This window comes from Asterias rubens, chromosome 13 (genome assembly GCF_902459465.1).
Source record: "Asterias rubens chromosome 13, eAstRub1.3, whole genome shotgun sequence".
NCBI classification, from domain to species: domain Eukaryota; kingdom Metazoa; phylum Echinodermata; class Asteroidea; order Forcipulatida; family Asteriidae; genus Asterias; species Asterias rubens.
In genome coordinates this window covers 1,127,192-1,271,370 of record NC_047074.1, presented here as the reverse complement: position 1 = coordinate 1,271,370, position 144,179 = coordinate 1,127,192, and the positions used below count along the sequence as shown (strand labels likewise).

At 38.7% G+C, this 144,179-nt stretch overlaps 10 protein-coding genes across 13 annotated transcripts; 4 read left to right on the top strand and 6 right to left on the bottom strand.

Moving 5' to 3' along the window:
* Positions 1–36,709: 36,709 nt before the first annotated feature.
* Positions 36,710–38,796, bottom strand: LOC117298605 (tripartite motif-containing protein 3-like). The gene has a single exon (XM_033781923.1). The coding sequence runs from the start codon at positions 38,453–38,455 to the stop codon at positions 36,710–36,712; it is 1,746 nt and encodes a 581-aa protein (XP_033637814.1). The 5' UTR covers positions 38,456–38,796.
* A 4,420-nt stretch (positions 38,797–43,216) lies between these two features.
* LOC117298216 (WD repeat domain-containing protein 83-like) lies at positions 43,217–48,070 on the top strand. The gene is made up of 5 exons (XM_033781344.1): positions 43,217–43,693; positions 45,166–45,360; positions 45,947–46,170; positions 47,564–47,725; positions 47,883–48,070. Exons 1-4 carry the CDS (start codon positions 43,339–43,341, stop codon positions 47,705–47,707), a joined length of 918 nt encoding a protein of 305 aa, XP_033637235.1. The 5' UTR covers positions 43,217–43,338; the 3' UTR covers positions 47,708–47,725; positions 47,883–48,070.
* Positions 48,071–54,774: 6,704 nt separating this feature from the next.
* LOC117298988 (UV radiation resistance-associated gene protein-like) lies at positions 54,775–67,315 on the bottom strand. Of its 2 annotated transcripts, XM_033782388.1 has the most exons (15): positions 67,292–67,315; positions 67,021–67,096; positions 65,693–65,825; positions 65,314–65,348; positions 64,305–64,368; positions 63,442–63,539; positions 62,373–62,459; positions 61,317–61,405; positions 60,741–60,846; positions 59,823–59,949; positions 59,460–59,544; positions 58,471–58,619; positions 57,645–57,810; positions 56,712–56,882; positions 54,775–56,428 (listed from the first exon to the last, which is right to left on the bottom strand). In XM_033782388.1, exons 2-15 carry the CDS (start codon positions 67,066–67,068, stop codon positions 55,120–55,122), a joined length of 2,667 nt encoding a protein of 888 aa, XP_033638279.1. In that variant the 5' UTR covers positions 67,069–67,096; positions 67,292–67,315; the 3' UTR covers positions 54,775–55,119. The 2 variants fall into 2 exon arrangements, with proteins under 2 accessions (XP_033638279.1, XP_033638280.1); XM_033782389.1 differs by lacking the exon at positions 67,292–67,315 and having other exon boundaries at positions 54,775–56,425; positions 67,021–67,228.
* Positions 67,316–68,578: 1,263 nt separating this feature from the next.
* Positions 68,579–70,821, bottom strand: LOC117298604 (testis-specific serine/threonine-protein kinase 6-like). The gene is made up of 3 exons (XM_033781922.1): positions 70,302–70,821; positions 69,265–69,815; positions 68,579–68,791 (listed from the first exon to the last, which is right to left on the bottom strand). Exons 1-3 carry the CDS (start codon positions 70,819–70,821, stop codon positions 68,579–68,581), a joined length of 1,284 nt encoding a protein of 427 aa, XP_033637813.1.
* Positions 70,822–71,642: 821 nt separating this feature from the next.
* Positions 71,643–80,891, top strand: LOC117298603 (protein Wnt-11b-2-like). Its single transcript, XM_033781921.1, has 7 exons — positions 71,643–71,813; positions 72,370–72,458; positions 76,689–76,924; positions 77,274–77,575; positions 78,082–78,184; positions 79,722–79,911; positions 80,433–80,891. Exons 1-7 carry the CDS (start codon positions 71,643–71,645, stop codon positions 80,608–80,610), a joined length of 1,269 nt encoding a protein of 422 aa, XP_033637812.1. The 3' UTR covers positions 80,611–80,891.
* Positions 80,892–84,951: 4,060 nt separating this feature from the next.
* LOC117298348 (acetylcholinesterase-like) lies at positions 84,952–108,003 on the top strand. 2 transcript variants are annotated; one of them, XM_033781553.1, is made up of 4 exons: positions 84,952–85,531; positions 102,783–104,314; positions 104,595–104,779; positions 105,258–108,003. In XM_033781553.1, the coding sequence occupies exons 2-4, from the start codon at positions 102,783–102,785 to the stop codon at positions 105,380–105,382; spliced, it is 1,842 nt and encodes a 613-aa protein (XP_033637444.1). In that variant the 5' UTR covers positions 84,952–85,531; the 3' UTR covers positions 105,383–108,003. The 2 variants fall into 2 exon arrangements, with proteins under 2 accessions (XP_033637444.1, XP_033637446.1); XM_033781555.1 differs by lacking the exon at positions 84,952–85,531 and adding an exon at positions 94,609–94,698.
* Positions 105,917–117,777, bottom strand: LOC117298349 (scavenger receptor class B member 1-like). Of its 2 annotated transcripts, none has more exons than XM_033781557.1 (12): positions 117,691–117,777; positions 115,467–115,624; positions 114,858–114,999; positions 114,334–114,546; positions 113,702–113,843; positions 113,231–113,300; positions 112,712–112,890; positions 111,305–111,423; positions 110,904–110,977; positions 110,410–110,461; positions 110,000–110,173; positions 105,917–109,244 (listed from the first exon to the last, which is right to left on the bottom strand). In XM_033781557.1, the coding sequence occupies exons 2-12, from the start codon at positions 115,622–115,624 to the stop codon at positions 109,146–109,148; spliced, it is 1,422 nt and encodes a 473-aa protein (XP_033637448.1). In that variant the 5' UTR covers positions 117,691–117,777; the 3' UTR covers positions 105,917–109,145. The 2 variants fall into 2 exon arrangements, with proteins under 2 accessions (XP_033637448.1, XP_033637447.1); XM_033781556.1 differs by lacking the exon at positions 117,691–117,777 and adding an exon at positions 116,278–116,417.
* Positions 117,778–120,917: 3,140 nt separating this feature from the next.
* LOC117298347 lies at positions 120,918–123,702 on the top strand. Its single transcript, XM_033781552.1, has 3 exons — positions 120,918–121,085; positions 121,626–121,663; positions 122,742–123,702. The coding sequence occupies exons 1-3, from the start codon at positions 121,046–121,048 to the stop codon at positions 122,898–122,900; spliced, it is 237 nt and encodes a 78-aa protein (XP_033637443.1). The 5' UTR covers positions 120,918–121,045; the 3' UTR covers positions 122,901–123,702.
* A 5,085-nt stretch (positions 123,703–128,787) lies between these two features.
* LOC117298601 (ficolin-2-like) lies at positions 128,788–130,848 on the bottom strand. Its single transcript, XM_033781919.1, has 2 exons — positions 130,797–130,848; positions 128,788–129,815 (listed from the first exon to the last, which is right to left on the bottom strand). Exons 1-2 carry the CDS (start codon positions 130,846–130,848, stop codon positions 128,788–128,790), a joined length of 1,080 nt encoding a protein of 359 aa, XP_033637810.1.
* A 10,168-nt stretch (positions 130,849–141,016) lies between these two features.
* Positions 141,017–142,066, bottom strand: LOC117298600 (ficolin-2-like). Its single transcript, XM_033781918.1, has one exon. It carries the CDS (start codon positions 142,064–142,066, stop codon positions 141,017–141,019), a length of 1,050 nt encoding a protein of 349 aa, XP_033637809.1.
* Between the last annotated feature and the right edge of the window lie 2,113 nt (positions 142,067–144,179).

Below are 144,179 nucleotides of genomic sequence, written 5' to 3'. Positions count from 1 at the left end.
CCAAGAGTTCAGAACGAAAAGGGCTTAGGCTCTCCAAGGTATATATTCACAATATCAACCAACGTTGCATGTCAGTGGAATCAGTTTAATACTCCCCCTTTTCATGACGGTGTTGGAATGCCAATCACTGCTTCCGTTGCCTATCCCCGGGCTCGACTTCAAGAAGAGCTGAAATCGATCTTATGTTTTACATCAATTTTAATTGCTAATCAAAGTGTAATGTCGCCATTCGAATCGCTATAGTGAAACTGACAACTCACCCTTATATAGATCTGTGTGCTTTGTGAAATCGAGTTATAAGTTTGATTTGTAAACACACTTCAAGTTTTTAAGTTTATGGGAATATGCATTTACTGGTAAACGATTTTTTTTATGCGAAAACAATCAGTGACATCTGCAGATGATCTGCAGATGTATGGGCTGTTGAGGTGTTTGTTTGTTTGTTTGTCACTCGGCTGTTGTGCTTTTTATGACTAGATTTAATTTTTAAAGAAATTGATGCATCTTAGTCAAAATTATATGCCGCAGTGTTCGCTGTTTCGAATAAATACATCACAATAAAGGTGCAATACACTAAAGAGTCATATGGTAAACTTGTGTTTGTTGCTGCGTTGAAATAAATCACACTGCTGCCACCAAACTGTGAAAAGGCTTCATGCGTGTGTAAGAAGAAGACGAACAAGAAGAAGAAGATAAAAAACAACAAAATATTTCATGATTTTTTTTTCCCGTTGGCGTCCGAGTATTAGCCTATGCGCTGTCTCTCTGTATGGAAAGCACATGCAGCCAATCAACAAAGACCTCCTTAAATCACACAATCATACAACCAAATGTCAAGAAAGAAATCATTTCAAATTCTCACAAATCCAATCTTACTTTGCACACAACACGATCACACACAGCGCTCCACTATTAATATTCGCCATTTGATTTCCCTAAGCTAGTATTTCAATCGAAAAAATCGCTGTTTATTTTGATCATTTGCCACGGAACTGTCATTTTTGTTTAAAGTGCCATGATGATAAAACACACCCTGTCGAACGCAAAGTGCATACGCTGTACTCTGACCAAAGCTGTAGTTCAGTATCATTGCCGCATAAAGATCTAAAAAGCGCGACCTTTCAAAGAGCACATTCATTTTCGTTTTGACATTTTTATGTATTGATGTTTTTATTTGTTGTATTACCTTTTGTTGACGTCGATAGCCATTCGCTTCATATCAGATGATTTAATATTTTGTGTATAAAAATCAATTTCCCGTATTACACACAGAGTACATTGTCAAATTTTACTATCATGTTTTTCTTTGTTATATTTAGTATGATTTGTAACTGTTACTATACCTGTAATCTGAATGCATCTGATGGAATGCTCGTAGATTCTTTTTATGTAGTTAGTTATAGTCTTTAAAATACACTGGACACTATTGGTAATTGTCAAAGACCGGTCTTCTCACTTGGGGTATCTCAACATATGCGCAAAAAAATAACAAACCTGTGAAAATTTGAGCTCAATTGGTCGTCGAAGTTGTGAGATAATAATGAAAGAAAAAACACCCTTGTCAGACGAAGTTGTGTGCTTTCAGATGCTTGATTTCGAGACCTCAAATTATAAATCTGAGGTCTCGAAATCTCATTCGTGGAAATTACTTCTTTCTCGAACACTATGTTACTTCAGAGGGCTAGGGAGCTGTTTTTCACAATGTTTTATACTATCAACAGCTCCTCATTACTCGTTTCCAAGTAAGGTTATATGCTCATAATTATTTTGAGTAATTAGTGAACAAATCACTCCAAAAGATGCAAACTTCAATCCAAAAGATTGGAATACCACTCGAAAAAGAGTTGTCCCTCATAATTATGGCTCTTCAAAGAGTGCTTTAACTCTTTTGCATTTAGAGAGCACAACATGATCAAGTTATCTCATTATATAACCAATGGTTGCTGGTGTTGAGGGGGGGGGGGGGTGCACACACGTATGTTCCCTTGTATATCTTATTATTAAAAGAAACATTTGATAACAGTTATTTCAATTAATTTCAATGTCGTAGCAGACTTTGCAGAAATTACATTGTAAACACTACAAAGGGGGCTTCAGCATGAACTAAGTGCTGGTTTTTAAACCAATTAAGGTTCAATCTAAGGCTGCGGTTTCTTGTAAGGGTCGAACACCCTCTAAAACTTAATTTCTGCCGAAACATCATCCTCAAAATGTGTAAATTACTAACGCGTCACTGTTGTTATTTTCTTATTAACTCACTAATTGACATCAGTGTGTACCGTGACTGAACATTTGTGTGAGAACTACCCATTTAGCTAATGACATTCTTATTGATCACATATCATTGATTTGTTGTTATTATTTACGTTTCTGTAATGCTTTGCTCTTTCTGTTACCCCCCCCCCCCTCCCTCTCAATTCCACTGTCGTGAACATGTCATCAGCACCACTTACCGTGGACTTCACTATCACATACGTTAAACGTGATCTTCATTTGGTGCTGTTATCCGACCCATAATTATATTGTTCTTGGGTGTAGTAGTTGTTGACACATTCACTAAAGATAATGTACTTCAAACTAATTGGAATAAACTCTCAGACAGCATTCATGGGGTCAGCCACCGATCAGGAGGCGTATATAGATGCGTCATTTTAGAATCTGCCTTTAAAATTGATGTCAAATTTGCATCGTGGATAGAATATCACTTTCATTTTTACACTTACACGTGTGTAAGCATTGTATACTGAATACGATTTTGTGACAAACTCATAGGCATTGTACTCGGGTGGGATTCGAACCCACGAACTCTGCGGTCAGTTCTACAGCAGATGTTTTATGTACTATAAGACCACCGAGATTGACCGGTAGCTAGAGGCAGCCCAAAACCTATGCAATAGCCGCGGGTACCGCAATAATTTAATGGATTTAATTAGGGATCCATAGTACTATTTGGTTTAAACCTTACACCGATGTGTGTAAGCACTGTATACTCAGTACTGTCCCGAGTTATGCAGGGGGAAAAAAGACACAGACATTTAACTTTGCAAATCGTACACATTTTTAGCAGATGTCTTACGAACTAAACAACTGATGTTACTCGGTAGCTATAGGTAGTTGGAATCCTATATTTTAGCTGCGGGAACCGCAACGGTTTTTTATGTTAAATTTGCATCGGGAATAAAGAATATTAGGCCTATGTGGCGGTGTTCAACCTAACACCGATATTATACTTCATTCTTTCTCAAGATCTGTGAATAACAAATTCCCTTGTTCCTATATATTTTATTATTATTGAACAATAATAATACAACCGTACGCCCTTGACCTTTGCTTCCGGAACGATTGTCAAAATCACTTGCCCCCTTCATTGAAAATCGAAGGTTATTATTATGTATCTTTTTGTAATTTTTAAATTTTACAACAAACAAGCCTCATCGATTTTGGAAGCGAAGGTCATTTTCATTTTCTTCTACAAAATGGCTGTGTTGAGTGATCGATCGGTTTGAGGTATTACAATGGTGGCATATCTGCTAAGAAAACAACATTGCAATTATTATCATCCTTTAATAACATGTGTTTATAAATATCTTTAAAATATTTAAGGGCAGTTTTGTTTGCAGTTTTATTGTTACTCAAAAAACAACGATATGAATTGTTGATGAAAGCCTGTCTTAAAGGCAGTGGACACTATTGGTAATTACTCAAAATAATTATTAGCATTAAACCTCACTTGGTAAAGAGTAATGGGGAGAGGTTGGCAGTATAAAACATTGTGAGAAACGGCTCCCTCTGAAGTGGAGTAGTTTTCGAGATAGATGTAATTTTCCACGAATTTGATTTCGAGACCTCAAGTTTAGAACTTGAGGTCTCGAAATCAACCATCTAAACGCACACAACTTCGTGTGACAAGGGTGTTTTTTCTTTCTTTATTATCTCGCAACTTCGATGACCGATTGAGCTCAAATTTTCACAGGTTAGTTATTTTATGCATATTTTGAGATACACCAACTGCGAAGGCTAGTCTTTGACAATTACCAATAGTGTCCACTGCCTTTAAGAGCAGTTTTGTTCGCAGTTTGTTTTATTTGCAGTTCTATTGTCGATCAAAAAACAACGATATGAATTGTTGATGACAGCCTGAGTGTCTTAAAACTGAAAGCAATCAACACGAACAAAATTATTCACGTTATGCTAACTAATGATAATGTCAACTCAGCATTGGGATCATCGGTTTATAGCGCTTCTCTTCAATTTGTAACTACTAAATAGAGCTGCATTACTTTTCAATAAGTTAGTTTGTTCAATCTTCAAATAATTGTCTTTAGTTAGACTGTGTATTTATGTTCAGTAATTCCCTTTTCATGTTCTTTAATGAGCTGGGGTGGATTTCACAAAGAGTTAAGACTAGTCTTATCTGGAGTTAGGACTAGTTATTCGTCCTTACTTGGGACTAACCGTATGGTTTTAACATCTTTTAAGACTAGTCCTTTGTTAGTATTAGTTCTAACTCTTTGTGAAATCGACCCCCAGGCCTTGTTTATCATTCAAGTATTTGTTATTCACGTACAATACACCCGTACTCATTCGACAATCTAGGTTATTTCTGTTTGTTTCAACTAGCTAGTAACAGTTTACGTGTAACCCTGACTGGTTAGGCCTACTCAGTTTCCCCATTAGTTTAACCGAACAGTATCAGTGTGGCTTTTACATAACTATATAACTAGATTCTCGATGACACTTCTTGACTGACTACTTTCCTAGTAATCTCGTCCCTTGGTTCACTGCTTGTTAGCTGTTATTGTTATACTAATAATTATGATGTATGGATGTATTAAACTTAGCTTAATACAGATTATTATTCGACGTCAAATTGTGCCTTTGAACTTGGCGCAAATGATACCAACGGTTGATCTTTTTCTATCACGTACCGAGTCGCGGTATCAATGTCGATCACTCCGAACTAATCAACGGTGAAGATCAAAGTGGCCCTCTGTAAGTTCCAACTCCATTTACCCAAAAGACTTATCAATGTCTTCTAGTCATACCTGGAGGCGTTTATCGGACCCTCTTACAACCCCTTTCTCTTTCAACCTCTCCCTCTCTTACAAATCGACTCTGAGTACATGGTTGTCAAGACTTCTTGCGATACAATCAAGCGATCGATTTAGATTCGTCGTCATCAAATGTCTTCTTATTCTTTGGCGCGGTTGTCCATTGCGGGATTTATCACCCAAAATCTCAGCCGCTAAGTGCTGCAATCTTCGTTAGACCATAAATAAATTTACTCGAGAGCTGTAGTGAAGTTTGTTCACGTTTGTGACGGCTCAGATACGGGCACCGGGTTCAACTGGAGTAAATACATCCAATGAATAAATTGATTTAGTTGTTTTATCACTGACATTGACTTTCATTATTGTAACAACGTGACACGTGTTCCCCTTGAGAACTTAGTGATCATTGAATAAGAAAACTTACAGCTACTGTTACATAACTTTCTCATTAGTGCCAAAGAAAACTTATAGCCAGAAATTAAGAGAGAATGAATTTACAATTCAATTTGATTGAGAGTTATCTATGTTTTATGTGGGTTCTTTCTTTTTTAAAAGGAAAGAAAAGCTTCGACGAAAGTCTTCAAATTGATATACTCCTAAGAGCTACATTGAAAGAAAAAAACTCTCTTAATTGTATTTGTCGACACTGACGCGGCAAAGGTTAATGCCATAACTTTAGTCATTTCAAAAGCTAGTGACAGTATTGGCTTGCTACTTAACATTGGTCTCTAGTGCCAGCAGCCGTGGCACCAGACCTGTTTAATAATCTGGGCGGGGTGGTGTGGAGTGGGAGGGGACAAGAACCTGATATTTAAAGCAATTTTGTAATGCTGGAAACAATGACGGACGTACACCAGAGTTGTTTGGGTTGAATTAGATTTCGGCTTTCCGGTTAAAAATTAGTTGAGAATGGAGAGGAGACAAATTTGGGCGTGGGGGGCGAAAGGGGGAACCCTCTATCACCCACCCTCCACAACTGCTGGAACTGGTTGACTAAAACCGTGCATGTTTGATATTGAAATTAACTACTTCGATTTTTCTATTGTACTGAACATTGTTTTGGTGATGCCATTAATATTTTACATACCCGCAAACCAAAACTACACTGGGCTTTATGTGTAACAAAATTTAAACAAGAGTTCACCCAAGCAACACCTTGTCGTCCCTTTAAAAGTCAAGTTGCAAAAAATCTGGGGCACAACTTCATAAAATAGCGCTACACTGGTTTAAATCACGACAGTTGAAAACATAGTCTCGTCGAGCGATGAATGAAGTCGAAACGAGAACACGTTTGCCAATAACATGCGTAAGAGACAGTTTCGTGCTTGCCTCTCCACCACTGGGATTAAAGTCATCTTCATTTCATATCGGTCCCGGGGTTTTTAGTTTTTGTGTTTAACAGTAATGAGGTCCGTGCATGCATGAAAAGCACACCATACATTTACCCCCACCCACAAATTGTATTGACACATTTTTTTAAAGCGAATTAGAACTTTGACAATGCTTTAACACTCGCCGGCAGTTAGCTATAGTTTCAAATGTTGTACAATACAACAAATACATATGGCCACGAATATGAGGAGAAGACTGGGCTAGCCTCAGGGAAAACAATAAAATCATAATAATACTACCAGAAAATGAAATAAGAATACCGGTGAAGTATGAGAGAAATTTGAAACTGTGTCTTAAGTTGATTGCTGTGGAAGCTTTAAGGAACCCGTTGCCTTGGATCGGACGAGTTGGTCTTTAACAAAGCGTTTTGAACCGTTTGTTATAAAATGCATATGGTTAGAAAGATGTTTTAAAAGTAGAATACATTGATCCACACAAGTATCACTCGAAATTGCGTGGTTTTCCTTTTACCTCTTCAACTAACACGTTCGACCATTAATATGTGAGTTAAATTTTGGACTCCCATAAATGGCCGACCGTGTTAGTTCGCGACGTAAAAGGTGCAATTTCAAATAATACCTGTGTGGATCATTGTATTCTACTGTTACAACATATTTCTAACCATATGCATTTTATAAAAACGATTACAGACGCTTTTCAAAAGCCAACTCGTCCGATCCCAGGGAACGTGATCCTTTCAGGGTTTTTTGCCAAACAACATTTGACACTGTCGGTCATCAATACATTTGTTTTTATCGAACATTGCGGAATAAACCGACACCTAAAACAATAAACTTGAATAGCTTCTAATCCAGCAGTGCTTATCATTGCCTGTTTCATAATTTTAAACTCAATTTTAAGGCATTTATAAAGATTATATCAAATTTTTATCATTTTTTGTGCATTCATGCCTGGAGCTTTTCTTCCTTCTTTTTTAAGTCAGAGCTTGTTGTTTTTTGTATTTTTTTACAATAGTGAATGTAAAACACACCAATTTAAGGCTTTTTAACTTCTGTCGTGTATTTTGTGATATTTTTAATAAACCTTAATGAATTGAATTGAATTGAATATATTCGTGATTCTTTTATGCGATATCACCCAACACAACAAGGCCGGACGCCCACTTCAAGGTGAGGGGGCTATACTTTAAACTGATTTGGGCTGTCGACAAAATACTGCCACCAAGAGGCGCATTACCACCAACTCCTTGGGCTGAAACAGGGTTACCCCCTTTCACAGTCCGCAAGGATAGGTATGGGTATCATCCGCTAGGAGCCTGGCTGGTGGAGCAGAATGCACTACCTTCCTAAGTTTTTTTGAAGCAATCCTTGCTCAGCAGCACAAGTCTGTAAGGATGTAGGTATGGGTATCATCCGCTAGGAGCCTGGCTGGTGGAGCAGAATGCACTACCTTCCTAAGTTTTTTCGAAGCAATCCTTGCTCAGCAGCACAAGTCTGTAAGGATGTAGGTATGGGTGTCATCCACTCGGAGCCTGGCTGGTGGAGCAGAATGCACTACCATCTCAACTTCTCACAGAGCAATATTATGGTTAAGTGCCCTTTTAAGAAGCGATTATTTCTAAGTAAATTTCCTTGCTCGCGGGAACAAGTGTCAAAACCAGGGGTGGATTTTACACAGAGTTAGGACTAGTCTTATCTCGAGTTAGGACGAGTTACTCGTCCTAACTTAGGACTAGCTGTACGTTTTTGATATCTCTTAGGACTAGTCTCTATAGGACTAACTCCTTGTGAAATCGACCCCATGACTCGCACCGACACGATGCTGCCGACATCACCGGAGCTTGGATCCGATGAACTAGACCACTCTACTCTCGACTACGACACTCCACAACAACAACTTTAAAGTATACGTATCATATTGCATATACTGCTGTTTACATTAATCATTCCCTTCGTCAAGTTGATTATACCTCAGATTCTGATGAACAAGGGGACAAAAACATTATAACTCCCCCGGTAAGAACAGAAGTAAAATACTCAGTCCCAAGTTCGTGACTGCCGTTTATCTCTTTTAACACTGCATGCAATCGGTGGGGATTTCCATCTTTTTTGCCTGGTGGCCTAAGCGTTCATTCACTAATGACTTCAACGGCTCTATTCAGAGAATCTTTGGCGCGAAATCGTCAATTACTCACGGCTGGTCATTATGAGGAGGATCGTATTGAATTCTCGCGAGATTTGAGATAGGTTCTCCTTCTGGGCTCTCGTCAGAGTTTGACTCGGGGTATCAGGAAGTGTTAATTTAAGACTGTAATTGGATTCGGTCATGGCACTGGGGACAGTCAGGTATCTTCAGCCAGTTTGTGTCTTCTTTTTTTCACGGAGGCCTAAAAATAATACAAGTAATGAAGTACGGAACTAATTGTATCCGACCTTATCTTATTTTGCCCGTGACTCTTGTTTTTTTTTATGTTGCTGCTTGAAAACAACAACGTCTATCGGCTTATAATAAACCTACAATTGGCATTACCGCAACAACAATCACGTGCGTAATTATTTACGTCATGGGACAATGGAAGTTAAAGAGAGACGCGTGGAATATATTGATTTGGTTCATTTTTGCCTCATCGAGTTTTGATTTGTGCACTATAGCCATGATCGTATGCCACAATTTAATACGAGAATATTTTGACGTTTTGTAAAAAATCAAAGGCATGTTCTTTTATGGCACAGATCTTTGTCAGTTGATTAGTGCAACTGGAGTGGATGTGTCATTCTGTTTTACTTGCATGTATACTTTCGCGACGCTCCCTAGTTTTGGAGTTCAATATTGATAATTATTGGACACTTCGAAGTTTTTTATTTTTATTTTTTTTAATTGTTTTTTATAACTATCACCGATTTAATTATACCGAAACGAGATGCGAGTGTGACGTAGTACACTCGACCAACTGCGCGGTAGCGCAGTTATTAACGATCCTAAAGCGAAAGTAGTAGTCCCAGCCGATTTATTACCTTCCGCCCAGGTAGTAGGTAACAAGCAGGACAGGTTTTTTTCAGAACTGATAGGTCTCCCGAAAAAAGCGGATAACCTACTACGGTGTACTAGAATACATAGCAAGACAGTTATTTAAGGAACAAACTCTACCTGGCAAGAGTACACACATGGTGTTACCGCAAACCAAATATATATTGATACCTTACCATGCAATGCCTCAAATCATTATACACAACCAACTTTTGTAAAGAATTGAAATAAAATGTGGATTAAGTCACGCGTTATGCAGGTTTTCCGTTTCAATATTAACAGACAATGAAATGTATCTTCAGATTTAAAAAGTAACAATTAATGCATGAATGTCACCAGAATCTTGAAATTGCGACGAGTTCGGAATTGGTGAGACCGACTGCCGGAATTACTTTAATATTTAAATAGGGATGACCAGCATAATCACATTGCCACCTGCCTGTGTTTGATTCAGCGTTTATCTTCGTACACTTGTTGTTGTTTTTGTTTTCAATAAAACTGTACCCTGTGATTAATTCGAGGTGAGTTGTTTTATTACTTGCGTAAACTCCGAGTTCCTGCCTGCCAAGCTGGCAAGCTGCAACCTCGGGGAAGCGTGAATGAAATAATATGATTAAAGTGTGAAACACTGATTTATTTATTTGTACAGATCAATAAAGTATATATTGGGATATTGTGAGCGCAGAGCAATCCCTGACCGACAGTTCAATGAATAAACCAAATTACAACATGAACATATTTTCTTTTCTACAAAGCCTAACAGTTTAATGTGAATCTTTGTTTGCAATTTTATCCGGCAATCTTGAGTCACTTTGTTGGGAAACCGTTGTGTGTGAGATGAGGAATTGGATTTATCTCCTTATTCTATTGTGGGGCTAGTTCAAAGCATGGACAATGGCGACTGTATCATGTGATTTATTGCTAGGACAGTCTTCTCACAAACTTAACAACCCCTGTAAAAAGGGATAGAATCCAGGTACAACATCTTTAAAGGCACTGGACACGTCTAGGTATTTACTCAAAATAATTGTTAGCATAAAAACTTACATGTAAACCAGCAATGGAGAGCTATTGATAATAAAACCATTGCGAAAAACGTCTCCCTCTGAGGTAACGTAGTTTTTAAGAAAGAGGTAGTTTCTCACTCAAATAATTAAATACTTCAGCTGAAGCCTTTCATTGCACAATTACTAATAGGATTGTGCAACAAGCGCGTTTTTTTCTTTTACTGTTTTCTCGCAACTTCGATGACCTATTGAGTTCAAATTTTCACAGGCTTGTTAATTTATGCATTACTGTTGTATTACACCAAGTAAGAATATTGGTCTTTGACACTCACCAAATGTTTCCTGCGGCCGATTTCACGAAAGGCTATCTTATCTCAAGTTAGAACGAGTAACTACTCCTAACTTATGACTAATCTTAAGTTTTACATGTTACAATGCAAGAATTGTCCTAAGTCATAAGATTAATCCGAAGTTAGGATTATAGGAACAGTTTGGTGAAATCGACGGCAGTGCCTTTAAGTTCAAACCCTCAAAAGAATCGTCTGATTTCCGAAGTCAAAAGAAACATATGCTGAAGGAGATTTCCCTTACGGTAAAGCGCTCTTTTTTCAGTATTTTATTCAATGATTGAGACGACGGGGTTGAATTATTGAGCGAGGTTGTTCATTGATGGTGAACTGTGGGAACACGATCGTCCGTGCTGTTAACGCTCTCGTAACATCATCCGAAGGGTACCGGGCGATACAGTCGCCACTGCCTCGGTGAGGGATCGGGTTGCGAGAGGGTGCTTCACTATCCGCCACCCCTTGTGTGTTATCTTCTCTCTGACTCAATCCCTTCGTGCCATACAATGCTAGACGCGTCTTGACCAAAAGGATCGTTGGCCAAAAGGATTCATTTTCCTTTCCGTCTTTACACTGAGTGTCTTTTAAGGAAGTCATTATATGAAGAAAAGGGCGGCTTCGCAAGAAAAGGTAGATTTTTTGATGTATCTATTTTCGTCTGTATTATACAAATATTTTTAATTGTTGCTCTCATTTTTGTTCGTGGCTATAGTCGAGTTCGTGTCTGTTTAATGTGTTATAACACGGACGAGATTGAAGGGGCATTTATATCACACATGACTTGAATTCGGAGACGATTTGTTTTCTTCACATCAAATACCAATTGTTCCGTGCCCCAAGCTACTTTGAATACATTGCCATTTAAAACGAAGAGCGAGAGTGACAATTAGGGTGACGGTTAGGTTAATGCCAGTAGCAGATGTTTTCTTATCTCCCCCCTCAAAAAAAAAAAAAAAATAAATAAATAAATAAATAAAAATAAAAATAAAAATAAAAATGACATACACATATATATAGAACAAGTTAATAAATAAAACAAAATAAATAAGTAAAAATGGAAATTTTAACCGTTCTTTTTTAACGTGATGTGTATGTTTGTTTCCAAGTTGTATTACGTGTTAGTTTGTATTATGGTTGACATTTGTTTCTTGTTGTTGAAAAAACGTTAAAAGGATCGGATTAATTATCAAGGTGACTTGCTGGTAACAATAGATTGACCTTTAACAATGGGGTTTAGAACAATAACCTTAACAATGGCCGTGATCCAAACAATAGAACGCTGTTCCAAATCCGAGCCGTATAGCTTCACCTTGTACGGAGTATTATAAAAAAAAAAATATAAAAAAAATCCTCTTGCAAAATTGGCTTCTTTAACTCTTTATTGTCCCATCAAAAGATGGTTTGGCGATACCATCTGGTTGCCATGGTATTGACGCTCTTTTTCTGTCTCGGTAAGATCTAGCCATAATTGATTTTTCCCCCATTCAAAGGGAATTACGCGGCCCATGAAAAACTCACAATTCACTTTTAAGTGATCTTCATTTATTGGGATGTAATCCTATTTTGGCATTGCCACGCACGCGTGCACAAACACTATAACCTTAGTAGACTGGGTGGCTGAATACGTTGAAGGAATAGACATCTGAAAGTCTTTCTTCAATTCCTTTTAAGATGTGAGAAATCAACCGCTAAGAAGTTCCCAAACCATGCCTGGAATTTTTCTGTACCAATTTAAGATAAGGTGTTTTGGTTCTGGTCGGGGTTTTGTTTTCCTCCAAATCGTCAGTTTTGCTTAAAGAGGTCGTCATTTGACCCCCATTGCGATGTATCGATTCCTACTTTAAATTTTCAACACATGTCCCAGACTTTTGTCGAACAATTTCAAAGTATGTTTTGCATGTTGCAAAGGTATTGTTTTAACATTTGACTTTTAAATCGCTGTATAATCCCCTACAATTACAAGCGTTCGTGCGTTTCAAATACTTCAGATTGCCAATTGAAAACCGTGTTTTGTTTTCTGGTGGAGGTTTCGCTAACAGTTGCATCTACGTAAGGTGTATCAGTCGTGGTGTGAGTTGATTCGATTGGAATTCAACTTAACTACAGTAATCATGATCAATTAACTAAACACTTGATAAAATAATAGATTTGATTACAAAGAGATCAGCGAGATACTAAAAGTATAAATTACGACCTTTAAAGACATTCGGTACCTTTGGTAATTGTCCGAGACCAGTCTTAATTTTGGTTTTTACCTATACACCGACCAGTCTTCTCACTTGGTGTTTCTCAACATATGCATATAATAACAAGCCTGTGGAAATTTGAGCTTAATCGGTCATCGAAGTTCCAAAATAATTTCGGAAGACAAAAATACCTATGCCACTACAAGTTGCGTGCATTGAGATGCCTTAATTGAGGTCTCTTAAATTATTCAATTCAAATTTTTTGGCGAGAAATTACTTTTTTCTCAAAAACTACTTTACCTCAGAAAGCAACGTAACTTCGGATAGAACCGTTTCTCACAATGTTTTATACCATCAACAGCTCTCCATTGCTTGTTACCAAGTAAGTTTTTATGCTAACAGTTAATTTCAGTAATTACCAATAGTGTCCACTGCCTTTAACCGAATAAATAAATAAATAATAATAATAATAATAATAATAATAATAATAATATAACAGACAGCTTAGGATGGAGTGAAATTAAGAATTGGTGAAGAGGCTTTCCTCCTGCAGTGGAGTGAAATAGACTAGAATGAAAGAGGGGAAAAAAAGAAGAAAATCAAATAAAATTGTTCAATAAAGCAGCACCCAATTGTCGAAATTACGCGTACCTGTGAACATTAGACCCAAATCGGTTTTATGAACTGAAAGGTCACACCAAGGAAGAATAATATTATTCAAAAGATAACCATGAAGAAAATTTGTAAAGAAAACATGAAGATGAAAACTTCAATAAATACAGCTCCACTTTGTTGACGGTGCATCTTTTTTTTTTTTTTGAAATAACGTTCAATGCATTTCATGACAAGAGCCAATTTATTATACAATAAAGAAAACAACCTGGTGTTTTTAAGTAAAAAGTAATCATCAATACAATGCCTTGAGACAGTTTCATAAGAAAAGAAAAAACTAACAGTGGCTTTGAATCAATCAAAGGTACACAAAATACTAACGTTGGCAGACTATGGCATCTGGTATGCTTTATGTATCAGAGTTTGTGGTTCAAACTACACATTCACTAGTTGGTAAAATACCAGCGATTGGAGGACCTAATAGTTTAATAATCAATAGGTGTATCTTTGAAAGTTTGCTCTTAGTTGCAAATTAGGTTTGAAATAACCGCAAAAAAATCGTGAACCTCAGCTTTAGCTTTATACATTGTGTCACCTTAAATTGTGAACAAAATATAAATGTTCGTTGTCTCATTAATACAATAAAGGCACGCTTCACCGACAGAAAAATAAAGACATGAAATAAATTACTCTTGTCTGACTTCGAATGGCGTCATGGATTACGGACAAGAAATACTTGTAAGGTTCTAAAACATGAAAAATTATTAGTCGATTCCATTATTACAGTTCTTCATTCAGTTTTTTGTTTATATTTTATTTTATGTATATTCCTGTTTCCACTAAACGGTTGTGTTGGGGTTTGCGTAATTAAACAGGAGATTCCAGACTGCACGACACATCTGTCTATGGTGACTTGATTTATGAACTCACGGTGATAATAATGTAATCAATTATTGTGAATGACAGCCATTTTTTGCAGTCGGTAGACTAAGAAAGTCAAGGACATTGGGGAAAATAAGGTTAATAAGAAAGGGGCGGATTATTAGTGCTTTTAAAATCGTGACACGGATTTATAATGTTCCTATTCATGTTTTACTTTTGTGACATTTTGTTAAACAATATCGTTTTTCTCTGACTTTCCAATCTTTGTTGATTGGAGGCGACTACGTACGAGTTTTTAAATGGTTATCTGCATATTGGACAGTAACAACTGTATTTGGCTTAAGAGTAAACACGATAAGAAGAAAAAAGATTGACAACAGTTTTGGAAGAAAACATTAACAAACAAATGGATGAAAACTTGTATTACCAATTTGGAAATATGTGGGAAGAAAGGATTGGTTTTCGAACGCGTCTATTTAATAACAAAATGTTTTAGTATATTCTGATCAATTTGCATCGAGGGTAAATATAGTTAATTTGGGTTTTGCCCATACACACCGATGTGTTGTGGAAATGTTTATTCAGTACTTTCTCGAGTCATGTGAATGTTTGTTTCCTCGGCTGCTGCTGGTCGAAAAAGGCAGATTTAAGGTAATTTGGTCAAGTCGAAGCTGGTCGAATTCAAACCAATGCCTTTAAACCCTTTTGGAATACATTGGTGCAAACCTGTAACACCGTTAACACACAATTTGCGTATATCATGTTTTATTATTTATGTACTCATTCTGTATCGTTAGCTTCCTGGAAAATTACATGTGCTCTCTTTTGAAATCAGGCTTGCTCGGTAATCCTTGAAAATTTTCTGCGGCAGAATGTTGGACTGACACAAGATACAACTGAGTGAGTAAGAAGGATCGCCTGAAGCCGTGACCGTATAGCTGCCTTAACAAAAATGTGAGCTCGCTGCGCCACGCGAAGCTTTAGCTTGCTCCTTTAATATTAATGGAACGGTGTGGAAGTTGCAGGTTTAAAAACCACGTAACTGTTGTAATGAAATTGTTTACTTAAAGGCACTGGACGCTGTAATTATTCAAAGTAAGTGCTTGCTTAAAAATAATTAACAAAAAATAACTTGGTAACGAGCATTCGAGAGCTGTTGATAGGATAAACAATTTGTGAGAATCGGCTCCCTCTGAAGTGACGTAGTTTTTTTTTTATGGGAAAGAGGTAGTTTCTCACTCAATTATTAAAAGGCTTCAGGCCTGAAGCCTTTATGATGCGTCTGAAAGCACACACATTAATTGTGCAACAGTGTTGTTTTTCTTTCATTATTTTGTTGCATTTTCGATGACCAATTTGTTATGTTTTGTATTATGTTGGGATAAACCAAGTGAGAATACTGGTCTTGTCAAAGACGAGTAGTCTCGCGGATTTTCGGGATTTAAAAATGATGCCATCGCAGACCTGAGTTTTGTTCCTCTTGTAAAAATAAATATAAATATGGTTGGACGATATCTATACCTAAATATCTTTGTTGCAAAAAATGTGTATATTTTTGCAAAATAATTTATAGAAAACTTTCTCCGAGATTCGCCAAGCTTACCCAATTTTAAAATGTTCACCAAAATAATGTTTTATATCAATTTCAAAGAGCCTTCAAACATTTATTTATTGATTTATTTATTTATAAAGACATATGTGTGGGATAATAAAGTTCTTATCTTATCTTATCTTATCTTAAATAACCAGTTGATCATTTGTTCTACCCGTGCCAGTAAATCATGAACGGACAGTAATTTTGATTTGTGTCTTGGGTGTTTTAAATCGAGCGAACAACACCCGTATTGGTTCATAACAAACTCACACTGCATTTTGTTTTTAACACCCATGAATACCTTACACCCTAAGCCTTGGATTGCAAAATCTTCAAATTCTATGTTTGTCCAATGTGATAACAATTTGCACAGGCGTAACGGTAAAACAAATGAATCCCTAACAAAAATGACGACTAAAGCGCAAGCAACAACCTTGCCACAGGAAAGGCACGTCTGGGAATTGCAACAATAATACAAAAGTACTGATGTGGACACCCATATATGACTTTCATCCTTAAACTCTAGGTTGTAAAAGCTCAACATTTTATGACTGCCCAATATGAATACAATTTGCCAAACATGCGTATTGGTAACGATGGTAAAGCAAACGCACCCCTATGAATGTGACAACCAAAGCGCAAGCAACATGCTTGCGCAAGGAAAAAAAAGTCGGAGAATTTAATAATAATACTGAAATATTATTTGTAAACACCAAAATGTTTCTTTCATCTTAAGCCTTCATAGATTGCAGAAACTCCAGTGACTTCCTAATGTGATTACGGTTCTAACGAAATCAGATTGAATAAAATCCCGTCCTGTGTCCTGTTTAAAATATGTCGTCGTTTGGGGTTTCACTTTACTCAGAAAAGATTTGTATAGCTTTATATCAGTCAGACTTGAGACAAACGCATGATGCATCCCTTCAAATTACGACCAAAGCGCAATCACCATGCTTGCAACAGAACAAGCAAATAACTTTAAATCAAATTCCGTTCTGTTCTATTCCGCTTAAATTGTCGCCAGTGGCTTCCTATTTTACTCAGACACGATCTGTACAGAATGGCGGCCAAACTTTACAGAAACAATTGTTAACACAACTTGAATATCAATTTCTTGTTTTTTTGATTAACCAAACAGAGTTAACTTACCATTCGCTGTTCGTTGGCTTCGTCCTCCCCCGTCGAGCCTCCACGAGCCATGCTGTCCGCTCGCACCCAAACATTGTCAAAAGGTGCTCGGTTATAGCCCCCAAATGGAGAGTACGCCTCGATGATTCCAAACGAACCGGCGACGACAACCACTGCTACGGCTAGAAGGTGTTGGCCCTTCATTTGGGACGGTGAGTACACAAAATTAAACACCCGGAAAAAACCCAAGGCAGGTAGGCCCCTCGTGTGCGTTTAAATAAACCACGCGAAATTGTGTTGTGTCTGCGTTTTTGATGGTGGTCGAGAGATATCAAAGAGTTGTCTACGGCCAGCGAGCAAAGAAGTAGCTTGCGACCCGAGTGTTACGCAGTGTGTATGTGTCAAGTAGCTACTCTCGAGTAAGTGGTATATTACATACTGCTCACACTGTTTTATCGAATCAAATCTTACACCCACTCGCCACTGCTCAACGCGTGCCGCGCCGATGGCCAATCCCCATTGGTCACGGGTAGTCTGACGTCACTTGAGGCTTTTCCTCCTCGCACGTGGTATCCGAAACAACCGGATCGCCTTATGAATCCCATGTGAGGGAAATGTCTCGCGTGGACGGCGGGAGGGTTTGGCTTAAGACCATGTTGCAATCTAACCACAACCGTACAAATGATACTTGATAACTAAATTATACAGGCTGTGTTTCATTCAACGCCAAGAACCACCAAAGCCAGTCGAATCTGTGTTTAGTATTGTTTGAAGCTTTGCATGGTGTGGTAAAAAAAAGTAAAAAAGCAAACCTGTGCGAGTACAACCATTTGTAAATCTCTTTTGTAGTGTAAAGAGCCGGTGTTGTATCGGTGTTGAATCTGTTTAAATTTGCAGACGCGTTTAGGTATACTGCTTGCGATACTCAGTGGAGACACCGGTTTCGCTAACGCTGTTGATTTATGATTGCTTTGAACGAGAATTTGCTCTCTTTCTCAATAATTACGTTCTCCAGAGGAAGCCGTTTCACAGAATGTTTTATAATTATCATCAACAGCTCTTTTTTGCTTGTAAAGGCAGTGGACACTAGTGTTTGTAATTACTCAAAATAATTATCAGCATAAAACCTCTATTGGTAACGAGTAATGGGGATAGGTTGATAGTATACAACATTGTGAGAAACGGCTCCCTCTGAAGTAACGTAGTTTTCGAGAAAGAAGTAATTTTCCACGAATTTGATTTCGAGACCTCAAGTTTAGAATTTGAGGTCTCGAAATCAAGCATTCTGAAAGCACACAACTTTGTGTGACAAGGATATTTTTTCTTTCAATATTATCTCGCAACTTCGACGCCCATCTAGCTCAAATTTTCACAGGTTTGTTATTTTATGCAGTTGCTGAGAAACACCGAGTGAGAAGACTGGTCTTTGACAATTACCAATAGTGTCTAGTGTCTTTAAGTCTTTTATGCTTATTATTTTTTAAATGAATTTTCAATAGTGTACAGGGCCTTTAAGACATGTAATGTTAAATGAATGAATGTCTGTTCAAGTAGAACCCATAAGGGACATTGTTATGAGTTTTTTTTTTATATAAGAAATTGCGGGGATGTGGGACAGTATTGAGCTAGAAATCTAGAGGATCCGAAAGCTAATAGAAAACGCCTAAGGTATAGAGATGAGATGAGAGATTGGTCAATATAAAACGCAGCAATATAGATGCCAAAAATACAAATGAGGTCCATATGTTAAATACATGTCCACATACAACAGCAAAACATTATCGGAGGCACTTGACACTACTGCTAATCCTCAAAATAAATGATAGCATACGTACTTAGTAACAATGGAGAGCTGTTGATAGCATAAAACACTGCGAAAAAAGGTTATATCCAAAGTAACATTGCTTTTGAAAAAGAGGTATTTTCTTACTCAAATAAAACAATACTTCAGCTGCAGCCCTTTATTTTGCATCTGAAAGCACGCAAATAAGTGCAACAAAGGTGTTTTTCTTCCAATCCCCTTGCAATTTCGATGACCAGTTGAGTCCAAATTTCCACAGACTTGTTATTTTATGCATTTTCTTGAGATACACCAAGTGAGAATACTGGGGTCGATTTCACAAAGGTAGTCCTGACTTAGGACTAGTCCTAAGCAATGCTAAGAGATATGACTGGTCCTTAGTTAGGATCAGTAACTCATCCTAACTTAGGACTGGTCCTATCTCTTAGCATTGCCTAGGACTAGTCCTAAGTTAGGACGACGTTCGTGAAATCCACCCCTGGTCATTGACAATGACCAAAATGTGTCTAGTAAAAAGTGCCTTTAAAAAAGGATAATGTTAGAAAGTGTCGTGAGATTGAATGAGGCGTGCTCATTGTCTGTACAAAAACAAAATAGGCAAAAACAAACGGTCTCCATTAGGAGAATTCTTAATGACTGTCTGTGGAAATCTACAAGGAAAATTGTCTACAAAGTCTACGGGAAACCGTTAAGTGAATGGACAAAGGAAAGAACAAAAGACGGCTCCATGCGGATGCATTTTTGATAATGTGTGTGCCGTACCGGTGGTAGCATTTTTGTTTTCGTGCAATTAATTTATTGTTTAGAGTACTGACCTGATAGAACAACACATTGCCGTTAATTATAGATGTGATTTATGTCATCGCATTAGGAGACACAATACAATATTAATTTAATTACTTTCATGTCTCTTGTTCAACTGGTGTATATGTACTGCGTAGATAAATATAACACCATGAAAACTACTTTAAAGATAAATCCTAAAAATACCACTCTTTTGCAGTTCCGTACATCCCTCATGACGTAGCCATCCTCAACAAAATACCTTCCAAAAATCAATCCCAATCTCCCCGTATACAAAATGGCTTTTAGCAAATGATTCTGTGTTCAATGGAGCTATTATGGGGAAGATGGACAAAATGTGAGTAAATATATGACCAATTTCAGCGTATTTTGATAATGGCGAGCTATTGTTACGCACTCTCCTAATTGATTTGTAGACGGATTTGAGTAGCACACCATGAAGTGTTGTAAGGATTGTGTTATTAGCATGCTCGTGGTAGTCGTACAGTTATTGTGATATGGTCTTAATATGGTTTTCTCTAATTTGTGGGGACTGGAAACAAGCCATTTCATAGTTTGATAAACTTGACTTATTGTCGTCAATTCCAATCGTCAGGATTGCGATATCAGTTCCAACCGTCAGACCAGGGTCCAATTTCATAGAGCTGCTAAGCACAGACATTTACTTAGCATGACATTTTTGCCTTGATAAAAACAGCTGAATACCAGTAACAATAAGCAATATGCAACGAATGTAAATTTGGCAGGTAATCCTGTTTTTATCAAGGAAGACATGTCATACTAAGCAGTTTGTGTGCTTAGCAGCTCTATGAAATTAGACCCAGTTGTGTGGACACCACAGCGCGTATTTCAAACAAGAAAAGAAAACAAATTGTAAGTCTCAAAAAGACCTACTCGCGGTAGTAGAATATAAATCAAGACAGGTTCTCAAAAGAACACAAATTTTCCTCGAAAAAGATACACACACTGTGTGACAACAAACCAAATTGATGATACCTCACAGTTTTTCTTTTCTTTTCTTTTTCAGTTTTTTTTTTTTTTTTTTTTTTGGGGGGAGGGGGTTAATCCATTCATTGTAGTTATATCTTAAAAACAACTTGATTTACCGAACGATCACTTTGTGAAATTCCCCCTATAGATCTGCTAAATATCTCGCTCATGAGACAATAACACAATTAGAAAATACCAGATTGGATCCGCCTTTGACAACCATCAAAATGAACACTTGGAACTCACTGCGACGAAACAAATTGTAATACAAGAAAAATAGACATGGAATTAAACTCGTGCTTCAATTGGTTTGTGTCCGGAATTAGTTACGCATCATTCGGAGCTAATTTTCGTTTTGTTGGTTTTGTTTTGTTTCTTTGGTTTGTTTACTCAGTGCACCTTATTCCCAAATCTCTGTTTTATTTATTTTCAATAAAAAAGTAAACACGATGTTCTACGTAGTCATTTTTGGTTGTTGTGTTTTTTCCCCCTGCGGCAGAGATTTATTAATATTTAATAATTCAGTATTCTCCGTCATAAATTATTTATAATGATGAACTTGACCCATTAAACTAATGTTGTTGTTATCCCCTGCGAACAAACACGTTACCATTTTGTGTTATTGATGATTTCCGCCGTTGGCTGCGCTATTTCCTTGGCTCCCTGGTAACGTACCAGCTGTGTGAATCAGATTTAGAGCAAACCAGTGTAAAATCAGGCCAGACGTAGTGACGTCATATAGCGGGGCGCGCGCTAGCGGGGCATTGGTCGTCGAAGTTGCGAGAGAACAATGGAAGAAAAAAAAAACCTTGTCTCACAAGTTGTGTGCTTTTAGATGCTTGAATTCGATACCTCAAAATCTAATTCTGAGGACTCAAAATCAAATTCAACTATTTTAGTGGAAAATTATTTGTTTTCTCCAAAATACGTTACTTTAGAGGGAGCCGTTTTTCACAACGTTTTATAGTATCAAAAGCTCTCCACTACTCATTACTAATGAAGTTTTTATGCTAACAATTATTTTGAGTAATTTCCAATGGTGTCAAGTGCCTTTAAGATAACGGCGTGTTGACGTCATTGCATAAGGTCTATTGTCTGCTCTCATACACTGCAGTATATCCACCATTGTTCTTTCAGAAGAACAGTAATGATATTAAAAATAGTCCAGAAATAATGATGAGTAACAAAAGCGCTGTTTCCGGGACTTAAGTAGCAGAAAATAAATCTTAAAGTTGCATTGATTTTGTTTTGTTCTTATTGTTGCTACTAAGTTGGTAGACTTTAATTTCTTTGTCAAAGGTTTTATCTTTTAAGGTTCACAATTTTGAGTTTAATTAAAAAGAATGAACTTTGTCTGGTTTATTATTAGCAATCAAATAATTCGAAGACAATTCCAAGGGTTGGTGGAATCTAGGCCATTTTCCATATTCAATCGGAACAAATTAAGTCATAATTTTGATGTTGTTTTTTGTTGTCGTTTTTCGTGACATAGCGAGTGCTTTCATTGACTACATGTTCAACATATGGGCAGTAAAATTTTATATCCTTTTAATGTATGTTTTCTTTTGTTTAATTTGCCATATGAGTACCGTGTTTCTTCAAAACTTTTTCACAGCAACACAAATATTCCCGGTGAAAACAAAACCAAAATTCAATCATTCCATGTATATGAAGTTCGCCTTTCCAATTGTCAAACACAACGATGCAGACATCCCCCCGCGAGTCAAATGTCATAAAGATAATTTCCCCAAAGCAAGCCGCAGCTTTTTAGAAAACCCCTTCCATTTTTTATCAGATCCTCTCGAGTGCAGTTATACCTTAAGTAAGGGTTTTACCACAGCCACGAATTAATTTAACGCTCTAAGGCAGTTTGTCTGGATCCAGCCTCGGCACTTTTCCCCCCACAAATGGCCCACGAAGGAGAACTGAAGCTAATCAACATTGATGCTTGTGCAAACAGAACGAGTAGTTCATGTTTGATCGCTCACTCTATGTGTTGTCTTAAACAATAAGTCAAAATCTCCCCGAGCCTTAGAAGACCAAGCATTCCCCATTGAAGACTTAACTTGTTACCACTCAACACGAAATAGGACTCGGCACTTTGCTCTTCAAGGGACTTAAAACAGAGGAGTCAAAGTCAGTTTTAAATTGTTGCACTTGGTACGTTCTTGACGTTTACAGAACTGGGTGAAAGAATCTGTTATTATAGGCAAGTGTACGTGACACCCACACTAAACAGACCCCTAACAAGCAATTTGCAAGTTAGATTTGAATAATATTGTCTGGTACAATGACTTGCTTAGTCACAAGTTACCGCTTACAATTAAATATACCCAATCAGTTTCCCTTGTGGTTTATATTGATATCTGAAACAAAAAGTCGCATCCCCTTAAGGTGATTCCCTTGGCTAGATTATTGTAAAGGAAATTATATTGAATGTAACTTCTCCCCAAATAGTCTTGTTGCAAAAACTAATTGCAGAATTGTGATAAATAGTTGATTTCATTTCAGTGGAGCTTTGTTCCATTATTATGTCCCAACCAATGTTGCATGTTCCCCGAGGGAGGCACATTATAATGTTAATATGACACTTGATGCGTACGAACGCACTATTTAGTTACACTTAGACTCTATTGAAAGCTTCCTTTTGACTGGTTTATTGTGAATAAGTAACTAGGTATAGTGTGACGTACATAACGGGTTGGCGATCGCAATGTGTTTCTTCCCACGCATTGATCAAAGATTGATAGCATTTTACATGTGGTATAGTGCCATAATAGCATCCGTTAGCATTATCGATGGGGGATAGACAAAACGAAAAGGGGAGTAGTTATTATATACAGGTCTCGAAAGACTCGGGTTTAGTTTTCACAAAACAAGAGATGAAGACAAAAATGGATCATTGCTTCGCCTCGGGGGGACTCATTCTAAAAAGGCAGGGAAATTGAATACGGGCATTTGGGAATAACACCGCTGGACAAATGTTGTTTGAAAAGTCCCAAATAATAATCACGGTAACCTTTTGCTCCTTCAATTGTCAAAGTGGAGATTATTCAAGGTATACTTGTTATGTTCTTTTAGAGACAAGAATGATGTTTGTGGATTGAACTTTAAAGCGGTGAGCCATATACCGACCCTTTCCGACCGCAAATAAAGCTTAGAAAGTTAGTGTTGGGGCAATTAAATGTCACCCGGGTTGTTTGATCATATATCTTCTGTCGTCAATTGTTCCGCACAGATTATAGGTTAACCGATAAAAAAAAATTATGTCTGTAACTAATAAGAGGTCAGTTGAGAGCTAACATAAACTGAAAAAAAAATAACACAAGAGTTTGCTGAACGTGTGGGCATTTTTTTTCATTGTGGTTTTAAATCGATAAATAAAGCTAACATAAGTTTTGCTCGCAGGCAAATGTCATAGTTTTGACTTATTCCTTAACAGATGTATTTCGTGTGTGTTATAAAACTCCTTAAATTAGACATTCAGTTCTCACATAGTGTGATTTTGTTTCGCTCTTCGCTTTTATGTATAAATATATATTTAGAAAAGCTAGACATTTTAGTATTCACTTTGTTGTTTTATTATTATAGTATTAAACCTTTTTCTCACAGCATCTTACCCTCCTCCACAGCTATGTCAAAGTTGACTCCCACTTACACACGCCTGGCTTCTCATCGCAACATACACAAGTCCATGGTCGGGCTAAACTCAATTCAGCTTGTCCATGAAAGTTGTTATCCTACCGCAAACACCTCTTTGAACTCCTGCCTGGCGGGCCGCTGCATCAAAGGATGGAGCTGGCACAAGGTGTTTGATCAAATTCTTCAAGATGTTTCACAGACCAATTCATCGATAAATCAATAAACACTTACAGCATTATGCCAAATTGGGCTTTGGTAACAATTCTTGAAGATGCGTGAATAACTTTAAAGCTCATTTGACATGGAAGACATCTCACTTGTTCTTTAAACAAGTGGGTTTTAGTTTTCGCTTGAAATTACAATTTACTATTATTTAGTGATGTGTAACTATTTTACTATGTTCTGACTCAAATCTGCGCTTTTAACATAAACAATTTATAAACAACGAATATAAGAAATGAAGTTTAAAGAAGAAAAAAGGAATACTGAATATCATAAAACAACATTAAAATAACCGGATTTGATAATTAAAACAAAAAACGGAGGTTTTCTTTGTGAACAAAAAATGATAAACCTCAGCCAAATCATGATTATAGCTATACGTCCAAATGCTTCAGATGAAGACCATGTTATACGTATCGAAACGTCGTGTATTGACGCCTCCATTATTAAAACATTGATGACACTTAAGCTTAAGAAGGCAGCATAAATTGCTAAAGGTTTGTCCCCCTGAAATGGACTTGTTGGAATTCAATTGAGAGAATATTCATCCGGTTTAATCGAGTAATCAACTCGTTGCCTCTCTCGCAGTAGAACCAACCTACTGGGAAGGATGGCAGTTACACCCGAGGCAACCAAATCCCTTCATTCCCAGTCGAGCAGGAACTGGGGGATTTTGAGATAGATTCCAGACGGATCCGCTGGTAATTACTTTGGAATTGTGAAACTTGGCAGATCTGGATATCAGCATATTTCTTTCTCTGTAGCCAATCATTCTACAGTTTCACGTGCAGCATATAGGTTGCAACAGAATTATATGGTTTTTAATCAACTCTCTGACGTGGATTTACACTGAATCCAGAACTGATTAGAGAATTGAGTATAGTTAAGCCCGGACTATAACCCTCAAAATGTTTATATCATGACTTAAAGGGTTTCTTGATACCTTTTGTGGATCAAGTTTTTGCTTTTATTTGATGTGTGATAACACACGATTTATTTATTTTTTTTTTGGGGGGGGGCTGAGAAAAGGTGTAGCCTCTAACATAAGCGACCTGTGTAAAACAATATTTTTAACATAGCTGTTGCAATAAATAGTTTGAAAAATTGTCAAGGGTCGACGTTTCGACTCATAGCAGATCTTTCTCTTTAGACCACGTATTTTTTAGTAAAGTTATGCTGTTCCCCTATGGCAAGCCCTGCCTTAACATGACTATAGATGCTTCAAACGGGACATAAATTGTAGTTCAGATACCATGGATGACTGGATGCTTCAAACGGGACATAAATTTTAATTCAGATGGGAATTCAGATGAGAATCCGCAAGGCGGGAGCTCCATCGTGGCAGCAACTACGTTTAGACTGAGTCCCTAAGGTTTGTCAAATATAGACCAGTAGTCACCAGTTTACGCGGCAATAGTCGTTTTCGGGTTTTTAATATATGTCAATAAAACACTGTGCGTCCCTCCGCATTGTCTACGTTCCTTTTACATGAAGATATAGTTGTAACGTGAACATGTATTTGAATTCTCTGTAGACTAATGACAACTTGATGGAGACGTTATAATAGCAAGAAAACATCACAATTTATAGCAGCCTCATTGATTACAGATTAGTATACTTTTAGATGCTACCTTAATAACTGGCGTCACAAGGGAGTTTTCTGCTAGAGTGTTTTTAGTCTAATAACGACTATTTTTTTGGTTCTTAACATAATGATATCCATAACCATAAATCCAGTGATGCGAAACATCACCGTATAGGCACCCCCCCCCCCCTTTAAGCCAACCTATAACTTGCTGGGACGCCACTAACAGTCTCCTGTCTTTGGGCAGACGGGGGGCTCAGTGGTTTCTCTCTAAAGTAGTTTGTGCCTGGAATAGCATAGACGTGTCCTCCTTACAGGCAAAATACGAACTGTCTTGTTAACATTTTTATTCGAATTACAGCAAGCATAACATGGCGACCAGAACATCCCATCCAGTATAGCACAGAAGACTTAAGATACACTGGACACCTTTGGTAATAATTGTCAAAGACCAGTCTGCTCGCTTGGTGTATCTCAACATATGCCCAAAAAATAAAAAACCTGTGAAAATTTGAACTTAATTGGTCATCGAAGTTGCGAGATAATAAGGGAAGAAAAAGCACCCTTGTCACACTAAGTTGTGTGCTTTCAGATGCTTGATTTCGGGACCTTAAAATCTATAACTTTGAGGTCTCGAAATCAAATTCAAATATTTTAGTGGAAAATTACTTCTTTCGAAAACTACGTTACTTCAGAGGGAGCCGTTTCTCCCAATGTTTTATACTATCAACAGCTCCCCATTGCTTGTTACCAAGTAAGTTTTTATGCTAAGCATTTTTGGGGGGTAATTACCAATAGTGTCCAGTGCCTTTAAACATAACCTTAAAAGTATGATTGCTCTTTGAGTATGTCTTTGACTCTCCTCGAATATAATCCATCATTTTTTGGTAACATGCTAGCCAATTAACCTAAACCGAATGCTGTCATCTTGTCTTAAGGGCATTGGACACTATTGGTAATTACTCAAAATTATATTAGCATAAAACCTTACTTGGTAGCAGGTAATGGGGAGAGGATGATAGTATAAAATATTGTGAGAAACTGCTCCCTCTGAAGTGACTTAGTTTTCGAAAATTTTCCACGAATTTGATTTCGAGACCTCAGATAGAACTTGAGGTCTCGAAATCAAGCATCTGATCTGAAAGCACACAACTTCGTGTGGCAATGGTGTTTTTTTCTTTCATAGTTATCTCGCAATTTCGACGACCAAATTGAGCTGAAATTTTCACATATTGGTTATTTTATGTATACACCAAGTGAGAAGACTGGTCTTTGACAGTTACCAATAGTGTCCACTGTCTTTAAAGGCATTGGACACTATTGGTAATACTCAAAATAATTTTAGCACAAAACGTCTTGGGTAATGAGCAATGGAGACCTGTTTTCGTGATTAGTAAACAATATCGTGAGAAACGTTCCTCTGAAGTAACGTAGATACTTGAGAAAGAGGTAATTTCTCACTCAATTCAGCTGAAGCCTTTTATAAAGCGACTAAAAAAGAAAACTTAATGCAGCAAGGGTGATTTTTCTTTCATTATTGTCTTGCAACTGCAATGACCAATTGAGCCCAGATTTCCACAGGTTTGTTATTTTATGCATATGTTGAGATACACCAAGTGAGAAAACTGGTCTTTGACAATTACCAATAGTGTCCAGTGCCTTTAAAAAGTCATATCGGTGTATGTAGGCCAAGACGGTTGGATAACATCTCAGTCAACATTTTTGCTTTTATATACTTGATAATAAAACCCACTCAGACATCATTTGTAACACTTAAAGCTATCTGCTGGTAACTGAGATATGTTCATGAGGGGGCATGATAAATAAACTTTAGTGTCGAGCACACAAACGTAGCAATGAAGCCCTCAACAGGCAAAGACAAAAGTGGTGTTGTATTTCATTCCAACATTAATCTTACTCCTGCATAAGTTTTCTATCTTTCTTCTATTTGTCTGCTTTTGTTTGTATTTATTGCTGGCGTTCTACTCTCAGTGACGGACACCATCGGAAGCGTCGCTTGAAACTTCTGTACATGAACAATTTGTACACTCTTTGAACACTCTTTGAACAAAGTTCCAGTAGCTATGTTTTGTCCATGCTATCGCTAAATATTTTTTTCAGCGCCCCCAACGCTCGTCAGGCATTCGGCTCGGATCCTTAGTGACACTGCCGTTTCAAGCTTTCTTCTCTCTTTGAAAATAAATGGAATAAACTACAAGGGAAACTGCCTGGGTATTATTTTTTGTTTTTCTTTTAAATTAGGGTTTGAACGAAGGATAACTTACCCAGAGCGGGACTTCAACCAACGCCCTCCGGACTAACTCACCAACTGAGCTATCTAGCCCTATGTCGCCGGTCTTCCCATTAAAATTAGCCAATAGGGGTTTTTCGATTCGGGACGGGATGAGGAAGGGTAAGGGAGCGAAATAGTCGATCTGCGCATGCGCGGAACTGAACACGTATCCGTCCTACAGAGTTTGAGGATGGTCTTAGGGTGAAATAACGTCCAGTCTATATAAGCACGAAAGAGTGGTGTCACATACATGTATGTCCGCGTTGTTATGGTTGATATGCACTGCACTGAACCGTGATCCTGTGGCCGTTTCACCGTCCTAGCTAGAAAGCGAAACAGCTTACACATCAAGACGTGAGCGTGAGCGCCAGGACCGCCGCGTCCGGTTACTTTCCGGCATGTACGCCATACTGTCCCGAGTCGAAAGCTCCCTAATATCTTCGAACGAGGTGTCAGTCAGAAGCCATATCACCGTTAACCCCGCGTAGTCTGTTCGAACCATATAAATGTGCAAACAATATAAGTATTTTTTCAGATTGGTAATGTGTAATTCAGCATATTTTTGGGGCTTTCCAGATGCTTGATACGTTTTTTCCAAACTTACGTTTTGCAACAAAATACGTAAACGTTTTTGGTTTATTTTATGGGTTGTTTTGCAAGGCTTGCCAATTGCCTGTATTTTGTTACCGCTTGGGGTAGCTTTTATTCATATCTTAGGCCTATTATCTGTATGATGTTGTTTGTATCAATGCCCAAATAAATAATAATTAAGTAACAACAGTTTTACTGAGGACAAAAACACTAGAATTCAACTAGATGTTTAATAAGTCTTTGCTTTGACAACTCCACCAGAGTAATTATAGGATTTGAGGCATTGCATGATGAGGTATTAATAAATAGATTTAGTTTGAGGTAACACCATGTGTGTATCTACCGAACCATCCTACACATCTACTCTGCGGTAGTAGAATATAGAAAGACAGTTATCCAGATTAATTGTTATTATTATTAGGTTTTTTTATGACTTTGGTGATTATCATTTTCTTTTCATATTATGATTTATCATGACAAGAAGTGGATTGCGTTTGTAGGGCGGTTGGCGTCACGATACGTCCAAGGTTCCCGATGAGTCTCCCGGTTGGGTTACCGCCTATGCTTTTAAGTGCCTTTGCTAAAACTACTGTTTCCGTTAGATGTTGCCAGCTCGCATGCAAGCAGCCAACCGTGATCGATCGATCGGACAGTGGTGGAAAAACGCGCTTCCGCACGGGGGCATTGTTTGCTGTCCGCCCATGTGACTAGAATCTGAAATCACTCACACGCATTGCTCCCTATAATGGACCCGTAAGTAGAAATGCCAATTTTGCTGCATTGAAATTCAACTATTATAATAAAATAATAGGAAGAAACTATATATAAATAGAAAATTTGCGGGTACAACAATTTGTTAATCACTTTATGGGAGTGTTGGCTCTGTGTCTCGACGTTTCGAACAGTGTCTCTGTTCGTCTTCAGGATTCTAAGGCTGGGACACGTTGCCTTGGATCGGCGGCCGAGTTGGTCTATGAAAATCGTTTGAAATCGTTTGTTATGAAGTGCATATGGTTTTAGAAAGATGTTTTAAAAGTAGAACTTAATTATCCCCACAATGCCTCGAAGTTTCGTGGTTTCCCTTTAACTTTTCGAACGAGCACGGTCGGCCATTTTGGGGAGTCAAAAAATTGACTTCACAAGCCGGCTATATATAGATGATGGAATATCTCTAAAAAGCAACGATCCACACAAACAATGCATCGACACTGTTTGGTTTCATTTGTACTTGGTGTAACACGGTTCTAAATATTGTCTAAGCAATTGGATACACTTCCCTCTATATTACCTTGACCTCGATGTAGTTGCACTGCTCCTGCAATATTCCGCAATAAAAACATTTGTTCCTGTAGACTACATTTTGATGAAACCTAGTTTTGAGGTACGAGACAGCTTGTACCAGATAAAATGTACCGATTAGATGTGGCACTTTGTGAAAATCAATCTGAAATGTAACACTTCAACGCAAGGTTATCCTCTTCACATGGTTTTATAGCCATATTATACACTTTGGGAACAGGAAAAAAGTTTACAAATAACTTACGGGGTTTACAGAAGGTATTGGTAAAAGACTTCTCTTGAAATATTATTCCATGAAATGCTTTACTTTTTGAGAAAACATAAAAACAATTATCAATTCTCGACATTGAGAACTATGGATTTATAGTAAACAAAATGTCATGACACGGCGAAACGTGCGGAAACAAGGGTGGGTTTTCCCGTTATTTCCTCCCGACTCCGATGACGGACTGAGCCTAAATTTTCACAGGTTCGTTATTTTATATATAAGTAATTGTGATACACGAAGTGTGGGCCTTTGGACAATACTGTTTACCGAAAGTGTCCAATAGCTTTAATGGCTTTATGCCTATATTGCATTCATTTACTTCCACATAACTATTTTGCAAATTAAACAGGCATGAATTTTTTTTAACTGGTAAATGTTACTGTAAATTGAAAGATAACATGTTTCCGTCTGTGTTTTGTTGCACATCATGTTATCTTTCAGTTTGGAAATAACGTTAATTTCCAAGCCGAACTATTTACAAACTTACGTTTGACGTGTATAACAAATCGACAGTTAAAGTGTGGATTCGTAACTGCAGTTGCGTGTAGATTCGTAAGCAGATAATCTACACTTACATCGCTAGAGTGACGTCACAGAAATAGTTTAACAACCGTGTAGTGGCATGCTGAAACATTGAACAAGCACCATTGTCCCTAACACCCCCTCGCCCCTAAGCTGAGCAAATTTGCTCCGGTAAATTGGAAGAGAAATTCTCCGTCTGTTTGTTTTCTGTAATTGAGAGGCTGTGCTTGAACCATGGACTTCAGATTTAGCGGACGATCATATCAGGCCAGATGCGACACTGATAGCGTTGTCTCTGATCGGTTTTAGGCTGAAATCTGCAAAAATTAAAAAGAAAAAAAGCATCGCAGATTTATTGCTTCGTTGCTGAGTTCATATTATCCCAAAACATGTTTTGGCGCTCTGTTTTGTTTACTTTTATAGATTTTGGCAAGTACAAAATTGCAGCGTTGAGGGCGCCGTCATGGTAATAATATGAACCATCGTTATCTATAGTTTACTTTGATAATATGTTGTTGTTTTTTGTCACGCAAATTAATGTGGATTGTAAGATGTGAGTGCGGGAGTGGACAATTTAGAAAATTAATGCCAAAATTGAGCGTTTTTTTTTAAGTTTATTAATTCTTAATTTTGAATTTGTGTTAATATTATGTCAAATGCACGGAAGTAGTCGATTGTTTTACTTTATGTTTACTTTTTTATTTGCTTATTATTTCTTCGTGTTTTTTTTAAACAAATTCCGTCTCTAAAGCTAGCAAACCGTAGTGGTACATAAAACCTTCAATATTGTGAAATTCTATAACTATGAAAATGAATATTTTTAACAAAACAACTTACCCAAATCAGCCCTTATGAGGTTTTTTTTTCGTATAAGAGGTGCGTATCCCTGCTGTGCTAGCAGGAAACATAACACTGACTTCTATATACAAACCCTTGTATAGTACTTTCCTGGTCAGCCGCCCCTATCACCGCAATATGTCACTTTGGATGTGGAAAGTTTACGGTAAACTCTGACAACCCCGATGCTTAACCTTTAGTGTCCCCCTTACACTGAAATTCTCTCACAGATAAATACAGTATGTGTGCACAGCACATATAGATGCTCCTGTATCTAGACCATTTTAGCACACCCACCCCTGCAATCCCTTTTGTATAAACTCCTCGTGTGCGTCATGTACCTTTTACAAAAGTCACAAATTCCTCGAACCATGTTTTATAAAGCTCAAGCGTTGTTGACCTGGTTTAACATTATACTACATGCTCACCGTACCAATTCCCCGATCCTATTTAACGAAGTCTCTCGTTTTAACTTTAGCTTGGTCGTTCACTTTTTACTTGTTTATCTTTGTAGTATTATCTTGATGGGGAATTCTCCCACACACCTTTTAAGCTTTGTGGATGCTGCGGTTCATGCACGCTCATACGGCCGCTTTAACTTCTCGCATTCTGATCGGAAACAACCGGCAGAAATTTCACTTCAGTTGGACACAATACTAAAGCACGGTGTTGTTTCTAAAAGGCCGGCTCTGGACACCTTTGGTAATTGTCAAAGACCAGTCTTCTCACGTGTTGTATCTCAACATATGCATTGACAACAAACATGTGATAATTTCGAATCAATTGGTTGTCGAAGCTGTGAGAGATGGAAGAAAAAACACCCTTGTCGCACAAGTTGTGTGCTTTCAGATGCCTTGGATTCGAGACCTCAGCTGAGGTATCTTATTCAATTCAAACATTTTAGTGAGAAATTGCATCGCGTTGTAACATGCTATCCCTAGCTAAAGTACTGAGGAGGAGACCAACGCGTGGTGCTCAAGCAGACCAGCTTGAAACTACACGTCCCTACTCCGTGAGTTATCAACCCTGCCAATTAATGCAATTAAAAATGGTAATAATGTCACTGCGTCATTCTGTGATATAAGAGCAGTGCCTTGCGCACTTAGCCCTTGGAAACTGCATTTATACAAAGAACAATTTGTTTGTAATTAATTAACGAGCATAATACCGTACAATCACCTCGTTTATTTTATAGCCTTGCGTTTTTTGGCATTATCTCATACATCTCTGGCTTGATTGAAACAGTATCCTATAGGGAAGCCCAAATTGCAACACCATTGGCAAATCTTTATGCAGATTGCACACCGTGAAATTACATTATCCCCAGACCATTTCATTTCCTGGTCGGGTAAGTGACAGAAATTTCAGCGATTTGTCGCAATTTGCGATTTCCCTGCCGGTGATTAAACGAACACAAATCGGTCGGGGGAGATCGTGGAGCTTGCGAGCTATAGGGAGAGTGGGGGAGAGAGAGCCGAAATAGACCGCGGTATCGGATTGCGCTGGGACACGAGCGACGGGGCGATTGGGACCAAACACCGCTGGAAAGTTCAGGCCGACGCACCGATGGGACCGCCACTTTCTGCGGTCGGATCGACAAATTTGGATTAATAACGGAGTCCCAACTTGATTACCATTGTCTACAGTTGCAAGCACCGTGGCAAACTGGAGATTAGGCGGGAGTTAACGAGGCTGGAACGTGACGTCAACAATGGAGGGCCTGACAGATTTCGTGTCATCCAAACGAAGTTTGTTGGCGGCTAACGGTAGCGAACACGTGCTGTAATATACAGTCGCGAATTGTCTCGTCCAGTTGTTGAGCTCAACGGGAGATAGGACCAGATATTGGTCTTGTTAAGATACGAGCGATATGGATCAAAATATGTGTACAAGGAGTAACCTGATTATCGTGTTTTCGTGGAAAGAAAATTAACTTCTGTTGTTTTGTCGTGACTCTATAACTATACTCTGTAGAAACTCACGGGTCAGAACTGAACCGGATCCTAGGTCCCATCTAGATCCCGAACCATATCATCTGTAAGGGCGAACCGGGAACTGGTAACTAAGCTCAGGCTCGGCGCAAGTTTGAACACTTCCTGTATCATATTGATACCAATTATTGAAATGTTTTCCGTTCTGGGTGAGGAGGAGGAGGGTGTCGTAGGGACAGTACCCTTGTGACGTCACTGCAACTCGATCGCACCAGTCTGGTAATTTTCTGTTTCACTTTGGCCGATGTAATCTCCTGTGATTGTTCTTCTCGGTATGAAATCCATACCCTTTATTCCGAGTGTCTCGGTTTTTTGGTGGAACATGAAATAGCCGTAGGGGGAGTTCATGCCATCGGATGAACCACTGGAAACGAGTTTATTGAAACACGTGATGTATCCGTAAGCAACGTTCCTCATCCTGTGTGTTTGTGGACAAAGCCACCAATACCAAGCCACCATGAGATATGTAAATAATAAACATAGCGCGTGCGCACTTGGTTGGCAAGTACATCACAGTTCTAAACCAAAACGAGGCCATGGGCGCAGCCACGGCAAGTGGTGGCGGACGTGCGCCCATAGCCTCATTTTGGGTAAGATTTATAACGTCATGCATAAATTCCAATATAACATCAAAGGCACAATAATTGGAAGTAATCACCTACATGTTTTCTGCCCATCCAGGTAGCTGAATCAACGTACTACTCGACTGATTGCTGTCAATTTTGTAAAGTGCTGCAAGCCGCAAGATAAACAAGCAGTGCTTTATTGCGAAGGCCGGACGGCAAGAGCGCCATTTTGGTAAGCATCAACTTTCGTTTTGACATAGCTAACAGTGCGCTATGCGGTCTAGGTATCATTGCGATTCACATCTGCCGGTAGAGGGGGCCATAACACTTTACCGATACCATTCTATGACCGAGCCACTAGGCGTCCTCCAGGGTCAACTCCATAGAGAGTTAGGACTCGAGTAACTCGTCCTAACTCGAGATAAGACTAGTCTTAACTCTTTGTGAAATCCACCCCTGAATTCATAAAACCGTAGTCGGTGGAATGAGAATTATATATCCATCGTCATACCTAGCCTTTAGTCAAGGCGCACGCAGCAGCGGCACCCCAGATGTCACGCACGAAAAAAAGACAAGCGCTAATCTTGACATCTGGGGGTGCCACGTGCGTCTTGACTAAAGGCTAGGTGAGACCAACCAAAATGATATCATTTTGATCATCAGCTCGGTGATATAATTTTACCAAAAAGTCCAGAACAAAAACGCCCCAAAAGTAAAAACGAATTAAAAACAAAAACAATCTGATAGTTGAAATAACCGAAGTGGGAAGTTCCACAAGCCAATAAATACAGAGAATGCAGTAATCGTTATTTCTATCTTTTTTTAACAAGCCAAACAAATAAAGATACAATGGTCATCGATTGAGTGATTTTAGTTCTAATGATAAATCCATAACATAACCACCAAGGAATGCATTTTACAAGCTCTTGATATTAGAATAGAAAAACTAGAGTCTATGATAAAGCCTACAAGCTTTCTGCTAATACAAACTATTGCTGATAATAGGTAGCCTTATATGTTTACTAACTAATGCATTATTATTACGGCCATGTCTGTATGTGCATCATGTCAAAAGGTGGCGCCCTAGCATTTATGCTATTTTACCAAGACTAAAACTCTACATTTTTAATAAGCAAATTATATCATTGCTTTAAAAGAAAATAAAGATCAGCTGTTACTTCCAATCGTTAAAAGTTACTTATTAGGTGAATATTTTTTTTTAATTAAATCGTTGCGTTAACAGTAGTGAAAATACAAAGTTAATCAAAGAAGTCGGATCCATAAAATTATACAACAAAGAAATGCATAATACAAGTTCTTGACAGTGAATAAAATAACTAGACGTGTCTACAATGCTGTTTCACCAAGGCATGTCTGGACTAACACTCTACTTTATTAAGCAAAATGAAAGCAACCTGTCGGAAGAGTATATAATATAAGCTGTTATTTTCAATTGTTGATGGATTAGTTTGTATTATTTTTTTATCTTTGCTTATTCTTTTCGGCGAATTTGTTTGCAAATGTAAACGGCGAAATGGTTAAAATAATGAACCGGAATTGTATAAGAGCTATAATAATGTACAATTATTGAAGCTAGGATTTGTTACATCTACAAATTTAAGATTGCATTTTGATCGTGATCAAGTGTCACATATGACGTCACTTTAAAGGACCACTTTTCAAAGAATATAATTTTTACAAAAAAAATGTGCGATCAAGTTAAACACTGTGCATGTTTTCCAGCCGGGATGTGTTAGATATAAATATTCACATCCCAAACAAATGACGTCCTCGTTGTCAAATGACGTCGCCTTAAAGGTGCAGTTTAACATGATCTATATAATTTGCCCAACATTGCATTATTCAAGCCGATTTGTGTAGAACTGCACCTTTAATACATAATTAACTTATATCAATGTGAAAGTCGATCATATGATTCTTGAACCGATTTGTACGATTTGAATAATAACGATTTTTACGTGGATTGTACGTATGACAGTCTATGTTCACATTCTGTAGTATGACCGAGAGTCTCTCGTTTAATTATTATTTTTTCTAACTTTGTGAGCTGTGACTGCCTTAAATTTTTTTTTCGACCATGACGTCATCGACACTCACACGCGATGCAAGATCTTGATTGAGTACTTATCAGCCACGATGAGGTCACCGATCGGAGTAAACGTCATGCTTTCAGGATTGTACAAGCCACGAGCTACACAACCGATGTGCTCACCTGATGCATCGTAATGATGTATCTCACTGGTTATCACTGTACCGCAATGAACAGACACATAGATGTATCCAGCATCGTCGCAACACACACCAGTAGGTTTTACAGGTTGACCGTCACTGGAGGTGCTGATATTGAACACCTCGTTTCCCATGAAATCCAGACAAACTAGTTTCATCTTGTCGTAGATTGTGAAGATCAGTCGCTCCTTGCTGCTTACAGATAGCTTGCATAGATTGCCTATATCGTCATGATCTATTGTAGAAATGATGGATCCATCCATATTATGGAGAGAGATAACCTTTCTCTCAGAGTCAGACACTACAATACGATCTTTCTTGTCCACAGCAATACCAGTGAGTAGACTCTCTGACTGTCCCTCGACTTGATTTTGTGAGGGTCTGAACTGACGAATATATCTCAGTTCTCTATCATAAACCTTTACATCCTGTCCGTCAGTAACCAGAAGCAGGTCATCAGAGGTCACCGCAACATGAAAAGGTCGTTTTAGTTTGCCATCTTCTGTTTCACTTTGAACACCAGTAGATTTGTAACTACCCGTTGATGTAAACGTGGATAATAGCTGCCTTTCAGAGTCCCAAACGACAATGTCACCATTGCTAAAACAAGCAACCTCCGCTGCCTCCTCGAACTCCCCCTCACCTTCCTCTTCTTCACCAAACTCTGTCTTCACCTCCCACTTCTCTTCCTTTAGTATTTCACCGATATTCGCATCAGCGACGATATCATGACCTTTGAACCCGATGAATGACCTGCTATGCTGCACTGTTTGAAACTGAAGCTCTTTGTGGAAGTCTAAGTTGTGCATAACTTTTGGCCTGAGTTCCAGCAGCTCAAAGTTATCAGCTTGCTGCATTAAGTCATTGACTGAAGCTACGATCTCCTTGCCGACGCTCATCTTATCTTGATTGATGCTCCGTGTGCTCTTAAATTCCTCAATTCTTTCTTGACCTATTTCAGTGACGCTTTCTCGAAGGAGGCGATATGCATTTTTTAGTTTAGCGACTTCCTCTTCTTCCTTGGCCAAAATCTCTGCTAGAGTCCGGTCGACCATGAGCTGTAATCTACGCTCTGAATGTTTGATAGAGTCATCCACTTTTTGGAACTGCTTGCGACACTCATCGAACTTCATCAATTCCGCTGTAACAGCCTGACGGAGAGATTTAACGCATTCAGTGATTTCGATTAGGGTATGTGCTTGGTGATCGAGCAACGCACATTTGACACACACAAGTAAGTCACACGTGTCGCAATGGAAACACAGTTCCTGGTCAGTGTGTTTCCGGCATTTTGACGATTCAGATTTGGGTCGCTGATTTGGACCTTCAAGATTGATGACGTCATCAATAAGCGAGCTCAAGAAAAAGCTGTTGAGAAGAGCCGACACCCCCTTATCTGGGGTTTTAGTTTTCTCTCTACACACTGGGCAAATGATAAAACGCGTCTTCGGATTCTGATTGTCTACAAGTTCCTGAAGACATTTTTGGCAAAAGCTGTGGTGACAATTCAGGATTTTCGGATCGATGAACCGTTTAAGGCAGATTGGACATTCGATGAGTTCCTGACTAATCTTGCAAGTGGTTTTAGTTGGAAGTGCAGCTGCGGCCATCTTGATAATATTGAGCCGTCCAGTATTAACCTAAAGTAAACGAGTTTAATGTTCGTTAGTTCATACAGGGATTGAGTACAACAATGGATGAAGACTTCTAGACACTAGGTGGCAGCACATCACTGGGTAAAATCTGTTGGACTCCAAAATAATTATGCGCATTCCCAAGATTTCATAATTAATAAGGTGTTAATTTGTTTAACCGACTAGAGGATGTAAACAAGATTGCAATACAACAATCTTCAAACGCGGTTATGTTTTGGCCAGTAATTTTGTTTTTTTATCTTCATAAATTTAGTTAATTCTGTCGTATTTTTTGGTATTATTAGTTCCGTAAAGATATAGTGTAATAAGTTGACTTGTTATTCCAAGCAATGTGACGGTTTGTTTTAATCTGGGAGCTGTGATTGTTTTACTGACAAGGTCGTATAATGTACAAGATGATGTTGAGTATTCCTAAAAAATCTGAGGATTTCGTCAATGATTTTGTACAAAGACCGGCAGAAAAGTGTCCCCAACAAATTTGTTAAAAATGTTGTCTGGTAGCGCCCTCTTTTGAATCCACTCATGTACACTGTAAACTAATTGGGTAAAAAATGCCAAACTTTTTACCCAATTAGTGGGCGAATAGTGAACTCCTCCAACTTTTGGGCAAAATATTACCCATCAAAGTTAGGCACTCTGATTGCCAAATAATTGGGTAATATTTCCTCATCAATAGTTGGGTATATTTTGGTAACCAACAGTTGGGTAATTTTTTGTTTACCCATTTTCTGGGTATTTAATACATTATCAATAACCCACTAATTGGGCGATGGTTTTATTAATGATTTAACCCTTTTCGGTGTTTTCCAACAAATGGTGAATGTATTTAACCCTTTGATTTACAGTTTCTTCTGTGATACGTCATACAAGCAGGCGTAGAAAATATATTTTCCACGATGGCAAACGGTGGTGAGCTGTGACCTTCCAAGGCCTTGGCATCTCTCTCAAAATCGAGAGGGTGCTCAGTGGTTCGTAGATGCTTTGGAAGGTTAGTTTTTAACTAAAATACAGTTTGTTTCCTGTTCAGTTGTTGTACACAGTCGTGACAGTTGCAGCGCAAGCACACGCATACATGGCACAACCGGCGTTGCACATAATGGCATGATAAAACTGAAACTAAAAACTGAAACTAATTCAACAGTAGTGTCACTTTGTTGCTCCCTCTGCAACTGTCACGACTATGTACGACTGAATAGAAAACACAACTTCATATTTAGTTAAAAATTAACCTTCAAATTTGATCTATATCTACTGGAAAACCCCGCTCGTCACAGCCACTCCTCCACTCGCCATGTTGGAAAATATCGTTATGTTTGTTCATACCTTGCCCAACTTTTGGGCAACTCTTTGATCGTAGTGCGCATGATCGGATGATTTTGACCAACTTATGTGCATCATTTTAACCAACATTCGAAATTAACTAAAATTACCAAAAAAGTTGCTCTAATAAATAAACAAAAGTGTAACCAACAGTTATGATAAATTCAGATTTCGAATTATTTGCCCAACACTTGCCCAAATTTTGTTCCGCTTTTTAAACAAAAAATTGGCAAACAAAATGTTTGTCCAACACCAATTGGTTTTGTTGGGCAATTATCGACCAATAATTGTTGAAGTTACTTTGCCCAACAAATGATTTGACCAACGTTTTTGCAGTGTACCTTTTTAGGGCACCCAAACCGGGGGACAAAAATTACATAATGTTATTATTTACAAACAGTTTACCATGAAAGTTATCACACAAGCGCGAATGGAATACGTAACAATAATTATAGCACTTCTGCGTCCCATATTCAACGAGGCCGAGTTGGATATGGGACGCAGAAACATTTTCTTTTCTTTATTATTTTTCTTCGATGAAACTTAGCCGAAATTTTCACCACAGGGTTTGTTGTTGTAGCATTATGTTGGGATACACCAAGTGCGAGTACTGGTCTTTGACAATTAGCAAAGGTATCCAGTGCCTTTAACCTCAACAACTTGAATTCGATTCGAAGCTCTAAACCACTCGGTCATGACACTCCATACTTTATCGTTGAGGTGACTCGTTGCAGGTCAAACGAATACAAAATTTGTAACTGCATGTTTATTTGACCCATATTTTTTGTGACATTGACTTGAAAACTGGTCCCACTATCACTAGGGCTTGGCCCACATTAAGTTTGTTATTTTAGAGTGCTAGTAGATGTTAGCGTTAATGAAGTACTTTCCCTTAACAAACACGAAACAAAACAAATTTCTAAAATATCAAATTACCCAAATCTGTCGCACATTTTTGTCATATTGGTTTCAATACAAGAGCGTCTGCTGTTCCCAATTAAAGTCACTGGACACTATTGGTAATATTGTCAAAGACCAGTCTTACCACTTGGTGTATCTCAACATATGCATAAAATAACAAACCTGTAAAAATTTTAGCTCAACTGGTCGTCGAAGTTACGAGATAATAATGGAAGAAGAAAAAAGAAAAAATTGTCACACGTAAACTCGGGACCTCAAAATCTAGTTCTGAGGTCTCGAAATTGTATTCGTGGAAAATTACTTCTTTCTCGAAAACTACGTTACTTCCGAGGGAGCCGTTTTTCACAATGTTTTATCCTACTAAATACCAACAGCTCTCTCTTGCTTGTTACCAAGTAAGTTTGTATGCTAGAAATTATGTTGAGTAGTTACCAATAGTGTCTACTGCCTCTAAAGGCACTGGACACTATTGGTAATTGTCAAAGACTAGCCTTCACAGCTGGTGTATCTCCACATATGCATAAAATAACAAACATGTGAAAATTTGAGCTCAATCGGTCATCGAAGTTGCGAGATAATAATGAAAGGAAAATAGCCCTTGTCACACGAAGTTGTGTGCGTTTAGATGGTGTATTTCGAGACCTCAAGTTCTAAACTTGAGGTCTCGAAATCAAATTCGTGGAAAATTACTTCTTTCTCAAAAACTATGGCACTTCAGAGGGAGCCGTTTCTCACAATGTTTTATACCACCAACCTCTCCCCATTACTCGTCACCAAGAAAGGTTTTATGCCAATAAATATTTTGAGTAATTACCAATAGTGTCCACTGCCTTTAAAATACTTATTTCCCGCAAACCAGTTTCATAATCGTATCAGTTGTTATTTAATGTCCCACCCATCAATCTTTACGTTATTATATCTTGTCCGTCATGACAACATAAGACCCTTGTACAAGTTGACGTCTTACCTGAAGATGTAGACGTGACTTATCTTCACTCACTGCGTACAGTTAATTGATCCTCTTTGCTGAACTGGTGAAAGTGGCTGATGGCCGGCAACAATGATGGATTCTTAACTACAAATTTAAAATTGCTCAAATAAAGTGGAGCTCTTTGCAAACCCTACTTCTGCATGCGAATGTTCAGCGAAAATAAATATGATATTGTCTGGCCATACACGCAAATGCAATGGTATTTTTAACACAACTGAAAAAACCAAAACCCTATTAATAATGCTAGATAAGAAACAAGGGACTTTACTTTGTAATGTGGCCTAGTGCAGTCTTTGCGAAGGTACGTGCAGTATATATATAGTCCTTTATTTCAATGAAAAATCGCAGATATGTTTTGTGAAACTTGATGTTGTTAATCTTCCAACTTTAAAAGCAACGTTCCTCACGCTTATTGTGCGATTAGATTTCACTTACCACTCCGATTTTAACAAGGAACGGATGTTAAACAAACAGAAATGGGTGGATCTTACGGAACACCGTACCTCACGACTGTGGCCTCCTTCTACCCCCATCACTACGTCATCAACGATGCACGATCATGAGATTCCCAAACATGGCATGTTTTTGGAACCAACATTGTTGTTATTCAAATCAAGCTGCCAATGTACACAATAATCATGTTGACTGAAAGATAAGAACTAGTTAATGTTTGATTTTTACGGTATGTGATTTGTAAGTCAAGTACAAGTTTAAATAAACAAAATGCAATCACAGGGAGCCATTATGCCGAACTTTTGTTTCTAACTCGCATCGAATTTAGACTCATGAAAGCAATATCAGAACAATGCCCCTTCATTAAAAACAAAATAATTTGTCAAAATAATGAAATACTTATAAAAAGGTTTATTTGGCGTGAATGAGACTTATTTGCACCCAAACATTTCAAACCTAAACTCACCTGATCATCAGCTATAGTAGTTGTATTTCCATCTTTGAAATAAAAAGTGATTACTGAACCAGATTTAGCTCTGATTGTTATATCCATGAATATAAATTACAAAATTATATTATAGTTTATTCACATAATGATTAGAAATAAATAACAGATGAGATAATTTGCTGGGAAAAGTGGAACTATTTTTAGTAATATTACTTAATTATGAATTGAAAAAACTTGTTTTCCTGCAACTTCGGTGTCCAATAATTGAGTCCCAATTTTCACAATTTGTAATTTTATGCACAGAATACACCAATAATGTGGATACTGGGCATTAACAATTAACAATCTTTGACAAAGGAATGTGCTTTAAAATAACTAATTTTTTCTTAAAAAAAACATTATTATTATTATTATTATTATTATTATTATACGTAAACAGCTAAAGCACTTATAATATACCCCCTTTCAGCCCCGCCCCTTCCACCTGTGTGAGCAAGTTCTCTGTTTTCGAACGCCAGGTGGCGCAAACGATGTGAAAACCGAAATCTCAACCTTTTTCTACCAAGCGTCAACCTCACACGCTTAAACCAACGCTAATGGGAATCGAGGTTGAAAGTTTACTTTTAGGACCGGACCGTACGCTGATTAATGGAGATGTGTTTTCTCATTTTTTCCGACACTGTCTGAAGGGAATTTTCACCGGTTATGGCGGACAAACTCCCCTTAAAGCTCCACAAAACACTCGAGTGCAAACAAGGGGCAGTTCGGAGTGTTTCCTTCAACGCAGACGGTAACTACTGCACCTCTTGCGGCAGTGACAAGTCACTCAAGTTGTGGAACCCTCACCGTAACTTGCTGCTCAAAACGTACTCAGGCCACGGGTACGAAGTGCTCGATTCACGGGCGTCTTTGGACAATTCGCAGCTGGTGTCGTGTGGAGCAGACAAGACTGTGATTCTGTGGGATGTTGCATCTGGGCAGATTCTACGAAAGTTCCGGGGCCATGCTGGGAAAGTGAACTGTGTGTGTTTTAACGAGGAAGCGTCCGTTATTTTATCAGGTATAAATAATAACATCTACTTCTAGAAACTATATTATATAAGACTAAGTATAAATAACTATAAAAAAGTATAAGGCTCCCGGGAGCCTTATTTTGTATATAGTTTCTAGAAGTACACCCTATCATACGGGGGATCGACACGTACGTATCTCGAGCTCAATCAATGATTCAATCTCATTCTCATGTCAAATATTAAATAATGAATGACTAGTTGACTAGCTTAGATTTAGAACCAATAATTATTAGATCTTAGTATAGTACGAAAGTAAAAAAAAGTAATGAAGTACATTTATATAAAAAATAAAGGAAAAGTTTCTGTCTGGCGCCATCACTTTTTCATTCGATAGGGCCTATAATATATATAATTTACTTACCTTAATTGATTTTTTGTAAACATGAGTGGAAAAGTTGTGGCGTGACACTGACAGTTATCAAAATTCAAATAAAGTAAAAAACCAGGTTGCTGATATATTGTTATCTTGGACAATGGGGTCAGAACCATCCTTGTGCTTGTCATTGCTAATGGCATCTAGAAAAAGAACTATCAATATTAAGACGTAGTTCCACTATCATCTCCATGTTCCTCTCGTCTGCACGTTCCGCTATCATCCATGTCATCTCCACGTTCCGAAACGAACCTTAAACTTTTATTATAGGATACTTTTAGAAACATTTACATGGTTATGATGGTAGGTCAAGTAAGGGATATGTAGACCTACACTGTAAAAAAACGAAAAAGGGGTGTGTAATAATTTAGTACAGTAGACTAGTGGGCTGAAATGCAGCATTGATAAATGAGATATCAATAACAAATTAATTTCCAACAGAGAACAATTTACGCATGAATCTTTCTTTAGATTGGCGTGACGTGTTGGTGTCCGTTTTCCCAGGCTTGCATTTGCAAATTCTGCGGCCAGAGAAGCGATTAGTACATGTATGCGCTGTCACCAAACAATGTGGATGTAATATACATGAAAATACTCTGATCAGTGTGAAAGGTTAAACACACGGCCATGGAAAATTAAAAACACTGAGTGCTGATTAAGATTTGTGTATCTGCTGTCAATTTCCATTGGAACTAAGAAAAAATTACTATAAAAGCAGGATTTGAACCAACAACCTCCGGATTACTGTGCCTGCGCTCGACCATCAAAGCTACATGTAGCCTATGTTGGGGGTGTCCCTATTTTGTCAATTTATTTGTTTGATTTGAGGTACCGTTCATAAGCCAATCAACCATTAACTGCCGTGCAACCAGGGAACACACCCAAGTTAACGATGCAACATGGGAAGTGTTACCCAGGGGATGTGACTTTTCATTTCTGATATAAAATTATCAGTTTATTACAATTTTTTTTCCTTCAAAGTAAGTTGCACGTCTGCAAATATTACACCAAAGGGTTCAGCATCAATTGATTTAAGAGTTGCAAGAAAAACTTATAATTTTTAATTTATTTGCATTTTACTTGTAGGTTCAATTGATTCAACCGTAAGGATATGGGACTGTCGCTCTCGGAAGATGGACCCAATTCAGATAATGGATGAGGCCAAAGACAGCATTTCCTCGATCACCGTTTCGGATTTTGAGATATTGACAGGTTCGGTTGATGGCTACATTAGGAGGTATGACATGCGAAACGGGATGTTGCATGCCGACTGTATTGGGCGTAAGTATTACATGTTAGGTGTCATGGCCGAGTGGTTAAGAGCATTGAATTCAAGTTCCTACGTACTTGAATTCAACGCTCTTTCCACTTCGTGGTTTTATCGGAGTGTGGGTTCGAGTCCCGGTCGTGACATTCATTATTATTATTATTATTATTATTGTTAAGTATTAATATACAGGGTAGCCTTGAGCAAGCAACATTATAGTAATACTATAATTGCTTCTCTTCACCCATGGGCATATGGGTATTTCCCGGGGGTAGACATTTGGGTAGAGGTTGATATAGTGTATGAAAAAGCCTTTGAGCACTACACTTGCCCATTTTGTATAGCCTACGCCCCAGGAAGCTGATAAATGATTACGGGATGTTTTTGGCCCAATGACCGGGGCACTAATGTAAAGCGCATATAGACGGTTATTGTGAAATGCGCTATAAGAACTACTTGTTATTATATTATTTTTATTAGATGGGTCTGCAATTACATCTTTGAGAGGGCAACAAGGCCATTTTTGTTTTTCAACCTGCACTTCCTTCTTTAAAAACTTAAATAAAGAAGTTTTTATCTTCAACATGTACGTCTTTTCAGAATCGGCCACATGTGTCAACTTCACCAAGGACGGCCAGTGCACTCTGGTGTCTTCGCTGGACAACAGGATCCGACTTCTAGACAAAGACACAGGGGAGCTTCTCGGCGAATATGCGGGTCACCAGAACAGCAGATACAGAGTGGATAGCTGTATGAATAACGATGACAGCCATGTTGTGAGCGGATCCGAGGATGGGAAAATCTACTTCTGGGACTTGGTCGAGGTGAGGAGATGATTGAATTTTAGTTTTCATACTAAGGGTGTAACGTGTAACATTGTTCTGAATAGATAGGTTGCGATATGACATCAATCAGCCATATTTGAACACGCAGTCCTGTGTTTTTGCGCGAGAAAGACATGCAGCACGCACACATTTCACAAAACTCATTGCCTGATTGGTTAGTTACAGCAGGCCTGCGTTAATACATGTAATTGAGCTTAAAGATGGAGTCTATTGTAGCCTTTCTACTGTAATAGTTGTCCAGCATGTTACATTCAGCATTAGGGCACAATTTCGAGACTCTGCTTACCGTAAGCGGTTTTGGAAGGAAATAATCAGCGTTTTTGGAAGCAGGGAATTCTGTGCTTTCGTCAAGCATAATTTCACAGGTCAGCATGGAATTTTTGCTTTTGCGGGGGAGACAATGTTTATTGTTAATGGTAAGTGGATAGGGAATGGTTCTCTATATAGCCGGGATTGTAGCCTAATGTTACTCCACTGCTGAAGGCAGGCCTCTTTGCCACCATTCCACCTTGATCTTTCTTGTGATTGTCGCATCCGTATGACGCTTCCAAATGCTCTGACGTTGTCCAGACCATCCAACGCCTACTTGGTCTGCCTCTTCGACATGCTTGTGTTCTTAGGGTCCATTCTGTTGTCCATCTGTTGTAGGGATGCCTTGCAAGGTGGCCGCCATCTCCATGTCGTTGTCGTTATTAATACAAAATGGCTGGTCATCTATTCTTGTAATCTCACAGTATTGAGACTTTCTGGTGATTTTGTCATTGACATTTGTGTTTCTACCTTCTTGTGGTCATTTCAGCCACTTCCCTCCAACCCCCCCCCCCCTTGCTACTTCCCGAGTGCTTTCTGACTCTCTCTCACTCTCTATTCATGTACATGTATTTCCACTTCACTGCTCAATTTTCACTTAGTTACCTGGGCCCAATTTCATGGCTCTGCTTACCGTAAGCACAGAATCGGGGCTTAGGGAAGCAAGGAATTCTGTGCTGACGGCAAGCGTATTTCACGGGTTAGCGGCGAATTTGGGCTTCTGCGTGTGCGTACTCCACGTTACTAGGCATTCTACGCTTACAAGGCTAGCGCCGAAATTCGGCGCTTGCACGTAAGCGGGGAATCGTGATCGTAAGCGCAGAATTCGGCGGTAAGGAGAGCTATGACATTGGGCCTTGTTGGTGTTTGTTGTGTTGTCATTTTAGCCTTCGAGAAAGACTCTGCTAGGGTCAAAACGTTAGGCCATTAACTAACTTTTTCATTTATACCATACGTCCTTTTGGTTGGTAAGCTAATTCTAATTTCTCATTAATATATAGTTAAGAAATGCATGAAGAAACTTCTTGTAAATATTGATTCCATTTTGTTTTAATGTCAACAGGGGTCAATGGTGACGACAATTGAGAAAGCCGGAAAGGACAATGTACACTCCTTGTCGTTCCATCCTAAGGAAGTTTGTCTCTTGTCTGCTTCGGAAGGGACAATCAAGTTATGGAGAAGTAACTCTTATTCCGAGGATGGATGAGAGACTAGAACACATCGAATAGGAGTAGTCTGATGACAATCTACCTGACTAGAACACATGCTGTTGTGGTATCGGACACGGGACCACGTGGAATTGAAGGACGAGCATCGCTAGAACGCATGAAGGTGAAGATGATTCCTATGAGGTGGATGGATGAGAGACTAGAACACATCAGATAGGAGTAGTCTGATGACAATCTACCTGACTAGAACACATGCTGTTGTGGTATCGGACACGGGACCAAGTGGAATTGAAGGACGAGCATCGCTAGAACGCATGAAGGTGAAGATGATTCCTATGAGGTGGATGGATGAGAGACTAGAACACATCAGATAGGAGTAGTCTGATGACAATCTACCTGACAGCTAGAACAGTAGAACATATGAGGTTTAGGTTGCTTGTGTAAAAGCAAATGACCTAGACCCAAATTCATGGCTGTGATTACCACCATCTTCTGTTTCTGTGCAGGCGTCTAAACTCTTGGTACGAGGAGAATGCCCAATAGTTATGTGGAGTTTGCAATTTGTTTACACAAAGCGATTACATGTACATTTCTGAGCAAAAAGTTCACAAGGCTATAACCTTGTGTACCTTTTTGAGCGCAAAGTTCGCAAGGCTATATATATATAGCCTTGTGATTTTTTTGAGGCTTATTATGATTTTTTTCGAGTGAAAAGTTCACAAGGCTATACATGTATATATAGCCTTGCACACTTTTTCGAGCAAAAAGTCACAAGGCCTTATGAACTTTTTCGAGCGAAAAGTTCACAAGGCCATGTACAGTTTTTCGAGCGAAAGTGAGATTTTTTGCGATTGAAAAGATCACTCATATTTTGCAGATTGAAACGGAGGTTTGTTATATTGATTTGGGGGCAGATATTTACAAGTTGCGTAATTTCACTGTATTTAAATTATCATTATATTGATTCTTGGGAAGATATATGTACAAGTTGTGTAATTCTGGTTCTTTCTTTTAACTGTCAGAGAACTGTCTGACTGTCGTTTTTTAAGTACTATGAACACAACAATTCACCTGTAAATGAACACCGAATAAAGTAACTAATCTATTAACTTAAAAATCCGTCTCGTTGTCACTGCCTGTACACAGGAGCCTTCCAACTAGGTAACACCAAATTTTGTGGGTTTTTTTCGAGCGAAAAACTCTGTAGCCTTATGATTTTTTCAAGCGAAAAGTTCAAGCCTTATGATTTTTTCGAGCGAAAAGTTCACAAGGCTTATGATTTTTTCGAGCGAAAAGTTCACAAGTCTATATAGCCTTGTGATTTTTTTCGAGAAGATTCACAAGGCATAGCCTTGTGATTTTTTACGAGCAAAAGTTCACAAAGCTATTGCCTCACAATAGCCTTGTGATTTTTTTCAAGAAAAAGTTCACAAGCCTTATGATTTTTTTCGAAAAGTTCACATGATTTTTTCGAGTGAAAAGTTCACAAGGCCATAGCCTTATGATCTTTTCCGAAACGTTCACAAGGCTATAGCCTTATGATTTTTTCGAAACGTTCACAAGGCTATATAGCCTTATGATTTTTTCGAAACGTTCACAAGGCTATAGCCTTATGATTTTTTCCGAAAAGTTCACAAGGCTTATGATTTTTTCGAAACGTTCACAAGGCTATAGCCTTATCATTTTTTCGAAACGTTCACAAGGCTATAGCCTTATGATTTTTTCCGAAACGTTCACAAGGCTATAGCCTTATGATCTTTTCCGAAAAGTTCACAAGGCTTATAGCCTTATGATTTTTTCGAAACGTTCACAAGGCTATATATATAGCCTTATGATTTTTTCGAAACGTTCACAAGGCCTTATGATCTTTTCCGAAAAGTTCACAAGGCTATAGCCTTATGATTTTTTCCGAAAAGTTCACAAGGCTATAGCCTTATGATTTTTTCCGAAAAGTTCACAAGGCTATAGCCTTATGATCTTTTCCGAAAAGTTCACAAGGCTATAGCCTTATGATTTTTTCCGAAAAGTTCCCAAGGCTATAGCCTTATGATTTTTTCCGAAAAGTTCACAAGGCTATAGCCTTATGATTTTTTCGAAAAGTTCACAAGGCTATAGCCTTATGATCTTTTCCGAAAAGTTCACAAGGCTATAGCCTTATGATTTTTTCCGAAACGTTCACAAGGCTATAGCCTTATGATTTTTTCGAAACGTTCACAAGGCTATATAGCCTTATGATTTTTTCGAAACGTTCACAAGGCTATAGCCTTATGATTTTTTCCGAAAAGTTCACAAGGCTATAGCCTTATGATTTTTTCGAAACGTTCACAAGGCTATAGCCTTATGATTTTTTCCGAAAAGTTCACAAGGCTTATGATTTTTTCGAAACGTTCACAAGGCTATAGCCTTATCATTTTTTCGAAACGTTCACAAGGCTATAGCCTTATGATTTTTTCCGAAACGTTCACAAGGCTATAGCCTTATGATCTTTTCCGAAAAGTTCACAAGGCTTATAGCCTTATGATTTTTTCGAAACGTTCACAAGGCTATATATATAGCCTTATGATTTTTTCGAAACGTTCACAAGGCCTTATGATCTTTTCCGAAAAGTTCACAAGGCTATAGCCTTATGATTTTTTCGAAAAGTTCACAAGGCTATAGCCTTATGATTTTTTCCGAAAAGTTCACAAGGCTATAGCCTTATGATTTTTTCCGAAACGTTCACAAGGCTATAGCCTTATGATTTTTTCCGAAAAGTTCACAAGGCTATAGCCTTATGATTTTTTCGAAAAGTTCACAAGGCTATAGCCTTATGATCTTTTCCGAAAAGTTCACAAGGCTATAGCCTTATGATTTTTTCGAAACGTTCACAAGGCTATAGCCTTATGATTTTTTCCGAAACGTTCACAAGGCTATAGCCTTATGATTTTTTCGAAACGTTCACAAGGCTTATATAGCCTTATGATTTTTTCGAAACGTTCACAAGGCTATAGCCTTATGATTTTTTCCGAAAAGTTCACAAGGCTATAGCCTTATGATTTTTTCGAAAAGTTCACAAGGCTATAGCCTTATGATTTTTTCCGAAAAGTTCACAAGGCTATAGCCTTATGATTTTTTTGAAACGTTCACAAGGCTATAGCCTTATGATTTTTTCCGAAAAGTTCACAAGGCTATAGCCTTATGATTTTTTCGAAACGTTCACAAGGCTTAGCCTTATGATTTTTTCGAAAAGTTCACAAGGCTATAGCCTTATGATTTTTTCCGAAAAGTTCACAAGGCTATAGCCTTATGATTTTTTCGAAACGTTCACAAGGCTATAGCCTTATGATTTTTTCGAAAAGTTCACAAGGCTATAGCCTAATGATTTTTTTCGAAAAGTTCACAAGGCCTTGTGATTTTTCCGAAAAGTTCACAAGGCTATAGCCTTATGATTTTTTCGAAACGTTCACAAGGCTATAGCCTTATGATTTTTTCGAAAAGTTCACAAGGCTATAGCCTTATGATTTTTTCCGAAAAGTTCACAAGGCTATAGCCTTATGATTTTTTCGAAAAGTTCACAAGGCCTTGTGATTTTTCCGAAAAGTTCACAAGGCTATAGCCTTATGATTTTTTCAGAAAAGTTCACAAGGCTATAGCCTTATGATCTTTTCCGAAAAGTTCACAAGGCTATAGCCTTATGATTTTTTGAAACATTCACAAGGCTATAGCCTTATCATTTTTTCGAAACGTTCACAAGGCTATAGCCTTATGATTTTTTCCGAAACGTTCACAAGGCTATAGCCTTATGATCTTTTCCGAAACGTTCACAAGGCTATAGCCTTATGATTTTTTCCGAAAAGTTCACAAGGCTATAGCCTTATGATTTTTTCGAAAAGTTCACAAGGCTACAGCCTTATGATTTTTTTCGAAACGTTCACAAGGCCTTATGATCTTTTCTGAAAAGTTCACAAGGCCTTATGATTTTTTCGAAGCGTTCACAAGGCTATAGCCTTATGATTTTTCCGAAAAGTTCACAAGGCTATAGCCTTATGATTTTTTGAAACATTCACAAGGCTAGCCTTATGATTTTTTGAAACATTCACAAGGCTATAGCCTTATGAGTTTTTCGAAACGTTCACAAGGCCTTATGATTTTTTCACAACGTTCACAAGGCTATAGGCTTATGATCTTTTCCGAAAAGTTCACAAGGCCTTATGATTTTTTTGAAACGTTCACAAGGCTATAGCTTTATGATTTTTTTTCCGAAAAGTTCATAAGGCTTATAGCTTTATGATTTTTAGCCTTGTGAAGCCTTGTGAAGTTCACAAGCCTGATGATTTTTTCGAGAAAAGTTCACAAGGCTATATTCAACTCAATAGAAATTTTAATCAATTTTGTTTTAAAATCTACGATAAAGACACGTGGCCTTTTGTAGATTTCACTCAAATTGATAATAACAAAAGTGGCAACCAAAACCAGAAAGTACATGTAAATACCAGTGTAGAGCTTCTTTTACATAATCAATTCCAATTTAATTATAAAGTTTGTTTGTCTTTTTTTACCAATGAGTCCAATGCGGCTTTAACATATTGGAAGAAGAATCGCAACATAATAATTTTAAAATAAAGAATTACAAAATCACTGAGTGAACAGTACGTGAATAACAGAGCAATGTCAGGATGTGTTTTTCGTTCCATAGTGGAACTTTTTTTCACTTTTGTTTTAAAGGCTGTGGACACTATTGGTAATTACTCAAAATAATTAATAGCATAAAACTTTACTTGGTAACGAGTAATTGGGAGAGGTTGATAGTATAAAACATTGTGAGAAACGGCTCCCTGTGAAGTGACGTAGTTTTCGAGAAAGAAGTAATTTTCCACGTAATTTTGAGACCTCAGATTTAGAATTTAAAGTCTCAAAATCAAGCATCTGAAAGCCAAAACTACGTGTGACAAGGGTGTTTTTCTTTCATTATTATCTTTCAACGACCAATTGAGCTCAAGTTTTCACAGGTTTGTTATTTTATGCATACAAAATATGTTGAGATACACCACGTGAGAAGACTGGTCTTTGACAATTAAAAATAGTGTCCAGTGTCTTTAAGCATAGCTAAGCAAAGCTAAATATTCCAGAAATTCTTTTAGGAAAGTTCCTTACATGATTGTACTGAACCCAATATCATAGAACTGCTAAGCAGATACTGAGCATTATCTGCTAAGCAGATACTGAGCATGAACTGCTAAGCAGATACTGAGCATTATCTGCTTACAATACCATGCAAAGCACAACAGATTAGGAACGGGAAGCCGGTCACAGACAGTAAATGATTCATTAGATTTTGGCTGGTAACCTTATTCTGGAAACAGAAACTATAAATATAAATATGAATAGTAAACTTGCGGGTTCAACCATGAGTAAAATCTCTTTTGAAGGAGTGGTGGTTCTGAAAAGAGCCGGTTTGGTCTCGACGTTTCAAACAGTATACTCTGCTCGTCTTCAGAGTAAATAAGTTTAGTTTAGACAAGTTTTGCGCTCTACCAGCTCGTTTAAATTTGGGTTGTGGCAAATTTTCTCACGTTTCTGCGTGCCACAATGAATAAGAAAATTGTGTTAAATTAACACCAACACATATTTTTGTTATTCGCAAAATTATTTCATGTTTTTGAATTTAATTTCTTCTATTTTTCTCTCATCTTTAATAGAATGCAACTCGAAAACAAATTTCGAGACAACTTGACCCACTGTTTGTTGCTTTTTAACAGGACGCAGTTGCGTTAAACCATGCTGTAGCACTTGTCAATTGTCAATAGTCCAGAATAATTTACATGAAAAAGCCTCGATCAAAAGCAATCATAATGTACAATTTGAGCCTACACTCTCCTACAAAGAAATACATGTACGTGTACATGAAAAGACATAAAGGTACTTCTTTAAAGGCAGTGGACACTATTGGTAATTACTCAAAATAATTATTAGCATAAAACCTTTCTTTGTAACGAGTAATGGGGAGAGGTTGATAGTATAAAACATTGTGAGAAACGACTCCCTCTGAAGAAATGTAGTTTTCAAGAAAGAAGTAATTTTCCACGAACTTGATTTCAAGACCTCAAAATTAGAATTTGAGGTCTCGAAATCAAGCATCTGAAAGCACACCACTTTTTATGACCAGGGTGATTTTTCTTTCATTATTATCACCCAACTTCGACGTCCGATTGAGCTCAAATTTTCACAGGTTTGTTATTTTATGCATATGTTGAGATACACCAACTGCGATGACTAGTCTTTGACAATTACCACTAGTGTCCAGTGTCTTTAAGCTAAAGACTCAGATGCACAAAGTGTTTGCGAACTAACACGGTCGGCCATTTATGGGGGTCAAAACTTTGACTCTCATAAATGGCCGATTGAGTTATGCCCTGTACCCGTTTCCGGTTAATGTGAAGGGCAAATACAAATAATTAAAAAGCCTTTTATACTAATCAATTGCACATAATCACCAGTCCCGTTACCAACACACATTGGGTTAACAAAGAACTCCCATTGAACTTGCACAATAATATTTGCACAAAAATCTAACTAAATAGCTCTTACATGTAAATAAAACTTGAGCAAAATGTAGCAGCAGGGAACGATTTCATCCAGCAATTTATAGTCAAATGGTGGCGTGCATGAATTGCCTCAAAATTAACAGACACAACATTGTCTTTGTTCCTTTTTGGTACAACTAAGTTTCTCAAACTTTGCATTATTTGCCCATTTTCCAAGAGAGCATATTTTGGTATTTGTTGTTAAACAGCGACGGAGCTATTTAGTACCTGGCACATTTTGAAAATACGTCAGTTAAAGGTAGTGGACACTATTGGTAATTACTCAAAAAACAGTTAGCATAAAAACTTACTTGGTAACAAGCAACGGTTGATAGTATAAAACAGTGTGAGAAAGGACTCCCTCTGAAGTAACGTAGTTTTTGAGAAAGAGGTAATTTCCCTCTAAAAAAATAAAGACTTCTGGCCAGAAGCCTTTTATTCCTATCTGAATGCACACTATTTTGTACAAAAAGGGTGTTTTTTCTGTCAGCATTTTCTTGCAACTTGAATGAAAAAGTGAGTCCAAGTTTTCACAGGCTTGTTATTTTATGCTTATGTTGGGATACACCAAGTGAGAATACTGGTCTTTGACAATTACCAAACGTGTTCAGTGCCTATAGGGTGCATTGCCTTGATCAATGCACATGTTGTAAGTATTCAATAATTAAAACTGTGCAAAATATGAGTTATGTAAAAACAAATTCTTAAAAAGTGACTAAATGTAATATGTAAATGCATTATAAGATTAAAATAGAGACTGTAAGAGAATATTAATATAATACTTACCGCGTAAATATATTTATCCAGAGGTCCAGAGGGAAATGACCCTCTTTTCAGGTGCAAGCACTTTGCTTACAACAATTGTCAAACTAGTTTGGTCGAGGTTTCTATGTTTTCCCAAATTTGTGCGCTTTAGCCGGACTAGACGCTTTTTTGAAGCTTGAGAAGCTTTCGTGTCTAGCGAGGGCCTCCGTACGACTTCCGAGGTCATCAAACTGGTAAACGGAATCCGATTCTGTTGAGTAACCAGAATGGACAGGCTCCCTTTGTGGAATCTCTACAGGGGACCGGTTATTGGAAGCTCGATCTATGCTCATAGGACGATCGTTGTCTTGTGGATATGTGACTTTGGCATTCTCGTCAAAATTTAATGCGTCTATGAAGCTAATTTTAGGCGATTGGCTGAGATTGTGCATGTTGTGTGCCGAGTTTGGTTTTGACATTGGTTCTGCCAGTGTCGAGGAGGTGATGACTTGGTCAGGAGTTTGGGTTAAATTTGTGCTGTCACAGTCAGGTGATGCACGTTTGGTTTCGGGTTTTGAAGCAGTCTGAAAATCAGGAAGGCTAACTAAAGATGAGTTGTGGTTGCTGTTCATACTGGATGGGTTGACTTGTTTGTTATCAGCAGGAGGTTGAGCTGCTGGTTCGGCTGTGGACTGCTCTGAAACAATAAGCTGGCCTGATGGTGCAAACTTTGGTAAGGCTGTGGAATCGCCTTCAACGTCTGGCGAGAAGTCAAGTGAGGTGGTCTGCAATTCGCCGCGAGGAGATTCCAGTTCATTCCCTTCATCTCCTAGTGATAATGTAAACACCTCTAGGGACTTCTCCATCTCTGTCTGGTCAACGTCTAGAGACTTCTCCAGCGTTCTACTGATTTCGTTGTCTTCGCCGACAGACTGAATTGTTGGCCAGCTGCTCTGCTGCTTCTGATAGGTTTCGCTAGAATGTCTTGGCTGGAGAGTTCCTGTGCTGTCTACGTCGCTTAGAGATTCTTCTAAGTCAGTGTTTCTGTGAGGTTCCACCAAAGCAGTGGTTTGCACAGTCGTGCCATTCTGGCGATTCACAAGCATGGCTTGTTTTGCTTCAATATCCTTAGCAGCCATGTCAACGCTCGGGATAGGTATTGGAAGGGTTGGAGTTGGCTCTGTTTCCAGAGTCAGCTCTTCAAACGGACTTATCAGCTCGACAAACGGCGAAGCGGGAGGGGTTCTCCCAGCGTCAGGTTGTTGGTAGACGGGCGGTGGGGTGTTGGGAACTGTCTTTGACCTTGAGGAATCTACCTGGCTGTAGACAGGGGGTGCCTGGACGGGATAAGGTTGGGCGTTGGCTGGCGTTGTCCTCTGCTGGGGCGGGGTCGAGGACGAACCCTGCTGGCGGAGGCTTCTTGGCGATTGGTATATCATGCTGTCGGTACTGCTGAGGATGTCAAACAAACAATACATTAGACTACTTTAGACTACTCCCCTAGACCAAGTCACTAACAACACACAATAAATGCTATGAAAGTTTCAAGCCTGATACTTCACGGAGGCAATGAAGTCCATTGCTTCCATTCCACCTGGCCATTGCCTTGGTGCCCCTGAAACGCTACAGTAGAAAGTTTGCAGTTTCCTCATTCCAAGGAAAAACGCCTTTATGCCCTTGCCCTTTCAAAAACCAAGCACACAGGTCTGAAATTTTACTGAAGGGGCATCCTTACTTTTTAACTCCCCACTTGAGTTCCAGAAGTGTTTTGAGGTTAGGTAGAGTGGCTCTGAGATCAGTGGTTTGGACTCCCAAGGCGAATCTGAGTTGAGCTATGTTCCGATTGAGAAGGTACAGAGCATAGTTGAACTGGAATCGTTCCTTGCCGCGACTGTATAACGGGAAACTGTCAATGCAAAAAGAAATCAGTTAAAAATAATTTTACAAATACAAGCATGCGAAAATGGTACAATCTTTTGATTAAGTCGCTTTTGAAGACGGAGAAAATAGTTGATTTGTAGCCAAGGCCTGTGTGTCTGGCGACTTGCATAACAAAAATTAAAATATATTTTTGTTTAAATAGTGGCATTTAGGAGATTTGAAAAGGCTTTTAAGAATTAAAAGAACCTCTTTGGAAGGTCGAGACACTGCTCTTGAATTGCAAGGGTTGCGGGTTCGAATCCCCCCTCCATCATGCAATCTAGACTGTTTTAAGAGGAGTATCAGTTCATATCTTCAACTCCCATGAGTTCTTTTCATTAAATTAACCTTTCTTCTTGTAGCCCATACCAAGAGTGGCTTTAAAGACATTGGACACAATTGGTAATTGTCAAAGACTAGTCTTCACAGTTTGTGTATCTCAACATATGCATAAAAAAACAAACCTGTGAAAATTTGAGCTCAATCGGTCATCAAACTTTCGAGATAATAATGAAAGAAAAAACACCCTTGTCACACGAAGTTGTGTGGGTTTAGATGGTTGATTTCGAGACTTCAAGTTCTAAACTTAAGGTCTCGAAATCAAATCCGTGGAAAATTACTTCTTTCTCGAAAACTACGTCACTTCAGAGGGAGCTGTTTCTTACAATGCCTTTAAGCCTTGTTTGGGATGAACTTGAAATTCAAAAAAATTAAACAAAAAACTATTTTTAAAACTTCCAAAACTTACTCTCTGTCCTTCTCAGCCAGCGCTTCCGTGATGTGATCTCGGACGATAGATCGAGACCCGTAGTGGATCATGGGATAGCGAAGGGGTAACTTGAGGATCTGTGACATCATCAAGATAAGATGGCAAGTATGTCCGAGCCCGGTGGATACCACCATATCATCGGTTCCTGTATGGAACACACAAGTCAGATTAAAGGGTTTGGGCACTTTTTGTACGACACAAAACACAGACTTCCACAGATTTACGTTAAACTTAGAAGATAAAGATGATAGAACGCTATATTCCTAGCTGGATGCTGTAGTTTTTGAGAAATAAGTGAAACATCTTCTCCTGAAAACATTGCTTTGTGTCTCTCACTTTTTTTTTCTTCAAAAACTTACAGGTAAATTATATTACAAACTCGTTAAAGAATGAGAAAATTTGGGGTTGAATAAAGACAAATAATATTTACTTCAGCAATGACCTCAACCAATGACCTCTAGAAACATGCCAGCGCTCCACCAACTGAGCTGTTTATTGACAAATGAAGGAGACCACCAAAATAGTGCTAGAAACCTCAGTTGGTTGTCCCAGGGAATTATGTCCCCCAGATATTCTATGCTCCATATGGGAAATTAATATTGGCTGAAGGACGAAGGTTCAAAAGAGGGCGCTATCAGAAGAAGTTTGTACAAAGGTTGCCATATAGGGGGGGGGGGGGACAGAACCACTGGGGGGGGGGGGGGGGGGGGGGGGGGGGGGGGGACCACACAGAATCTCCTGCGATACCGGCATGTTACCGGAGGTCAATGGTTCACATCCTGCTCTAGGAAGTGGTTCTAGGTACCTGAGTAATTCTCCGCATTGGGAAGTCTGATGCCTAGAATTGTGTGCTCATTGTTTGCGACCTCCACAACGGGGTAGATATCAGCCAACTCCCCGATGAGGGTAGTTTTACGGGCTGCATACTGCGCTGATAACTTCTGCAGTTGTTCTCTGCACACACAAACAAAATAACAAAAAGTGTCAGGAGGAAATGAAGATGAAATGTGTCCTATTTTTGACCGCATTTATCACTTCCGGGGGGTATACGCAATTCGTCCTGCACAGTTTTAAACAGGCGTTCTGTCACTTTTGTTGCGTTGTAGTTTTAAGTTGCTTTAGTAGAGGTTTATAACGGCTCCTTTAAAAGTTTTATTGTCCGTGATGGATTAGATGTCTGTAATTAATCCAGTCTTTAATAATCGTATGGGGTATAAATTAATATACCCCCAGAAGTGATTGAGAGCGCCCTAACACGGTAAAAAGTATGGCACATTGCTGGAAAGTTTTTCAGATACATACATCGACTGTATAAAAGTTTAATTCCTTGTTACATTTGTTATTGTTTATCTACACCTGCATTGTTCATTTCGTAATTTATCTTTTGCCACTTAAAGGCAGTGGACACTATTGGTAATTACTCAAAATAATTATTAGCATAAAACCTTTCTTGATTACGAGTAATGGGAAGAGGTTGATAGTATAAAACATTGTGAGAAACAGCGTCTCTGAAGTGACGTAGCTTTTGAGAATGAAGTAATTTTCCACAAATTTGATTTTGAGACCTCAGAATTAGATTTTAAGGTCTCGAAATCAAGCATCTTAAAGCACACAACTACGTGTGACCATGGTGCGACAATTTTTTTACATTAATGTCTCGCAATTTCGACTACTGATTGAGATCAAATTTTCACAGGTTTGTTATTTTATGCCTATGTTGAGATACACCAACTGTGAAGGCTAGTCTTTGACAATTACCAATAGTGTCCATGCCTTTAATCATGTTTAACTTACTTTCTCTCTCTGAGAAGCTCAAGTTGGTTTGTCCACTCGTCTTTTTCACTCCTCATTCTCTCACATCGTAACTTGTGAGCTTGAGCTACAAGAATCAAAGGCAACATTCCTTTTTTTACTTTTATTTTTGATTTATTTTTAACTTATTTCAGCCACATCCATCAACGCAAGCGCCAAACTTAAAATAACACAATAAAATTTATTTGAACAGACAAAACGGAGATTATAATGGCGAAAAGTTGCAACATTGTTGAAATAATAACATTCTTCCCCCATCCTCCTAAAAAAAAAAAAAAAAAATAATAAAAATGAATAACTAGAGTGTCCCAAAAGCACTGATATAGAACAAAGGCAATGAGCTACCTCTTTCATCAATGACCTCTCTCGTTTTGGTGCATCTTTTGCAGTCTGACGCCATCAAGACTTCCTGCCTTTCCATTTCACCCTTTAGAATTCCCAGACGTAGTTTCAACTCTTCAATTCCCGAACGCTGATAGATAAGAAAGTAGAAACAGTTAAACAACTGCTAAAGTTTAAACAAGTTGAACAATGTATGTACTAGTGTTTTATGGCTTTAGGTCCTTGAATTAAAATAACTGTTCAATTAGAAACCATTTTTGGGTTAAGGAGTCCTTTCTTTACTGTCAAACAAAATATTCTTAGTTACAATTAATAACATTAACATCATCCTCTTATAATAAATTCACGCATTTGCTTTCGATTAATTAAAAATTATTATGTTTGTATATATTTCTTGGATGAAACTAAGAGTACCTAGTAAGTAGACCTGCGGCTGATTTCACGAAACGCTAGGATTACTCCTATCTCCAGTTAGAACGAGTAACCTGTCCTAACTTAGGATGGGTTCAATGCGTCCTACGTCTTCAGATAGGGAACTTAACTCGTCAAAAGTCCTAAGAGCACCGAATGCAAACTCTGGTGTTTCTGATCAGCAGAGTGATATTATTATTCTTGATAATTATTAACTAAGCAGCATACATGTTTAAAATGCTCATAAATTTTATGAGTAACTTAAACCTGAATGTTTTGAGAAGAGTCTTGAAGTGTGTGACGGTGGTTGCTTGATTGATGTGAAGAGGGAGATTGTTCCATAAATGAAGTCCAGTAAATGATGTTCAGCAAATATTGCTTTGGTGGTAACAGTTTGAATAAAAAGGATGTCTTTCTAGTGCAATTTGGATGACAAGTATACAGTCAGCAAAACAAAAAGCCTTTGGGGGTTGAATATGAGAGGCAAACCCTCAGGAATGGCTGGCTTACCAGGACGGTTTTCTTCTTTGCTAAGGTCAGTTTATGGACGATGGAACTTCTGACTTTGGTAACCGTTGCTTCCGTCTGTCTTATTGCTCGCTGAGTGGTGTGTAGCCTGCAAGAATGAAACCAAGCACAGCATTATGATATGGACTTTGCATCACGGATAAATAGTCTTATTTTTACCCTTTATGTACATGTACCAATATGCCTTTAGAGTCCACAATCTGCTGGTCAGAAACACCAAACTCCAGTGCGCTTGACCGCTTGGCCATAATACCTTTACTCCGGTAACCTCAAAAGAGTTTGGAAACTTTTTGTACGTCACAAACACAATGTCTGCAGATTTACATTAAATGTAAATGGTTCGAAGATAATGATAGTGGAAATGTTCCCTTGAAATATTACTTGCTGACGTGCTGTAGCTTTGAGAAATATGTAAAACAGTGCCACGAAGATTGTGTCTTTAAGTAAAAAAGTTCTGCAGAAAATACAACTCAGTCACTGCCTACACTCAATTAGATAAAATCAACACGATCAGAAATTAGTTTTGCTCTCAAGGTAGATCAAAATAAAATGTCTTACCTTCCCAAAGAAAACGTCTTGTATGAAAGAATTGCGGCACTCTGCTCCACTTCGATCGATGTTTGAAAATAATTCTGCACAGCTGAATCCTGTATATAAATGACAAATTATTATTAAAGGCACATTTAATACAGAATTGCTTTTTTTTTTCTCGAATAAAACAGTTGCTGGCAGTGTAAGCACTTAATGTAATGCACTGTGTACATAAACTGACAAGCCTGTAGAAGTTTGAGAACGATCGGCCATCTGGTTTGGTTCATGAGAAAACAGTGACAAAAACTAGAAACACATTTTGCATGACATCGATGCAATAAGAGCAAATGAATAAAACTCTCACTGAGCGATAAACTCCAAACAGGAAATTAGTATTATTTATTTCTCATCAAATATGACATTTCGGGCAGAAATATTTCAAGGGATATTCTACTTTTATCATCATTAGACCATGTAAATTTTTGTAAATCTGTGTTCTCCGTGATTTTTTTTCTTACCGTTTCTTTAATGTTCCTTTAAAAAGATTGGAAAGATAAGTTTATCACATGCATGAATTTTAACCACATCAACCCTCCTACCATTACTCTCATTTGCAAGGAAGGTGACCAATAATTGTCAAACCACTCAAATGAGAGGGTAGGGTTTTTTGGACAACTATGGTTCAACCTGCATGAAGGAAACAAACTCACGTACTTTAACAGGTCCAATATTCAAATCAAATGTTTGAGTAAGAGTAAGACTTGCACAGTCTATAAGCTCAAAGAGGGTTAAAACTTCCCCTCGGATGGGACGTAAAGTCGTTGGTCCCATGTGTTGTGTAATGCATGTACAAGAATCCAGTGCACTTATCGAAAAGAGAAGGGGTTCGCCCCAGTGGTCCTGGGTGTGGCTGCTAAATTTGCCGTAAACCCTTATAAGGTGCTACATAATTGGGTCTCAGAATTCATCACTGCAATATCCTATCTTTCAGAAAGTTTGAATACTCAGGTCCTTGAGTACATGTACCTTGTTTGGTAGATACGTGCGCTATACCATGTTATATAAGACTTTGATATTACTTACAAGTAGGTTATCCGACGCACCATAGAAACCCTGAAACATCCCAAAGATGAGGGAATTGGGTTGGTACCGAACTCCATCCTTGTGTATCTACAAATGGTAAACAACAATAACAACAACAATGGTTGAGCATTTTCTAGCCAAGTTGGTCTCTCAAAGAGCCTCCTGTTCATCTAGCACTAGGCATTCCTGAAACAATATCAACTCAAGTTTTTACGAAGCAATTATGGTTTAAGGCACTGGACACTATTGATAATTCTTCAAAATAATTACTAGTATTAAAACTAACTTGGCGAGAAACAATTATCTCTGAAGTAACGTCTGAGAAAAACCGAATTTCTCACTCAAATTAGTAAAACACTTCAGGCCTGTAGCCTTTTATTAGGCATCTGAAAACACACAAATTTGTGCAACAAGGATGTTTTTCTTTATTCTCTTGAAATTTCGATGACCAATAGAGTAAACATTTTCACACACTTGTTTGTTCATGCATTTATGTTGGGATACACCAAGTGAAAATACTGGTCTTTGACAATTACCAAAGCTGTCTTTAAGTGCCTTACTCAACGGCACAATATTGTCATTACTGGGATTCAAACACACACTCTGATGCTGACGACAAAAGCTTGGGTACGGGAACTTAGACCAGTCGGTCATAACGCTTTTCTATATATAAAGGCAGTGGACACTATTGGTTATTACTTCAAAATAATTTTTGCATAAAACCTTACCTGGTAACGAGTAATGGAGAGCTGTTGATAGATTAAAACAATTTGAGAAAAGGCTCCCTCTGATGTAACATAGTTTTCGAGAATTTTGATTTTGAGATCTCAGAACTATAGTCATGATAGCTGAGGTCTTGAAATCAAGTATCTGAAGGCACACAACTTCGTTTGACAATTGTTTGTATTTTGTGTTATTATCTGGCAACTTCGACAGGCAACTTCGACGACCAATTGAGCTCAAATTTTCAAATGTTTGCTATTTTATGGATATGTTGAGACACACCAAGTGAGAAGACTGGTCTTTGACAATTAATGGTGTCCAGTGTCATTAAGATAGATAGACTCACCTGAGTTCCTAGGTAGCACAGACCTCTGAGATTGACCAGCCATTCTATAACAAGGCTACATTCGGAGTCTTGACCGCCCCACATCCTTACAAGAATAGCTGGGTAACAGGTGCGTTAAGGAAAGACTTCTTACAACAACAGAGTTATTGATAAACCAATAAACTTCATGAAGTCAACAACGGTAGTTGCCTTCATGCCCCCTGGTCATTGCCTTGGTGCCCTTCAAATGCTCTGCCAGTAGAAACTTGCAATTTCCTCTTAAGGTGCCCTTTACCAAGGAAAAAACGTCTTACTTTTCAAATTACAGCCTGCAACAGTGAGTAAATAAATGTTTGTTTGGAATTCATTGCTCTAAACAATGGTCTGAGCAATATTTGACAGGTATCTTTTTTTTACGGCCTTTTTTTTATATTTTTTTTTTACGGTTCAGTGTATACTTTTGAAGCAATATTGCAATAACACCCCAAAAAGTTGTATACAAGTATATTCTGTGTTTCAATGTACAAATGTAAACTCATATCTCCTACTCAAAATTTTGTAACTGGACTTCCCATTTTCGAGTTATTCAAATTGAACAACAGGCCTGGAACTTCGCTCTTCAAAGGACAGAGCAATTTTCCTCTGGTAAGGGGCACTCTCTTTGAGAAAATATGTTCATTTGTATTGGAACTTTGCAAAAGGTATCAAATCAGTTACTGTGGGTTAAATTGATTGAAAATTACGATTTCTTGAAAGGATTTTTTTTTTACCTTTTTTGATATTCATTATTTACATTATATCCTTTTTTTTAATTAATGGGCAAATTATTTGCGCAGACTTAATAATAAAACGGAAAAATACAATGACATTTTTATAAAGGATACTTGACTGGGATACGTCCAGGTCAGGGCAGGACATTTGAAGGTCAAAGCTACGCCATGTTGGATTCTGTAAAGACAAAACAAATCATGAGACTCAACTCAAAATATTTCTCTTGACTAATCTAAACAGATGATTTTTGTTTAAAACGTAAGACACATGCATATTATGCCACGAACAATGCAAAAAAAACATAAAACTGAAGAATTGTTTGTACGTGGCTTACGGACGATATTTAATGTCCAGATACCGACAAAAAATAAACTTAGTTTTCGATTTAACTAGCACTTACTGTTGGTAAAGTTTGTTTCGTGCAAGACATAAAATCAAAGCTTACTGTACATAACTTTCTCGCATCTATGAAAATAGCAAGGTACAATTTAAATCTAAGGGTCAAATAGGCCAAAATTGAAGCAAGCATCTTAAACAGTGAAACACACAAACAGGGTGCACATTAAGCATGTTAAGCACCGCAGAGCTTCCTTTTTTGCCGCTATACAAATTTGCTAATAATTTAAAATAATTACTTTTTGTTTTTATCATTTATCTACTTTAAAGGCAGTGGACACTATTGGAAACTACTCAAAATAATTAGCATAAAACCTTACTTGGTGATGAGTAATTGGGAGAGGTTGATGGTATAAAACATTGTGAGAAACGGCTCCCTCTGAAGTGACATAGTTTTTAGGAAAGGAGTAATTTCCCCAGATTTGATTTCGAGACCTCAAGTTTAGAACTTGAGGTCTAGAAATACACCATCTAAACGCACACAACTTCGTGTGACAAGGGCTATTTTCCTTTCATTATTATCTCGCAACTTCGATGACCGATTGAGCTCAAATGTTCACATGTTTGTTATTTTATGCATATGTGGAGATACACCAACTGTGAAGGCTAGTCTTTGACAATTACCAATAGTGTCCAGTGTCTTTAAATAGTACTTGCTTCAACACAGGTATTTATCTTGCTTATAATTATTATCTAATGCATGAACTGACTGAATGGATTACTTACTAAAGAATTGTTGATCTTTTCACTTGTGTAAACAGCTGTCAACAAAGGACAAAAAGTTATTTAATTAAAGACGGTATTACAAATAAAAATAATTACCCTGTGGTTGAATGGGGTTTGCCCACAACTTTTGAAGTTTAAATTCCGAGAGGCCTACATGATGGCTATTGGCAACTTCTTCAAAACGCTCTTGGCCTTCAAGTCCGAGTGTGTTAAGACGTACCGTAACATGATGAATCGTGCACGCCTGAAAGGCTACATGTATATATACTGTATCATTGCCTGAGAGTTGTACCCAGCTCACACACGAGTGCATTTTTCCATTGTTTACCATAAAATTTGACAGTCGTTGACGCTATGTGCAGTTCATCTATACACTTACTTTGACAAGACGGCCATATATGCAGAGTAAAGTAGGTTTCTATCAGCGACTCTTTCTCCTTCGGAGTGGCATCAGGCTGTGTACCGACCTGGATGTTGCGAGCTGATAGACTGCATAGGTGACGCAACCGCCTCTGCAAGAAACAATAGAATCATATTTAAAAATTAGAAATAAAAGACCTTTGTGAATAATTGAAGAATACCTAGCGACTTGTTTTTAAAAGAGACCTCCTTCTTCAGAATAGTGGGCAAATTTTGTAAAAATACTTATAAAAAGGCATGTAAATAAATCAAGCCTGACATTCACAACACTAACTTAGCAATATTATCTGAAGCAATATAGAAGAGTCTTCTTGATTTGGGGATGAAAACAAAATTCAGTTGTATCCTGCCAACACTTTTTTCATTTGTTATCATTACAACTGATTGAAAAGAGCTTCCCTTTTTGGTAAAAATGTGTGAAACATTTGTGGCAGGATGCATTAATGCCTACACTACCGGTTCTACACTCTTACTAAATTAGTGAAGTAACTATAGAATACAGGATTATAATTCACTCCACACAGCTACACATGTACCTCTATACATGTACATGTACGTATATAATTATGTGACTAACTAGTAAGACTAGAGTCTTAGTCACTAATTTAAAATATAGGCCTATTATATGCATGTGTAGGTCCAGTGATTTGTATAGCCTTGTTTACTTTTTGGAACAGGGGCCGATTTCACAAAGCAATAAAATTCATCGCAAGACAAATTTTCAGTATCACCATACATAGTGATTTGTGTGGTGACATCACGTTTTACTAAGCAACTACGATTGATTTGCAGTTACGATCAATCTTAGATCTTTGTGAAATCGGCCCCTGGCACTTTTGGCACACAGCTCAGTCAGTGCCAGTTTTGGCAAGCAAGAATTAGCAAGTAACACTCATGCTCATCTCATGACACTTATTATTGATTATTATTTTGGAAAGGTTTCCATATGGCGCCACCACTTTTTCACTCGATATGAAATATACGTATCTAAATTTATCTCAATGAGATATCCCTTTTTGTTTTTTAATTATTTAAAATTAATTTAACTTTCTTCCACACACAATCCAACAAGTTTTAAATATTGAATAAATTAGATACAAAAATAAATGGATGACGGGTACGGCAAGTTTTTCAATACGCATAAAGGGAGGCACGGGTGTGAGGTACGTAGAGAAAGGGGGTCAACTTAAGACAAAGTAAAGAAAAAAGGGGGAAGGGCCTGGTTAATTTATTTTCTCACGAATAAGATGCAGTTAAATAAAAGGTGGGTTTCCTGTGCGACTTTACCTGTTGTGTGACCAGTCCGGTGTGTTGTATTCTGTCAGACGATGACATAATTTCAACTAACTATTGCTTCCTAAAGCTGCAAAATATTGAAAAGCGTCAAAAAGGCGTTAGCACGTCACATCTTTCTATCTATGTTGTAATTATTTGCAAAAACAATATCAATATCACAAGCTGCCACAGCAGTTTACAGAAAAGCAGTGAACTTTGAGATCTCTGTCTCTTCCGCTGGTAAACAAACCGGCCGGTGGCATAAGGACGTTCTTAAGCATACGTTATTCTGCAGGTAGGCTGGACACCAGCTATGTGTTTGTCACCAAGCGAGGGCGCTGTTAGGGTAATAAATAAACGCCTCTTCGCCAAGATGGGGCGGGGCGAACGCGTGTTGGGGGGGGGGGTGCAATTATTAAGTTAACTTTTCATTCGGGGAACAGTGGGAGTTAAGTGTTACAGTATTAGTTACGGGCTCAACACATTGTATGCTTTCAAATGGTGTGATTTTACCAATAACTCATACAACGAAGCAGAACTCAATAATTTGTTTCGTGTTCACCCTACACCAACCCCCTTTTTATTGTCTAGATGATTATCAGTGATGTGCACAGAACTTATGAATGCACAATAAAGCAAATCATGAACTACTGTTTTCATTGTTTGTTTAAATTTGTTTTGTTAGTGTATTCCTGTTACTTTATTTGTCCGAAACACTGATTTATTATCAGTCTTATTAATAGTCTATTGACAGCAAGAAAATAATAATTATAAAAAATCCAGGTCCCTCGATCCTCATCAAGCAAGAAAACAAAAAAATCATAAATTACATCTTCTCCACTACAGGATAAGATTCGGCAAAATATCTTATTTAAAAAAATATTGACTGATGAGGAAAAACAGTTTCCGAAAGGTGATTCAAGAAATGTTGTCAAAAGTAGAAACCTTTTTTTGCAAAAGTAGAAACCTCTAAATCACATTCATTTCAGATACATTTATTAAAAATGTTGTGCCTTGCGTCCAATTTCGGTACCTAACATTTATAAGGTTACAACGAAATTGTTTCCACAATCTATTAAAATGTAAGGACCTTTTAAAGGTATGGACACAAAAACAATAGGACACTCAGAGAGGAAAAGGAAAAACAAAATTGGGTAAGCCATTAATCGGCTCAGCTTCAAAACAGGTCGTCAGTGCAACTTTTATAGAGTTAGTGGAGTTAGTGGTAAATTGGGGGTGTAGGCCTATTGATCAATAGCGGTCTAAAGCAATTTCTTTGGCAAAAAAACCTTCATTTTCTAAGTAAAACGTACATTTTGTTTATTTTGTCATTTTTGGTTTTTTTTTCGTTGGTTTTTTCTTTGATCGTGATCTTATAGTTCTGAGCGGACTGGTGTCAAAATACAATGGGGCATCATTGTTGACATGCCCCGGAGGTGTTGCATGCAAAACAAGGCTCAGTAGTAACAAGTGATCTCCGGTGGTCTCATCGGTATGAAGGCATGACCAGTAAATTTTACACAGTTAAGACTAAAATAAAGATTATTCAGAGATTATTCATGCACAAGATTCACGCCTTGACTGAACTTTCCATCAGCCATCGGCTAGACTTAATGTCGCCGATGGTGGCGCGATCCCATTGCCCGTGGTTCAAAATAGACTGGATGAGTGCCTTCAAATGTGCCGATAGAGGGCGTTTGGAGAAGAAGGTGACGTCATACTTCCTGACCACGTGGAGCATGCGCTTTACGTCAGCATCGTCAAAAGGCATTTTACCCTGCACCTACAAAAACAACATTAAGGTAGGGTTATAGTTGGTAGTGACCCGAAACAAGTTTCCATTTTTTACCCGAGTACCCACAAAGATGGTAACCCACGGTCGTAAGCATCATCTTTATTTCTTCTGTGCCTCAGCGCCTTTGAACAAAAAGTGCCACCCCCCCCCCCCCCCCGACCCCGTTGAATATAATTTTATAAAAGTACGGCGACAACAGTGATTTTCCAATAATAATGTTTTCCAAAGAGTTGAAACAGAATTATTTAAAAGTAGAAATCTGAACAATTTTCACAAACTGAAACGAGAAGCCATTCTAAACAAAGGTTGCAAGCGAGCCATGTTAAAGTTTACATCCCCCCCCACATCATCCAAACGTTTTGTTGAAGAGTTTGTGAAACTGAAACAAAACATCATCCGAGATAAATACTATTATTTTAAAGGATACTTCATGATGAGTATTCCCTAACTAAATAACATACCATAACATACAGTACAACTCCCATGCTCCAGACGTCAGCCGTGCTTGGTTCATACGACACACCAGAGAGAATCTCCGGCGAGGCGTAGGCAGCGCTTCCACAGAAGGTCCGGCAGAGGTTGTTCGGTTCGTACCACTCCCTAGCGAACCCAAAATCCGTCAGCTTCACCCTATCACCCGGGTCGAGTAGGATATTCTCACACTTAAGATCCCGATGGTAGATGCCGTTTTGATGCAAGTACTCTATGCCGTCAGCAATCTGGGAGAAGATTGTGCGAGCCACCGGTGAGGATAGGACCTTAAGCTTCTGAACGTAGCACAGCAGGTCTCCTCTATGGGCAAGCTCAGTCACGAAGAAGACCTTCTGGCCGTACCTGAGCGTATCGAAGAGGTGAATGATGTTGGGGTGGTTCACCTTCCGGAGGATGTCCGTCTCGCGGGGTAGAAACTTAGAGCGGTATCTCTGGTTGGTCATCGCCAGTGAGATGATCTTGACGGCTACTTGGCGGTTGCACTTTACCTGGTGACCGGCGTGGACCTGAGCGTACGTACCTTCAATTCAATTTCAAATCAATTTCAATCAACATCTATTTCCATATTGGTCAGAGAAGGAGAAACACAAAGTTGAGTACAATATTATTTAAGTCAAAGACAGCCAAGAACAGATCAAGAAAATGCAATTTAAAAAAGAATATAATTTAATAGATATGGAACCTACAGAGAAAACCACTACGGGCATCAGAAGCTAGGAAGGCTTGTTTTGAAATGCGCTACAATTACAAAACCAAATCAACATAAACCAAACATAACAATTTAATTCATAAAGGATGAAAACAAATCAATATCAACACAATATTATTGATACATATTTATTATTTATTTATAACATAATAATGTTGTTTGGATCGAAAGCTAAGACCATCTACCCTATTCATTACACAATAATGTTGTTGGTATAATAAACAGCAATGAGGACGTAGTGTTGATGATTTAGGAACAGACAGGAAGACAATACAAGAAGTTACAGGAAATGCATACCTTCCCCTAGCTTCTTCTCCAGTTCGATTCCCCTTCGGGAGAGGAACCACAGGTCCTCGTTGTCGGCGTGCTCGTTCCCTTCGCAGCTGCTTGACGAGTCCGCGGAATCAGCCTTCGCGTAGGCCCTTCTCTTGGAATGCTTCTTTCGTCTAGGTCTCTGCGTGGAGTTGGAACATGCCCTGCTGCCGTCGAGAGTTTTGTACTGCTGGGTCGGCTTCCCGACTGTCGTGGTGGTCTGGTCCTCCTTCACCTTCCGCTGTCGGTCCCAAGAATCAGCTAGACCCCGTGTCTTAGACGGTTCCTCGGAACCCTTAGCCTTAGTTGTTTTCGGCTTGGGCTTCCTGTCGACGGCCTCCTCTGTCTTAACCGGTACATCCTGCTTCTTCTTTGGCTTCGGGCGGACTAGCTGCCGCAGCCTCTCGTACGCGTTCCCTAAGGCCGACCGTGGTCTATCTCCACTCTTAATGTTTTGTGCTTTCGGTGTTTTCGGGTTCAAAGCATCACTCATTCCAAACGTCATTTTCAAATGACTGGCTTTTGATAACTTATTAATTATATTCTAACCATGTTTATTACGGCATTTTTCCTTTGGTGATAAACAAGCACTTCGGCATGACTTCAACTCTCTCCGAGTCACCAAAACAATGATCAAGTTTACCAGTTTAGTCTTATGTTGTGTTGTGCAAGAAGCAGACGAGCAGTAGATGAGTACTGTTCATACATTGATATGTTTAATCCAATTAATGCATAAATACATAGCTCATGATTTTGTGGTTGCACAGCTACACAATCCGATGCGCACACAAACTTCCAGCCAATCACGCACGTTGACATTGTGACGTAAACTGCTTTTGTTTAAACTTTTTGCGTCACACAAGCAAGCCGCGCGCGTCACAACCTCACAAACAATGGGCAGCGCACCGAATCAACACCTCTCGTGAATAACCCCTGGTAATGAAAACAACGCAAATTAATGTGACTTCTCTATGGGCTAGCATTGCATGCTGGGGAGGGGGGGGGGCAGCCATGCGAGAGTCCATCATTGACCAGACAGTATAACTTTCATTGGGCTCTATATTATGGTTCAAGCCTGATCACGTTTTGACCCAAAAAATTTAGAAAACTAACTTTGAGACTTATCATAAATAAAAACATTTCGCTGTGAAAAGACACACAATACAGTTTCTTGAATGCAATTTTAACCTTTACCAATTGACTTAAAATTACAATTTCTGTTTCTTCTAAAAAGACATTGATGTCCTAACTTCAAAATAACTTGTTAACCTCGAAACCACCTTGGTGGAAACAAACTTACAGCAATTTAAACGATTCCTGACAGACATGCATCACATTATAGACATAGCTCTGAAAAGTCTGCCCAGTGGCAGTATCTGTCTGTACAAGAAGAAACCACTCAGTGGTCAACCCAAGACATTCTTCATGTCGAGAGAGGAGAGAGAATTAGAAGGCATCAGCAAAAGACCAACATTTCACCTGTCGCTGACTTCTCAGGTGTCTAACGCTTGATTGACCCCAGTGACAGTGATCTAATAGGAGACGCCTTGTGTCCCAAATCCCGGTCTTTGACCAGCTTCACCCATCCCCCTTCACCGCCACACAACTCGGTGGTAAGATCCCACCACTCAAAAGGGATCCCGAAATGACCCATCCTTTTAAAAACCGTCTCACAAATTAGGTGTCCGACCCCGCGGGGGATTGTTGAGGTACCTTCGTCATCACAGGGATGGAAAAGCTTTAGAGAGCATCTCCTAATTAAGAGACTACCACACAACGCTGGCGAGCATCAGCCGTTACAGGAAAAACACGGATGACATGTTGTCACGGACAAGAAAAATAGCCTGCAGTGATTCTGGCTATTGGATGGGTGTTACCACCTCTGCGGGCTCTTAATTATAGTACAAAGGGGACTGTCCTTAAAGGAGGTTGACAACGGAATACCAAAACCTATCATTGATACAGTTTTTTTTTCCACGAAGACGAGAACACACTGTCTGGACATTTTTTTTGACGGAACTGTTTGAGGAGTTATTTCTCGGTGTGTTTGAAGATGCTCCTGTATGAGATGTTCGCCTTGGTTGTTTTAGCTCTTATTGCAATCGTCCCCTTCACATCTAGGGCCTCCACACTAAAATGGATGTAAGTATAAAGTACTTTTAATTATCTCTATCCAAGGTGTCCAATGGACTCTCACAAGCAGTGTTTCGAGCATACTCGTATAAACATAGGGTTGAGACACACTACGGAGTGAACGTCAAATACAATTGGGACTTGAGTCAAGTCTACAGCCTTTATGACAGAACCGCCAGAAAAGGTCTCACACATATACGGTGATAGAAATTGTGATATGAGGATACTACTTGTTACGAAATAGTAATTATAGATATAAATGTAGATAGATAGATTATAAGAGACTGATATTATTTGTCATAAAATAATATTATAACTATGTTTTTTATACCATAAACAGATGTAAAATAAACTATATATGGAAAGCCATTCTGAACTCGAATTTAAGAAGTAATACAAGCCCTGACTCCCACCTTCCAGTCAAGAAAGTTGTGGAAAATCATCGTGAATATTGTCAGATCTGATAGTTATATAATTCAAAAACCGCCTGTAGCGGGTTCATTTTTATGTAAAAGGTATGATTTGGAATTTTAAAGCGCGCGGTCAAGAATGGCATAAGATTGTCAACGGTTCAGACCTTGTGTGACCCAAGAAACAATGAAACAACAAACCTGTGGAAAACCAAAATTGTCAATCGACCACCGGAGTCAGAGTGAAATAGTGAAACATTTCATCAATGTTTAAAACAAAAATTATTAATTAAATCCTCAGAAAATCTATAGCATTCCAGGTAAAATACCTCAAAGGGAAGTTTTCCACCACCAACTTATGTGTGAATCTGTCAGTCGGTAATAATTATATTTTTGTTAATTCTAAACACGTGCTTTATCGACAAAGGAACAGCGTCGAATGCCAACAAAGATATTTAACTTAAAAATAAATAAAACAGTTGTTAACGGCCTGACGTTTCGACCCTGGCAGAGTCTGTCTCGAAGGCTAACAAACAGAACACACACGCATGTATATTGTAACATAAGAGGAATAGTGAAAGAATGTCGATTGTGCCGGCAATTGTCCCGCCAACGAGGAAGGCAGTTACATTGTAATTCCCTTGAGGACACGAATTCAAGCATTTGTAGAATTCCCACACTGCCATCTGATGAACTTTTTCACCATCGTAGAGTACTAGAGTCTCAGCCAAAATGCCCGGCCCACCCATGTAGGAAGGACATACCTCCATGCATGGGCCCCTGACAACAAAACATACTTTCCCGTTCCCCGCTCAATATTGTTACCACTTTAACTTTAAACTTGTTTGGGACTCTTCTACAATGAGTCAAAGAAATCTAGTTCACTTTGTTTTCATTAAGATGGTCATTTCAGAATGAGTTTGTCTAATTATCACTTGGTTCCAATATTTGTTATGGCATTTATATTGTGGTTCCATGAACATAGCACATCTTTAGTTTCTTGAACAAGAAACTATTTTATTGTATTGTTGCATTTGAGTTGGACTCTTGGCCGAACGAATAATACTAAAATGAATAATCGTAATAGTCTAAACTTTCCCATTAATGAGGTACAGCATTGATCGAAACCTTTGGGCAACGAGTTATGGGCAGGGTTGTAGATTGAGGTAGTATTCAAATCGATTCCAGTCAAAATTGTACTTAATTTACACTCGCTCTCCTCAAAATATAACATACATCAACACAACAAGCACAAAGATGGAGGGAAAAGAGTTCATCTTATGTTAACCAAAAGTACGGTGGTTTACGTTTTATCAAAGTGATAACTTTTGCTACAAATATATTTGAATTTTGAGTTTTCAGTATTGTAAATATCACATGTAGGGTTACGGGTTTGTCCAACGTGAAACTCAGATTACCGGATCGAAAATGATAAACCACATGCCTCTATTCACAACGTGTTTATAGGCAACAGACCGAAAAACATGTCTGTTGATAAGAACGTCTTCTATTTCTACCTCCATGGTCTTACAATGGCCCTTGAGTGGTAACCTAACAGATCAGCCTCTTAGATCAACCACACCTGGCCCAAAAGCCTCCCAGCAAGACGTATATTGAAAAGGCCGATCCATAATGGTGTCACAATTACACACCCACGATGGTGGATTGTTAGGGGCACAAGAGCTCATTAGTGAGGGGGGCCTGTATCACGCCCACCACCCGCACCAAGAAAGATTGGAAGTTTGACTTGGGATCTCCTACTGGAGATCTCCTACTGGAGACAGACATGGCTTTACTTTTGGGGACTAATTAAGGATTCGGTGCGGTACGTATAAAGAGGATTAAATCACTGGTAAGAGTGCCGCTTTGTAAAGGGTTCAACAATCCCCGACCGGTTGAGCTAGAATCAGGTGCAATCCTATTAAGGATAACTGTAAAGTTTGATACCCGCTGTGCTAATTATTCCCGCATCTATGGCCGTCTAACATCGTCTTAAAGGTATCAGTCTCTCTTCATGTGAAAGCATGAGTTTCTTCAAGTCTTACAAACTTTGCCCGTTACTCCTGCACCCATGATCGTCTCAAAGGTATCCCCCTTCACGTGAAAGTATGAGGTCCAGTCTTTACCTACGGTGCCCATGATGTACCTAACGTCATCTCAAAGATTTTCTCTCTTTGAGTGTGAAAGCATGACATTCTTACAGTCTTACCTACTGTGCCTTTTATTCCTTCATTCCACTTTGATGTTCCTAACATCGTCTCAAAAGCATCTCTCTCCTCATGTGAAAGCATGAGTATTGTGTAGTCTTTACTCCTGCATCTTTGATGTTCCTAACGTCGTCTCAAAGGTATAGTTCCCCTTCATGTGAAAGCATGAGTTTGTTATGGTCTTACCCACTTTGCCCATTACTCCTGCATCTTTGATGTCCAGAACATCGTCTCAAAGGTATCCCCCTTCATATGAAAGCATGTGTTTCATGTGGTCTTACCTATACAGTGCCCAATGATGTACCTACCGTCATCTCAAAGATTCTCTCTCTTTGCGTGTGAATTCATAATATGCTTATTGTCTTACCTACTGTGCCTGTTCTTCATTTCTTCTTGGATGTTCCTAACATCGTATCAAAGGTATCAATCTCTCTTCATGTGAAAACATGAGTTTGTTTGGGTTTTACCCTCTGTGCCCAGGGGGGGGGGGGGGGGGGGGGTAATCATCCTTCCTCTCAGCTAAAAGCTGAAAATTGCGAAGGACGCGGCTACAACGTGTTCGAGAAGCTGCCATGCAAGGGCGCCTTTGGCTGCCAGCCACATCAACTCATTATGACCGCGGAGCACAGCCAAGATCGAAAGTGTTGGGTTTTTTTTCCCAAGGGAGGAAAACCGGATGGTATGGAAAACCCTCGTGGCAGAGAACCAACTCACATATGGCCCCGGCCGGAAATCGAACCGGGGTCACCTTGGTGAGAGGCGAGCGCTTTTTACGCACAAGCCAACCGTGCCACCCACATCTCTAGAATGCAGATGTCTTTGATCGGTAGTATGAAGAATTAACCCATTGTCAACATGGGGTGGGGGGGGGGGTTCCCACATCAGACTGGGTGTACCTTGCTCCTCTGTAATAGCTTGTCAGCACATTATGTTCAACGGCAAATTATCGTAACTTTTACAAATCTCAAGGGTTCAAAATGGACCCTACACACAAAACACACAATGAACAGGAAACAAGTATTGATATCTGTATGCTAGTTGACCTCCTTTTACATCAAACTGACACCATCAAAAGGTCTTCACGTCCTTTTAAGATTTCATCCTTAATTCACAGGGACTGTTCACGTCAATGCGTCAATGTCAACCTGCCAATTAGGACATTAGGACCAATGATAGACCCTTGCGGAAATCAACTCTGAATTAACTTCCGGGTAATGGAACTAGGAAAAGACCTTGCCGTGGTGTAACTATTAGAAAGTAAAAACAAGATTAGGTAACTCTGACTCCCAAAAAACATGGTGTTCGTTTTGGTGACACAGTTGAATTGAACGTCTACCGTTAAATGAAGCGCGGTTTTTGAAGTCTTGGGGCTGGGGAAGTTTTTGTTGGGTTGTTAGGGTGAATGTTTGTCTGTTTGGGTGTTTGTTATGGACGTTTTATTTCCTTCGTTTTTTCATTTGTTTCTGACGTTTGTTTCTTTCTTAATTCTTTGTTTATTGGGGGTGTTTGTTTCTTTATTTGTTTGTTGGAGTGTTTGTGTCTATGTTTCCCCAGCCTATTTCTCTCAAGTTATTTCTCTTTGGAAAATCTTTTGATGTGCTATTGCCTTTTTCCCCTACCAGAGCATTAACAAAAGACCATAAAAACACGATATGGGCGAATGCAACTGTCTGCAAATCAACACGACTGCTAGTCTCCCCTCAGACGTCACTTTGCAAAAGAAATCTCGACGTAATGTCGGCTGTAGTGGAGTCTACGACTGTGACCTTTGACACGTGTCAAGAACAGTTCCAGGACCGTCGATGGAATTGTAGCAGTATCGTATCCGCACCAAACTTCACTCCGGACTTGGATAAAGGTAAGCTATTGTGGGTGTTAAGTTGAACAGCGCCCTCTAGGGGTCTTCTTTGGACATGCGTATTTATCTGATTCTATAGTAACTGGTGCATGTAGATCAAACCTTCACCAAGAAGTCACAGTTTTTATGATTAATAATCACTGCTCGTCTCTGTGTCAAACTAACTAAATTGCCCACTGCTCGTCCATGACAGGGCAAATATAAACTGAACACAGAGGTACACAATGTGTGGTCATGTTGCGCAATTAATGCCCCGAACCGGCATGGTGCCCTATTACTCACAGTGAACGCAACAGTTGATTTACTAAGCAAAATGATATTTAATGTTGATATTTTACTTATAAAACAGGTACCAGGGAAGCAGCTTTCGTCCAGGCTCTATCAGCAGCAAGCTTGGTACACACACTCGCAATCTCTTGCAGCGCTGGTATCCTGTCGCGGTGCGGTTGCGGGCAGCTGCCGTTCGAAGACAGTGAAGATGCGCCCCCTAACGACGCAAGAGAGACATTCCGCTGGGGCGGCTGCAGCGACAACGTAGACTACGCTGTTGAGTTTACAGGAAGGTTTGCAAACGGCCCTCTATTGACCAACAGGAACAGAGACAATCCAAAGTCGCGGATGAATCTGCATAACAATGGAGCTGGCATAAAAGTAAGTCTGATATTTAAGCTTCACTTGTCTTAAAATTCAAACACTTTTAATATGAAAGTGAACCGATAAAACAAAGGGGTTTGTTACGTTTGCCAAAATACATGGAACAATTATTTCGGTAATACTCAGGCAACCCTAAGAACCCTGTCACTGTGCAAGACCGTTATGAGTAAACTTTGCGTGCAAAACAGCCGCCATTTTGGCTGTGTACAAATTGCTGCTTTCCCGATTCTGGTCGAACACCCAGTCAGGAACCCGTACGCCACACGCACTGACCCACTTGCTAACACATGGGCGTACAAAGAACACAGAAGCTGGAGCCATGACATCTGAAATCAGTGGTAAGCGGTAGAATTCGAACCTACAACCTTGTGATTGCAAGTCATCATGCAGTCTGACTACTAGACCACGGTGTTTTGTGGTCTCGTGCCCATTATAATTCATATCTCGAGTATCCAAAATAAAACTAGTATAATGTTTGTTTTTTTCTTGTTTATGCTTTCCAGTTGATACAGTCAAGTGTGAAGCGACGGTGTAAATGCCACGGAGTATCTGGATCATGCAACCTCAAGACTTGCTGGCAATCCCTTCCCAACATCTCAGTCGTAGGTACGCCCTCTAACGTTATCAAATGTTCAGGTGACGACGATCTCGCAATAACCGTTATCATTATACAGTAATCTAGACTTTGCGAACTTGTGCTGACAATCGGCATTTTATTATAAACTCATTATAGTAAACCTAGTCGCATAATTTGTTTGTGAGGTAAAACAAATTTTGAGTATGGAAATTAAAAACATCCACCAAATGAACAGAGAAATTAAAACAGTGATGCAGACAAGGGGGAAATCACTGATAGGTATAACACCTACCAGAGAACGGTTTCTTTACATCTTGTGAACATTTTTGGCGGGATGTATAAATTCAAATTCTGAAGTAACTTACAGTCCGCGGCGATATTAGATTGTGTAGAAGGCTACTAATAAGTGTATGCATATAATTATTTGGTTGTCGTTATCACTAACATGCGAGGAATAATGGTTGGTATTTTGTGTATTGTTTACATTTCCATTGAAGTTATGCTTATAACCAATCCGTGCAGACATTGATTCGCAAAAAAGGCGCGATTTGTCTACCTCGGTTGGCAACCAGCAGTGGTATAAGTGTGCGTGCGTGTTGTGCAACAATTTACATTATTCATGAAATGTCTACTCTAAGCACGCACACCTCTTTATAGATTTATTATGTACGGTCTGTTGCCTGCCAAGCCTTATCCGTAAACCACTTATCTCGATTATACTAACTGAATAAAATTGATTAGACTTCTACACTTGATGCCTGAGCTAGGATGACAATGTGGCTTCCGACTTGCACGGTCGATGCTGACCAGGGCCCAGTTTCATAGAGCTGCGTAAGCACAAAATGTTGCTTAAGCAAAAATTGTATGCTTAGTAAAATCAGATTACCGGGCAAGACTCCACTCAATTGTTATGCTAAGTAAACAACAGCTAAATACTAGCCATAAGCAATGTATATGGCATGAAATGTTGGCCAGTAACATGTGTAAAATAAGCGAGCTATTTTCGTCCTTAAGCAAATTTTTTGCTTAAGCAGCTCTATGAAATTGGCCCCTGGATAAGGCCATCTCCATTTTATGTGGCTTACTCTTGGCTACCATTATTTTTGCATTAAAGGGAACGTTGCCTTGGATCGGTCGAGTTGGTCCATACAAAAGCGTTTTAAACAGATTGTTATGAAGTGCATGCGTGGCAATTCCTTTTACTTTACGAACTTACACGGTCGGCCATTTTATGGTGTCAAAAACTTTACTCAATAAAACGGCGTGCCGTGTACTGTTCCCACTTTTATAATATCAGTCTTTCAAACCAATGCATGTTTTAACAATCGGTTTCAGACGCTTTTCATGGACCAACTCGACCGATCCAAGGCAACGTATCCCTTTAACAGAGATTCCCCTTTGTGTTCATTTGATTTAGCTATGGGGCCATCTATACATTTATATATTGAGTGTCATTTCTGCGTTTCTTTACTGAGTTTACCTTTAAGACCCTCTTGACTGAGAGTGGCAAAATGTCGCCGGTGTAGCATCATCAGTCAAATTAACATGTCTTCATCTTTTGCACAGGGTCGGCGCTCAAGCGGAAGTACTCAGGCGCAACGGAGGTATCATATCGCCGGACAGTGGTGAGGCGGGAACTAGTCCCTAGAGATCCACAGCGTAAGAACTACACACTGTTTGACCTCATCTTCTTAACTCCTTCACCAGACTACTGCAGGCAGAATATCAGATATGGGTCATACGGCACACGTGGCAGGTAACTCTTCACAGACTGAAATTCGAATAAAAGAAAATCAAACCAATAAAACTAAGTTAAAGAATATCATAATGTTTTGTTTGAAGGAAACATTATTCGTGGCATTATAACCAAAAAGCACAGAATTGTGCAATGAAATGATATTGGTAAACCCACGTGGGGGCATTACCTTTTCAAACTTTAAATTTTCTAAAGAGGAGGTCTTTAAGCAAACATACATTGCACTTAAATATACTAAAACAGGCATTTTAGTTTGGGATTTCCCCACCCATCTCAACTCCTTAGGAGTATGCAGCCCCGGCATCTAATTTAACACCTCCACCATGTTTCGCAAAAGGAGGCTTTTAAAGCAAACATGTTATAACGCCTTTACTTTTACAATAATTTGTTCAGGCCTCCTGTAAAATAATTTCACTGGGGATTTCCGCACCCATCTCAACTCCTGAGGAGTATGCAGCCCCGGAAGCCAAATTAACACACAATGATAGCTAACCAATGACTTATCATTATTTTCCCCACAGAACTTGCAACCCCCGAACTTCACCACGTAGCGAAGGCTGTGAAGTGATGTGCTGCGGCAGAGGCTACGAAAGACTCGTGTCAGAGGTCACTGAGCAGTGTCGATGCAAATACAACTGGTGCTGTTACGTCACGTGCGATGAGTGCACGCAAACAGTGGAGCAATTTGTCTGCCTGTAGTCTTGAAACAAGACGTAAATAAAATGATAGATCTTAAATGACGCTCAAATCCATGACTCAGTTATGCTCTTGACGCTAAAACATTCTTACTCTTGGTCACTGAGCCGCCATTCCACCATCCAAGCTCCTTGCACTTGAAACAAAACCTCGTTATGCTGACAAGATACATCTTGTTTTGCCGCTATATATGCATGTGTACTAGGTTAGGGAGTTTAAAGCCTGTGCTACCAAGAAGTAGCCCGTCAAGTTAAATCGACCACGTGAACCAACTCTGCCGTCACATGTACCCACTCTTGAGTGCGGGTAGCAATTCCAGTTAACCATCATGTTTAATTACACTCCAAGGTTAACGACAGGAACTCAAACCATTGGCATCGGCCTCGCTTGAAACTTGTCAATTTAATTTCAAGATGGTTTTGAGTTAGACCCCCTTCTATACTACGCTTAAGTCTCCCGGTATGGAAAATTGTACATAAGAGCATAAAATAAGAATACTATAATAACCACTGGATTCAATTATTTTCCAAATGAAGAATAATGGGAGACTTTTAGGGAACTCTAGGTGGCAGCAGAATCACCAGGAAAATAATTTCATCGTGCTCTTGGAAGTGTGACCATGCTCAGAATGGCATAGACAATAAAAGTGTACCTGGTAAGTCTGCTGCCACCCAGCGTTCAAAAGTCTCCCATTGTGTACTTTTTCGTAAATGTATATAATTACTATTGAGACATCTTTCTATTAGTGATCTTTTAGTAAATTGAACATGTTTTCATATATTTTTCTTTCATATTATCACAATGTGCCGTTTTGTGCCCACGGAGTCAGGGGTCAGTTATCAAATCAAAGATCAGTGTAGGCTGTATATGTTCGAGTCATATTGACCCGTTTTAGGGTCACCATGACCCGTTCCACTTATTTGACCAGGAAAACAGGTCACTAGCTGCAACACAAATGTAATGTCGCAGAATCTTCCTAGGGTCAGGATTGATCCGCGTTTTATAAATGTAAATGAATGATGTTCGTTCCTGCTTTCATTAATAATAAAGTAATCTAAAAAAAAAAAAAAATGAGCCACTATAGGGGATTTGCGTAAAGGGAGCCCTCTGTTGAAATGATTCAGAATATAATTCTTCACTTGATTTAAGACAAAATCTGTTTCATGGAGACTTTGTCTTCCACTGGGGAAATTAACATGGGCTGAAGGAGGATGATTCAAAAGAGGGCGCTATCAGAAGAAATGTATACACAGTTCGCCATGTGGGGACAGAATCTCTGGAGAGACATAATCTCCTGCCACACCGGCCCGGTGATACGACACCTCACGGACCAGTAACTATAATTGATACCATGCTCAATATCTGGCTGGCACGTGTCCATTCGGCCTCCAAATGTGCCCATAATTATACTGTTACCATGTTCCTTCCTCATGCTTAGCACACTTTTTTTTTCTTGTACAGAAGCACCCCTCTAAAAAACACTGGAAAGACTTCCCGTGGTGTCTTGCAAGAACTAAATGAAGACACAACGACAAACTGGGCCGGGGGGTACACCATGCCAAATATCGAACACCAAAAGCCACGGTAACAGTGTCGTGTGAGCTTGTCAAGTTTCAACAAGGTCATGTTCCTGATCTTCCCGCCTAAAACACAAACTTGTTCCCCGTATCGAGTTCCAAAGTATCACGACCGTGGGGTCGAAGTGTAATAGTCCTGTTACCCAGATCAGGTTCATAGGGTGTAAAAGGCTAAGTTGTTGTTTGACAGTGGGCCCCCAGGGGACAGGGCTTGTTATAACAGCGCAATTACTCTCCCTGCACCCACAAAAAATAACTCGTGGTGGCTGCATCACTGGGTGAAAATAAGAAGGTACTGCCATACCCTGGCAACAGCAACCGAATAACACAATTTTTGTTTTCTAACACAAGGTATATCAGTCACATGTGTTTGTGTTAGAGGTTGCATTTGTTTATACCAAAACAAACTAAAGTTAACTGCAAGACACCTCGCCAAGAACTTAAAAAGGAATTATATTTCTACGACTGTTTTATTATTGTTTGAATCCCACACGCGCAGCCAACAACTGTTTTATGATTATTGGAATGCCACATGCGCAGAGAAACACCCCTTTGCAGCAAAGTTATGACAACCATTGGCCCAAAGAAAACAGCGCAGTGAAATGACACACCGTTTACTGACAGAAATATATAGGTCGCAAGGGAATAGCCCAAACAACATTTCCAAAAGGACTAATATCTAAGGTCGCGTAGTTCCAATACTTCCTCCGAGGAAATTGCTTCGGTAAGGCAATATTTGTTTAATTTTTCCAGAGTTGACATGATTAGCGTTTAAAGTGATTTAATTTCCGCCAGTGGTATAGAGTTTCTGATATAGGGCTATTTGTTGCTGTGTGGGAACTTTGCTCGTTGGGTAGGGCCTACTGTTAGTAGACCGTAAATTTCATACAGAGGGTGTCGTGTCGCGGTATTTACTGTCCATTGTATTGATTGCCATTGTGGAAGCAGATTATACACACATTTTTAACTACTTGACCTGTTGCGCAAAGTGTTTAGAGAAATTCACCAAATTATGCAAATAATAAACTCTAGTTTCTTGGTCTTTCAAAGTCTTTGTTGTGAAATTGTTCAAGATAAAATAATAATAGTTGTTAAATAAAATTATGCGAAAGGTAATAGTATTACAAGACATGTTTTTGAGAAGTCAAAACGTCCGTAGAAATTGAAACATGCAGGAACCTTTTCTGTAGACACAACAATCTCAGACAAAGATATCTGTCAGCTACAGCTTAAAGGGAAGGTATCCGTTTGGCAATTACTCTTAAAATAAACGGCTGTAAAAACCATTGGTAAAAGACACGGGACACTATTGGTAATTGTCCAAGACCAGTCTTCTCACTTGTTGTATCTCAACATATGAATAAAATAACAAACCTGTGTAAATTTGAGCTCAATTAGTTATCGAAGTTGCGAGATAATAATGAAACAAAAAACACCCTTGTCACACGAAGCTGTGTGCTTTCGATGCTTGATTTCGATAGCTCGATATGAGGTCTCCAAACCAAATTCGTGGAAAATTAATTCTTTCTGAAAACCTACGTTACTTCAGAGAGAGCCGTTTCTTACAATGTTTTATACTATCAACAGCTCCCCATTACTCGTTTCCAAGTAAGGTTTATGCTAATAAATATTTTGAGTAATTACCAATATTGTCCACTGCCTTTAAGCCTACAGCAGCGTTTGGTAGTATACAACATTTTGGGAGCCATTCAATTCAAAGTAATGTGGTATCTAGATAACCTATGCCACAAAAGAAAATATGCCACAAATATTGAATCTGAGAAGCATTACCACAAAAACGATTCTCATATTGTGTATTCCTAACAGGGATCATTATTCTTCATATTTAATTATTCGCTCCGGCGATATCTCAAAAACGTTACCTTCTTTTTAAGTGAATTTTCTCACGTGTTAGTAAACCTTTTTATGCCCTACATCAACATTTGTATTGGTATTAAACAAATCAATTAATAGTTAAACACAACCAAAAGTTTACTTTTCCTTTAAAGACCCCTTTAATTTAATGAGATTTTGATTGACAGAACGTCTCTCTGGATGAAACTTCAGGTTATCATGCGTCACCAGAAGAGTCTGTTGGGACGCACGGTGGCCAACAAGTAAAGGTTTGAACATATTGGGGGGGGGGGGGGTGGATTATTGAGGAAACGCGTCTTTTCACTTCAGACAAGACTAAATTGCAAGCATATTGACGGGGATGTTGCTAGAGGTATCCACTTTCAAGAGAAGCGCCGGGTTTTCATACATTAGCCCAATTGAAAGGGTAAAGTTTCAGGGGCCAATCGGACTTCAAGTTCAGCACATAAAAGACGAAGAAAAAAATCACACTAAGAGAAATACTCTTTCTGAGTAGAAACCGGCAACATGTACGATCTCAGATTCGGTATTCAGCCTTGCTTAGCTAGAAGTTGCCTTGCAGTACATACATTAGCTGAATTGAAAGATATGGTTTCAGGCGCCAACATAAAAAAAAAATCCCCCATTTACATCGAGTATAAAACCATACACAAAATAATTAAGCCAGCAGAGATAACAGGTTTTCAAACCGTTATTTGGTACGCCTTGCAACCTCTCTTCAAAAGTGCGTATACGAGAGTCATCCCCCCCCCCCCCCCCGGGGTACTAAAATACAGGTACACGTCATGTTATTTGGGTGACCTGTCAAATAACGCTTCAAGTTTCACAGACAGGTCTTGGGCCCTCTCGCTAAGGTAAAGGTCATGAACTCTCCCGCACGTTCGACGAACATTCAATCACCTCCAGAGATCCGCAGTGAACGGCACGCTGTTTGTTTCTTTCCTCACGCGATGAATTCCAGATCGCACTGCCGTCGAATCCTCATATTTCGCGGTTGGCAGAGACTGTTGGATCACGGCTGAAGTTCGGAGTCCCGGTGTTTTTGTTACTTCTTTTATCGGCAAGCTGTGGTTTATTTCAGGTGGTTTATTTTCTGACAAGGCTACATCTACAACTCTGCAATTTTGTTGTCTGTGTGGATGATGATGCAACCACTGGGGTGACTATCACATCGTTGTCACCAAGGGACAGAGGTACTGATAACTGATACACAGAATGCACTGTTGATAACAGTTGTGTGCTTTTTCTTTAGCGTGTGCCTGGTATTAAACCAACTGGTAAAAATCGCTAGCTATCAATCATCAGATATTGAATGATACCCTTTGACGATGAACAATGGTATCAGGTTGCAAGGTGTTGTTTGTCTGAAGTGGAATTATTTCCGATGTGATAAAAGGGATTAATTGATAGTTCAACTGCAGTTGGAACTGGAGACTGGAACTGTAGGCTGAGGAGGTACTTATTGTTCTAAGGTAGGCCAATGTCTCATATATTATTTGTGTCTCATAATTTGAGCCAATTTTAAAACATGAATGTCATAGAATTTTTTAAAATGTGTGTGATGTCCAAGTTGTGTGTATTCATTGTTTTTAGTGATCCAACACTAATATTCATTTAATTTTGCGACTACACTATTTATTTAACTATTGTTTTTAACTTATACCGAACACCATAGTGACAACTTTATTTATTTATCATTGTTTGCTTACCACCCTACAACCCCGACTTTGATGTTGTGTTGTTGTGGTTGATGTTGTTTTATTATTGTATTTTTGTTTTTAGTTTTAAACCGGTTTTTTTTTTTTTTTTTACTTAGAGTCTCTGCACCTACTTTAAATAAAGAAATATGCCGAACAATAATTAAAAACAATAAAATAATAAAAAACTTTTTTTCGGGAGACTTGGCTATGCTACTTTAATCTTAGAGAAATGACCCAGATTTTCCCTATCCTAAGATAGATGTCTCTGGAACTCAAAATCCTTGAATATAAGCCAAACAGAAAAAAAAAGCAATTAAATGTTTACTGCCAACCCGTAATGACTAATAAAGAAAAACGGAACGTGCGCGCGTGGCTCTTACGAGCGAGCATTATTTGTGTACATTTGGGTTTACACGATAGTCGTGATGGCCATTCGTCTTTTACGCGCCCCTTGTGGTTTTCAGTCTAAGCACCACTGTACATGGACGGCCAATTAATTTAATGATGTAGCTAATCAATTAGTCTTAGGGTGCCACCTGCTTCGCTAACCTGTCAAGGTATTCCCACCTCACATGGAGGTAGTTAGTAATTCTAATTTCAGTACTGAGCTGCCATGTCCGCCACTGTTTTCGCCGCGGCCGCAAACATACAGTCCCAGCTACAATGTTGTTTAAAGGCAGTGGACACTATTGGTAATTACTCAACATATTTATCATCATAAAATCTTTCTTGATTACATGTAATGGGGAGAGATTGATGGTATAAAACAATGTGAGAAACAGCTCCCTCTGAGGTGACGTAGTTTTCGAGAAAGAAGTAATTTTCCACGAATTTGATTTCGAGACCTCAAGTTTAGAATTTGAGGTCCGAAATCAAGCATCGGAAAGCACACAACTTCGTGTGACAAGGGTGTTTTTTTCTTTCATTATTATCTCGCAAATTCAACGACCGATTGAGCTCAAATTTTCACAGGTTTGTTATTTTATGCATGTTGAAATACACCAACTGTGAAGACTAGTCTTTGACAATTACCAATAGTGTCCACTGTCTTTAAAGACACTGGACACTATTGATAATTGTCAAATACCAGTCTTCTCACTTGGTGTATCTAAACAATGCATAACATGACAAACCTGTGAAAACTTGAGCTCAATTGGTCGTCGAAGTCACGAGATAATAATTTGGAAGAAAAACACCCTTGTCACACGAAGTTGTGTGCTATCAGATGCTTGATTTCGAGACCTCAAAATCTAATTCTGAGGTCTCGAAATCAAATTCATCGAAAACTACTCCACTTCAGGAGGGAGCCGTTTCTCACAATGTTTTATATTTTACCAACCTTTCCCACATCACTCGTTATTAAGTAAGGTTTTATGCTAATAATTATTTTGAGTAATAATATACCAATATAGTGTCCACTGCCTTTAAGGTTGTGTTTGTTTGTTTGTTTGTTTGTTTGTTTGTTTGTTTGTTTGTTTGTTTGTTTGGTTGTTTAGATGATCTTTCCGTCAAGGGAGCTCGGCAAACTTCCACAATGAGGTAAAAACATCAAGCTGACAACAGCCAATATCTCTCATACAAAAATTTGTTTTTACGTATATGAAAATGAATTGCACAAATCAAGAAATTGTGCTTCAGAAACTAGACGACAAGACTTATTCTTGCCTATAGGCCTATGGTTTACGGGAAATCACAAGCTATTGGGGGATTAACCCCCTTTCGATAAGCAGGAATTTAAAAGTTACTACGCATAAGGAATATCCATTTTATTGAAAAAAAAATCATCAAATTTATTGTGTTCGAAATAGCGGTTTCTTGCTCTACGGCAGATCGTCTCTGTGGAATACAGTATGATTTACGATTTATACTAATTGGTTGTAAGCACAGCGTTAAATTGACTTGCTTTTCTGTACCGTCTCTATTTGGCTGGTAAGAAAAGTACTTTGGCTTTTAGTTAAACAAAATGTTGACCTCACCGTAGACTATACGTTTTAGGGGTGCACAAAATAAAATGGTGCACAATTGACCAACTTATAGGGTAGAGGAGCGCAGATAGAGTGCGCTTTCAGCGAAGAGAATTGTTTTATTATACGTGAACTATTTTATATAACAACATAGTTTCAACATTGAGCTATACTCAATGACTTCAATATCAGGAATTATAATCATAAAACTAACATTTTGAAATGGGAGTTGTTTCTTTTGGCACCTAAGATTTAACTGCGTAATTGATTTGCCCAGAATCTAGGTCAAAATGTCCTGAATTTTTAGTGGATAATTAATTTTCCCGGTCAGTTGCGTCCATATTATAATAACTCAAGTGCAATGTGACACTGCATTGCTGGTCAGTTTGACCATGGAGATGCATGGTTTGACCATACTCTATGGTTTGACCATAGAGCTGGGGTTGACCGTCCATAGAGGCAACGATTGACCCAGTTAAAGGGACTGGACACATTTGGAATTATACAAGCATATTAAACTTACTTGAAACGAGCAACGGAGAGCAGTTTTGTATGTTATTTTTTTTTTTAGAAGAGTAGTTTCTCAATAAATTATTAGAGTTTGAGAATTTTAGATTTCTGGCCTGAAGCCCTTTTCAGGCGTCTGAAAGCACATTTGTGAATGAAGGGAGTTTTTTTTTCTGTCATGATTTTCTTGAAACTTCGATGACCGTTGGATCAATAATTTTCACAGATTTGTTATCTTATGCATCATGTTATAATACCCCAAGTGATAATACTGGTCTCTGACAATTACCAAACCGTGTCCAGCGCTTTTATTGCATTTATTGTTTTCATTAAAATAGTTCAAGCGCTACATTTTAGAATGTGCGCTTTATAAATCCATACATTTTTTTATAACCATAAAACGAAGCACGTCTGACTTTGCCAAATATGTAACCCCTTCGCCCCAGGATGTGACTGATGACATTTTTATGATGAACGCGCAACAACTTCAAAGATGATCGAGACATAATTGGCACGATGAGCAAGCATTCTTCCGGGGGTATGGAGTGCCGACAAGGACCCCTTAGCCAACCGGCTCCGCAGAGGACAAAACCCCGGACATGTTTACAAACTGAATATGACACTCTGGAGGTTATAGGGGGATGATTTGGGTAACTAGATGGAATGTTTTATTGAACCCTAGGGGGATATGACCCTCCCCCCCTTGTTACATCTTGACAAAAATGTTTAGGAAGGCCTCTAGGCTCTCTACCTTGGGAAGGGGGAAACCGGTGTTGTGTTTCAGGACTCAAAATACGAAACACAGTATTCAACAACAAAAATACCCGCTGTTGGACAACTGATAACTCGCCGGTATTATTGGGACAAAGTTCAAGCAATGGAAACGTCAAACAATGGAATAACAACGGAATTTAAGCTTTCACTGGATTAGCAAAATGTGTGTTTGAGCATGGAGGTGTATAGAAATTTAAACCTCCATGGTTTGTGTTAGCTTATGGGAGTGCCCGGGCATGGTCTTCTACACAGTGGGGAACAAAAAGGAATTCTTTGTTCATCATGTACCCCATAAAGGAGTTCTTTGGAGAAAGGGGGAAATAGAACAGTAGCATGGACCCCACAAATCGGATCCTTTTTTTAAACAATATCTTTTAGGTTGGATCTGGAACAAAACCGTAGTCCGCTAAGCCTTTTCACTGTCGTCATAAAAACTTACTTGGTAACGAGTAATGGAGAGTTGTTGATGATAAAACATTGTGAGAAATAGCTCCCTCCGAAGTAACGTAACTTGATAAAGAGGTAATTTCTTCTTCGCAGTACAGCTAAGACTTCAGGCCTGAAGCCTTTTGGATATCTGAAAGCACACTTTTGTGCATTATTCTCTGTGCAACTTCGATGACCAATTGAATCCAAATGTTCACAAGTTTGTTACTTAATGCATTTTATTATGTTGTGAAACACCAAGCGAGAATACTGACCTTTACAATTACCAAATAGTGTCCAGCGCCTTTAACATTTAATGTCAACGACACACAGTTGTCTTCAGGATTGACCACACAAAGAAAGAAACTAATAGTATGCTGAGTGATCAGGAAAGACTAGACATGCCCTGGTATTCTTGACATGAGCAAAGCAGGATTGTATTTAGGAAATGTTCATTCAGGGGAGATTTGGATGGACGGAAGATTCACCGATTGATCGATTGGAAACATATGTCAGCACAGGATATTATTAGCTAGGGGGAGGTATACCTCACTGGTGTCAGTTTCACGTGACGAATACTTTCGGGTCTTGTCTGTAGTTTCACGCCGAGTTCGAAATCAATGACAACCACAACGTTGTTTATTTCATTTCTTTAACTTCGGTATAATCAAGCTCAAACTTAGCAAGCATCCATTTTGTTACATCCACATAAATAGTTCACACTACGATGACGTAATCAAGCGTCACATGACGTCACCATAAAGGTGCAGGTTCATGATCTCATCAAGGTGAAACTAAGGCCGTGTCCGAAACGGCGACTTCGTCTACAGCTACGGCTAGATCGCGCGCGTCTGCCTATTCTTCAACACTGGTAGACGCGCTGATCTAGTCGTAGCTGTAGCCGAAGTCGTCGTTTCGGACACGGCCTAACCTTATGTATTTAAACTGGGATGTGTTACACAACAAATGAACGACAATCAGAACACCTTGTCTTTATTACAACAAAAAACTTAAGTTTATAGTTTTTATAATTTTTCGAAAATTTCTAATAGCAAACAAATAAATGATAAAATACAGAATAATTATAAGTGTGATTTATACATGGTTGTTTATACAAGTTTTTACAACAATCTTTTAAGCTCCTGAGCCTTCAAGTTTCTTGGGAAAAAAAATTAGGCCCTAAATCAATCGCCAAAATAAAATTTGAACGAAATAATCCAGTGTTTCTATCGTGTAGTTCTGTATTTCTAGTCATGAAGACATCTGAACATCTTCTGAGTTTTTGAAGGATTGCACGAAAATTATTTGAAATTTCACTTTCGTCAAATATCATCACTCTGCATTAGTAAATTCAGTACTTTACGGGGTAATTTTCCTTCCTCATTTTTTATTTTTTTTTTTTTGAGGGGGGGGGGGGCACAAAGCTTGTTTCTAGAACGCGCAAGACGCATTTTAACACAGCACGCAACCATGACCTGAAACGCAAACCTTCCGTCTTGATGCCCCTTCCAACAACAACATAAAGTGTATTTTAAAAACTGAATAATAGATAATGTTTAATATCCAAACATAGATTTAAAACTGTTTACATGAATGAAGACTCAATCATGACGCATTTAAATTCCTTAAAATCGCAACCTTTTGAAAAAAAAAATAAATAAAAAAACATTGCGGGAAAGCTATAGAAATCGATGCCCGCGAATAACACGTTGGAATTTGAATGAGCGATGAAGAAGTCAATTCCCACAAGATGGGTGCTCCACTTTAAATTATAATTGGCTCTTTGGAGTGGCGTTTGATAATGACAAATGAAAATCGCTTAGAAACGAAGGTCGAAGGAGCGAGGTGGATTTTGTTGTTGAGTGTCTCTGGTGGCAGAGCCATCTGTCGATGCGTTCTTAGGGTGAGTACAAACTCATAGCGGGCTCTGTTTTTACTGGAACCACAAAATTGTGTCAATATTTACTTCGCAGTCCAAACTGCTTGTTTTTTTGTTCCCTCCACTCTAAGTTCATTTGAAGTTAGTGGCGTTTCATTTTGAGGACCAGCCGTCGATTTCACCAAACTCGTCCTAAACTAAGGATTCAGTTTAGGACTATAGGACGAGTTTAAGTTCTGTAACCAAGGAAGTTATGAAGCATTGAACCCATCCTTAGAGGAACACGTTGCCTTGGATCGGTCGAGTTGGTCTTTGAAAAGCGTGTGTAACCGTTTGTTATGAAATGCACATGGGTAAAAAGATGTTGTAAAAGTAGAATACAATGATCCACACAAACATGCCTCGAAATTGCACGGTTTTCCTTTTACCTCGTCGACTAACACGGTCGGCCATTTATGGGAGTCAAAATTTTGACTCCCATAAATGGCCGACCGTGTTGGTTCGCACAGTAAAAGGCAAACCTCGCAATTTCAAGGCAAACTTGTGTGGATCATTGTATTCAAAAAATTGTTACAAACGCTTTTTATAGACCAACTCATCCGATCCAAGGCAACGTGTTCCTTTAAGGACGGGTTACTCGTCCTAACTCGAGATAGGATTAATCTTTTATAGCGTTTCGTTAAATCGGCTGCTGGGTCTGTGGTAGATCATAAATTTGATCTTGTGGAAATTGGTTTTAAGCTTTGTACATAGCGATAGTGGTTGAACTAATTAATCTCACTGTATCGTTCCTTGCGTGCCTTGTTTTGAATAACTACCAAACGTGTACCTTCCCTTTAATTGAGGAACAATGAAATGTCCACCGAGTGACTGCAACTTAACACAGTGCTGTGTGTTTTTTGTGTTGTGGATTGCATTGTTACTTTGCTTCCATATTTGTTTGCACCTTTTTACATTTTTTTTTGGTATTAACCGCTTTTCAAATGTGTGCAACGTCACACCAATATTCGTAAGAAAAAAGAAGAAAACGAAGAACACTGAACAACACACCAACGTCAACGACAGCACTAGTCGCGATACAAATAATCGCAGTGAAAGCATGGATCCACAAGTTCACTGACTGGCCAAAGTTTGCCACAGAGACACTTTTTCATTGACATAGATACCAGACACAAATTCACCATTGTGCTTGTCCTATCGCTGTTCTGTGATCTCAAACTTATCACTCAGTCGTCTGGGTAAACCGGATTACCATTTTGATAAAAACCCATCCGTTCTATTTGCGACAAATCGGAAGTTGTACAATTCTCTTTTTAACTCACAGTCCTTTCACTATCACATGACGACACATAAGAAATGTTCTGCTAACTGAAGTCTAAATGGTGTTTGAAGCTTTGCACGGTGTAGAGAATAAGAGTAACTATAATACAAACACGAATAGTAAACTTGCGGGTACAACCATGAGTAAAATCTCCTTTGCAGGAGTGGTGGCTCTGAAAAGAGCCGGTTTGGTCTCGACGTTTCGAACAGTATACTCTGCTTGTCTTCAACAGCAATCTAACTGAAAATTGCCTGGTTCATGACACTGTCTAGTTGTTTTTGGTGTGTTTAGCAGACAAGTATCTTTAAAGAGCTTTGTGAAACAATTCACAGGCATATTACTCGGTGTGATTCGAACCCATTCTAGAGCAGAAGTCTCCTTCGCCAACAACATGGCCATCGAGATCGTAGCCAGAACTAGTCCGTTCAAAAAAGATAGCAGCATGTATATACCGCAACGATTTAGATGTTAAATTTGCATCGGGGATAAATAATATTGTTTCGGCTTTGGGCTTACACCCTCGGCATGAACTGAAAATGGTGAGGAACAGTGACTCCAAAATGACTCAAAGTGTATAGTTCCGCTGCCTAGTTAAGTATTGAAAAACAATCCCCATTTTCTTTTGAAATAATATGGACGATTGAAAATGCTGAAAGACTAGTGAAATGTCAAGCTATCCTATGTGCTAACCCTGATATAATACACACAGTAGCATAAACCACGAGGAAAGCAATTTGAAACAAACTCGGTTCAAATTTTTGACAATGATCGTGACGAGAATGAATAATACTTTATTATAAAGATATGGTTATTGATTATGATTCGGAAACAGTACACGAGCTGTCAACCAGATATTATGCGATCGATATATCGATTATCGATTAAGATGACCGGAAACTAACCGGATGTAAACAAGTAGACTGGTACCATGTGGCGATGACACCATTCTAGGTTGACAGATGTCTAGTTTGTGCATGGACACCATTCATTTTAACTGTCACGACACTGTTTACAGAATTGAGAAGGCGCATCAGCTTACGGATATGTGAGACGATAGATTATTAACGCGTTGTAATGCAGAACGGCGGTATGCGCAGTTGTGATATTTTACGTCACAGTTAGAGACTAAAGCTAACCCACCGATTGGGGGCGTTTAGGTATGCTGGTGGGAAAAAGGTACATCACGGGGGTTTTGAAAGAATAAACATACGTATGTACATGTACTACAAAAGTAGTATAGTTTACAATGTTTTCCAGAACTATATATATATATATATATTTGTTTAAAGCTATTACCAAACTCACAAGGCATGACAGCCACTTCAAGGTGAGTCATACGGCCGAGCCAAATCAACTGCCACCATGGGCACGTTGCAACCTACTCATTGGGCTGAACCAGGGTTACCCCTTCACAACCCGTAAGGATGTAGTCATTGACTTGGGTGTCTTCCATGAGCCTGTGGCTGGTAGAGCGGAATTCACGACCTAACTTGTCATGAAGCAGTTATGGTTAAGGACACAAGTGCCACGAACGGGATTTGAACCCACCTTCTGATGTGAAAACACCAGGGCTTGGGTCCGGTGAACCACTGGTATAGGCTACTCTACCACTGCACGCCAAATGATAGACCATGCAAGTTGATAAAGATACAAAGTACCTCAGCATGAAGCACCAATAAACCATGGAGGAATCAGAAAAGTTTCTGTATAGAATTCTGACGTGATCAGTTTGACAAAAAAAGGGTCCATGTTTTCAGGATGAAGCAAATAACATAAAACCGGCTTGTGTTTCTTTTGTCATTTAAAACACGCCGCCCATAATGTATTTACTTTACCCTCAAGGTTACTAAAAGTGAAAAGCGGATTCTCTATTTTCTTTTCTTCCCACAACTACATGTATTCGCTTGAATACATGTGACCATTCACCTTTTGTAACGTACAAATCCGAGGCCTGTAAAAACAACCCTACAGGCTTTCTGGTTTGCAGACGTAAGTCTAGTGGGTGGCCGTGCAGACTTTCCCCGGTAAAGAACTCTAACCGTGTTTGGATAAAAGCGTAACCTTTCCCGTAAGTTTACTGTTTTTCTGTAATTTCTGGGTGGTTTAATTATAATGTTCGTTGAAGGGCATGTTGACCTTTTGGAATGAGCCATTTGGGGCTGTCGAAACGTTTACTAATGGACATGTACGGTTTGAAGCATTTTGCAAGTATGCAGGTAGGCCTAGGCGAATAGATTATAATGGCTCTTACAAATTTACCACACAATTGTGTGGTTTCCTTTTTTCTTTGAGAGCTAACACTCACACAATGTGGGGTGAAATCAAATGTTACTCGTTGCACTTGTACAATCTATTGGGTAATTCTGCCCATGGAACTGCCATAGCTGTCGACAAAAAAATGTATCTTGTCCATTGAGGCAACAAACTTCAAATTATTGTATGTATGTTACACACAATCTGGTTTGAACATAGACTGTACTATTACAAAATGCGTATGTAATCATTCAAGAACAATAGACTGGTCACTATCTTTCGTATTAATGTAGTTATAATACTTGGGTGTTGGGATTCCGACCAAAGATGGCTGCGACCGGATACATTCTCCAAATAGGTTTTAAGACATCCGCGATGCATTGCTGTGACAATCTCACACGTGCTTCTAGTAGGCGTTGGGGGGGGGGGGCGTGTTAGAATACTCACAGGTTCAACACCTTTGAGACAGCGGGCATTTTAGAGAATAAATTGATTTACCCCGACCGTGGAATAACACTTCTCCCGGTTGATAACAGTTTCTGACTACAGACATCGGTGCCTACATTAAAGGCACTGGACATTATCGGTAATACTCGAAATAGTTGTAAGCATAAAAACTTACTTGGTAACGAGTGGAAAGCTGTTGAAAGTATAACACATTTTGAGAAAAGGCTTACTTTGAAGTAACGTAGTTTTTTATAAAGATGAAATTTATCACTCAAAGAATAAAAAGACTTCAGCTGAAGTACATTTTGTATTATCTTGTGTTTTTTCTTTCATCTTGCAACTTTGATGACCATTTGAGCCAACATTTTCACAGGTTTGTTATGTTATGCATTTATGTTGAGAGACACTATTCCTCCATGGATACACCAAGTGTGAGACCCTTACCAAAGGTGTCCAGTGCCTTGAAGCATCGTTGACTACACTAAGGTATCCATAGGTGACCTTCAGATAGGCTTTCGAGTCCCGAGTTCACTAGCTGCCGGGGGTTCGTTGTGAGCGAAATGTTTAAATGCATGACCCGGGGACGCCTCGGGCATCCTCGTTCACGAAACAGCGGAGAGCGTTGCCATCTCAGCTCGCTCTCTCGTCCCTTGCCTCCATGGCTCGGCACGGATCAATTCAGAATCGAAATTGGACGGGACTGTGTTATGCTTATTTTGAGTGTGTGTGTGTAAAGATGCATGACGTCGTTTGAATAGTAACATTTACCTGAAAGGACCCATGGCGTGAACGAAAACACAGAGTCGCTACTTTGGCAAGTGCTCGTCTGCTGAGCATGCAGAGATTGAATCCCAACAGAGTCCTATGCAGTCCTATGCTTTGAAATGCACTTCGCCACGTGGTGCTTTTACCTTGTCCAGACTAAAGCCGAGTTTTAGAGAAATGACTGTTTCGCGTACATGACTATCTTGACACTATTGGTATTTAAGCCAGTGTTCTCACTTGGTGTATCTCAACATATGCATAAAATAACAAACCTGTGAAAATTTGAGCTCAAATGATCGTCGAAGTTGCGAGATATAATGGAAGAAAAAACACCATTGTTCCACGAATTTCTGTGCTTTCAGCTGATGCTTGATTTCGAGACCTCAAAATCTAACTCTGAGATCTCGAAATCAAACTCGTGGAAAATCACTTCTTTCTCGAAAACTACGTTACTTCAGCAGAGGGAGCCGTTTCTCACAATCTCTGATACTATCAACAGCTCCCCATTACTCGTTACCAAGTAACTTTTTATGCTAATATTTTGTTTGGAGTAATTACCAATAGTGTCCACTGCCTTTAACGTACATGACTATCTGAACATCTGAGACATCGCTACAGCTGATAGAACGAGGGTACCTGAAAGTAGCCGGACTTCTTAGCTATCCTCGGCTTGTTCATCACACCTCCCATTTTGGTTTCGCCCCAGCACGAGTCGACCCCTTTTAGCCGGCTCCCTCAATCAGCTCCACATGCCTATAATTACAGCCTGCTACTTGATGTACTGAGGGAGATATGGATTAGTCCTCGTTTTTACATCCTCTAACTCTAAGAGACTGAGTAAACGTATATTGCTTTGGCAATCTAGCTCTAGGTATACGGCAGTGGCGGGAAACACGATCGGGCTAATGTGGCGATGACGGACACTACTGTAACTATAAAAATCATTATTTTAAAGGCACTGGGCACTATAATTACTCAAAATAATTGCTATCGCAAAAACTTACTTGGTAAACGAGCGATGGGAGAGCTGTTGGTAGTATAAAACATTGTGAGAAACGGCTCCCTCTGAAGTAACGTAGTTTTTGAGAAAGAGGTAAAGTCTCACTAAAATAATTCAGCTTTCTGAAAGCACACAAATTGTGCACAATTTTGCTTTATTCTCTTACAACTTCGATGATCGTTGAATTCTAAACGTTCACCGATTTGATATTTCGTGCATGTTGGGATATACCAAGTGAGAGTTCTGGTCTTTTACAAAAGGTGTCCAGTGCCTTTTAGTTTCGCAGTCATTTTTTTTTTGCTCTCCTCTGGCTCAAACTAAATGCTATCAGATTTAGTGATATCCGGAGAGATAGTCCTGTAACGTTTCGCAGTAATTTTTGTATTCCCTGGGCTCAAATTATTATTAATGCTATCAGATGTAGTGGTATCCCAAAGGTACGCCATAACGCAATGCAGTTTTGAGCGTCTTATCTCGTTGTGCATGAATGTAACGCAAATGTTTTTTCGTTTATAGATGTTTTGTGAAGTGCTTTTTTGAGATGGGGCAAGGCACCAAAGGACATGAGATTACTGTCAGTTCTCGTAACTATTTTTTTTTTTTTTTTTTTTAGCAATGCCTGTTTTTTCTTCTTCGTTTTTTAATGTTTGTAAAGGTGGATATGCAGTCAACAGTAGCGCGTTAATACACCAACATTTCATGCACTATTTTAATTGTTCTATTGCTGTATACCTACCCCATGTGGTTTTTATAGAGTTTTACCCCATACAGTCGATGAACACGTCAGTCATATTGTCAGACATTAAAATGGGCTTAACGCTAGTTTTCCTTTTTACATTGAAAGTAATAATTTTGCATGTACAGAACTCTGTTATGAGAAGTGTTAGCTCCGATGATGAAAATGACCGATGTGGTCGACACTTCGAACATTAGTTTGCTCGTCTTCATGATAAATAATTCTACACCACAAGCCTATTACACATTGTCAGCCATCCGCAGTACTGCATAAAAAGCCTTGTATACAATTTAACATTCTGAAATGGTTCACAACGTTAAAATTAAGTCATGGTCGAAACACAAAAGAGGTGTTTCGATCACATCTTTGTCATCGATATTAATTAGTATGCATTATAAATAAATTGTTCGCGAATTTTTTTTCTTCAAATTTAGGTCGAATAATGAACATTATTTTTAGTTGCGCCAATGGGCAAGGCATACACACATGTATACACGAGTCGGATTCATCATTATGAACATTTTTGATAAACAATAATGCATTTTTGTTTTTGGTCAGCACTTTTTCGCAAAGGCCTCTAGCATTTTTTATAATTAGTAATATTCATCTAATTAATATGAAGGGTAATTAAAGAGGCACAACGAGCATTATTTTCCGTTGCGCCAATGGAAGGCTTGCACCTATATAGCATCCAGGCACATTATTATGATTTTTTTTTGTGATAAACATGAGTGATGCATTTTTATTTTTGGTCAGCACTTCTCTGCAAAGGCCTTCTGGCGTTTTCTATAATTAGTAATATTCATCTAAAAATATGAAGGGTCCCCGTGTACTCCAAGTCTACGCAATTTAATTTACAGTTCGTAATATTTATGGGCAGTGGAGGAGGGGGGGGGGCAGTGTGCGCTGTACGGAGAAGTAGCTTTGGGGTAGCCACGTCTGACTCTATCAGATCACTCGGTTGAAGAGTGTTGAGACGCCTTGTCTGGCACTGTTAATAATTCGGCGTCAAAGTGGCAGTACGAAGGGTTGACATGGACTGCCAAGCTGTGCACAGTGCATGCCTTTACTTCTAAAAAATGAGCGCCGTGTCTGCTTACAAATTAACGGCCCAATTCCTAGAAATTATCCTTCGGATTGCGGACTCGGCACATGCTGTCGCTGCCGCATTTTTTGTTTCATTAGAGGAGAGAGGGTAATGATACCTCAAACGTTCACTTGGTTTAATACAGGCCAATAGCCTTTTGAGGTAGTGATGTTTGAGGGCGCTTTTCGTTTCTGATGCATCTCGTTGGGTAGATTGGGCCCAATGTCATAGAGCTGCTAAGCACAACAATTTGCTTAGCATGAAGATTTTTCCTTCATAAAAACAGGATTTCCAACCAAATTTCCATGTGGTTTTCAGGATAAGCAAACCACAGCTGAATACTAGTAACAGGCAATATCCATCAAATTGAAATTTTGTTGGTAATCCTGTTTTTCTTAAGGAAGAAATTTCATGCTAAGCAAATTGTTGTGCTTAGCAGATTGGGCCCAGGTCTTGATCTGCACAGGTGTTGGCTTTATGTATAAACATGTACGTATCATTTCACTGCGAATGTCCAGAACCACGAATGTCATCTGAAATGACGCGAGGTCAAAGTTGATTATGGACGTGGGCTCAATGGCAGATCTCTGACGTAATTCACGCAGTGTGACGTCAGATGTTCAGGCTGGGTGAAACCGTAAAACCAACGGATTGAAACGTAGGTTTAATGCCTGACATGTATTTTGATATTTTTTTCCAATAACAGATGGGACTCTGCAATGGGAAGGGTATTGGGTTCGAGTCCCGTCCAATATGAAGTATGATTGCGTAATACTCGTAAGTGGTGCTTCATTATGCACAATATTGATATCATTATCATTGACAATGAATTAACATAAAGCCATATACAACTTACAAAGAAGTTACATAATAGTTCAGTATTTAGTATCATCACATTGTGATTTCTAACATGTAAGCGATGCTTCGCTCTGGCATACCTGGTACATGGCATTGATATAACATCCGTGTTGGGTTACCGATGCTGCATATTCCTAAGGAGTAAGGATGGCTCAATGAATGCTTAATGTCTGCTGGTGAACGAAGGTTGCTATTTATATTTCAAAAAATCAGCACAACGGCTGTTTCACATTGTGGTCATGTGTCTTTAAAATGAGAAGACGGAAAAGCATTACTTTCAAATTTACTACTGCATGGTAATTTTGATATGGTTTGAAATTGTCTAAATAAAAATGTTTATTAGATATTGCATTACATAATATTACTTTATCGGGTAGGAATATTGTAAAAAAAGTAAAATTCTACCTAAAATAATATGATACAGGTTTATTTACTTAGTGTTTGCACTGAGTGTTGTGGAATGATTATCGGCTGCATTGTCGTAGTTGGTTCGCTTTGGTTTAAATCCCTTCGACGCAAATCTCTTGAATGCAGATTTGCATATAACTAAACACCGAGTAAATGCGATTTATAAGAGATTTGTCCCCTTACTAAAGCATTGCGACCCATCTCAGTAAGCAGATTTTATCTTTTGCAAAATTGAAAACCCCACTTCATCGGGACTTTATGCGATTCCAGTCCAGCGCTCAGCAAATGAGTTGCTTGTATTGATTATACGCAAATAAACACGAAGTAACGTAGCCATTGTAGTTCGCATTAGCTGGGTTTCCGTAGCATTGTACGGCGTCTGGCCACTATCTCGGCCCTGGAACCGAAGCTAAGACCCCGGATCAGCTTATAGAGACGATCAATGCCGTCAAAAGCCTTCAAACTACCGGTCTATTTACTGAAGCCGCTGCCCCATAGGTACTTATGTGCTCTGTGCCGTTGGTAATAAAGGCAGGTGATCGATATAGAAGGATATACACAACTCGATTGCGGTAGCGTTAATGTTCTGTGTTGAGAATTAGGTAGCAATTATTTTCACAAGGCAGACGGCAAGGGCTATCATTGTGTAAGTGTTTGTTTTTTTTCATTTGTATTTATTTATTTATACATGTGTCGAGAATAACTTCATGTGGGTGTCATTAATGTTATTCTGATGATCATTAATTGTTTTCGTTTGGTGGTATTTGATACTGTGTATACGTAGGTGACTTCAGAGGAAACTGTTTTTTAGGAGAGTCGCGCCTTACATGTGATGTTGATCAATATTTCTGTTTCTTACATAGTCTGTTTGATTTGCCACTAAATTAATTGATATATTGTGCACAGTAGTTTAATGGCGTTACTTTGCAACCAATGGTGTTACATGTGCATAACTTGTGTCTAATTAAGCTTTATGACTGACTTTTTAAAATATTATTTTTAGCGAATAATTTGTGGGAATTTTCTAATGTTCTATGTTTTAGCAACAAAACGAGTATTTCATGAATAAATGAAATAGTCGTTGTGTTGAAGGAGTGGTTCAATATTGGAGTGTTTTTGGTTCATGCAACAGAGAAAACTTGTTTTTCTTCTGCGATTTGGTTGTTAGGTAGAATAGAATAATGTTTTATTGTCACTTGTATAAAAAAAAAAAAATATTAGTACAGTGAAATTCGTTTTGGTTTTGCGTGTCTAAAAATATGTTATATAAAAATTACACTTAAAATTGACCATTATTGGAGTGGTAAATTTGGTGTTTGGTGTGCTCGATGGAAATCTATGTCCTTGATGACACATTTTTTATATTTTTCTTCTTACAAAATTCTCCATTCGTATCTTTTCAGCAACTTATGTTCTACATTTTAATGCATTGAATTGTTTGCGTTACAATGACGTCAAGAATAGAAATACCAAAACAGTTCCGTTTCAATGCCGCTGGCTTGAATAAATTTGTATCTTCTCTATGAACATAATACACATTTGGATGGTATGATGTGTGACCCGACCACTAACTACATTAGTTCATGCAGAACCATGTTGTCGCCGCCACTCAAAGTTGTTATATTTATTGCACAGACAAGCTGGATGCATTTGTATAGCAAGTGAACACAGTTGTACAAAGCACATACGCAATGATTTAAAAATGAATGATCAGTTTGTTGTGCAAGTCCTCCCCAAAAAGGCTTAAATACACTGGGAAAGTCAGCGTTGCCCGGAGGGCACGTTCCCCTTAAAATGTCCAGCAGCCAACTTTACGAAACGAGAACATTAATCTACGAAACGAGAACATTAATCTTCGAGTTAGGACGAGTAACTCGTCCTAAATTTAGGATGGGTTCAAATCAATTCGTCCAAACGTGGATACTGAACTGAACTCGTCCTAAGAAGAATCCCAAGTTAGGAAGAGTTTGGTGAAATCAACGGCAGTGCTCACAGTTGCTCTAAGTGTTAAAATGCCAAAAGAGGATGGTGGCCTCCTCACAGAGCCTACCCCTTCTATAAAGTTACACGCCCCTCCTCCCCCACTGACAAACTTATTCCCACTGCCCCCAAAAGGGTGTGGCAAACTCCAACGAGTGCACTGTTTTAGGATGCCCAACGCCCAAAGGGTTCACCACACACTAAGCTTCCAATATCGATCAACACCTATCCCAAACCAGTACCATTCAGGGATTTTCAAGGAGATGTATACATGGACAAAAGAGCTGCTGGAATTGCTCTTTGCCGGGGGAAAAAATCATAGCAGTAGTTTGAGGGGTAGCACGAAAAAGTAATGGTGCAATTTGATTTGCAGTTGATTTGCAGCATGCACAATTTGAACGGCATCAGAGTCCAGCTTTCTCCAGAAGATACAGAGCATAACTGATGGAAACGACGAGTTGAAAACTACGAATCTTTTCAGAACCACCCCACACTCATGTATAGATTATCATAAACATGGTGTTACCGCAAACCTTTCTATTTCATATTTCCCCCCTGCAAAGTCTTACTTAACAATAACTTGTATATTGATTGTTTCTGATTGTTATATGTACACAGATGTCCATCTGCAAGACAGTGATCATGAATTCCGAGATCAGCTTCGCCCTTGTGGTGGGTTTTCTGTCCTTCGTAGCCTCGCAAGATGCTGGAACCAACGGCCCAATAGAAAGGATCTCGACGGGGCAGATCCTCGGTAAACGCATGGACGTACTCGGGAAGACCGTGGACGCTTTCTTGGGCGTGCCATACGGTAAAGCCCCGGTGGGCGATTTACGCTTCAAAAGCCCACAACCCCGGGAGCCGTGGGACGGCACCTACAATGCAACCACGCACGGATTCGGATGCTTCCAGGTACCAGATGAATCCTACCCGGGTTTCCCCGGGTCCGAGATGTGGAACCCAAACGTTAGACTGGAAGAGGACTGCCTGAATCTTAACGTCTGGGTACCGTACCCAAGACCGATTAACAGCTCAGTATTACTCTGGATATTCGGCGGGTCCTTTATAACTGGAGTAGACTCACTGGATGTTTACGACGGGAAAACGCTGGCAGCAGAAGAGGGGATTATTGTGGTGTCAATGAACTACCGACTTGGACCACTTGGATTCCTCGCAATGGACGACTCAAGCGCACCTGGGAACATGGGGTTGAGAGATCAGGCCCTGTCTATGCAATGGGTACAAGACAATATCCATGTCTTTGGTGGAAACCCCAAGGAGGTGACGCTATTTGGGGAGAGTGCTGGAGCAGCGAGTATTGGGCTTCATATGGTATCCCCGGAGAGCATGCATCTGTTTAAGAGAGCTGCTCTCGAGAGTGCGTCAGCGACTGTCCCATGGGGGTATGACACCATGGAAGAGGGGATGGAAAGGGGGATGCTGCTAGCTGACGCACTACAGTGTACTGAGGACACAAACGGGGTTACACTCTCCACCTCGCAAGTTATTGACTGCCTGCGCAATAGGGATGTCGTGGAGATCTTGACCTATCAATGGGTAACATCAGACTATCTGGATTTTCCCTTCGTGCCGGTTATTGACGGTACTTTCTTGACTGAACGCCCGGAGTCGGCCTTGAGCCGGGGTGCTGTTAAAGACTGCGAGATGCTGATCGGTAGTAACACGAACGAAGGGACATTCTTCCTTATCTACGAAGTGCCCGGTTTTAGCAAGGATACGGAAAGTCTACTGAGCAAAGAGGGGTTTGTTGATGCCTTGAAATATGCTTTTTCACAGGCCAACTCATTCGGGCTGAACGCGCTCATGTTCGAGTATACGCCGTGGCTGTCCCCCGACGACGGAGCACTTCTGAGGGATGCAATTGACATGGCAACTGGGGATTATAACTTCATTTGTCCCACGTATGAAATGGCCGTCGGGTATGCCAGAGCCAGCAAGCCGGTGTACTACTATAGGTTCACGGAACGGGCGTCGAATAACCCCTGGCCCGAGTGGATGGGTGTCCTCCATGCCGATGAGATTGCTTACATCTTCGGTCTTCCTCTTCACCCTGAGAACGGTTTCAATGAAGAGGAGAAACGACTGAGTAGGATGATGATGGGATACTGGGCGAACTTTGCAAGAACTGGGTAAGTACTGCCGGTGTCCCAGGGTAATCTGTCCACCCGAGATGCTGTCCTCCAAATATGGGAAATTAACGTGGGCTGAAAGGGATGTTTCAAAAGAGGGCGCTATAAGAAGAAGTTTGTACACAGCTCCCCATATGGTGGGGACAGTATCTCCTGTCACACCGGCTTGGTATTTATACCTCATTGTGGGAATTTGCCGAATTTGCCAAATAACAAACAAACAAACAAACAAACAAGGTTCCACCTAAACAAATCTTTGACATTTTGTAACTTTACACAGGAATCCAAATGGCGCTTTCCCGGCTGACACAGAAGGAAGCTGGCCTCTCTACACCGCTGAGGGCCAGGAATATTTCACACTGGACAAATCGATCGTGGATGGGGACACCATAGTTGGGCGTGGGCCGTTTGCCCAACGATGTGCATTCTGGAGGCAGTATTTCCCAACACTCATCACACAAACAGGTCGGTGTGGTAAAAGTCCACATAATGTAGGGACTGAAACACTATGTTTCTTGTAGCATGGCTCGTTTTTTTTTAAATCATAATCGTGCACCAAGGCAGCTTGTTTTTTACCCGTATAGAGAATATTGTCATTACTGTGACAATGTTTCAATGTTTTATTGACTGGCAATGAGGTAAAGAGTGCACGTCTATTCCCCCGAGGGACTTTGAGTGACCAAAACGAGGGACATTTTCTCGAGCAATATTATAGTCAAGCTTTTTGCAGAAGATGATCAGAGCATACTGATCGAAACGTCGAGTTTAAACCGACGGTTCTTTTCAGAGCTACACCAACTCATGATATAGAGACGACCATACCATGGTGTTACCGCAAACCTTTCCATATCGTATTTCCACCATGCAAGGTTTAAAAACCTACTTATATTATAATAATTAGTTACTTCTTTCACATATTGTATTGTTTGTTCCACTTTTCCAGGTGACATCAGTGAGGCAGAAAGAAAATGGAAACAGCAATTCGACGATTGGAGCACCAAATACATGGTCAACTGGAAAGCGGAGTTTGACAAATACGTAAACGGAAACCAGTGCGGGGACGATTAGTGAACTTTTTACGTTTCAAGCCGTAAGTGGTGACGTCACGACTACCGTTCGGGTTTAAGGAATATTTCTACCAGTTCACAAAGCGTACCAACAATAGTGTTTTTGCCCCGTGTATAGGTCAATGTGCAAACTCAAACCATTCGTCGTTGTCAAAATCACGTCAGTATCGCGGCTTGTCGGTTTAGATACTATAGTTTTCGGGAGAAAATTCCCATACAAACGTAATACCCGTAAACGTAAATCGTAAACAGCTTCTTTGAATGCACACACCGGTTCGCTTAAAGGACTGCATGTCATGAAAAGATGGCCGAACAGGTTTGTCTCTCTGGTCGATTGTAAAGAAAACAGGAGAGAACTAATCCGGACTAAAGTAAGTAAGGTTTAAAGCAAAGACACCATGTACAAATATCTTTGTGGGTAATGGTGGCTCTGCGAAGAGCCGGTTTGCTCTGCTAAAAGTTTCGGTCGGAGTGCTCTAACTGTCTTCAATTCCCGAGACGAGTCTGACTTTTCAGTGAATTGACTGTGTGGTTGATTACGAGTCGTGACGTCATTACTTCACGTCAAGGGGAATCCCCATTTTCCATATTGGTTTACCTCCCGTGTAAATACATTATGGCGTATACTTTGTGAAGCAATACTTTATTATGAACAACCACTTAGGAGATTCCGCGTTTTACCGTATCTTTGGTAAGAATTTACATCGTTACTGAAGATCCAAGATATTAATGGTGTGTGAGTATTGTTGTATAATGTCTGAGTGGATTCGTACAACCCCCTTAAAAAAAATTATCCCTTTAAAATTAATATTGATCTATAAAGGTAAATGTTCGATAATCGGTTTTTCTCGTGTCTTCTTTTTGCTATAAAAATATTGTCATGATTCCAGTAATTATAATTATTATTTATTTATTTTTATTTTTTTTTAATATTTGCTGCTAGACTAGTTTTCGATTCGAAACGTTTGCTCAAATCAAGAATAAAAAATAAAAAAACATGTGATTGTAGAAATTTTCAGTGTTCACACTCCTCCTCCATTAGAACTCCTCCTCCAATAGATATCCTTCTTCTAACTTAGAACTTTTGCTATTGTTTAAAAGAACATTATGGTTCGGTTCCTTTTACAAACAAGTCCTCAGTCATTCATATTTGAATTGGAAGGAACAACAGTGTTATGAACTTTCAGGAGCTAAACGAAAAGGATCAATTTTGTTTTTTTCCTTTTTTTTTTATTTTTTTTTTTTTACTCCAAATCGATTTTTTTTTTTCAATGTTTAGTTTCATATTTAAGTGTCTGTATGTTTCGTAAGAATTTTTTTTTAATTATAAAACTGCAGCTTTCTTGAGAACATTATAGCCCCCCATCCTTTATATAGACAGAAAGTAATTTTGTTAAAACGGTATAAGAACTGTTTTTATAAAATCTATTTCTGGTAGTTGTAAGTCAAAGATTGTATAAAACCAACTTGTGTACATGCCAGGATGTTTTGGTGTTGCGTGTTGTCGATTTCGCTTCAGTAGATTAGTCCATGAAAGAGCTTTAGAAAATTATAATAAATTGTTTTTATATTGTATTTAACTTGTATATATTATAATTATATCCATCGGTGTTAAATGGTTTTATATGATACACATTTTACATTTTATATAATCATTAATATAAGAAGATTTGATTTTGATTTTTTAAACAATTTGAACCATAAATAATATTAATCGTCAAGGTTGTTTCTTCTTCGGTTTTTCTCCTGAGCTATAATTATGGTTTAATTGTTGATGTTTTTGTTTACTTTTTGATTTACTTTGATTAGCTTGGCAATTTTATGGAAATGATATGAATATAGTTGAATATAATTGAAAAACGCTATTATTTACATTTCAGAAGTTTTAGTTTTATTATTCTGTTCTACCTCATAAGCAAGAAGACAAATGATTTATCCGCAAACAAAAACGTAACTTAGTATCACTTGGTACGTTATAATAATGGTGACCAAGACCCTATTTCACAGAGCCGGCTAAGGCAGGAAATATTTTATTTAACCATTTTCTGCTTAGCAAACTGAGCAGGATACCAGTCCTAAAGTGTACACGTGACATGGTATTTTGGTTGGTAACCTAATCCTAGAAAGCATTATTATCATGGGCTAAGCTACTTTGTGTGCCTATGAGCAGATCGATGAAAGTGAGCCCTGTTGCAAAGTTCACAAAGATCACATTGATCTTTTCGCGTTATCAATCTAAATGTTTGTGCTTTACCCATAAGCACTGTATATTCAGTACTTACTCGAGTTCTGTGGGGGGGGGGGGGAAATAATATCTAATAAATCTAAATATTGCTAAGCGAAGTCTGACGTCACAATTCAAGTCACCACATTGATATTGAAAACTGATTTTAAGATGGATCTTTGTACAGCAGGCTGCAGCTGTAATCTGTTTGGTTGACGGTGCCCAGTTCCTGCTTTGTACTTTTCCCTAATCATGCTAAGCCATTTTAAACAAAAAAAAACTAGGTTAACAAAAATCACTGGTTCCCACAATCTTATCACAAGGATAAGCAGCGCCGTCAGCGAATACTTTAAGGTTGTGAATAATTATTAATTTGAATAAACCTGAACAGATTAGTATTACTGCGGTTGTTTTGCAATTACTTAGTTCTCCATAATATATCGGCACAGGAGGGCGCTGTATAAGAAGCAACAACGCACTGAGATCACATACATTATGTCTGTGACTGAGATAGTTGAGTCGTAATGCCTATCGTATTTGGGTTTCCTTTCCAAATAGCCGAAGCCAGAACATTGGTTATAGTTGAAAAAAGACATAATGGTGGGTTAACTGTTTTGAAAGCGCGAGCTTCCGAATATTACAGTTAAACTTGGGTGAAAAGGAAGCTTTAGTCATAAAGACAGGGAAGCTTCAAAAACAGTGGGCTAAACGGTAACACTGTCAGCAAACAGCCGTAAGCTTTCAGGCAAACATTTACATGCAGTGTCCGCCACTTTAGGAAAGAGTCGGATTTAAATAAATAACATACATTACGAATTTCGTGAAATTTCAGCAAATGAAACCCATTCTTAAATAATGATCTTAGCGAAGTGTTTACTTCCGACACGTACATAATTTGTTTCATGTTCGTATTAAAATTGAATTTTATTTTGTTCGTATACGTAATTTTTGCATCACAATTAATAATTACACTATGACAACATATAGATAGGATTCAAATACATTTTATTAACTGTATAACATTTTTAGTTTTTCCGAATATTCTGTACATAAAAGCCAATGTATTGACTTTATGACAACAGAAATAACACATTGTCAATAATGATTAATTGTGATATTAATTCGAAAATTGTTATAAAAACAGATAACTTTATCTGTATGACATAAGTTTAGTAAAATATTATACAACATTGTTATCTTTATTAAAAAGATTATTTGTCAGGTTTGTGTAATCAATTGTTTTGCCTGTCTTAAGTTTCATGAACAATTCATTCTAAGCCACAACAGACGTGTAAAGGTCTATGTGCGCTTAGTCCAGTCGTGTACCTGACTCCTTATATAGGACACACGCTGTATCTAATGTAGTCTGGACCTATGGATGACGACTCGAGGTCAAAGGTAGATTGATTTACAATAATCGAAACTTTGCTGTCCCTGCAGTTTTACTTGTCTTTTTCAATGAAGACATGCAAGTCCTTTAACAATGATTTCGCACATCTCTCCTTCGTGAATATTTCTTGTCCCCGTTTCAAGCCGCAACTTACATACGTTCCTCTTCAATGTCTAATTTACTTTTTGTATAGGCAAGGTTGTCGTGTTCGATACTTTCCCCAGCTTCATCGTCTGCTAGTTTCGTCATCTATGAATGTAAGGAGAAAAGGAATTCTTGAAAAGCAGGGTATACTTTTGTTAAGTTTTCAAAGACCAGTATCCTCACTTGGTGTATTCCATTATGCATACACAATTTTCTTAACAGGAGACGTGGGAGTAAAACCCTATAGGGAAACCCACGCAATCACGTAGGGACTGAAAACCCCAATCCACATGCAAGGCAGGGACAGAAACCACTGATCCAACCTGACTGCCATCAACCATGTTACTCGTAAGGCAGGGAAGTGAAAACCCACTCAGTCAGGCAGGGACTGAAGCCCCCAATCCACATGCAAGGCTCTGGTCTGGGCTCGAACCGGGGTCCATAGATGTGAAAGGCAGGGACAGAAACCACTGAGCCAACCTGACTGCCATCAACCATGTGACCTGTGACATTACATGTTTACAAAAGAGCCAGAGAGCCTGGACTTAGTGCAGTCACGATTTGTACACAGCCATGGAAGAAAACATAAAATCTTATGTTTTATGGAGATTACACTGTCTAATTCTTATCAACTTTTGATATGATGAAAGGGGCACATCTCAAAACTTGACCAGCTTTAACTTTCATAACTCATGGTTTTATGTGGAAATTATGATACAATGCCAACTTTCCCATAGGACCAGTGTAGTATCTTGCCTGCCAGAATACTGAAAAAATATACAAGGTCACACCTATTGTAAACAAAGTTCACATGGTCTATAAATTTTAGTTTAATTACCAAACCCATCCTTTATACTTACAGAGCTGTCACTGTTCCGTCTTTGAATTAATCGGAAGAGCCCCATTGCTAAGAATACCACGAGCAGAGTGGCACCAACGCACAAACAAAATGCATGCAGAAGAGTTGCGATGGTCCCAGATAGGTTAATTCCAAGGTCGTAATAACTTATCAGAACATCTGTTGCAGTAACACCCTACACAACATATAAAAGACACGAACTCTACCGTTTTACTCTGATTGAAGAAAGAACAAGTAACTAAACCAGTCGCCATAAAGGACGCCCCCTGTTGATGATTAGCACAGTGTAAACATCATGTCTTATCAGTCGATTGGGGGTGGGCCGAGGGGGATGTTAAACTCAGTATAATTTCAATTAATTTGTTTCGTTTCAGTTTTTAAAATTATTGTCCACTTAAACGTAGTACTTACGTTTTCGAACCAAAACACTGGCATGTGCATTGTTTCAACGTCTCCAGTTTGTCTACAGAAATAACCAAGAAGAAAGCAAGACATGTAAAAATGCATCATCAATTAGCGAGTAAATAAATTCATTTTAACTTCCAAAGTGGTGTATGATATAGGTCAAAGGGAAACAATTGCTAGTTTCTTCCTTATTAGTGCATGTGTGGCAGGATATTCTGTGCCCCCCCCCCCCCGGACGAGATTCTGTCCCCATGACGAACTATGTACAACATACTTTTGATAGCGCCCTCTTTTGAATCGTTTTCATCCAGCCCATGTTAATTTCCCATAATGGGGACAGTATCTCAGGGGGACATAATCTCAGGGGAATTCCTTGCGACACCTGCATAAAATGTCGGCCCGCAAGAAGAATTTGCACTCCGTATGTTGTAAAGAACAACATATATATAACATTGATTCGAATGGGAATTATAAAACGAACGTAATATTTATAAACTTACTTTATTACATCACTTTTCTCCATGTATTGATTGACTTGTATTCTCATGCGTAGCTTGAATGGCATACCTAATGTCTGGGAAATATCAACATTTTTTTTGTTTCAATATTATTGACAAAATCTCAGGCGGACAGATTTCCATGGGACACCGTTTTCAAAAACACGACTGGGGCTTGCTTGGTCTTGGCTCACTCAGCTGTCCCATCAACCAAAAGGTTTTAGTGGCAGGGAAGGGGTTAATATTATGATTTTCCTCTATTTCATTCAAATGTTGCTTAGCAAAGAAATTTATAAAGCAGTGTTTTCTGCTCAACAACTTTATGAAGTTGGGCCTTGACGGCAGCCGTATAGGTTACACAAAATAAATGAAATTGGGGTTAATGGTGACGGTGTACTACTTACGGGTTCGATGGAAAAGGAATTGCGGTGTTTCTCAGCGTCTGGTTTGAGTCCTTTTACCTGTTGTAGGAGACTGGGGTCCCCTTCGAAGAAGTGTGGGTTGGAGACGGCCATTGGTGATCCTGCTCAACCGAAAGAGTTATCATATTAATATTGGTGAATTTCACAAAAGAAACATTATTATTATTAGGATATTTTAGCATGCAGGTATAACCTTTATAACGTTTCTACTGATAAAAGTAATACACATTATTTATTAGGCGCTTAGTATACAGTTGTTTCTAAGCGCAATATTGTCTGTCCACTAACTAATTACAAACCTAATCTGATAATGAACACATAAATTACAAATCTGAACCTTTTCAGGCAAAATTGGGGCAAATGGGCACTTATACTTTGTCGTGTGACCAATGTGACTGGTTGGAGGGTGCAATGAAAGTAACATGCCAGACAATGGGTCGTTATTAGCAGTCAATGTGCAGAACTGTCTTTCAAGCAAAATGACCGTGATTGTTATTATAGGACCTGGTTTTTTTTACATGGGAAACGAGCAAAAAGAAAAAGGGTTTCAATTTATCAACCACTTGTAAAACATAGGCCTACACGATCACAGAATTGCACCCCGTCCCTTTTGTTTAAAGACATTTTTCCAAACTTCTGATGGGGCAAAACGCTATAATCTTTGACTGCCGCTGTCAAGGGGAATCTGTCCTTCGGTATTCTGTCCCCCACATGGGGAATTAAATATGGGCTGATAAAGGTTAATTCAAAAGAGGGCGCTATCAGAAGAAGTTTATACACAGTTAACCCTATAGGGGGAAATAATCTCCGGAGGGGACAAATTTCCTGCTGCACCGGTCAGTTAATCCTTTAGGTCGCCCAAAGACTCGTGCGTTTCAATACGTAAACACATGATGCCAAAGTTCATCTTGTAATAGTCTGAGAACAGAAGCTACATACATTTTATTGCTATAGTCGAATGAACTTGACTTCATAACAGCGATCAAAGTACAAAATACTAACCCATTATACAAATGCTTGCTACGGTCACCCTTTGTTTGGCTGATAAGAAGTTACAAAACTCGTTCGTATTGACAATCCATTATCTGCCCAAACTACTGTAGTATAGTATTACCAAATTTATGAATTTTGCCTGAAGTTCGTCGCCGAAACTGTCCCATTTTTGTTTTCTATGGGGGTACTTAGAGTAAAAAGGTAGTTTTCGTTGCATGTTTCAAATAACACCCATCTTTCAGCACACTCTAGTCACTATAACATTTAAACAAAAACATAATTTATAACACTTTAAAAAACATTTGTTTTATTACAAATAAACTGATACTTCCATTAATTTTTATTGATAAAAACATTTTTTTCAACCCGCAAAAAATAAGTTGTTTGAATTCTTACCAAACCTGCAAGGATCCACTCTCATCAGACCCGTAGGTACACTGTCGCGGTCATTGACCTTGAAGCCCTCATTGTCAGGAAAGACACTACTGTTCTGATAAGCCCATGGGGCAATACCAAACATCTTCAACGGTACACCTTTAAGCTCGTCATCCTTAACGTACGTGTAAGGCATGGATCTGTAGTACGAGAAAATAAGGATTGGTAACAGTGTGGACCAGACAGCGTCCCGATTCCAGCGGGCGTTGCGACGCAATTCACTGGCGGGACTCTCAGACCCTGCACCCACAAAACTACTTGTCCCCGTACTTTGTGGAATTTTATTTTGCTATCTCATAGACAAATAAGTATCGCCACTTATCATTCTGGAGTCTCCCATTCAACCCATGGGTAAAATAGTATAGACTTCGCAAACTGCTTCTAAAACCTGAAGAAAGAAAGAAGAAGAACAAGAAGGGGAAAAACAGCCGTCAAAATGGACAATAGATAGATAAATGGTTTTTTTTAGTTGGGACTTACCTGCATAGATCCGGATGAAATAAGTTTAATAATTCATCTTCCTTTATATCCTGATGATACATCATGCCATCTGTGGAAAAAAATCACAGATCAATCGAGTTGGTCACAGGGGGAGACTGTGCAAGGAACATTTTTGGCACCAATTTGGTCCGTTGCTTTTTGCATTGAGGAAAAAACCTCGCGCACTTAGACTGGTATCATTGTTCGAATATATGCGCGAGACTTGCATGTCCTATGTTGAGTTTTACGTGTGTTTCTCCAACGAAGAATGTTGAGGCAAAACAATTTAACGAATGGTTTAGAGATTTGAACTAGAATAAGCAGAAAGTCAAGAAACCAGTCGCAAGTAGTTTTACTCTTAATGGAATACTAATCCAGCAAATCAAGCAAAATACAACACAAAAATGCACGATTTTTAACCATTACAGAAATATTAGTATATAAAAATATCATCAATTAGATAAACCTCACCTGTTCCTACAATCTGGTTTGCATAATCTGACGCCCAATGATTTAATTCCGGGAGGCCATTAAATTTGTCGACAAGATTGACACTTGATATATTTTCCACGCCGGTAAAAACTGTATATTCACCAAACTCGGTGTCATTCCTCTGAAGATAAAAACGGATAAAGGAAACTGCATCAACAGCAACATCAGCAGCTGCAGCAACAACAACAGCAGCAACGTCACCAAGAGAACAACAAAAACAACAACAGCACAACAACAAAAACTACAACAAAAACAACAATATCAACAACAACATCAACAACAACATCAGCAACGTCACCAAGAGAACAACAAAAACAACAACAGCACAACAACAAAAACTACAACAAAAACAACAATATCAACAACAACATCAACAACAACATCAACAAGAACAACAACACCAAGATCAAGTGACAGCAACAGCATCAGCAGCAACAACAACAATTGCAACAGCAACAATAACAGTACAGCCACGTACAGCAACATCAACAACAACAATTGCAGCAGCAACACAGCAACAACAGCAATAACAACAACAACAGCAGCAACAAACAACAACAACAAAAAAACAAAAAAACAACAACAACAACAACAACACACATCGTCCTTACCCCAAGAAGGAACCCGAATTCTTCAGAAAACTCTTCCGGCAGTCCAAGATCTGGAAACTTTTCATTCAGCCATTTGAAGAGGGGTTCGTCATATCCCCAAACAAACTGCCTGACACTCAGCTGAATGAAGGGTTCCTCCCCAACGTTACCGATGATCCCTGCTAGGATTCTTTGCAGAAATTTCGGTGCATCTCTGAACATGTATACCACAGACTGTCAAAGAGGGTAACACGAGGTAATAAAAAGTCAAGTAAGATTTGATGGTGACATTAGGGGAGGGCAGCAGAGGTGGGTATATGCTGTGCCCAACTTCATATTATATATGCACACAAACATGCTACGCAAAGAAATATCTTTCTCACTAGAAACTGGTCACAAGCAAAAATTCCATGTCAGTTTAAAGTGTTTTTAACTATATACCCCTACTCATTTTGTGCAGAGCAAAGAAGTTTGCTAAGCAGTTTTTTTCTGCTTAACAGCTTTATGAAGTTGGATTGCCTTAAGCGTATCTATGTCATGCTTACCCACATAGGAATGTTGGCTGACGTAAACACGTCATGTTCACTACCAACTGACTCCGACGGATCGAAGACATATCGGTACTTCTGAAGAAACGTCACCGTATCATTTAAATTAAAGGATATATTCTCCTTAGGTAGGAATAATCTGTATCGAAAATTAAAAAACATACAATCATAATAATAGGGGACTTTTTGGACGCTTGGTGGGTGCAGATTTGACAGGGGTGCATTTCACATTACGTCATAATGTACTCGAGACCATTAATAAATTGTTGAGAAGCTGCTTCATTGAACGAAAGGTAAAGAGGACTTCGGGGTTTTTTTTTGGTACAGCATTGACCATGTAAACTTTGTTTACAATAAGTGTGACCTTGTACATTCTCTCAGTATTCTGGCAGGCACAATACTACGTCCTATAATGGGAAAGTTTACATTTTGTGTCATAATTTCCACACGAATCAAAGAATAATTAAAGTAAAAGCTGGACAAGTTTTGAGATGTGCCCCCCCCCCCCCCTGCCCCCTGTACAAATCCTGCCTGCAGGAAGTCCAGGCTCTGTGGCTCTTTTGTAAACATGTGATGTCACAGGTCACATCGTCTATATAGTTTTACCTGTAAGAATAAGGTCCAATTTCTTTCACTTCTGGTATACCACCTTTGAGAACCTCTTCTGGATTTTCCAGATCGAAAAAGTAGAATCTCTGATAGACCGGAAGGGATGGGTTCTGCCATTCTTGGTAAACGAGTGAACTGGGATCAATTATCATCATCTGCAAAAAAAAAAAAAAAAAAATAGTCAACAGAATTACAAACAAGCAAGTAAACAAATCAACTCAATTATTTTCAGGTCGACATTTGGTATTGCAAAATGTACGTGACTGTATATATACAAGTCATAATAAAAATGTATTCTGAACAAAGAATGTAAAAAACTACTATACAAATAATTATATGAGACATAATGACATATAATTGAGGCCAATTTATTGTGGAGCCATATTCAAAAGACAAGTCTTGTACAGAAATGCCTTACACATCAACAAAGTTTAGCTGCACTGAACTAAAACAAAACGCATTGAATAGATACTAAACTAGACATTCCCCCCAAACACCAAACGACATGTTTTGCTCGACTTTGGTTGGAAAATGAGGACTGCGCCAGTAAGCCGATCATAGTATGGATAGTCAATGCATGCAATACCCGTAGGTATACGAAAATGGGGGTAGAAAAAGTTGTGAATGGCTAGTGAACTGTATACACGCTCAGTCTAGGCCTAAATATAAGAGCTAGGCCTAACTAAGGCCTTACCCGATTGGGCAGCTACAGTACCAGCTACGCCTGAGTTGCTGTGCTGCCCAAACAGACTATTTGAATACTGTTTTGATCAATGTTCGAATCAATAATAACGATTATAGTTCTTACCTTGTTAAGGATAAAACCAATGAGCGCTTCGAAAGCAAACGGTAGAGCTACTCCTAAAAGTACTAAGACGCTACCAGCTACAAGACCCTTGACTATTGTCTTAGTTTGTATCGTTGGGGTCTCCGAGGCACCCATGGTGGTTAAAGGTACCAAATCCACTTCGCTTAACTTCAATTGGGACTTCAAAACTGCCTTCTATGAGTGATTATGTATACAATGAAACCAACACAGCTACGACACAACTTCAATTACCGAGTTGTAAAACTGTTTAACATAATAACAGCACTTGATCTTTGCCTTTTGCAAGTTCAGTCACAAGTTGTTCAGGTCGAGATGTCCAGACATTGAACCCAGCACGCGGCTTTCTTATCTTGATTTGGTGGTATAGGCTTTGGTTTACAATCCATATTTTTTGTAGCGATCAATTTTTAAGGCTAATACTAAAAACAGAGGGTCAACAATCAGATTCCGGTAGTGACGCTGGTAACCAGAATATGTTTTATTTGGAATAAAACCTGTGGTTTGGTGTCTAGAAAATAAGGATCGTACGGCACAAGCGACGAAAAGTGAAACGTTACTACACCTATTACCACAATCCTCTGCCTGAATATACGCTTATCCCCGTGGAAGCATTTAGTGATTATATTAATTCTTGACACGTTGAACTCGCACAATTAAAGGCCGGGTATCCATACCAATGCATTGGTAATTGTAAAAAAATCAGTATCATCAGCTGAAGTATCCCAACCTATATATACATAGAATAACAATCCTGTGAAAATTTGGGCTCAATATTGGTCGGCGAAGTTTAAAGAAAATAATGAAAGAACAAACAAATTGCTTAGAATATTTATACTTTGCATATGCAAAACCGTCCGGCGGACATTATTGCATATGCAATAATGTCCTCCGGATAGTATTGCATAGAGGACATAAATGCATGCGACACCGGGGTTGAGACAAAGTTGCAATCAAGTCTAGTTAAACATTTTAAAATAATGGCTGGAACCTCGTTAACAGTGCCACTGTACTTATTATATAAAAAAGTCTTTGACCTAAGAGTTAACCTTTAACCCACCGTAAGTGCTGGTACCTTTCCTTCACTCATTATCTCAGGATAGTTGCAAAAAAAATTGTTGTAGGGCGCCCTCATTGACCCCGACTACTTGAAGTAAAATAGGCTCGATCGTTATTTTCGAGAAATTGCTTTTTGGTTTATTGTATCCAGACTTATGTTTAAATGTTATTTGTTGAGCAATTTCACAAGAACGTAACATACAACCGAGAAGTTATGAAAACATTTGATACTAAAATATCGGTAATTAATACAAGTAGTATGAAATCTAGCACAAAAATACAAAAGTTATAAGTTGTTATACTTTGTTTTTTTTAATGTAACCTTTCAAGACTTACGGAGTTTGAAGACTGCTTCAGCTAAAATGTATATTCCTCGAAGAAAAGTGGTGTAGAGAACTCTGATGAACTCAACATTTACAGGTGAAAAGCTTTAGAGAACAATAAATGAAAACATGATACTAAAAACATCACATATAGTAATAAAATCGTTAAACAAAAAATGAATAGCACGATAAAACCTTGCAACAAGGCACCTTTTGATTGCAATGCACCGTGCACTGTCAACACAAACTGATGTTGTTGGTTATTTGTTTATTTTTGTAAAGGGCTGTTTGCTTCGTTTTTGAAAGGGCAAGGGCACCAATGTATTTTCTCTTTGGCAAAGGGCACCCTATGAGGAAATTGTAAATTTCTACTGGAGCATTTCTAGGGCACCAAGGCAATGACCAGGGGCAACGGAGGCAATCGCCTTCATTGCCTCCGTGAAGTGTCAGGCCTGTTATGTCAATAATGTTGTTGTTTACATGTCTATGTATTGCCTGCTAAGGATAACTTTATTTGTTTGCCTATTTAATTATGTTTTATAATTTGTTTAATCTATTATTACCAATTGACAATCCGATTATGTACAGAATGTGATTGACATCTCTCTAGGACAAGTGGCATTGTCCAACTTGGGGTATCAATGTATAGGAGCCGAACAGATGTGGTTATAAGACAATGGAAATGTTGACATGCCAGCATGTGTCGACATCAGTGCACAGACGACAGGGTTTTAGAAAATAATTACTCATAGTTATGTTTCACAAAGTAATAACATACCTATGTATTACCTGGCATATGTTCTTTAAAGGCAGTGGACACTATTGGTAATTGCTCAAAATAATTATTAGCGTAAAACCTTTCTTGGTGACGAATAATAGGGAGAGGTTGATGGTATAAAACATTGTGAGAAATGGCTCCCTCTGAAGTGCCATAGTTTTTGAGAAAGAAGTAATTTTCCACGAGTTTGATTTCGAGACCTCAAGTTTAGACCTTGGGGTCTCGAAATCAACTATCTAAACGCACACAACTTTGTGTGACAAGGGTATTTTTTCTTTCATTATCATCTCGCAAGTTCGATGACAGATTGAGCTCAAATTTTCATAGGTTTGTTATTTTATGCATTTGTTGAGATACACCAACTGTGAAGGCTAGTCTTTGACAACTACCAATAGTGTCCACTGCCTTTAAAGCTAACGTGTAGCAACTACAGGCTGTACACAAATTATACATGCCATAACTAATTCATATAACTAATCGAGATGTTTGTTTTAAATAGCAAACTGACTCCACCTTGAAGGTTTCAAAATATATCAAGAACAAACACTAATAATTATAACTATAAGCATAACAAATTCACATTTTCGGTGGTCCAGTTTTTATAAAACAAAAACACGCCTTTTTAGGGATTGCGGAGTTATTTCGACTTTAGCAAGTTGCGTACGATTCGTAGCATTTTTAATTTCAAAATATTTCAGATCTCAACTAATGAGGTCACTTTGGAGATGCAACCTTCATCAATTTGGAGTCACGTACACAAAGAAAAAAAGATAGCTCAGAATTGAAGAGATCTTAAAATAATTTTTAAAATGAAAACAGCCAGCAATACTGGCAGGAAGTGTTTCGGGTCAGAGACTGTGTTAAAAAAATATAAAAGAAATTACGACACAGGAAGATGGAACATAATTGGGAGTTGAGAGCCAGTAACAATCAAAAAATAAATTGCTGGTGGGGAAGTGGGGAGAGGGTCCTCCTTGACATCAAGTGATAATATTTTATGGAATATGTTACAATTTAATACTGAGTGGGTGGCATTTGTTGAAGAAGAGAAAGCAGGAAAAAACAAAGACGGCCTAGGTGTGACGTTACCAAATAAAAGGTAGGGACTCTACTATACGTCAATTTGGTTCACTCTTTCTCAAAGAAGTGAACAGCCAAAAAGCTAAATTGGGAAAAAATTGAGGGAAAACTTTGTTATAATAGTTACCAAAACCATAATATTCTCTTTCGTTTGCGATTCAGAGTGATATAACTTTGAACCTAGGGAAAAGAATAACAGGTACTAAAAGAGAAAAAAAAATACCCTGTTAAAAAAAAAAAAATTAAAAATAAAAAACACAAGAGGCAACAAAATCTGACAAGATTTGTTGTCCCACATCAAATCAAGTATAACACAAAACAATATCAGTATTTAGTCCAGGGGACTCAAGAAAAATAGATGAACTTTTATTTCAGCCTGAATTGGTTCAGGTCAGATGCAGATTTTTCAAAAACTCAATATTTCATGAGACGGAAATTTTGTTGAAAAAAATTGGCATGAAGGCAATTCTAGAAACAACTTGCTTGTTGTGCTCCATGGTGACACAACACCGTGACAAAGTGATAACATTTTATAGATCAGTAGGTGGAGCGGTTTTTAGAAACAAATTTTTAAATTGAGGTCGATATTGCTCGGTACCTAGATCATTTTTGTTTTTCCAGCACGAGTACCAGTTAATATCAGCTGCAAGCCGACCGACTGCTTTTGGAGAACTTAGCAATGCCTACTGCACTCAGCTCACAAGTCCTGTAGTATTGTGTCTAGTGTACCTACTTTTGTTCTGTAAACAATTCCCTTTTAATTGTTTCTATGATGTATATTCGTGTTGTGTATCTTTTAAACTCAATTCAGCCCTCAGGTAGCGATGTTTGAATCTTAAATAAACCAATAATAATAATATAATATTAAAGTCATGTCGACCCGAAAATTGGTCAAGTCGACCCGGAAACGGGCAACTTCGATCCTTAAAATAATTTGGCTACATGTATTCGTTTGTACGATATAGGCATTATCATTTGTGTGCACACTTGTGTACCACCCCCACAACCAAGTTGACAAAAAGCTGCTTCAATGGAAACTGTATCTAGTTAATTAACTAATAACAATTACTCATGCACACTGTCTTATTTTACTCAATAAATAAAAAAAACACTAATGCATATAGGTAGCTTTGACTTTATAATTAGTCATGAAAAATATATCTTGATTGCCTAAAACAAATTTGTAACGCTCGGAAATGTATTGGTAATTGTGCATGAACATTAACTTGAAATGTGAGACAATTAATTAAAAAACAAAAATGCAACAATAATGCTTTTTCGTAATCGTTAAAATAAAATGCCCAGGTAAGTCCAGTCAGGTCACGTGACTTCCCATATGACATTATGGCAACGAGTTCCCCACAGTCACGCGACACAAAACGGTCAGCCAGGTAGCATAAAATTCAAAACGCACCAGATGTTTCACCAGTTGTAACCGTTGTTGCTTTTGTGAGACATCCTTCAACTCTGTATCAAAAAGAACAACCTCCAAGCCTTTTTTCGAGTCACCATGAAGTCTTTTACCGTACTGATCTGCTTTGCTGTTGCAGGTAAGCTGAGTATACCCTCAATTAGAATAATTATAACACTTATAAATAGTTCCGATAAAGTTAATTTGGGAAACAAATCTGTCTAAGAAAAAAATAAAATATTTAAATAGTTCTGGAGTGACATTATAGGAGAGTGTTGGTTTGAGTCGCTGTCTTGACAGTTGTGTTCTTTAAGCAAGACACTTAACAATTTCTTCGTCCAGATTGAACGTAGAGCCGTTGGTCCCGTGTTATTGTGTAACGCACAAAAAATAACGCAGTGCACTTTTCGAAAAGGGAAGGGGGTTCGCCCCGCTGTTCCTGGTTTGATTGTTGACAGCATATTGCGCCACAGCATCTTGTAAACAATAATTACACGATGCATTAAAGGAACAGATCTCATACTTCAAATCGTAGCTCCATATAACTTGCAGGAAAAAATACTGTTCGCTTTGATTCGCCCCTTATAATGGTGTTATAAAGCGTTATAAGAATAATATGATAACATATATTTAGCAATTCCAATTTAACGTTGAACTTTTTTATTTCTTTTTTTTGCAGCCTTCATCCTTATGGAGAACAGTGGAGTCAAAGCCGCTGTAAGTACTAAAATCTGCAGATTTTATTTTATTATTATTTTGTTTTACATAAAATCAAACAAACTGAGAAGAATCAAACAAAAACGAGTAAATTGAAACACAACCGACAAGTTGCTTAAACTTTGTGTATTTCCATTCGGGTCTTTAACAAACTTGGAGATAAGCAAACAATTTGAAAAGGAGCGGTGTTATTTCATTGACCATTTAAAGGCAGTGGACACTATTGGTAATTACTCAAAATTATATTTTTAGCATAAATCCTTACTTGGTAACGAGTAATGGGGAGCTGTTGATAGTATAAAACATTGTGAGAAACGGCTTCCTCTGAAGTGACATAGTTTTCGGGAAAAAAAAAGTAATTTTCCACGATTTTGAATTCGAGACATAAGATTTAGAATTGTTAGGTCTCGAAATCAACCATCTAAACGCACACAACTTCTCGTGACAAGGGTGTTTTTTCTTTCATTATTATCGCGCAACTTCGACTAAATGAGCTCAAATTTTCACAGGTTTATTTTATGCATATGTTGAGATACAATAAGTGAGAAGTCTGGTCTTTGACAATTACCAGTCAAGTGTCTTTAAACTAGTAATTACTATTTCAGTTATGTTGAAATTCGCAAATTCCAGAATAAAAAAATTATTGCGATCTATCCTCTATTTCATTATGACTTACTTATATCCCACATAGTTATAAATTAGCAAAATAACTCCTATTTTAAAGGAACGATACAGAATTGGTTAGAAACAAAAATCGTGAAGATCACAGATTTACATAAAACTTACACGGTCTAATGATGATGATAGTAGAAAATATCCCTTGATTTCTGTCTGAAATGTCATATTTGATGAGAAATAAATAATCTAACTTCGCGTTTGGAGTTTATCGCTGAGTGAGCGTTTTATTTGTCAGTTTATGTATAATGGTGAATTACATAGAGTGCTTACACTGCAAGCAACTGTTTTGTTAGCAAAAACCAATTCTGTAATGTTCCTTTAACATAAGTTTTCAGATGCTATACATAAGTTTTTACTTGTCCTTTCGTTATATATCTATTTTTATTTTTATTTTTACAAGGCGCCTGATTGCAGCAATGTAGACACCGCCGATTGCCCTGCCTTCAATCCTGATGACTTTGTGTGCGCAGACGGGACTACATACATCAATCTGTGCTCCGTATGCAAAGTTGTGGCTGATGGCAAGGAAGTTAGTGACGTCAGAGATGGTGCGTGCTAACGTTGGCGCATAGACTGGCTACTAGTCATGTTAAAGGATGCTTCCTCTGTGTCTTTTGTATACAGTTACTAAAGTACTACAACCTGTATACGAAACTTGGGACTTTTGCCTACAGTTCAGAGGTCGTTAGTTCAAGTTCCACTCCATTCATTTTGTTTTCTTCAAGACCCGAACATTAAATACAATTAAAAACACTACTGGATTTTTTCATTTTCATTTTTATTTATTTTTACGTAAATTATTAAATTATTTTAAATCATTTTTGGTGGGAGGTAATATTCAGTTCCTCTATGTTTTTATCGAACCCAACAGAAATCCTATACAGAACTAAATCAAAATAGAGATCATCATTTCAACTGATTCTGACTGACCCCCGCATGTGAAGGTGATGATATTGTTGTAGAAAGAACATTTTCCTGCAGTGATTGTAACCCAGGAAAGTTTACAAAAAGAAAACCAAAAAAAGTGGGTTTTGTGGAGTGGGGTTTTTTTGCAAAAAAGAAACACGTAGATTTCCCTGTGATGAATCAATCAGTTAATTGGTTGACTTTAATATCTGGTAGTAACTTGCTTTGACTATTGACATCATGACCGAACACAATAGTACTTTTCAATTTCACACAAAATTAAATTTACTATTTCAAGACACATTTAAATATTTGTTAAATCATACTGCACTCCAAGATTGTCTTTAGTTAAATCGAGTTTTTCGGTATAAACAACGCTTATAAATGAGTTATGTAATACCAAGTAACTGTTCACGTCAATATCCCTCAGAAATAAATAACGTCAAACAAATTAATCATCAAAGTGCCATGTTTTATTTAGTTGTTGTTGAAAAAAAATGGGGGGGGGGTCTCCTTCGTCTTCTTTTTTGTTTTCGTTGGTGTGTTTACCTTTGTGTTTCTATGGTTTGTCTTTTGATTAATAACATTGATTAAGAAAACAGTTAATGTATTAACCTGAACTGACTCGTTTAGTATGTAAAAACGTGTCATGCTTAAACCGAGACGAAAATTATTTTCGTGACATTGTTTTACTCATTTTTCAAAAACTACAGCACCTCAGTAGTCATTTCAAGGGAAGCTTTCTACTATCATTATCTCCAAACTGTGTTAATTTAATGTTGTCTTTGGACATTGTGTTTTATGTTGGGAATAAAAAGTTCATAGACCCTTTAAATTACTACCATTATATTTTATGAAGACTGAAATTGGATGTTAAAAAGCAAGGCCATTATTTATGGGGAAACAAGCAATTAAAATAATATACCTGAAAAAGGGCACCTCGTTTACAAGTATTGCTGGTGTTTCCTTATCATATTTAACCAACATAATTATGTTTGTAGTCGTAAACAAAGGGGTTTGATTAAAGTGTGAATACCATTGATGGCTTTTTATCATTAATAGTCCCTTAAAAAAAAAGTCCTATCTGTAGACGAAATACCTAAAAAAAACTATAGGATTTTAAATAAAGTCCTTTAGAATTCCTATAAAATGTTCGTCACTTCTTTGATTCCTATTCCTATAAGATTCTGAAGTTTTTTTTCGTAAGAGGTACAACGGAAACTGCCAAGGCTATTGGTTATTTCCTCACCAACATACCTGCCGAACGGGTCAGTTTCAACATTACCCCCCCCCCCCCCCCCCCCTTCACCACCACCCTTGCAAAGAACCATTTGGCGGACAACTCTTTGGGGAGTGAAATACGGGTACTTTCACCTCGATTTAGAGTAAATTTCGTTCCAACTTCACTCAAAAAGAGTGACACAATGACTTTCACTCTCAAAAGAGCGAAATTGACACCACTGGGACATGGAGAGTGACATTATTTGTCACTCCTTTTCATTAAAGGCACTGTACACGTTTGGCAATTACTCAACACTTATTAGCATAATTAGCATAAAACCGTACATGGTAACGAGCATGGAAACTCCCACTTTGACATTGACTAGTCTACCAGCTTCTTCAACTAAAGCTGGTCTTGTGACTGTTGCTGTACTTTCCGAAATTAATACATAGAACATTAAATTCTCATACAAGGTAAATTGTTTTTCGCACGCAATAAGTGTAAGGAATCCAGGGACCTGTTAAATGGAGGACACCCCTTGGTATAGTTTGTTCAGTTTGGGGTTTTTTTTTACGGGTTGATCAAAGCGGATGTTGGATCAATGATAAACGCACCGTCAACTTCTAATGGTCGTTAATTATAACGATAGCCTTAAAAACTCACACTTTCTGGTGTCAATATCCAAGGACTTTGCGCTTTTATTTTACTAGCAAAAGCGATAATCACGAAAACTCCCTCTGTTGTCCATAAAGACAGGTCCCAGCTTCTCAGATCCAGTGATTCCACTATAGATATAGATAAACGTGCACAGTGACTTTAGCTTTCCATCCTGTCACGTCCGTTACAGAATTTGACTGCGTACCTCTATGTGAAATGTATGGGGTCAAAGGTCAAAACACACGCCGGTTTTGGATGCCGGTTTCGCATGCAATTATGTCCTCTATGTTATGCTATCCGGAGGACATTATTGCATATGCAATAATGTCCGTCGGGCGGTTTTGTATATGTAATCGTGTCCACCCGGACGGTGCTGCATAATGCAATTGTGTCCGCCCGGACACATTTGCATATGCAGTTGTGTCCGCCCCGTGCAAAACTGTCATTGCAGTAAATTAAACGCCCTCGGTCGACGGAACACGTTTGCCATTTTTTTGTTTTACAAGCTTAGTGTATGTCTTGAATGACATGGGAAATGTTTGGCCGTTGGGTATTCGCTGCAATAATAAAATACGTGAATATTCGTGCTGCATATAGGCTACGTAGGTTCAGTGCATTGCACGCTCGCTTACGTGTCTGCCGGATGGTTTTTGCATAGCCCCGGACACGATTGCATATGCAAAAGTGTTTCGAGAGGACAGTACTACATGGCGGACATAATTGCATCTGACACCGGTCTCTGGCGTTATTCTCGAGCCTCGAAGTGTGACGTCAGATGTTCAGGCTAGGGCAGGTAGTACAAACTGACACTGACGTCCTGGGTATAAAGCTTCTTTACAATGCGAACACAAATTTGACTAAAATTTTCTTTATTTTTTACCTGATTTGAGAAGTTGAAATTCTCTTAATGCATTCTTAGTGAACCCTTACTACACTTTCAACGAGTTCACAATTCTAGCAAACTAAATAAATAACCCCATGTGTCTCAAGTCTATCCACCACTAGAGGGCGGTAGAGATCAACGCAACAAAGGTGTTTTTAAGCAAGTCCGTTCAGTATACGTGGATGTGGGAGACTTCAATTTCTTTTTCTCCACAAAATATTAACATCAAGTAAGATAATCAACAATTGTCAATACGACCTCCATGGAGCTCCGCCTAAAAGGAACATGTGAGTAAAACTTAAGCATTCTCAATAAGGTAAACATTTGAAGTGCAACTTTTTTAGAAATTGTGCGGGACCTTTATACCCACCAGGACTCCGTCGCGTTGAATGCAACGGAGGAATCCATGATTCTGTCTCCCATTTGGGTGCGTTCGTTTAGCTTCCCTGGGTCGACCCCGGTGTGTGGCGGTTTTTTTTTCCGGGATGAACGTGTGCAGATAATTACCCACGTTCGTCCTGGGAAAAAAAACGCCACACACCGGGGTCGACCCAGGGGAGCTAAACGAACGCACCCATGATTGCGAACTGTCTACAAACTTCATCTGATAGCGCCCTCTTTTGAATCATCCACCTTCAGCCCATGTTAATTTCCCATTATGGGAACCGTCTCCGGTGGACATTTTCCTGGGACACCGAAATTTATCTGATATTAAACTAACGTAAACTCTACTTACCCCAACCCCTTTGCTGTGCGTGGCAAACATCTCCAATCTATTTCTACGTATAGCCTCAGAATGCACCACTCATCTAGAAGACACAGCAAGCGTTGCATATGAACCTCGCACACATTGATAGAAATCCAGAGAGTGGTTCATGGTGGAGTCCAAACTGTACCTTTTGTTAATCGGCACCAAACGTTGAATAGGAGAGTCCGCTAAATGCTCAATAAAGGGTCTTTATAGATGCACACCAGACCGCGTTCTTTGGGCCATTCAGCAACATAAAAGAAAGAATCCACTACTTACTGACATCGCTGGTGGACTGTCTGACCGCTCTGACAGGTTGACTGTCTGACATGACATGCCAGAATGAAAGACATGCCCTACCAAACGGGCTAATGGCTAAACTGACAGACTGATATAGAGCTGCTAAGCACACAAATTTGCTTAGCATGACATTTTTACCTTGATAGAAACGGGGTTAATTACCAACCAAATTTCCACGTGATTTTCAGGAAAAGCAAACAACAGCTGAATATCAGTAACAAGCATTATGCAACATATGGAAATTTGGTTGATTGTTTATCCCATTGATATCCTGTTTTTACCAACGAAAAAAAATCATGCTTAGCAAAATGTTGTGCTCAGCAGTTCTATGGAATTGTGCACAGACTAGCTGATGTGGCCTCGATCGGCTGTAAAAAGGTGACACGTGACGAGATTACACCAATCACATGTCAAGAGTCTCTGTGTTTGGTTTTTCAATTTATTTGACACAACTTTTGCACAACATCTCTCTGTTGTACAAGGAAACGAATCCTTTAATTACAATACAAAGAACAAGTGATAGCTACCGGGCAATCATCTATTAAAATCTATCTATTTAACATCTATTAAAAAAGTGTTTACTTCAACAAATCATGACTTTGTTTTGTCTTAGCAAAATGATACATGCTGCTTCTGGATATTCAAATGAGTTTCGTACGGTATCTGTACCCTTGTTTCATTTACACAATTTTTCACAAAACTATCATGTTTAAAGTGTTAACATACTTTAACCTTACACCATCAACGACACCACTAGCTTGTTTATACATTTTGACTATAAACGCAATACATTTAAATTTAATTTCCGTCTAAAAAATGCATTATACAATTCTTCGATTTCAAAGTTCCTTTGCTTTGATTTTTTACTTTTTATAAAGAATGAAACTTGTACAAGACCGTTGTTTTTATCATGTGGCGGCAACACGCTTACGTAGGTTTGTGAGTTTCAAAGGCTTTAAAAAATAATAATCCTAATAATCATAAGACCTTAATACTTGATGACTTAATTCGTGTTCAATCTCTTTAGTATTATTTGTTTACAATTATTATATTGACAAAATAGTTAAACTAAACTACTGAAGTATCAAATCGTAATATTATTTCAAAAACTTGCAGTGATCACTATTTATACATTGCACGAGCAGTCCTCCAGAAAGCTACTTATTGTAATTGGAAAAAGAATGTGCAAGTGTGTCAAAAAAACTACACGACAGACTAATGCTCGTTTGTGTACGAGTAAATGGCGAATTCTCTGGGTGCGTTCGTTTAGCTGCCCCGGGTCGACCCCGGTGTGTGGCATTTCTTTCCCAGGACAAACGTGTGCTTATAATAACCCACATTCGTCCTGGAAACAAAAGCCGCCACACACCGGGGTCGACCCAGGGAAGCTAAACGAACGCACCCATTATAAACAGCGGACTAGTCTGCGTTGTTAAAAAACAGCGGGTCAACGGCTTTGCCCTGACTTAACTACGTGTCACAAGCGTTGTTCCTTATTAATATTAGTCAGTAAAAATGGGATTTTAATGAATTCATGCGCAGAGTTATTCAAAAAATAATGCTTAGCCAGTTGCTAACTGGTTGTGTAAATAAACTAACTTGCTGTTAATTAAACTACGAAAACAATTCTTCTTACAAATCACATTATGATTTTATCTTGACTGATAAATACACAAAACGGACTCGTTAGCCTTCAAAGTTTGTTCCGGTGTATATTTGACTCGTATCGACTAGTCAACTGGGCGAAATTTCATTGAGCATGTCTTCACGGTTTTTTCGTTGTTCCAACCATTCCAGTGCATGCCATCGAGGGTTTCTGTCCCTCCTACATAGTACCGACCATTCAGAGTAGACACAAAACAGTCGTTGTACCACCACGCCCCATGGTACTTTGTAGCACAACCGATGTTGTCGTTGTCATTTTGTTTATCTTTTGTTGAAAACATCATTCCATTATGCACGAGCCGTGGCTTTGGACCATTAAGGAGCGAGTCCCCTGCAGTGCTGTTCTCGTTGTAAGAATCCACGTTGAGCCGAAAGTTCTCTCCAGAAATACGGAAACCTTCATATTCCGACCAGGCTGTGTCATTCAACCAGTTTCCGAAGTCGATTCTCAGCCGCCACATTCCTCCAAACTCAGTCAGATTACGGAGGTTGTCGTTCCCGAGCCAGAACTCACCGTCCAAGTCACCGAAACCAACACGATAGTCGACCCAGTTGCGGTAGAAGTCCACGCTACCGTCTTGACGCCTCTGGATGACGATCCATCCCCCGCCATCAGTCTCCATGTCACAGTACACCCTCAGACCATCACTAAAGCCAGCGGGAAATATTGTGAAGATACCATTCTCGGTATGACCTGCTTCAAGAAGCTTCTTGCAACTGCTGTAACGAGGCTGGATTGGGGTTGGTGTATCGGGTCGTGTAGAGGGTTTGGGATCAGGCAGAGAGAGGAGAGGCGTGTCTACATCGGCATCAAAGTACACACTTCCAAAGTGTGTGATGAAGTGGTCAGAATACCGAGCCCTGGTAGCATTATTCTGATCACACAAGTGAGTGTCAATGTGGTAATTGACCGATAGGCACTGAGGATCAGCATGGCAATAACTCACACATTGAACATGTGATCGTGTAACAGTCTGCCGGTAGGAAACTTGCCGCAATTCTTTATTTTCGGCAGATAGAAACTCTCTCTCTAGTTGATGACCACACGACAGTATTTCTAAAGCTGTAATTGGTGTGCTCAACACAACCAATACTACGAATAAAAAAATGTTTTTTTGAGAGCAAAACCATGCCTCCTCCATAGTTACCGATGCTTATCTGCTCAGGATTATTGAAAGCATAAACGCTGGTCAATTTTTTTCCCCAGGCGAGCAAGGGCCCCGCTAGCCCTCTTCCGTGCAGGGTCGTGGGGGACGGAGCAGTCCCCTACGCAGGCCTCCGACTCCAACTGCTTGTAAACCCAAGTTATGTATTTTCAAGAAAACATGTACTGTTTATGAATAGCTTGAAAGCATAGCTTAACCAATACATCCAGTAACGTTACAAGAGTTATCAAGCAGGCACCATTGAGACAGCGAAGGATATCACAGCGATTTTACATGGTGTTACTCTCAGACAAGTAGCGATGAAAATGACAAACTGATATCAGAGCGCAGAAGTGGGATCTACTGCGGTGTCGTGGCTATTGCTGATTGGCTGAATGGCCAATTCGTCTGGCCTTCAAACTGTAGCGGCAACCTGGGTCTTGTTAGATATGGATGTTTGCCTCTCTGAAGAAATTCAAAAAAATATTGACATGGAGTGTTTACAATTTTATATTCCGTAGCTGGAGTCTCGACGGTTAAAATATTGATTTTCTTCTTCGTTGAATTTAACTGGGTCAACTTTGGCTATTGCTGTTTGGCTGGTTGGTGGCCTCCAAACTGGAGCGGCAACTCGTCAGCTATTGATGTTTGCCTCTCTGATGAATTTCAAAAGAATATTGTTGTAGCGCGCCAGTACATTAAATTTGTTTCTATATATCTTGAGGCTCTATTCATAACGATTAAAATTAGTCTGGCGTCCTTACGTGGGTTGAAATTGCCTCTGAAATTAAATGCGTTTTACTTCGATGGAGAAACTCATAAAGATAATTATATTGTTTTTGCTAAAGCTAAGGGTTCGACTATTCAAAAACGTTGATAATTGACTTTGACTTTTCGCGGTCAATTATTTAACTATAATAATGACATACTGACATCGCTGGTGGACTGTCTGACCGCTCTGACAGGTTGACTGTCTGACATGACATGCCAGAATGAAAGACATGCCCTACCAAACAGGCTAATGGCTAAACTAACATACTGATATAGAGCTGCTAAGCACACAAATTTGCTTAGCATGACATTTTTACCTTGATAAAAACGGGGTTAATTACCAACCAAATTTCCACGTGATTTTCAGGATAAGCAAACAACAGCTGAATATCAGTAACAAGCATTATGCAACATATTGAAATTTGGTTGATTGTTTAGGCGCGCGGTCCATTTAGGGCCGGTTCGGCAACCATAGAAAGACTTACTCAGGTGAAACACAAAAGAGTTGGTACTTGACTGTGGTTTACAACTAACAAAGGAGTTCGCCCACACCAGGCTGTCACTGACACTTCCACCGCTAATCTCTCGTTAATCACGACTAATCCTCCACGGCCAGGAGTACTGGTAACAGTAAACGGGCCAAAAACGTAAGTGCCTTGTAACTCAAAAGTGGTGAAAGTTATGAAGTAGCTTTCCAGGACGTAAGTGTCTAGCAAGGGTGGGCAGTAAAAACAAAATATTGATGACGTCACAAATTGCAACAGCGCCCTCTAGCGGCAGGTTGAAAACTCTTCAAAATTTACTTGTTGTAGATGTCTGTGGTGAAATTTGCTGTAATCACTTTAAATGACGTCATCGGGGGTCACGTGACGCGACATTAAAGGTGCACTTTTTGAAGTCGTATAACTCTCGAAGTAATGACGCGATTATGTTGAAACTTCGTGGATTGTTTGATATTGGCAAGTTCTCGTGAATTGTAAAATGACGTAATGATGACGTCATCACATGGTTTTTCCCTTTGTGCGCCTTTAACACATCAATTGCTATCTGAACATGGTATAATCCAAATTATTTTTTTAATTAGCCCGGATTGGTCATAACTGCTGTGAAAAAAAATATATAAATAAATTACAAATTCAGTTGAAAAATTAAAAATGTTATTTAAAATGTTATTTCAAATGCACACAACAGAAAACAGAAATCAAATATAGGTAATATGGAAATGGACCTATAGCACAATACTACCCATGATCAAATACCACCAAAAGCTGATAAAAAGATTACAAACGATTGCGGCTTAAAGACACTGGACACTTATGGTAATTGTCAAAGACCAGTCATCTCAATTGGTGTATATTAACATATGCATAAACTAAGAGTGACAATTTTAACTCAATTGGTTGTCGAAGTTGCGAGATAATAAGATAATAATGAACGAAAAAACACCATTGTCACTCGAAGTTGTGTGCGGTTAGATGCTTGATTTTGAGACCTAAAAAAATATTCTGAGGTCTCGAAATCAAATTCGTGGAAAATTACTTCTTTCTCGAAAACAACGTTATTTCAGAGGGAGTCGTTTCTCACAATGTGTTATGCTATCAACAGCTCCGAAGGTTTTATGCGAAACATTATTTTAAGTAAATGCCAATAGTGGCCACTGCCTTTAAGATACTTTCTGGCTATTTAGCCTTTCTGGGTTATCTGTATAGCGGCACACATCTTAATAATTTATATATATATAATTACATATATAATGAATAGGGTAGATGGCCTTAGCTTTCGATCCAATCCGGACCTTCTTCAGAGGCATAAAACAAGTACAAACAAATACATATAAAGTGGGAAAAGATAAAATGGATATGGTTATGACAATTAAAAACAAAATACAAGCAAATCAAGGGGATCACCCCGAAGGGATAATGAATAGGGTAGATGGCCTTAGCTTTCGATCCAATCCGGACCTTCTTCAGAGGCATAAAACAAGTACAAACAATAATATATATATATTTTTTTTTTCAAAAAAAAATAGGGTAAGATGCAAGCCTCTCCTTCTACATTATTCTTGCTACTGGTGTCCGTTCACTCTTAATTAACTACTTTGCACAATGTTGACGTTATTCCCACTCGCGCTGCGCCTGTCCTTCCAACATGGCATGCCTTTTGTCCACTACTCTATTAACATCAACATGTTATCACTCCCTTTTACTGGGTCATCCATTCAACCACCGGAAGCAGCAAGCGATCTTGAACTGACATTTTTAATATCGTCAGAGTTCTATACGGTACCGCTGATGAAATTTCCCCAAATAATCGTTGATGTTTTGTTAAAAATAGACCCGGCAGTGTAAATAACTCACTGTTCCAGTCGTTTGAGTTTTTATGACAGCACTAATGGTACAATATCGATTTTTATCAGAGGCTACCGCAGCTTGTGTATTTGGTTCGAAGGCGGGCTAATAAACTGTTTCACTACCAAGCCCCTTTTCACACTAAAGGTATTTCCTGGGAAATTCTCGGGAACTTTTGGCCCATCTTTTCACTTCCCGAGAGTTGCCCGGAATAATATAGCGTTTTCCTGGAAAAAAAAATAACCCTGCTCAGGGGTAGGAAGTTAACCCCGGGCTAAAACGTTTTTCATGAAACGACCGTGCATATCCCCGGGGAATAGTACTCCAGGGAGTTACCAATAATTATACACATATTGACTGGCAATGAGGTAACTAGTGTACGTCTATTCCCTCGATGGACTTTGAGTGACCAGAAGAGGGACCTATTTCCCAATGCCGAAATTTTGCATAGTTCCTAAAGAGCAATTGCAATGACACTTTCAGGGATCGAAGGTTATGGTGCAATAATGATCATAAGGCAATGATGTCATGATGACGTCATCACCGGTCACATGACGTCTTCTTAATTGTGTTTTATGTTAAATGTTTGAAAATCTATATCAAATCAGCCAAAAGGAACCGTAGGTTTCTGTTTGCGGGATTGGGTAGGGGAAAATTAGGTCTTCATTTTTTTTTCGTGTGGTTGACCTAACATGACATCTACTTCCGGTCGAAACGGGCCAAAAACGTAAGTGCCCTGTAACTCAAAAGTGGTAAAAGTTATGAAGTTGCTTTCCAGGACGTAAGTGTCTAGCAAGGGTGGACAGTTCAAACAAAATATTGATGACGTCACAAATTGCAACAGCGCCCTCTAGCGGCAGGTTGAAAACTCTTCAAAATTTACTTTTTGTAGATGTCTGTGGTGAAATTTGCTGTAATCACTTTTAATGACGTCACGTGACGCGACATTAAAGGTGCACTTTTTGAAGTCGTATAACTCTCGAAGTAATGACGCGATTATGTTGAAACTTCGTGGATTGTTTGATATTGACAAGTTCTCGTGAATTGTAAAATGACGTAATGATGACGTCATCACATGTTTTTTCCCTTTGTGCGCCTTTAACACATCAATTGCTATATGAACATGGTATAATCCAAATTATTTTTTTAATTAGCCCGGATTGGTCATAACTGCTGTGAAAAAAAAATATATAAATAAATTACAAATTCAGTTGAAAAATTAAAAATGTTATTTAAAATGTTATTTCAAATGCACACAACAGAAAACAGAAATCAAATATAGGTGATATGGAAATGGACCTATAGCACAATATTACCCATGATAAAATACCACCAAAAGCTGATAAAAAGATTACAAACGATTGCGGCTTAAAGACACTGGACACTTATGGTAATTGTCAAAGACCAGTCATCTCAGTTGGTGTATATTAACATATGCATAAACTAAGAGTGACAATTTTAACTCAATTGGTTGTCGAAGTTGCGAGATAATAAGATAATAATGAACGAAAAAACACCATTGTCACTCGAAGTTGTGTGCTTTTAGATGCTTGATTTTGAGACCTAAACATTAATTATTTTGAGGTCTCGAAATCAAATTCGTGGAAAATTACTTCTTTCTCGAAAACAACGTTACTTCAGAGGGAGTCGTTTCTCACAATGTTTTATGCTATCAACAGCTCCCAAGGTTTTATGCTAAACACTATTTTAAGTAAAAACCAATAGTGGCCACTGCCTTTAAGATACTTTCTGGCTATTCAGCCTTTCTGGATTATCTTCATTTTTTTTTACCAAAACATAAGGTAAGATGCAAGAATGGTGTCCGTTCACTCTTAATTAAATACTTTGCACGCGCTACGCCTGTCCTTCCAACATGTCATGCCTTTTGTCCACTACTCTATCAACAACAACAGGTTCTCACTCCCTTTTACTGGGTCATCCATTCAACCACCGGAAGCAGCAAGCGATCTTGAACTGACATTTTTAATATCGTCAGAAGTCTATACGGTAGCGCTGATGAAATTTCCCCAAATAATTGTTGATGTTTTGTTAGAAATGGACCCGGCAGTGTAAATAACTCACTGTTCCAGTCGTCTGAGTTGTTATGACAGCACCATTGAAACAATATCGATTTTTTAGAGGCTGCCGCAGCTTGTGTAATTGGTTCGAAGGCGGGCTAATAATTGTTTCACTACCAAGACGACACTAAAGGTATTTCCTGGGAAATTCCCGGGAACTTTTGGCCAATCTTTTAACTCCCCGAGATTTGCCCGGAAAATAGCGTTTTCCTGGGAAAAAATAACCCTGCTCAGGGGTAGGAAGTTAACCCCGGGCTAAAACGTTTTAATGAAACGACCGTGCATATTCCCGGGGAGTAGTACTCCCGGGAGATACCAATATACACATATTGACTGGCAATGAGGTAACTAGTGTACGTCTATTCCCCCGATGGACTTGGAGTGACAAGAAGAGGGACCTATTTCCCGAGGCCGAACTCGCGATTTTTTGCATAGTTCCTTTGCAATGACACTTTCAGGGATCGAAGGTTATGGTGCAATAATGATCCTAAGGCAATGATGTCATGATGACGTCATCACCGGTCTCATTACGTCATCTTAAAGGTGTTTTATGTTAAATGTTTAAAAATGTATATCAAATCAGCAAAAAGAGACCGTAGGTTTCTGTTTGCGGGATTGGGTAGGACAAAATTAGGTTTTTTTTTTTTTTTTTTTTTTTTCGTGTGCCTGACCTTATATGACATCTACTTCCGGTCGAAACGGGCCAAAAACGGAAGTGCCCTGTGACTCAAAAGTGGTAAAAGTTATAAAGTTGCTTTCCAATGACGTAAGTGTCTAGCAAGGGTGGGCGGTTCAAACAAAATGTTGATGACGTCACAAATTGCAACAGCGCCCTCTAGCGGCAGGTTAAAAACTCTTCAAAATGGACTTTTTGAAGATGTCTGTGGTGAAATTTGTTGTAATCACTTTAAATTGTACACACACGTTAACTGTGTATATGTGTGAAGTTTCAGATCAAAGACGTCATCGGGGTCACGTGACGCGGCATTAAAGGTGCACTTTTTGAAGTCGTATAACTCTCGAAGTAACGACGCGATTATGCTGAAACTTCGTAGATTGTTAGATATTGGCAAGTCCTCGTGAATTGTAAAATGACGTAATGATGACGTCATCACATGATTTTTTTTAAAGATTTTTTTTCCATTTTTGCGCCTGTAACACATCAATTGCTATCTGAACATGGTATAATCCAAATTATTTTTTAAATAGACCGGATTGGTCATAATTGCTGTGAAAAAAAATTCAGTTGACAAATTTAAAATGTTATTAAAGAAACAGCCATGCATTTGTGCACAAATGCAAATATATCTAGTTTGTATATATTTTTAATTACAAATTGTTTTTCCCTAAGAGAGTATTTTATATAATAGTGTGTGTGTGCCTCCCTAAGTGCCTGGATTAACAGGCTTTCGAGCTCCAGTGTTTAATTAAGGAAATCAATGTGTGGTGAAGAGGTTTTCAACCAGTGGTAAAAACCCAACGAGGCCTGGTTCTCAATAATTTTACCGAGACAAAATTACCAAGGACCAGGCCTCGGCGGGTTTAAACCACTATTTGAAAACCGATTCAACACACTTTGATTCCCATCCATAAATACCTTTTTGGTAAAAAAAACATGAACACTTATAATTGTTCGACGATTTCTTTCAACACAACACCCCTCCAGCTATGAAATGGTAAAGCCTTCCGCCGCCCTCGGTTAAACAACTCCTTATAAGGGAATGCTATGCGCGTCGATGTGGCACAACTGTCCCGGCCGTTGCTCTTGACCAAGAGGAATGAAGAAACTGTTTATATAAGCACAGGTGCGAGCTTGCGTGTCATGCCCATGTTTCAACACTTTTTACTGGTCATTAACAAGGGTTTATACACACCCACGTGACGCGCTCTTCACCAATAGGAATAGCAAAACTGTATGGAGTATTTATGAATACACTTTTCTTGATCATGGCCATCACATTAGGGTTGTATTTCTTGTGCCCTTACTGTTTGTCCTGCTTTGTATTCACTTGTGTATTTATATTATTTATTTTACATACTGTATGCTTGTGTTTGTAATTGTTTAATGGCCAAATAAGGAATAAGAAGAAGAAAAACATTGTGCAGACCCAAACTTTCTAATATAGGTTTTTTCGGTCAATTTCAACAAAAATCCTTTGACTCATTCATTTTCGTTTTGAAAATGAATGCACTTTGAATCAACATTCAAAAGTCAAAACTAGTTATTAGATTTCAAAAGTTAAGCATTCACTGGTCAAATAAAATCATTAAACTTCATCAGGCTGCAAGACTCATTCAATTTCGTTAAAACCAGCAGCAAAAGCTGGTCAACCATTCAATTTCATTAATGGGCAAACATTTTCCAAATGCATTGTTTGCATTCAAATTCAAATTCTATGTTATGTGCTTATACTCATTCGTTGCTGCCTATAAACAAATTCGAAACATTCAAAACTAAAAGTTAAAACTTCTAATTTGACATGTTCAGGACATTCAGAAACAGAGACAACAACACAATCTCAAGGCTAAAGCAAAATATTTAGTTTTCATTTCAAACTTATTGGATACAGGCTTTAACTTTTAGGGAAACAATGCAAAAGGAACAGTTATTTCAATGAAGAAAAAACAAATGATGTAAATTGTAAAATTATAATGTACAGTACATGGAAGCACCTCTTACAAAGGAGGACTACATGTATGTGCTAGTAAATGAGCTATAATTTCCAGTTAACTTATGAAGCCATAACTCATCTTTAATTTGAATGCAAAGAAGTTGAAATTCGTTGCACATAAATGAACAAGAAAACTCAAACAAGCAGCAAAATCATGTTCGCTTCGGTGAGACTTAATTTGAGTGCATCAATTAAAGCCATTATACACTTTCGGCACAGAAAAAAGAAGAAAAAAATCACATATTTACAAATAACTTTCAGGGTTTACAGAAGGTAATGGTGAAAGACTTCTCTTGAAATATTATTCCATGAAATGCTTCACTTTTCGAGAAAACATTAAAACAATATTATCAATTCTCGTTGTCGAGAATTACGGATTTATTTTAAACACATGCCATGACACGGCGTTTAGCAGCTTTTTGTGTTTAAAAGGCTATTAGTTTGGTCCTGTTCCAATGGCTTTTAAAGGAAAGAATCGCAGCGCTTACGTATAATCAGGGAATTGTGCTTATGCTAAGCATATTTAACAGCTTAGCAGGGAATGTGTTCTTGAGCGTCACAACTCGCATAAACAAATTTGTATCAGTTGACTAATTGTGCTCAACTTCTGCGAAACTTTTACTGCGAAAACAGTGACTTAAAAATTTGATTTGCATTCGCAGGATAACCATGCTTTTTACTTGTGCAAAAGTAGGCCGTGGCGACTAGTGTGCTTTATTAGTGTTAAAGTCGCGACTACAAATTATTTAGAGAGGTTTCGCAAGCGTACGGATACAGATACAGATACGGATACGATAACCATATCCGTTCACGTCAGCAGCCGCGTGTTGCATTTTGTTTCGCAAACTATATAGTCCAGGCATTATTTGATATGACCTCGGACAAATTGCAACATCAAGTCTGTAAACTGTTTCATACTCAGAATGTTGTCCTCTATAACATATCAAAACTCTTAAGCAATCCGAATGGGGGAAAGTGTCATGGCGGTCATTTTTTTTTTAAATGGCCGCCAAAACCCGAATTTTTCCCAATAGCTTCGCTTCTAAATGACTAAGGGCTTAAATTGTAAGTGCTAAACATACATTTTCACTGACTAGGAATCAAGTGAAACGCATTTTGTAAAGTTAAACCTGGCCAAAAAATACATGGCGGCCATTTTCCAAAATGGCCGCCATAAAACAGATATTTCCAATTATCTCCGCTTCTAAATGACATTGGGCTTTAATTTTAAATGCTAGACAAACATTTTCGACATGTCAACAAGAGGTAAAGTAGAATGTCAGGTTATACTTCATCGTTTTTCACGATTAAAAAAAGTATGTGTCGTATCTTTTGACGAGTATTTTAGAAATGGAAAAAACACAGCGCAAAAATAAAGCGTTAGAACAATTTAGTTTTTAAATTCATATTCATAGTCCACGACCCAACAGTCAATTCTATAATCCCAACACAATGGACAGTAATCCGATTATAGCCCCTTTGTTCGGACTCCGGACGACCAGACAAGCTCAGCGCACTGAAGCGTTTGAAGAACATATCCTCCAATCGTCTCACAACCGCTGCTGAATCGTTTGCTACTGTAATCGTTTGACAATTGTGTTATGGTTGCCGAACCGGCCCTAAATGGACCGTGCGCCTTATCCCATTGATATCCTGTTTTTATCAACGAAAAAAAAATCATGCTAAGCAAAATGTTGTGCTCAGCAGTTCTATGGAATTGTGCACAGACTAGCTGATGTGGCCTCGATCGGCTGTAAAAAGGTGACACGTGACGAGATTACACCAATCACATGTCAAGAGTCTCTGTGTTTGGTTTTTCAATTTATTTGACACAATTTTTGCACAACATCTCTCTGCTGTACGAGGAAACGAATCTTTTAATTACAATACAAAGAACAAGTGATAGCTACCGGGCAATTTCGGTGATCTAGTTGGTAAGACACTGCTCTGGAATTGCAAATGTCGTGGGTTCGAATCCCACCCGATTAAAATGCCTGTGATCTTTTTCCACAGGACTCGTGAAAGTACTGAGTATACAGTGCTACACACATTGGTGTATTATGGGTAAAAACCAAAAATTTATATTCTTTATCCCCGATGCAAATTTAACATCTATTAAACAAGTGTTTACTTCAACAAATCATGACTTTGTTTTGTCTTAGCAAAATGATACATGCTGCTTCTGGATATTCAAATGAGTTTCGTACGGTATCTGTACCCTTGTTTCATTTACACAATTTTTCACAAAACTATCATGTTTAAAGTGTTAACATACTTTAACCTTACACCATCAACGACACCACTAGCTTGTTTATACATTTTGACTATAAACGCAATACATTTAAATTTAATTTCCGTCTAAAAAATGCATTATACAATTCTCCGATTTCAAAGTTCCTTTGCTTTGATTTTTTACTTTTTATAAAGAATGAAACTTGTACAAGAGCGTTGTTTTTATCATGTGGCGGCAACACGCTTACGTAGGTTTGTGAGTTTCAAAGGCTTTAAAAAATAATAATCCTAATAATCATAAGACCTTAATACTTGATGACTTAATTCGTGTTCAATCTCTTTAGTATTATTTGTTTACAATTATTATATTGACAAAATAGTTAAACTAAACTACTGAAGTATCAAATCGTAATATTATTTCAAAAACTTGCAGTGATCACTATTTATACATTGCACGAGCAGTCCTCCAGAAAGCTACATATTGTAATTGGAAAAAGAATGTGCAAGTGTGTCAAAAAAAACTACACGACAGACTAATGCTCGTTTGTGTACGAGTAAATGGCGAATTCTCTGGGTGCGTTCGTTTAGCTTCCCCGGGTCGACCCCGGTGTGTGGCATTTCTTTCCCAGGACAAACGTGTGCTTATAATAACCCACATTCGTCCTGGAAACAAAAGCCGCCACACACCGGGGTCGACCCAGGGAAGCTAAACGAACGCACCCATTATAAACAGCGGACTAGTCTACGTTGTTAAAAAACAGCGGGTCAAAGGCTTTGCCCTGACTTAACTACGTGTCACAAGCGTTGTTTCTTATTAATATTGGTCAGTAAAAATGGGATTTTAATGAATTCATGCGCAGAGTTATTCAAAAAATAATGCTTAGCCAGTTGCTAACTGGTTGTGTAAATAAACTAACTTGCTGTTGATTAAACTACGAAAACAATTCTTTTTACAAATCACATTATGATTTTATCTTGACTGATAAATACACAAAACGGACTCGTTAGCCTTCAAAGTTTGTTCCGGTGTATATTTGACTCGTATCGACTAGTCAACTGGGCGAAGTTTCATTGAGCATGTCTTCACGGTTTTGTCGTTGTTCCAACCATCCCAGTGCATGCCATCGAGGGTTTCTGTCCCTCCTACATAGTACCGACCATTCAGAGTAGACACAAAACAGTCGTTGTACCACCACGCCCCATGGTACTTTGTAGCGCAACCGACGTTGTCGTTGTCATTTTGTTTATCTTTTGTTGAAAACATCATTCCATTATGCACGAGCCGTGGCTTTGGACCATTAAGGAGCGAGTCCCCTGCAGTGCTGTTCTCGTTGTAAGAATCCACGTTGAGCCGAAAGTTCTCTCCAGAAATACGGAAACCTTCATATTCCGACCAGGCTGTGTCATTCAACCAGTTTCCGAAGTCGATTCTCAGCCGCCACATTCCTCCAAACTCAGTCAGATTACGGAGGTTGTCGTTCCCGAGCCAGAACTCACCGTCCAAGTCACCGAAACCAACACGATAGTCGACCCAGTTGCGGTAGAAGTCCACGCTACCGTCTTGACGCCTCTGGATGACGATCCATCCCCCGCCATCCGTCTCCATGTCACAGTACACCCTCAGACCATCACTAAAGCCAGCGGGAAATATTGTGAAGATACCATTCTCGGTATGACCTGCTTCAAGAAGCTTCTTGCAACTGCTGTAACGAGGCTGGATTGGGGTTGGTGTATCGGGTCGTGTAGAGGGTTTGGGATCAGGCAGAGAGAGGAGAGGCGTGTCTACATCGGCATCAAAGTACACACTTCCAAAGTGTGTAATGAAGTGGTCAGAATACCGAGCCCTGGTAGCATTATTCTGATCACACAAGTGAGTGTCAATGTGGTAATTGACCGATAGGCACTGAGGATCAGCATGGCAATAACTCACACATTGAACATGAGATCGTGTAACAGCCTGCCGGTAGAAAACTTGCCGTAATTCTTTATTTTCGGCAGATAGAAACTCTCGTCCTTGGTGAGACAAACAAGCGATTCCAAGAGCATTTATTTCAGACACAGCGAAAAGGAAGAGAACTGTTAGGACCAAAGTTGACATTTTGTGAGTGCAAACGAAAAACCCTTCTTTTCCTAAGTGGCGTTGTTGGATCTGCTTAATGATGACTGCACAAACGGTGCACAAACGTGATTTATATTTCAATGGATAACAAGTGACTCAATTATTAAAGGAGTTGTCTGAACATCAATAAATTTGCTTAATTTGCGACCCATACAAATTTTGCCATTTTCAATAATCATGTCTACATCACCAACAAGATCAACGCGCCATCTTCGAAATATTATACTAGCAGCATCAGCTGTAGTCCTTTCATAGACGTGTAATAATAATAATAACAATAACCGTATTTATAACGCGCATTTTGCCAAAGGATACAATGCGCCAGGTATTATTACTGCAAGGAGTGGGGGCAATTTTTGAGATAATATAAGACCTAATCCTTAAGCACAATGTAATGGTTTACAAGGTGCTGTGGCGCAATATGCTGCCAATCCAGCCAGGAACACCGGGGCGAACCCCTTCTCTTTTCGACAAGTGCACTGGGTTCTTTTACATGCGTTTAAACAACACATGGGACCAACGGCTTTACGTCCCATCCGAAGGACGAAGCAATGGTAATGTGTCTTGCTTAAGGACACAGGTGTCACGGCTGGGGATTCGAACCCACACTCTGCTGATCAGAAACACCAGAGTTTGAATTCGGTGCTCTTAACCGCTCGGCCACGACACTTCCACTTATCCCATTTGATGTGATTCTTCTTCATAACTAAAGAATGATTTCCAATCGCAAAACGAAATGTCAACTTTGACTTTCCGATTCGCAAAGACAGCATTTACTGAAATAAACCATCGGTGGTTTTTGGCGCCAAACTCGAAAGGGATAGTTTCTTTAAGACAGCCCCAAGGTCCCGGTGATGACAATCGACGCAATCGGCGAGCTGTGTCACGTGACTCATAGTGGATATACATGTACAAGGAAACAAGCCAAGCAATTAGCGAAGCAATATTCCCCGGAAAACATGAACAATAGGTTTTTCCCCGATCGTTGACCAAGGTCGCCGATGATGCCTGCTATAGATGTTTTATTTGTTGGTGAATGGAATGAGATTATAATGTTGTCTCCCTAAATTCGGAAAATGTAATAGCGGTTTTGAGGCAGACAGAGAGACAGCCGGGTGATGTGTCACATTACCACTCGGAAAAAAAAACTCAGTGAACAAGTTTCCGGTCAGAACAGTTATTTTAATACTTGTATTTCATTGTGATGTAATACAGTATACAAGAAAGGTGGATATGTACATTTTGAAATTGTAAATGACGCGGGTTTTTTTCTTAAGTAAAGCCCGGTTCATACTTCCTGCGAATTCGAATGCGATTCGAATTTTGACGTCACTAATTTGCAACGAATACTTCGACTCAGTTGAAATGTTCTCAACTCCTGCGAAACATTCGCAGCGAAAATAGGTAGGAATGTGACGTCACGGTTTGTGTCGCATTCGAAGAAAGTGACTACAGGGTTTGATTAATACGCATCGGAAATCACTTGGCGATTGTTGTGTGTTTGCAAATGGTATCAAAACGCCTTTTCGTTTCTTCTGTTTTACAATTTTTAGAACAAACTTTGTTACACTAATTATATTTATTCTAACAAGGATAAAGATTGCTTAAAGACACAGGACACTATTGGTAATTACTCAAAATAATTATCATCATAAAACCTTTCTTGATTACGAGCAATGGGGAGAGGTTGATGGTATAATTAAACATTGTGAGAAACGGCTCCCTCTGAAGTAATGTAGTTTTCGAGAAAGAAGTAATTTTTCACGAATTTGATTTCGAGACCTCAGATTTAGAATTTGAGGTCTCGAAATCAAGCATCTGAAAGCACACAACTTCGTGTGACAATGGTGTTTTTTTTTTCTTTCTTTATTATCTCACAACTTCGATGACTGATTGAGCTCAAATTTTCACAGGTTTGTTATTTTAGGCATATGTTGAGATACACCAAGTGAGAAGACTGGTCTTTGACAATTACCAATAGTGTTCACTGTCTTTAAGTGCGTATTATACTCACTACCATATGACAGCATAATATACTATTTACAGCGTGCAGTTGATTTTGTACAATTCTGAAGATGAAAAAAAAACTCTA

Coding starts and splice junctions, on each gene's coding strand:
- LOC117298605 (XM_033781923.1), bottom strand. CDS start 38,455: ATGGCCGCAGCTGCACTTCCAACTAAAACCACTTGCAAGATTAGTCAG.
- LOC117298216 (XM_033781344.1), top strand. CDS start 43,339: ATGGCGGACAAACTCCCCTTAAAGCTCCACAAAACACTCGAGTGCAAA. Junction 43,694..45,165: donor AGCGTCCGTTATTTTATCAG/GTATAAATAATA, acceptor TTTTACTTGTAG/GTTCAATTGATTCAACCGTA. Junction 45,361..45,946: donor GCATGCCGACTGTATTGGGC/GTAAGTATTACA, acceptor ACGTCTTTTCAG/AATCGGCCACATGTGTCAAC.
- LOC117298988 (XM_033782388.1), bottom strand. CDS start 67,068: ATGTCATCGTCTGACAGAATACAACACACCGGACTGGTCACACAACAG. Junction 63,540..64,304: donor CCTGGACGTATCCCAGTCAA/GTATCCTTTATA, acceptor CCTGTTACCCAG/CTATTCTTGTAAGGATGTGG. Junction 57,811..58,470: donor CAATGCGGAGAATTACTCAG/GTACCTAGAACC, acceptor TGTTCCATACAG/GAACCGATGATATGGTGGTA.
- LOC117298604 (XM_033781922.1), bottom strand. CDS start 70,821: ATGACGTTTGGAATGAGTGATGCTTTGAACCCGAAAACACCGAAAGCA. Junction 69,816..70,301: donor GGAGAAGAAGCTAGGGGAAG/GTATGCATTTCC, acceptor ATTGAATTGAAG/GTACGTACGCTCAGGTCCAC. Junction 68,792..69,264: donor GAGTTGTACTGTATGTTATG/GTATGTTATTTA, acceptor TTGTTTTTGTAG/GTGCAGGGTAAAATGCCTTT.
- LOC117298603 (XM_033781921.1), top strand. CDS start 71,643: ATGCATCACATTATAGACATAGCTCTGAAAAGTCTGCCCAGTGGCAGT. Junction 77,576..78,081: donor ACAATGGAGCTGGCATAAAA/GTAAGTCTGATA, acceptor TATGCTTTCCAG/TTGATACAGTCAAGTGTGAA. Junction 78,185..79,721: donor TCCCAACATCTCAGTCGTAG/GTACGCCCTCTA, acceptor TCTTTTGCACAG/GGTCGGCGCTCAAGCGGAAG.
- LOC117298348 (XM_033781553.1), top strand. CDS start 102,783: ATGTCCATCTGCAAGACAGTGATCATGAATTCCGAGATCAGCTTCGCC. Junction 104,315..104,594: donor GCGAACTTTGCAAGAACTGG/GTAAGTACTGCC, acceptor AACTTTACACAG/GAATCCAAATGGCGCTTTCC. Junction 104,780..105,257: donor AACACTCATCACACAAACAG/GTCGGTGTGGTA, acceptor CCACTTTTCCAG/GTGACATCAGTGAGGCAGAA.
- LOC117298349 (XM_033781556.1), bottom strand. CDS start 116,412: ATGGGTGCCTCGGAGACCCCAACGATACAAACTAAGACAATAGTCAAG. Junction 113,301..113,701: donor AAACCAGATTGTAGGAACAG/GTGAGGTTTATC, acceptor TTTTTTCCACAG/ATGGCATGATGTATCATCAG. Junction 110,978..111,304: donor ATTCCTTTTCCATCGAACCC/GTAAGTAGTACA, acceptor GATATTTCCCAG/ACATTAGGTATGCCATTCAA.
- LOC117298347 (XM_033781552.1), top strand. CDS start 121,046: ATGAAGTCTTTTACCGTACTGATCTGCTTTGCTGTTGCAG. Junction 121,086..121,625: donor GATCTGCTTTGCTGTTGCAG/GTAAGCTGAGTA, acceptor TTTTTTTTGCAG/CCTTCATCCTTATGGAGAAC. Junction 121,664..122,741: donor ACAGTGGAGTCAAAGCCGCT/GTAAGTACTAAA, acceptor TATTTTTACAAG/GCGCCTGATTGCAGCAATGT.
- LOC117298601 (XM_033781919.1), bottom strand. CDS start 130,848: ATGTCAGACAGTCAACCTGTCAGAGCGGTCAGACAGTCCACCAGCGAT. Junction 129,816..130,796: donor ACAGTCCACCAGCGATGTCA/GTATGTCATTAT, acceptor TTTTATTCGTAG/TATTGGTTGTGTTGAGCACA.
- LOC117298600 (XM_033781918.1), bottom strand. CDS start 142,066: ATGTCAACTTTGGTCCTAACAGTTCTCTTCCTTTTCGCTGTGTCTGAA.